Source organism: Cygnus atratus, chromosome 10, assembly GCF_013377495.2.
Source record: "Cygnus atratus isolate AKBS03 ecotype Queensland, Australia chromosome 10, CAtr_DNAZoo_HiC_assembly, whole genome shotgun sequence".
NCBI classification, from domain to species: Eukaryota; Metazoa; Chordata; class Aves; order Anseriformes; family Anatidae; genus Cygnus; species Cygnus atratus.
Window position 1 is genome coordinate 19,144,641 of NC_066371.1, and position 144,179 is coordinate 19,288,819.

Here is a 144,179-nt window from a genome sequence, read left to right on the forward strand (position 1 = left end):
TGTGATACCCTGCAGATACCATGATGGACATGTAATGCACCAGGCACGTATCGCATGCCTGGGTCATACACACAAGTATGTGACACTACATAATTCTTGGCTGAGTGACCGTCAGATGTACTTTCTTATCTGCTTTTCTTTTCATATATATTTCTTGCCTTTTTCTGATACTCTTATTATTCTGACCTCCCTTTTAGGGAAGAAAAAGAAAAAATACACACTTTTTGTGTTTACCTGCCTTCTCTGATTTTCCTCTGCTTGGATAGGATGGATTTCAATAACTAATCAGGATAATGCTCTGCTTTGCACGTCTGGGTTAGTGCAAATATTCTTTACCCAGCTGCAGCAAAGCATTGAGCTGCAGCACTGAGTCAATATGTTGAAACTGCCCATGCAGTTTCATGTAAGGCACTTAAAAATGCCCAAGAATTGCCTTGGAAAATGTGCCATTGCCAGAACTTCACTTTCCTTATCACTGTCACAGTAATTCTCATTAGCTTGACTTCCTTTTAAACTGTCTTCCTGAAAGCCAAAAAGCTGTGTATGTTCATCACTTTTACTTTAATTAATATTGTCCCCTGAGGTGGAAGGCTTAAATAACCAGCAGGTGCCTTCCCATCAGAAACGTACACTATACCAGTCCAAGCAGTGTGTCCCCAGTTGATGCACAGAAGCAAAAGATGATGCTTGAGGGTTCTAACCAAGGATAGGTTTTCACAAAACACAGTTTTAAACTTGTAGCTCAAATTTTCAGTCTTTTTTTCTGTACCTTGAAGTATGAATGTAGACCTTTGAACTGTGAAATAACAAGAACTGAGCCCAGAAAAGAGCTAGTGAGTGGTGATGTACTAGAGCTAGACTAGTTAATGCCAGCTAAGGATTTGGCTTTCAGCTTCTATGTATTATCTGCTTACACGAGTGGTTGTTGTTATATAGCTGGTTTGGGTTATTTTTGTTTGTTTGTTTGTTAACGTTTGTTACAGGATGAGACTGCATGGCAACATCTTCAACTGGAAGCCTGTCAGAGCCTGCTGACAAAGGTTTGGTTGTGGTCCATGTTACACCTATAAAATCACTGAAACATAACCTAACATTTGTGACTGGGGAGAGTGCCCTGAGTATAACGTAAGGGCTGATTACGTGACACTTCTCCTCTAGCTGAAGCATGGCACTGTCATGTGCTGACATCAGCTGCCAGACTGTTACAAGCCACTAATGACAATTTCCCTCATACCTGACTGTAAATGCATCAATAGATCCAAACTGTAGCTCGTATCTTGCTCACCAGATGAAAGGAAGTCATTCTCCTCCAGATTGATGGAGTTAAAATGGGAATGCCATTCCTGATTCACCATGACTAAAGCAAAGGCTTATTTTATGATTCAACGTCGAGGAGAATATCTGTATTTTCCTGTTTCTTTGCAGTAACCAAAAAGGTTCAGTTTGGGAGATCACACTAGCCATCCTCATGAGGTGCACCATATGCTTTAGTCTTTTTTAATTACTGTAGCCTTTACGATCTCAGATAAATGTCATACTTAGTGCTTTGCTTTACAATTAAGTCTTTCCTGCGGGGAGATCTCAAAAATCTCTTTCTCTCGTCATATGTGAAGTGTAAAGGAGAATTGCAAATTTACATTATTATGGGCAAACAACAGCTCTGTTTAGAAAACAAACTTTAAACTACTATTATAGCAAGATGCTTTTCAGTAATGCTTTGTTGATGCCACATATCAACAAACGCAGGAGATAAGACGTTCTTTTTACAGCAGTGCCTCACAAAGACAAAGCACTGGTTTATTTCTTGAAGGTAGAGGTCTACTTAAATAAAAAAAGACAACATAAACTCAGGTCTTCATGCATTTTTAAGATATCTGTATTAAGGTCTAAGCATTAATTTACATCTCAGGCAGACTTTCGGTAACCAGTGAAGAACTTGAATCTATTCACAGTTTTCTCCCACTTCTCAAACCCACACACACTTTGCACAGAGTGCTTTGCACACAGATCTCTTGCATTAAAAAAAAAAAAAAAAAGTAAATAACAGCTTGCAAGCTTAAATTAGCCCTGCCAAGCTGCGTGTGGAGACAGTTGAAGTTCTGCTGGAAAACTTCTAATTGCGAGGCAGCACCTCAGTGCAGGGACAGAAGCGTGACCTCCTGCACCACAGGGCCTGGCGCTGAAGGGTCTCCAAGTGGTTCCCAGGCCCTGGTGAAACATCGCAGCTCCCTGTGAGAAGCAGAAGGGATCGTCGCCTCGGGGTGAAATTCAACAGCAGTGTGCTGAGAGGCAAGCTGCAGGCGCCTGTGGCTGGAGGGTCATGGCTGCCTCGCAGCAGGCCATGCTCCCCCTGCTCTGGTTATTTTACTGAGCTGGAGCTGTAAGTGCAGCTCATTTCTCTTGGGAGACGTCATCTTCCCAGTTGTCTTCCCAGTCTGAAACTTCCCCCCCGAGCTGGAGGCTGGCAGCTTCTGGCAGATGCTCCTCTCCTCGGGCAGCCCTATGATGCCTTCCCTTCATTCATTTTCTTTTCATTAATTAGTTCCATGTTCTCCTACTCCAACCTGAGATACTTCGCAGTGGGCACCTCGCTCCCATCACCCCACAGAAACCTGAGCGAATCTCAGGTTCCCATCTTTGCCTGGGACAGCCACCCAGGGTCACGTCTCCGCATCCACAGTGTTGAAACTGGGGGAGAACCAGATCCTTCTCCTTGCTCTGGTGGCAGAAGCTGACACAGGCTGGGCTCCGAGGTGGACTCCAGGTTTTTCTCTCTCCTCTCCAATTGACAGATCTCATCTTAAACGTACATATACACACATATGAGTGTATATATATACATATATTCCCTCTGTGTTCCTTTTTTTTTTCCCATTCCTGTGAAGGTGCATGGCTTACTCTGGAGACCACCGGAGCAGGTTCTGCGGACAGCTGGGAATCTGCCCGCTGCTGCCTGAAAACTTCTTCAGAGCAGCACTTCCCAGAAACCATATTATGCTGAGGAGACAGACTCGTCTGCTGCAGGTCAGAACATCCAGAACATCACTGTAGAGTTTTTTTTGTTTGTTTTTTTTTTCCCCAATGGCTGTAAAACTAACGGGCCACATTTCATTCTCTCTGGCATTGTTAAGGAGAAACAGGGATATCCTTAAATAGTTTACATCTGTGTTCTGAATCCTGAAGAAAGCACCCAGCCAAATTTCAGGAGAAAAACTGGAGACAGCTGTGAAGGGGGTGTTGCTGCTGTCTGTTTTATGGGGTCATCTATTCCCTTTGGTAGTAACAGAAGAACCATGTCCAAGGCAATCATGAGTTGGTCTTTGGGTACAAATTAACCGGGGCCACATAGTATTAGAGCCTTGTTACTTCCCTACCCAACAGCATTCATAAATTCAGGAAAGAAGTATGTTCTGTAAAAGGAATGCATGTTGTATGGACCCAGCTCCAAAGCTGCAGTTTCAGCTAAGGTGGAAAAAAAAAAAGGAAAGAGCTCAGCTGGATTTTCCAGAGCAGGTAACATTGGGACTACTTTTTAACTTTTAACTGAGATGATTTTGTTTGAACTAGGTGTATTTGTGCAGGATGACATCTCCAAATAGTCCCCATGGGTCTCATGAGATCGTTTTGCTAAGAACTTGGCTAGCTGTGCGTCTGCGCTGCCCAACAACAGGGATGTTTTGCCTCAGTAGATGATAACTTTCACATGTTGTTAGAGATCCATCATGGTAGAAGTCAGTACTAACCGGCTCACATGGCCCTCAGCTTTCCAAGATTTAATCATCGGGTCTCCAGGCTGATTCAAGTTTTTATTAGCTCCACACCTTATCCAATTTGGGAAGCCTCTAATACGAGGCCTTGTTCCTGGCTGGAGGAGGAGCATGGTCTGCCAGTGCTTGGTGGCAGTAGCCTGTGTCCACACAGAAGTCACAATATGATTTTACTTGTTGCTTTGGATCATTTGCATATTAAAGCAAGGGAGAAAAGCAGAAGTGACAATTGTATGCTTAAATAACAGCAGGTTAGTTCCTAACCCAAATAGTTTATTTTAATATAATGCTAATTTTCTGAGGAGAAGGTGTCAAAAACCAGAGGCTGATGGTTTTTCTAGAGAATAGCTTTGGGGAAAAGAAACAGACGAGTACTCTGGTGATGCCCGCTGCTGCCTGGCGGGATCACGAGGCAGCAGTAAAACCAGCAGGCTGTGCCACATCTGTTGCTGCATTCATGTGCTGCTGGGAGGCAGAGCCAGGCGCCGTGGCACGGCTTTGCCAGCGTCATGGCTGCATCCACACCTGGACTAGTGCGGTTTCTCAGCTGCTTTAATGGTAATGGCTCACAATAGCTACTGAAAGGTGTTATAGCAAGGAATTCTCTATCATGCTCCTTCAGGATAGCAGTGTCAAGCAGCAAGTTGTGTATGGGGTAATACTGATGGAACAGCCATCTGGGCAGTTTATTCGTATAGCAGGTATACAAATCCTTAGGAATCCAGGATGGTATTAAGGTGTAGAGCCTGGTTTCTTGGTCAGCATACAAATGTTTGTATTGGATTTATCCCCCAGAGGAAAACCATGATCTTTGTGAAGTAACTTATAAGGGTTTACATGCTTCTTTATCAGAGAGGACCATGGAGTCCCTCACAAATGCAGAGGCTCCTCCTGCTCACACAGGCAGTAGGCCTTGGCCTGTGTGGGCTGAGCTGTGGCCCCGGGGGGAGTGGGGTCTCTGCCTTGGCCTGGTGGGCCTCTGTGACTGGGGTTAGGCCAAAATCCTCATGAAAACTCAGGTGCTGGTTAGGACAGGCTCCTGTGTGCAACTCATATGGGAGGACTGAGCAAAGCCTGCTGTGTGGAGGAGCTGAGACAAAGCAACAGCTCCAGTTAACAAGGTGAAGTGACACAAAGTGCTGCTGGGATTTGAGATCCTAATGGAGGCTTAAACAGCATTTCCCTCTTTATTTGTGAGCACTAAAGATGAGACAGAGGTAGTTTTGTCTGTGATTCTGCCTGGTTTTGAAAGCCTGTGTGTTTCTGGCAGTTTTCTGATAACTCAGGGAGAGGGAAAAGTTGGAGGGCAACTCCAAATAGCAAAGCAGAAAGTTGTGAAACAATAAAATGGTACTTCACGTGCAGTGAAACACAGAAATATCAGATGGAAGTAGTGCCTTGCCTCAGGGATGAGGACACAATCTTCCCATGGTTGTTAATGGAGAGAGTGATTGGGACCTAGCTGGAAATGTTCAGGCATACAATTAAACATCGACAAAATTCATTTATAATTTGGAAAGGAAAGAAGGGGATCCTGCATAGGCTAGTGCATATAAAAAGCATACAGATAACTAATGTTGTGGAGATGGGAGTGAACCCCAAATTTTACAAGAGCAGAAATATGAATGTATGAGAACATGCCTGCAGGGCTGTGCGTGCCATAGCATATGCTGGTTTTGGAGAGTTTTGTCTTGTGGGCACTGTACATGTGGGCAAAGACACTTGACTCCAGCAGCAGCAGCTCCTTCTGATAGCGGCAGGAGATAGATGTGCCCACCTTGGCAAATGGAAGAACTGTTAATTTGAAGGTGGTTGTGCAAATGTCAGTCAGCAAGCTGCTGGGAGCAGAAATATTAGTGTGAAGGGAAAAGCTCCTGGTAGTAGAAGATGAACAGGTAAAATTCAGCAATTGGGAAGTAAGTAAACTAAATATGTAAGTAAAGGAATGACAGAAGATGCAATTTACTAAAAGCCTGGCAAGTCCTCACTTGCACTAAAGGGCAGGGGGTTGGAAAAAAGCTCACACAGTGCTGAGGGAGAGCTAAAAGCTAGCTGCGCTGCCTGCCTGGGGCTGACGGCGTGCCCCTGCAGCCTCTCCGATTTCATCCCTTCTCCTCCGCTGGAAGGTGGGGGTGCATGCCCCCAGCCCAGGCTGTTGCCCTTCCTCCTGGCTGCACGGTGGCTGCTGAGGGCACGGAGCTGGGGCAGACTCCTCCCTCAGCAGAGCTCTGCCCTGAGCTCAGGTCTTGGCTGGACCACGAGAGGCAACGGTCCCAGGCAGCCAAACGGGCACTGTGCTGCCTGTGTTTCCTTTGCCCTCAGTCCCTCAGCTGGGGTTACTGCCTGCCAGTTGCTCAGTTGATGCTCTTTGGAAGTTACCTGATGTTTAATTCCTCCTGTGCTCTGAATTGCTCTCGACTGTGCCACCAATTTGCCCTGTTAGTAAGTGCTCCCAGGCAAATGACTGTCTTGCAATATTAATTTGTTCCACACACCAACACGGGACAAAACCATAAGCAGACTCCAGACTTTGAAAAATTAAGTGGCTCTACAAGAAAAGCAATTCAGAGCATGTACAGCCTCAGAGGGTATTTTGGCCCTGCTCACTATTCAGCTGCTGGACTTCTCCACATTTACTTTCTTCTTCCAACCTGTAGCCACCCGGGCTTTCACACTGGCTGTCCTCCTGCATCCTACCTAGTGCTATATCCAGCAAGGCTGGGTACAGTGCTGACAGATCTCTGCACCCACGGAGAGACCCGCTGACGTTAGCAGAGTTGGATGTGGGTGCAGAAACCCGCATAAAGAGAGCCCACACAGAAAGAGCCCGCAGGCTCTAGGTCCTAGTTGGCAACCTTCAATATTTGTAACGTTCTGCTGACATTTCGGTGCTGTTATTCCTTCTAAATTAAGAGCATGTTCCAGAATCCAAATACGAAGCACCACTCGGAGGGTAACATTACAACATGTTGGTGGTCATTCTTATCATGGGTTTTGTTTAGTTTACAACCTGCATGTAATTTGCTGCAGCAAATCCGAAGTGGATTTTAACAGTCTGCATTAGTCAGTTCATCCACCACCAAAAGAGGTAAAGCTTCATCTGTTTTCCACAAACTTTCAAGGTCATTACTGACACACTTTCAGAAAAGAAAACAACAAAGAGGAGTTCATTGTTTCAATTGCATCCTCGACTTCCTCACTGTCAAAATGTTCAGGTACAGAAAACCCTATGAGAGGAACTGGGATTGCCAGGAGGAAATGGGAGAGGCCAGCAAGAGTGAGTGGGGAAAATGCAACTCTGCCTGCTCTCTGCACGCTTGTATGAGTGTCAGATTTGAGCCAGTACTGTGTAATCAGAAATCAGTCCAAACTGACCTGTGTCAGGCATGCTGAGCTGGGGTTTCTCAGGAACTTTATCACACGTGATGACAATGAAGGTAACGACCCCTGGAAGGGGCCATGCCGTACCTGCTTATGGGATGAAGGAAGAGGCTGACCTTGGCAGAGGATTTGTCCCAGTAGCATCCGTAGTCCAAAAGCTAATTAATTAGGTGACATTTGCTGGTGTCAGAGTGCTGACTTTGGACAGGGGCTCTGCACCCTGCAGAGCAGTAACTGCAGACATGCTTTCTTCTGGAAGGGTGCTAACAGGACGAGCAGTCATGTCTGCCATGAGATCCATGCTTTCTTTCATTTATTTATTGATGGTGAAGTCTGAGAACAAGGAGTAGTTTCAAGACAGGTTCCAAGAAAAAAATTTTTTTTCATACCATTTGTCTTGAAGAGCCCTTTTTAATTTGGTTTGGGTACAACTCTCAGATACTTGCATTAATCTGAAAGAATGCCTCATTGAATGCTGGTTATAAGTGCTCTTGGTCTGTCGGTACATTAAATTAACAGCAAGTCACCGCAGGGCACACTTGCTCTTCACTTGAAGAATCATGCTCTACGGTTTCACATGTGCAACTTTATTTCCTCCAAGGGCACTGAATGGGTATAGCAGAGTAGTGAATTTGTCCAAATACCTGCAGAAAAACTGGCTGATAAAGATGATATTTATTTTGATAAAGAAAGGGGGATGCTGTTTTCCTCCTAAACTCTTTGGGTAGCTAATTCTCACATCACATCTTCTAGTAAACTGTTCCTTCAGCGTTCCCCTGCTAGGAGTTCAACCATACAAGTCATGGCAAATCTTTGTGAGCCCTGGTGGTCAGAAATCCCCAGAACAGCACGAGCTTTTCTCCTCTGGGATGGTAGAGCAGACACACATTGTAATTGATTTGTTTGGATTGGGCTGGTTTTAAATTGTGCAATTTTCCTCTCGTTTGAAATGTGTTAGAATATTGACACTCTGGTATTTCAAAGCAGCCACGTCCACTAAAAGCTATTCCTATGTGACCTATACGTTTCGTGTGCTTCCCAGCTGTATGCTGCAATAACAGGCACGCTGCTGGATGGCCTGACTTTGGTCAAGAAGGCATTGTTTTCTGTTGCTTTGTGACATCTTCCCAAATTCTGAAAAAACGTGGTTGGATGAGAACATGTGAGAAAATATTTCAGTCTGGGTCTGCCCACACTTGACAATTGTTCAGCTCTGTTCTGTGGTTATTCAGCCAAAGTAGCACTGCTTTAAAGTGGGAATGCTACAGCCACGTGGAAGAGATAGTCACGGAACAGATGTGGCGAAAACAGTTCCTGCGGTCTGCAGTGGCAGGAAGAAAGGGGCACAGGATGCTGGTGATGTGGTTCCCACCGGTCTGCAATTAGGAAATCATTGCTTAGGCCTTTTTTTGTCTGGGATCCAATAATGCCATGCCTTCTTTCCCCCGATCTGATTCCTCTTCTTTGGGGCTTTCATTTGGGAAAGCTCCAGCTGCTTGTTAGCGGGTTGAGCTCTGTAGGCTCAGCGATAGCATATAGAGAGGCTTCCCTGTGGGTCTGGGTTTCCTGCCCGTCTCGCGGAGGAGAGACTACAACACCAGCTCTCTGCCCTGCGGTGCCCTGTGCAGGGCTCAGAGTTTGAGGATTGCTGAAGATGTGAAAAATGGGTGAATGAAAGTCCAGAAGGACATTTTTCTGCCCTGAGTCAGACTTCCAAAGAGTGAGTTCAGCTTTCCAAAGCTAGTCCCTGGGTGGGTATGTGCAAATCCCCTCAATGAGGGCCGCTCTGTATCCTGTGTGGATTCACACGGCCTGCCTTACCCTTTCAGTCCCCTAACAATGCTTTTTGTCAGCTTTGTTTCATTCAGAAATGATGGATATTTCCTTTTAGCTTCACTTTATAAACTCCTGGATGTATTATTTCTTCACTGTCACTTGGAGTCAAAGCAAAACATTTTAAGTGATCTTATGACATTTGAAAAAAATTACTCTGTTTCTGAGCCACGACTTGGGAAGACTGAGTGAAGGCTGAGGACAGGCCACCAACATAGGACTCCATCTTTCAGTTTGGGTTTAAGACTTCCTGAATTTATCCAGGTGAGTGGTGTTGTGGCAAGGCATAGCAGAGCTGAGCTGATGGGTTCATAGTGACCATTTTGCTCTGCTCTGCTGAGGAGATTCTGCCCTCCCTCTGGGGCTACGTGGCATCTGTTATTGCTGGTTTACACCCATGTGTACAGGGATGAATTGACTTGACCCAGCACTGTGTCGGGAAATCACAGGCAGAGCAGGGCAGAGTCTGGTCCCTTTGTCATGGTTATCTGCCCTGACAGTGCTGTGGCTCCGCTTCAGCTCTGTCCTCGGGTGTAAACTTCTGGCTACAAGCCTGAGACCTTGTGCACAGCTTCCCTGCACCCCTCCCTGCCTGAAGGTGCACCAGTGAACGCTGTGTCCGTGCAGCCCCTGCAGCTACTCACTCATCTCTGGGCATGGTGAGGGCACTGGGAACACTGTTGTACAGGTGGTGAGGCAGATGTTTAGCTTCCATCTAAATGGGTCTGGCCATTGGGATCTCCTGGTGCCGCTGCCTCTGTTGGCGGAGCACAAGTGGAGGTAATGGTCCTTGGGTATTTTGGGGAGGGGAAACCTGAAAGATCTGACAGAGCCAGGGGTGCCCCTCTTAGACATGACGGAGGATCTCTGCTCCTGGCTGCTTGTTGAATGTCTTCCATGGGCGTGAATCACTCTGGTGGAAGATATTCGCCCTACAGACCTGCTGAAGCTATCACAGCTGTAACAGCAAAAACTGCTGGTGTGATTTCGGGAGTCCCCTGTAGCTCCTGTTTCAGATTATCCCAGCTGTAGGGTGGACTCCAGTGGACTCTCCTGGTCTTTCTCAAAGCAGTGTGATGCAGGGCCTGAGGCGCAGAGCCATCAGATGGGCGCTCGCGCCCAGCTCGGCCACAAACCAAATGTGCAAAGCCCCGATGAAACGTTGCCGCTGGCTCTGCTGCTTCCCATCTGCTCGTGGCGCAGCTGGGTGGCAGCAAGTGGCACTCATGGGCTGTCACCAGATGATTTAAGGGGGCTGTAAATGCCACCGTCAGAGCAGCAGTGCTCACATTGCATCTTTGCTGAGGTGGAGAGAGATCCAAGTCCCCTGGCCTGTTATTCCCCTATTCTTTCTGTGCTTTCCTTTCTCCTTCGGATGAAATTCAGGACTGTGTAAGATCATTTTTGGAGGGTTGATTGTTTCCTCACAAAGTAAACAGCATTTTTTCCTCTTTGGCTAAAGTTACACAATAATTTTGTATAGTTGCAATTGCTTGAGGGTGTCCAGCAGCGACTGGCAGCGCCCCCATCCCCACGCGCGTTGCCACATTGCACAATAAGACAGTCCCACTTTCCCAAGCTTTGGCCGTGTCAGAGGCAGGATACCACATTATTCAGAAATGGAAATTCTTACACTGCTACTTTTCCGTAATTGTGCACACATTTTGCCTGTGCAGATTTCAAACTTGCCTGTGAATGGGAGCTGCTGAGGGCCAGAGGCAGCGCAGAGTTTCTCCGAGTGCTAGGTAATGCTGCGCTTTTCCTCTCACGGACTGCGGGCTGGGCGGCGTCTGCTGGGAGGAGGAGAGGAGAGGGCAGGAGGAGGGTGCAGAGGGACCTCTCCCCTGCCCTGGCAGTGATGGGAGGAGGTGACCAGGCGCTGCTGGGAGCCACCAGCTCTGACCACGCAGTAGCTGCTGCTCCGTCTCCTGGTCCCTGGGAAAGGCAAAGCCAGCAGCCAGGCGGTGGATGCTCAGCCCTCTGCGCTGGGTAGCTGTCCCCGTTGCCTGTGCCTGGGCATGGCTTGTGCCACCCCGGGGGCAGCCGGGCCCAGTGTCCCCATCAGGGTGGGATGGGTGTCCAGGTGTGGGAGACAGCCTGCTGTGCCCGTGAGCCTGATGAGGGGGAAGGCATCTGGGGTTATTCTTACAGCCCTCTGAGGGATGCTTTCCTGATGACACAGTGCTGTGGGGAACTTGTGTCTAATTTGTACCGGGATGGGTGTCTGTAAGCAGTCCGTATGGTCACACAGATATGACAGCTGGGCCCTCCCGATGTAAAGAGTAGGATTGCAGGCCCCGGTGCTCCCCGGGCAGGCTGCCGCCGGGTAAGCGTGGGGCAGCTTCGATCCCGGCAAGCAGCAGCGGGACAACGAGGAAATCACAAACCCTCCTCGGCCCGGCGTCGAAGCCCCTTTGGATGGACTGAGCGGGCTGAACCGGGGCAAACCGGGGGGCCTCGGTTACCAGCGGGGCTATTCGCCCACTCTTTCCTCACCATGCCAGTGGCAAACCAGCAAGCTGGGCGCAGAGCCTGCCCCTGCAGGTGAGCGCCGCGCACCCCCCCGCGGGGCGCTGCCCGCCTCCCGCCCGGGCTGCGCCTGGCCCCGGCCCGGTGCCGGTACTCGGCGGCCCCCCCGGGCAGCCCCGCCGCAGCTTTCCGGCCCCTCCCTCTGCCTCCCGGGGTCCCCTCGCCCCTTCCCGAGCGGAGCGGAGCCGTGCGGTAAGTGCGGAGCCCCGGGCGCGGAGTCCCTGTCGCGACAGAGCAGCGCGGCGACAGCTCGCGGGGCGTCCAGCGGTGCCGGGCGGAGGGGAGTCCCCCAGCCCCTCGGAGCAGGGGACGCGCTCCAAAGCCGTTTCCTGGCTACCGGGAGAAATAGGCAAATATTTCCTTCCACTGTTTCTCTTCTCTCTGCCTCTCTTTGTTGTTGTTGTTCTGAAAGTGGCAAATTGTCAAGGAAAAAAAAAGAAAAAAGTTGCTGTAGATGTTTCGGAGCTGTTGCTTTATGGAAAACAACTCCCTGGGTGGAGGCGAGAGCAGCCTGCAGTTCGGTGGGAGTGTTTGCAAATCAAATGTCACTTGGAGGTGGCGGAAATCTGGCAGAATTGTTCCGTAAGAGCCTTCTCCAAGTCGTGCAGGCTCGCTCGCCTCGTGTGAGCTTAACGAAAACCAACGGGAGGTTTGAAAGGAAGGGGAGAAGATGGATGGGAAAGCTAAGGAAAGTGCTTGCTGCCTGCTTTTGCCGGTGTGCTTGGGCTCCTGGAGCGAGCGGTGCTGGGCATGAACCCGCTCTGGCTGCCCCTTTGGGAGAGCGGGGCAGGGTCTGTGGTGGGGATGTTCAGGGGACCAGGCTGGGAGGTGGGCGCAGCAATGCAGCCCCTGGCAGCAGAATTGGCATGGTCAGGGCTTGAGCGAGCCCCAGCCTGTTCTGCGCCCCCGTACCTCCCCTCACCGCATTGCTTTTCCTCGGCGCTCCAAGCCCGTCGGTCGCCGGAGCCCAGGCACCCGTGGGGAGCGAGCCCGGAGGTGGCCGGGTTGGGCACACGGTCTGTGCCACCTGTCACAAGGCCCTGGGGGCTTACGGGTGCCACGGCAGCGCCGGATTTCTCTCGGGGCCCTTGGTACCAAAGGAAAAGGTGCTGTGGTTGCTGAGCTGTAGCAGTGCCAAGCCTCGCCGTTCCTTTGCACCCAGAGGTGGTGCTTGGGAGTGTGTCTGGCCCTCCGGCTGTCTAATGGACCACCTGCAGCCACATCCTCCCCTTCACTGCTCTTCTGCATGGACGTCTTTGTTTTGGGCATCCTCGCCCTTCTGCTGGCAGTGCAGGCTGTGGGCACAGCCCATGTACAGGTTAGAGACAGCTTTACTGGTAGCTTGGTTAGGCTGTGTTTTAACGACAACAACAACTGTGGTATATGGTTAATAGGTACAGAGTTATCTGAGAAAGATGCAGCTCTGTAGTTAGAAAATACCTTTGTTAGTGGAGTGGATGAAACTTTTTAAAGTGAAAGATTTTTCCCCGAGTGGCAGAATGGGGCCTATAGAGGCCAAAAAAGGGTTTTTTAACTGCTTAGTTTCCCAAGGCATATCAGCTGGACCTGTGAAATCGCTTTGAAGACACAGCTAAACCAGCATTAATAGGTCTGGTGTTGGCATAAAACTGTCATCCAAAAATCACACCCTTAATTGGCATTAGTGTGTTGGCAAACCTTTTCCGGTGCTGCTTTATCTTTCAACAGCCATATTACTGTAACCGTTTCATGTGTTTTGTCTCGTGACAAAGGCTCAGAGCAGGATTTGTTGAATTCAGTGCGGTAGCTGGAATCACAGAATGGCTTGGGTTGGGGGACCTTAAAGACCGTCTAATTCTAACCTTTTACCTTCTCCAGTGAAGACAAGAAGCCAGTGGCAAAGCAGCTGAGGCTTTCAGTCCTGGTACTACCTCTGTGATTCCTTGTCTGTGGGCCCACTGCAGGAAGCTGCTTTGCAGGCTATGCTGGGACAAGGAGTAGGTAAATGCTTGCTTTGCAGTTTATTTAAATAGTAGGATTTTTTTTTCTTTGGTCTTTTAATTCAAATCAGTTTCCACGATTGTAAAGATCCTTCACTCTTTTCCTTCCTTCTGTCCATCGACCTCTCTGTCCACTTTAAAACGTTTTCAGTTGCGTCAGGTCATTGTGTGGCATTACAGACTTCTAAATACGCCTGATCTACATGCAGCTGGAAGAAGCTCCCTTTACTTGTATTTGTGCACTGAGTGGTTAGGTAGCCTTCCAAGGATGATAGTGGGCAGTGGGATGGATCCTCTGTCCCGCTCAGATGCGCAGCATGGAAGAGCAAATTTAGTTTTGCTGGACAGTTCCCCAACCAGAGAAGGGCCCCGCTGGGGCATTGCCATGTGGCCAGAACTGCCCAAGCCCTTGTTTTACATCCCTTGTGAACCAAACAAAGCTTTCTTTTCACAGCTGCCTTCTTTCCTGTATTCTGGGAGGTGACAAATATTTACCATGTTGGTCTCTTTAACACTGCTCTTTGGGAATTTTCTCATGCCTTGGAGTTTCTTCACCTGGTCTGTGGGTAAGAGCTGGCGTTTATCTGCTCCCGGCAAAACCAGAAGTGTCCCTTAAAATATCCAGAGATTTTTGTGGTTGGTGAAAGACTTGAACAGGTATGTGCTTTCCTACAGCTGCCTTCAGGCTTTCCAGCATCAAACCCTGAAGAAACCAGAGTGCCGCTAGCTGCCCCATCAGTGCCCTGGGGCTGCTTGCCTCCTTCCTGAGTCAGCAGCCATCAGTCCCAGGCAGTGCTGTGTATGTTCCGGAGGCAGCCCTTGTTGCAGGGGCCCATAAGCTGCCCCGGGAGATGGCAGTGCCATGCCTCCTGGGGCTCCCCTTCCTCCTCTGCCCCGGGGCTGGGCTCCGTTGATGTGTTACTGTTCTGTATCCAGATCCCAAGTGGCACAAAGAACCTTGACCCATAATGACTCTGCCTCTTATCTCCTTAGAGGCACCGACAGCCCCTGTGTTTAGGATAAGGCTCTGATATAGTGATATGGTCCCATGCATTCACTTTTGTGTAGCTTTTCCCCTTATTCACTTGCATTAGAAATTTGGATTTCCTGCCAGCTCATTGGCATAACATTAACCTTTCTTTTTGCTGGATGTGACATGTTGCCTTTAATAACAGGGGCTTGGGTTTAATATCCCAGGAGGTCCTTCTCGATTCTATGTTCATGTAGTTCGGGAGCTAAAAGAAAGAGTCTTCTGAAAGGGGCTTTCCAAAGACTGGTTTGTTTTCTCCTGGTTACATTACTGTGGTCTTCTCTTAAGAAATCAAACTGTTGAAACAAACATATATGCCACTTAGATATGAAGAAATTGCAGCTTATTTGTGGCCTGGATCCACTCCTTCTTCTGAACATGATTAGAGCAAGATCAGACCCTTTGTGTTACCTTTTCATTCTGGCATGTTACAAACCTAATACAAACCTCATGAAAATTAAGTTGTGCTAATTACATCTCCCAGTCTGCTTTAAGAGAGTCATACATTCCTGTCTGACTTGCTTGCTAATGAACTCTGTGGACCGAATCCAAACTCGGAGAGAAGTTAAAGCACTGTCGCTGATCCGAGCACGCAGCTTGCCTGGACTTCGTTGTCCAGATGTGACCCCCAGCCCAGGGGCGGCTGTGGAAACACATGCTTGTCTGGGAGATGCTGCCGACATTTATTGCTGGGTGCACTAGATCCTGGGGCTTTCATCAGCACGGTCTCCTTTTTGTGAATGAAGGCAGGCAGCGACAGCCGGGCTGGCCAAACTGGTGCCGGGTGGCCAGGCTTCAGGCGGCCTGCACTCGAGGGATGCTGCTGAGGGCAAGTCACGAAGGAGGGTAAGCCACGATCCTCAGCAAAGCGAAGCTTTAAAAGTTGTTGCTCCTTGTTCCAGAGGCTTCTGTCCTGCCAGTTTTGGTGGGAATTTCTTTGTTCCTTAGAATTAAACTTTGGTTCAGTTCTGTTTTTTACTTGACACTGTTCGGTGAACAAACCTTGGAGATGAGGAGCTCGTTTCTTCCTGTATCAGCAAAACGTTTTAGTGACTGCTAACCCCTTACACCTGTACATGTCTAGTCAAAGAAGGGTCCTAACCTGGTTTTGTTTAGACTGCTGATGGAGGGAGAGAGAGAAAGCAGTTCCTGGGGCCCGGATACACGACTTTTTGGAAATAGAAACTGTAGCCAGCAAAGGCTATATCCCCAGCAGAGCTGCAGAAGGGGTCCTGTGGGTGTTCTTAATCTACCTCACTGCAAAGCCAGCCAGGTTAGCTCAAACCACCTTTGTTTTGACTTAAATTAGCTGAGTCTGCAGTACGGCAGTGAATGTTCGCTCTGCCCTCCTGCCAGACGTGTGGCGGGGGACTACCAGCCAGCTGCTGGTCCTCGGCCAGCTCCTGCTGCAGCCTCTCCAGGAGAGGCCGTCTGGGCGTCCCCTGGGCTTTTCCTAAACGAGAGCTGAGCCCTTTGTCCAGCATCAATTTAAACACGTTTGTCAGACAGGATCGGTTTAAGATGTGCCCCATACACTCGCGTTTGTGCTGTCCTTAATCATTTCAGCTTGACACCTATCCCCCCTGCTCCTGGTTCGGGTCCCATTAACAGGTCCTTCTGGGAAATTTCACAGGTCACCGGTGCCCTGCAGCAGCCACCAGGACTGGGACCAGCTGGACTCCTTAAGGGTGTCACTGTGGTGCAGATTGAATAGCTTAGAGCTTAATTTGCTATTTTACCCATGGAAGGACAGGCCTGCTTAGTTACCTGAGGGTTTGTGAACCGTTTAAGATGATACTGGATATGCATGCATAGAAAGAGATTTTGACGATGCCTATGAGATTTGAATTCCCTTTAAAATTAAAATGCAATTTGTTGTCCATGTTTCTGTGGCAATCCCATCCTAAGTGTTTTATAGAAACAACTTGTAGGACTTTTGCTTTTCCTTACTATGCACTGGACATTGGAGGCCAGATTACTTACCAAAAAAAAAAGAGATGGGAGCTGGAAAAGTATTGTTTTGTTGGTGTCATAAGTGCTCTATATATTAAGGAGACAGAATACCTTTAAAACTCTGCAGTGTTGCATAGCCTGAAACCTTTTCATGGGAGAATGCTACTTTAAATATATGTCTGAAAAAAAAAAAACACAAACCACACACAACTTCTGCAAACGATGTGTTTTCTTAAGGAATTAAAAACAACTGTTTAGAAATGATTAATTATTGTAACATGTGAGCACTGTAACGTTCCATCCGTTCGCAGTAGTATTTCAAATGATTTAAAGTTGTTTGCTCAAGGTTTGCTTTTACCATGTCATTAAATGTCATGGATTTGTTCCAGCTGTCCTCCACAAATGTATCACCCATGATGGATTTTGCATGAGAACAGGCTGCCAGATTTTAATTTTGATACCAAAGCCCAATTTTGTTTTACTTTTGATACAGATTTGCTTTGCAGAACATACTGCTGGCTTTTAATGGAGTTGACAGGGATGATGCTAGCAGCTCTGGTCGGGCTGAGCTTTGGGGCCTTGTTTGCACCTTCCGAAAGCCCTGAGGCTGAGGTCAGGCATGGGCAGTTACCTGTCCCCTCTGACTGCTACCAGATCTCCCCTGGCAGTGGTCGTGGCCTCCCGTGGCTGTCACTGCTTCCTGGCAGGAGGTCGCAGCCCTCCTATCTGCTGGCTGCATACTCTGAGCACTTCCTAAATTGCTTTGGGCAAAATCAAGTGGATTATCTCAAGCCACTGATTAGACTATTGAAGACAATCCTGCTGGCTTTGGGGTTTGTCTTTTTCCTTCTTGAGGTGAGTTAGGGAGGACAGGAGGGACTGCTGCGGGGCGCAAGGCTGCTGGCGGGAGTCTGCTCTGCAGCACAGCTGGGAGGCAGGAGAGGCACCGCGGGTTTCCTAGTGGCTTGCTGAAATCATTCATCAGAGGAGGAGATCTTGCTGAGCTGCTGAGGCTTGCCAGGGGTTCTTCCAGGCCCATTGAGTTGTTTTTTTTTTTGTTTTGTTTTGTTTTTTTTAACCCCCTTACTCAATTTTTATTGCCAGAACATTTATGTTTGGTCATGTTTTTCCAATTCTAAACTAATCTGCCTCAAGTCTGGAGCTCCATCAAATAATTAATGTAATATAACATCTGATTATCTTGAAAGACTGGGTATGATTAGTGTATAAACCTTGGACGGCCACTTGGAAAAGATATAACCTGATACTGCAGAGAGCAGATTGATTTGGGGGATTACCTCTCAGCCCTGAATTGGTGAATAGCATAAATGGATCCACTCGCTAAGAGGAACTGCCGCGTGCCCTGAAACATCACAGCTTGCCTTCAGAGCAAACCAAAGCTGCAGCCTGCTCCCTGACGTGCTGTTTGGTTTCTGGCATGGCTGCTTGCTTTGAGCCAGAAGGGTATGCCCTGTGGAAAGTGTTTGAAATCATTCGTGGGCCTTGGTAAAATGCAGACATTAACAGCGAGAGTGTGAATAAGCAATCTCTCTCTCTCTTTTTTTTTTTTATTAAAACTTTTGCATTCTTTTCAAAGTGTTGACATAGTACACTATACCCCGGGGTGTTGCAAGTGTCTGAATATTTAGGATGTGTAGAAGACCATGATCATGCAGTAACATCTCTTCAGTCTGGGCAAACAGGTTAACTTGAGTGCTTCACTTCTGTTCTTACATTTAAACAAAATGAACTAAGATGCTAGTAAGCAAAAAGGACACTCACTGGTATATACTTACCTTTACTAACATCTATCCTGTTAACAGTGGAAAAAATAAATGAGCACTTCATGATGATTATCCTGAAGCTGAAGCATGCCTCTAAACTAGACAGTGTCACATTTAATTATAATTCTTGGTTACGTTGCTGTAGTCCTTGGCTGTCTGTCTCTGAGGCCAGAAATGCCTTTTTGTTACGTGACCGTGCAGGGCTGGGCACTGAGATACGCGGTGTGCAGCTAGGCTCCAGGTGCTGCCGTGAGTGAGGTACGTCTCTGCTCTGGAAAAAGGATTTTAATAGGCAGCAAAGTGTGTGTCAGGCAAGCATGTGTGTGTTTTAAATAAAGCAGTCTCCGCTGGGTTTAAAATGAAATGTTTCCATTTCTTTTTAAGCCTGCTTTTCTAAAACTCATTTAAAGAGACTCAATAACATCTGCCATCAGTGACATCCTTATGTTTGGGCTCTAGCCCTGCGAGCACAAAGCCCACGGCATTTGTATCAGTCACTGGGACGGGGCGCAGGGTTAGGTGTTCGCAGGCAAGCGTTTGGGCAGCAGCAGAGCCCATAACTGTGCAACAACGCCAGTAACTTCTTCGAGCTGTTTTTCAATGGCATTTTTCCTGATGGGCAAGTTAAGTAGGTCTTGTTTCCTCACGAAAAGAAAAACTAAGTTAAAGGAGAGAAATGCTCTCTGCAAATCACATCCTGTTTTTATCCTTCCATTAGCACAGATTTGGAGTTGCAGCCTGACTGCATGCAGTCCATCTGACCTGCTTCCCCGCCCCTCCTTATTGACACTGATATTAGAACTATGGGAAAACTTGGACTGCTGGCAAAATGGGTGGAAAATCAAATGTTTAATGTTTTGCTTGAACATTTTGTGGTTTCTCCTGAAATTCTTTGTCTGAAACAAAGGATGTTCTTTGTTCTTTTTTGGGGGGTTGTTTTTTTATTTGAAAAAATCTGCAGTGTCATTGTGGATCGCTGAAGTTTCTACAGAAATGGCATCAGTTCTCCACACCTTTTTTTCTTTTTTTTTTTTTCTTTAAATACCTGAAACAAGGAAGGACAGTTAGAAAAGATGTAAAAATATTGCCTGATCTGACGATGAAAGATTGTTCGTTGGCAGATTCTTACAAATGCATTCAGAATCAAAATGTTAGTGATTTGGAAAAATCTTGAAATACAGTAATTTCACATGACCTCCCTCTTGGAAGCTTCTATGGTTTTGCATTCTTTGCTCCAGCACAATTCCCACTGAAGAAATGCTTTAAAAAATAAAGAAAAAAAATAAGAAATAAAAGATGTATTCTTTAAAAACCGTCATTCCTTGCTTCTTTGGTATGGCATTAAGATGTGTTTATATAGCTTAATCTTATCCTGATTTATATGATCAGAATTAAGCTTTTATGGATTTGTTTGGAGTCTGGAGAAGATACGAACTGAAGCACAAGACAGTCACCGTCCCATGGAGCCTGCGGGCGGTGGCTGCCTGGGGACACGCTGTCCCCTGGCCATGCAGCACTGCAAGAGCTCCCAGCTCCTCCTTGCCACTTGCAGGCCTGAGGACCAGCGATGGGCACAGGGACGGGCTGGAGACAGCGGCTGGAGCCCTCTGCAGAGCTGCCTCTGGGATGGGGGTGTCTGCAGCCTGGAGTGCAGCGAAAAAAGAGCAAAGCCCTGGGTGCCAACAGTGGCAGGGCTGCGGGGGCTGCCCCCATGCCTGGCATGCTCGGTGCCTGCACAGTGCTCAGAACAGGGTTTTGTAGCTGTAAGGAGCTCTCTGAGGCAGGAGAAAAATGGTGGCTTGGTGACATGTGGGTGAAGGGGCCTCCTAATCGCACCTTCTGCCCTTTCAGCCAGACTTGATTTTACCATGACGCTAGCCTGTCCTGTTAAGTAGCTATTAGTTATCGCTCAGGCAGCATCCTTTCGTTATTTCAGAATTACTGAGATACTTAATTGGCTGTTCATTAACTGCCTTAGACAAAAATAAGATCTGATTAATCATAATTTCGGCAAATTATAGCCTGTTCTGCAGGCTAATGAAATTAAGCAGTGAAGGGCTGGCTTCCTGCAGCGAGCTGTGACCTGCCCCGGCTGTGCAGCCCTCGCTGCCTGTCACTGACCCAGAGGGCTTGAGGTCTGTGGAAATAGGAGGGGTCACCACCTGGGGGGCGTGGATCCACGTGTTAATGGGGTGAGGACCATGGAGCACTGCCTGTGACACAACGGAGATGGTGCCAGTGCTTGGCAGAGGGACGCGCTGTGAGTGCACGCGCAGCCAGCCAGCAAAAGAGATGTCTGTTGGCCGTCATTCCTAACCTTTGAGATCACTTCCTTTTTCTTACTTTTTTTGTAAGCAATATCCATTGTAACTGATCAAGATCAAATTTCCAAGCTGATTGAGATCTTGAATGCATCATCCAAGACTATAGTTTTCTCTGAAGTAGTCCTATACGGTATGTTATTTCGTGTTTTACCTTACACGCATTCTGATTTCAAACATAACTGATTTTAGTTAATTATTCAACAGGGAAGATGGAACTGGCACCTTTGGTTTAGAATAAACTTGCTTATCCAATGGCCTAGAGTTTGAAGAAAGGAAAACTTCAGAAGCATCACGGGATCACTAAAATCCCACACAAGGTATTTGCAGGTGTTACAAAGCCAAGCCTATAAAAAGCAGGTTCCTTACATGAAATTGCTTTGCATTCTTCTGGACGAGAGTTAAAGCTCCCCCAGAACTTTCCTGTTATCAGCCATCTTTGTGTCTTAGATCCTTCCTTTTCCAAGATCCCTGACTGTTGCTCCCCTTTAATCTCTCCTAAGGGCTCCTTCTCAGCTGTTTGAAAGCAGCTCTAGCTGTTCCCTCCCTCTGCCCAGGCTTGGCCAAGACCGTGAATAGAAATCACCCATTTCTTTGGTGAGTCCTTGCCAAGTGGGGCTGGATGCCCCTTCAGCCTTCCTGTGTAATTTGATTTAGGAGCGTTTGAAACACAGACAGTATTGACATTGGGATTACACGGAGGTTGCATTCAAGAAAGTTGGGAAATAACACAGCCATTGGCTGCTTGGGCTTTGCCCTTTCCAAGGCCTAAAAATTGAGGAGAAAGTTACGCCAGGTCAGTACTGGTTGTAAATCACCCGGGTTTTGGTGTGCTGTACTTAGGACCTGATGGTGTGGCTGGGACTGGATGAGCGGGAGTGACAGGGCTCAAAGACTGCTCTGTCTTCTCTGCACCACGCTGCTCTATGTGTGTTTGGCAGCTTCGCAGCTGGTTTAACTCTTCCCAGTGCAGAATTTGGGAAGAAGAGGCATTTCCTTCCCCTCTGCAGTGCAGACTTCTCATCATTAAGCATGGAGTCCTGTGCCCCGTTGTGGGCTTCTCTCTACAATATAGACATGGAGCTCCTGGAGCGAGTCCAGCGGAAGGCTATGAAGGTGATGAGGGGACAGGAGCATCTCTTATGAGGAGAGGCTGAGAGATCTGGGCCTGGTTAGCCTGGAGAAGAGAAGGATGGGCAGGGATCTTATCAGTGTGTATTGGACTGGGTGGTCCCCAGAGGTCCCTTCCAACCTCAGCCACTGTGATTCTGTGATGGTGACTGCAAATACAAAACAAAAGTAGACCAATGAAAATAGAAGAATCTTAACAGAATAATTAACAGAAAGAAGTTTTGTTGTTGTGTGTGGAGAGCTTTCTTTTGTTAACAGAAGAAGCTGAGAGGGTTTCTCACTTAGCCGATGGCAGCACTGGAGGGGAGTGGTTGGGAGTCTTGCAGCATGCCCCATTTAACGTCTTAATTGCCAGAGGTCCCGGACCAGATGCCCGAGCTTCACTGGGCCTTGCCAGAGCTGTCTCTATGAAGGGCCTTGTATTGGTCCTGGGGACAGCGGTGCCCCCAGCACAGTGGTGGTGGCCCTGGGCAATGGGACTGGCTCCCTTCAATGTGGGGCATTGTGCCCCGCTGTGCGCCAAGCACCCCAGGAAGGGGAACCATGGTCGTCAGTGGCTGGGTGCAGCCCCTGTCCCGGGATTTGCAATGTGGGAACAAGCTCCTTAATGGCCCCGTCCGCGCGGAGGAGGCAGCCCCGGTGCTGCCCCGGCCATACCTGGGTCAGGCAGTCGCAGGCAGAGCTTTGAAATGCGAGGCAGCATCCTTAGGCATCGCGGGGGGTAAAAAGTGAATTAACCATATCATAGGCACATGGTACTTCCCTGCTCAGATTACACTACAAAATCTGGGCAGTTCCTAAGATAGAGCTGGAAAAGGGGATTTGGGAGTGTGAGCAGCACTTGGAGCAGAGCACAGCTGACATGGCTGGGAACAAAAGGTGATAGGAAAACTCACTGCATCTACAGTGCTGCACATCCACAGGTCAGCAGAAATCTTTCCTAACTGAATGTTTGTTGCAAATTTGTTGGGAGAAGCGTAAAATAACTTTGTTCGAGTGCTGGCTTTGCTTTGTGCCTTGTTTTCTGCTAGTTGCAAAGATTTTATCTGGCTGTGTTTACTCTTTGATTTTGTACTCTGTTTTCCAGATTTACTTTCTAACTCTTCGTGATACTCTGAAACTTGCTAAATATCTTCGGTTTAATTCAATTTAAAGACTTAAGTAGATAGAGGCGGGTTTGCTTTGTTAGGTAAGACTGCTAAAGCCGTGTCTGCTCTGCGTATGGACAAAGCTTTTTGCAGTACGATTTTCTGCGAAATACTCCATAAGCAACACATGTGTGCTAGTGCTGTTAGGCAGAACTTCACGGAGTTTTTTTTCACTTCTCGTCAGAAGTGAGCTACTTACAAAAGCAATTATTTTTAATGCTGCTTCTGGCCTTTTGATTGTGGATTCGGAGAGCATTTTACCTCACATACTGAAGCAAAAGTTAGGTTTGTTTTTGTTAATGCAAGTCAAGAAGTAGCAATGATTCGGTGTGACAGGCTGAATGTGAGCCATATGAGCCGAGCTGCACAAGCATAAAGGATGATTGTGCTGCAAAATATCTCCAAGTAATTTGGATTTTGACACACTTACCACTTCTCAGGTTGCATTTCCCCCTCCCCACCACTCCTGCCCTTCCCCCACCGCCAAGGACCTGATGGGATGGAAACGTATCTGCATTGTCTCTGGGAACTGTAATGCTTGGGCTGGAAGTGCGTTGCTTCTGCGAATTTTATTGTAGCAATGTGAGAGCTTCACAAAGAGATGGTAGTAATTGTATAAGCTTACTTATGTAGTCTTAAGTAACGACTCCACAGACATAGCTCAAGCTTTAGATGCTAATTCTTACCGCTTTGAGCGTGTAAGGTCGTTGGTTTCTCTGTTTCCCCAACAAGTCCTGAGGCACGCTGCCATATAGCACTTTTCTGATTTAAGAAGTGCAGCTTGTGCACTGGGACGGGGAAGCACAGCTCACACGCAGCTCCCGGCGCGTGTGACGAGAGTTGCATGTTAGGGAGGACTGCTTGTCCCCAGGCAGCCTGGAGCACTGGGCACCGTGCCACTCAGCCCCTCTCTTGGGCGGAGGATTTTGCAGTGCCATTTTTTTCCCATTAAGAAGTATTGATTTCTTTTGTGTGCTCTATTTTTTTTTTTTTTGTAGGCGTCTATTTAATTGCGGTTTCTCTGTATGGATGGCAAAATAAGGCTGTTTTCATGTTAAATGATACATAGTCATAGTAGGATTTTATGTCCAACCCTTTTATTGATTAAACTTCTGCATGTCTTAGCATTTTGAAGTAGAAAGGAATAACAAGTAACAGTTCATTTCTGGCTAGGGTTTCTTACCAATAAGTGAAATGGTGTGTGTGTGTAAGTGCAACATATGTCATATTTTATAGATGTTACATTGATATTTTAATGGCTCTTAAACTTAAAGATTGAATTCTATTCTCTTAGGAAGTTTATCATGCAGATGCAACAAAAGCAAACCAGGGTAAATGAGAACAGAATCTGTTTTTTCAGTGAATCTGGTCTAACCCATTGGACCAATGCAACCCCCCTGAAGTCATTAGAAAGGATCTGGCTGACCCTGATGGAAGTGGGGATAAAGTCAAGCATTAGGATGGTCCTGGTTGTGACATGCCTTTGCTGCTTAATGTTGTATGTGATGTTTTTAAGGAAGCAAACCAAAAATAATACATTGGATACTATTTATAAGGCAAAATCTCAGCAAAATATCTGTCATCAGGTTCCAAATTATTCCTTACTTCCATTTAACAATGAGCTATCCATTATATGGTCTTAATTTATGGAATGTTAAACAGTTTCTGGCATTACTGTGCCCCTGCAGGAAGAACAGATGGTACTCTGAATGAGTTTTGCTATGGGATAAAATGTTCCAGGTCTTCAACGGATCGTATCCGTCTGTAAGAAAGGAGTAGCATTTGTGTAAAATAAGCAAGGTATAGTCAAACAACTTGAAATCCTCTGCTGAAGGAAAAACAGCGTCTGTAGGCTGAAGTGGTAGTATGCATTGGAAGGTAACATGAAAAGCTATTGCTTAACATTGTTTTAAAGGTGAACTTTTACTTTACTTAAATATCCCAAAGGGAAAATCATATTTCTGAGGATTTGGAAGGCAGTGGTGAGTATATAACATGGTCAATATACACTGACAGCAGTCTCTGCATAAAAAGAACATGTTACATTTATAATCAGATAGATTGGCAATGTCTTCATCTTGTCTTCATGCAATGCAGTTCTGCCTTACCTGATTTATAGAGCTTTGGCTCTCTGAGAATAGTGTGGAAGTGATGAACACTCGAATCCTGACAGTCGTTATCATATCAGTGTGTAATATAGCTAAACTTACAGAACTGAGTAGAACATCTCCATCATGATCCACATCTTGCACCCCCCATAAAAGAGTCATACAGGTCAAACAGTGGATTGCGAGAATTGCCAGAAGTTGCAACAATTTCATTCTCCATTCTTCTAAATGACAGGATCTGTTAGGATGACAAACCTCCACCATTTTTCAGAGCTCTAGTGAGATTCTGGCGGCTAGCATTTTGGGGAATGATTGCTTTTTTCTCACTGGCCTATGCACTTCGGTGGGCCAGATCTGGTGAATGAATTTCACCTTCCCTTTACGTCTCTCTCTCAATTCTATAAACTTTAGTCTTGTTCCTTGTAAAGTTTTCATTTGCAGATTGAAAAATCACAGGCTCTTCAGCTTTATCTACCCGAAAATAAGGTAATTAATTGTCTAAGGTCCTCATAAGGTGCATAAAGACAAGCACACTTCTAGGGGGCAATCCATACATCTTAAAATGGACTATTAGTAATACTAATTGCCCTCCAAAGTTTTACCCACCTCTTCACTGACTGTAGAAGAAGCTTCATCAGTTGAGGTAACTTCTAGAAAACTCAATTTAAACTAAAGCCTTGTTCTTTAGAGAATCTAGATTCATGGACCCCTCTGTTCTTGTTCTTTGCACTTTGAGTAGCTAAGATCACTGTATCAGCAGCTTCCATTTAGAAATGATTCTGCAAAAGTTGTAGTACCCTTATAATGATTGGGTATCTGATGAAAATCCTCCCTCTCCCAACCTCCCAAATCAGTCAGATGGTTGTGAACGTCTGACTGGGCTGCCAGAGTGTTTAAAATCATCCTGGGGAGAGGTGAGGTCGTGCCACAGGAAGGGTCTCTGCAGGTGCCTTTTTCTGCTGGATGGCTGCTTGTTACTGCGGGCTCAGAGGCTGCGTTTGTGGCAGCACTAGCAGAGGAGTCTGAGGGAAGGCTGGACAGCTGGAATACCTCTGCTCTCACTGCGAAGAATATGTTATAGTCCTAATCACTTGTGTTTACTGTTTTTTTTTTTTTTCTTTTTAGCCAAATGTCTTGTGATTTTTAGGAGTCTTTATTTTATCTTTTGCATATTAGTGACTTCGTCATCTTAATTTTTCTTGCCAGTCTTGTGCTGGACTGTGGAGAAGGGAGTGATTATCAGCTCATTCTTCATCCTTTGTGTTAATGGTTTATTTCCCCGTTCATAAATCATCTTAGAGTTGTAGATCTTTAGCTGGAAAATAAAATAGCTTCCTTCCCTTACAGGAGAAACACTGACCAGAGCACATATATAAATTTTAATGTACCAAGAACAGCAACAACAACACCAAAAAAAATATGTTGTCAAAGGGAAAGAAGTATTCTTGTTACTTAAATGATATGCACCTCTACAAGGTAACATACAGAAAATTGTTCAGACTGCATTTTATGTTAGTGGGAGTAGCTGTACGCACATAATTTAATGCAAAAGTACAGCGCTAAGCAGTAGATTGCTCTGGATTCTCTCTCCAGCATAGGAGAAATAGCTGGATGTAGCCTGGCATGAAAAGCAAAGTTTACATCAATGTTTACATCATTTCCCCAGAATCCTATACAAGAAGATGGAGATAGGTTACATTTTCGTATACTTGAAAGGATCTGACTTTTTCTCATAAATGCTGGAGAAAGTCTGGTTTGTTCCTTCAAAGGATGTTTGTTCCATCAAAGTGATGAGACTTGTTTTCTTCTGGGGAACAGTTAAAATAAAATTTCATTTTTGCTAAATATCTTGAAAAAACATAGCATGTTTCCTACTAGAACAAACCCAAACTTTGTAGTATCAGCATTTCTGGATTGCCGAAATTTTTAGTTTTTATGTTCTGCCTTTATTTGCAAGTTATCGTGGGCTTACTTGTATTTGTTGATCATCAATAACTTGAAATATTCTGGAGTATGAGTTGCATACTTACACAGCAAACCATACTAGCTTCCTCTGGTAATAGAAAATGTAATGTATAACTTACAAAGTAAACAAGACTTGCTCTTCTAATATCATTCTGGTTTGTAGGGTAAATATTGTACAGAACCACAAATCATTATGACCACAAGAAGAACTGCATACGTGCATCTGAGAGCAGAAGTTGAGTAAATGTATTTAGATGCAGAGCAAACTGTTTGTCATCACTGAGTGTGGCAGTGTGACATTCTGTACAGACTACCAAAAATGGACCCCAAAACAGTGCTCTTAGCTTCAGGAAATTATCCTTGTGTGCCACGGGAGTACAAGAAATACATGCCTTTATATGTTTATATGTATGTGTGTATGTTGAGCATGAAATAATACTCGATACTTTGCTTTCATGAGTTTCAGAGTACGAGTCAGTGCTTTCATTTTATGATGAACCCTAAATAGCTTTAAATCTGTTTTGGGTTGTTATAAATGAGTTCTAATGAGGCTACCTCACCCAGAATGCTTCTCTAGGTTTTAGTCTTCAGGAAATGAGGTAGTATTTATTACTGGCCTCAGCATCTCTTGGAGGGTAAGTAGGGCTCAAGGCAGCGTCCATCCAGATGCTCTCTGGCAGGTCTGCCTGTAAGATATGTTCCTGGTCAGCATCAAGTTCAGTTCCTACAGCTGAGTGCTACATCAGGTATGATAAAAGCTCTCAGGCAGCTGTGCATGTGTTCTGGGTGCCTATGACATGGGTTGCTTGTCACATTGCCTCAAGGGCTCCCCGGCCCCGGAGGAGCAAAGCTTTCCCTGCCCTCGTGCTGAGGCAGGGGATTACAGGACAGGTTGCTGCCCAAAAGCAGGAGTCATGCAGCAACTCTCAGCTTCTTTTACACAACTCTTCAGTGTTGGAGGATCAGAGAAGAATAAACACAGGGTGGAAGATGGGAGGTATTGTGAGGGTAACTTCTGTTAGTTACATCTGGCATTATTGTCGTCTCTGAATGGGGGGCTCTAAGATGAAATAACAGAGCAGGCATCTTTTCACGTTTCAGTATCCAGCAAACCAAATTAATTCCATTATCTTTTATGGAAAGTTTGCACAGGAATGGTTTTGATTGATGGATTACATCTGTGGCTGCTGACTGATTAGCAGCATGATAGATGTAGGCTTCATTTACAGGGATTTGCTTTCATTCATGAGGAAAAATTGAAGGTTTCTTTCAAGCACGTTTTTTGCATTAAAACTTTTCAAAGTGCTCAACAAATGGTAGGCTTTGGTTTCCGTTTGCTTAATGCCTGTGGTAATTAACATTTCTGTGAGAACATTTTAACCAAATGTTCTAGTTTTTTCTCCATTAAAATAATAATTTTTTTTGCTCTAGCTAAAGAATTTAATTGGTATATATAATGACTCTTATTTGGGATTTCTTTTGTCACCATATGAGAGGAATCTCTTCCTGTAGGATTGATCGTTGTTTCTTTTTCTGGACTTTATTACTTTCTGGTTGGCAGTGTGCCTCGTGGTGCATCCAGTCCACCCGGTACAGATGTGCTCTGTCTGCTGTCCAGTGTCTCGTGGCATGGGTGGAGAGAGGGCATGTATGCAAGTGCCAAAATATACCCAAATTCGTCTTCCTACCAAAAGATGTCTGGGCACATGCTCTACCAGGTTCAGTAGCTGAACAGTTTTCAGTGGAAAGTTATAAGGCTAAATCCTTAACCCAGCCTGTCTCTGGGGTTGATTGCTAAACTCTGTGTCCTCCTTCATGGCTTGTAGAAACCCACAGGACTGGAAAATCACAAAATGGGGCTGAGCAGAGGCAGGAAAAAGGAGATGACTGTTTAGCGATACTGGTATCAGTTTCTGTTGGGAGATGTGTCCACCCTTTTGTCTTTTACATCTCCATTTCATCCTGTATCCATGGTCCTTGTGTGCTGGTCTGGGCACAGACAGGTGTCTGGGAGCAGAGGCCCTGTGCACCCTGTCCTGCATTGAAGATCTTGGTTCATACCAGGCTAACTCCTGACAAGCCTTCAAGATAGAAGTGATGGTCAGGGCAGGTGTTTCTTCTTGTGATGCTGATTCTTGTCCCTTCTTTCTGACAGAAAGACTCTCTGCTCACATTAGAGCACAGCAAACTCACAGGATACTCACGGGAGTAATGCTTCCAAAACCCGAAAAGGATCACAAGCTACAGCGTGCTTGCGATGGGTAAATTTGAGCTAGCATTTCATATGTTCCCAGTTCCCCCTCCTCTCCCCAGCCTTTATCCAGAGGAATAGGGCAGGATAATGCCCTCTGTGTATGGAACAAAGGCAGCGATGGCCTCGTGTGCTGCCTCTAAGTGTTATTTGAAAGCTGGAGCACAGGCAGGACAGGGTATGATGAAGTTCACCTACTGGCACGCAAGTCTCAGCTAGGTGCGCTCTGCAGCTGGGGGAGCAGAAGATGTATTTTCTCAGCTGTGGAGCAGAGCATAGCTCATGAAAGGAGTTGGTTTGTTGCTACAGTTGGTTACCGAGAGCATGTTTGCTCTCTTGAGGGACAGATTTGGATCCTGTTGAGTCATAAAGGAAAGGAGTTTGATCTCAGACCCTTCTGGGGGATTTCACTACAATGTGAAAAATCATTGTGCATTTCGAGGGGAAAATGTCACAAGTCACAGCCTACTCCTAGGAAAATCCTGATTTTAGACAGCAGCTATGTGTGTTATGGACCTCAAGAGCTACGTTGACAGAGTGCTGTATAAATGTGGACGAACTGTGAACCAAAAATAGTAAGAGATTATAAAATGTTCACTGCACAATAAGGGTTATTTTCAGCACGGCAGATAGAGATCCACTATTAATAATGACAAGGTCAAGACACATTCACTGAAAAATTATTTACTACAAAATTACTGCATTGACATTTTGTTGTGACCGTCATATGAAATTAATTGGTGAACTGAAGCAACCCCCCTGAGTTACTCCGGAGAGTTTCAAGTCAAGGTCCTCGGTTCTGAGGCTGAAGTTCAGGCAGTAGAAGAGCTGCCACCCCGGCTGGTGAGCAGTTTTGCCTCACAGGTATACTGCGGAAAACAGTGTTGCGGTTCCTTCAGTCTTCCCTCAATGAAAACAGTTGTTAGTTATTTCCAACGTGGCACATGGCAGTAGGCAGGGCAGGAACTGCCACTTGCTAAGCTGTCAGTTAAAAAGTGGGCTTTCTTTTGCCTAATTTCTATCTTAGGGTGGGGGAAACTTTTTTTGTATCTTAGGGTTAGGGAAACAATGGGTTGTGAGGTGCAGAGTGCTGGCTGGACTCGTGTGTAGTGGAAAATTAAGAAAAGAACTGGATTGAGAAAACAAATGCAAAGCTTGAATCTGTTACTTAACTAAAGTTGTAAGCAGCATCATAGGCACTTCACTGAAGAAAGAAGAAATGGTGAAAGGGGATCGGGGAGTGACTGGAAGCAAGATGCTCAGATCTTGCATGCTGCTGTCCTTGAGTCTGCAGCTATTTTGTGCCTTGGTGAGAGGGAGCAGCAGCCCTGCAGAGATGTGAGCTCTGGGAGACAGTGGGAAGGGACAGAGGCTGGATTATCTGGGAGGAAGTTAGGGAAAGACAGGGGAGAGAGAAGCGTAATCCAGGACCTGAAAGGATACTTTTTGAGGAGCAAGATTATGAGACCAAACACAGGAGCAGGTTCTGCTTTGTTTGCTTATGGTGTTCAACAAAAAGTACTAAATAACGGGGAGTACTATGGGAAGCAGGGATTTGTTTCTCCTGAGTGGGAAGGGAGGAGTGCGACTCTTAAGGCAAATGAGAACAATTTATTTCCTTCACTCATCAGCGCAGAGTATTTACAACATTCACCTGAGCCTGGAGCACTGAACCGTGCCGGTGTCATCCCCTGGGGCACGGCCGTGCTGGAGCTGTGCCGCCGCCTCCCCTGGGGCTGTCTCCGCATGTGTATGGCTGCTTGAGGTGCCGTGGGACCCAGGGACACGCTTTGCCTGCACGCTGCCAAAAGAGCTCTCTCTGTGCAAATTGGTTCATAACTTATGAGCTTTGACAAGTTTTTGTTGGCTGTGCCTTGGGAAATGTTTTTGAATGGCTGTCGCTGACTTTGCTTTAATCTTTTCCCAGATTTTTTTGGCTGTCGTGGAAGTAGCTGGGTTAGTTAATTGTGTTTTGGAGGTGCATATACAGTCACCTGAAACTTGGTGATGTTAAAAATGTGTATATATATATATATTATTTTTTTTCACTAAAAAGAAATACTTAGGTTTCTGTTGCTGCAGAGCTGCATGACCCTGGCCTGGCTGCAAGTTCGTGCTGAGCCTCCTGTGCGTGGACACTGCATTTGCATCGTCCTGAGGGAAGCCACATCTTCTCTGGTCTGACAGTCTCAGGTCTCTTGTGCTTGTTCCAGCTGCTCCAGTCCCTGTCCACGCACAGCCCCTTTACTGAGCCATCAGCATGTCAGAGCTGGGAGGGGACCAGCTCCTCCACGTGCATGGGGTGGGATGGTGTTCCTGTTCCCCTCCTTTCCCCCATGTGAGTCGTTTCTCTCTTGCTCCCTGCAGCTGCCATCCTCCCACTGAGTCACTTTGGATCTGCTGCAGTGGCGCCTCCCAATGACACAGAATTTTGCTGCTCAGTGAGCCAAATACCTGCCCTGGTATTTTGGGCTGGGCTGGGGCGAGGGGGAGCACTGACACTACACCCAAGACACAACTTTCCCCTCCACAGCTTTCTTTGCCCTGCCATTTGCTTGGAACAAGGCTGCCTTTACTCTCCAGTTCTTCAAAGATGGATTAGAAAGCTGCGCTTTCTGGAGGAACGTATCCCAGAGCTGCCTGGTCACTGTTGCTAATGCTTGGCTACTGCAGCTGAAATGCCTTGGGTGATGCTTTTCCATTACTGCAGCGTGCTGGGTTCCTGTTCGGATTTGACGTCAGGAGTGTCCTGGAGAGCATCGGGAGCATCTCTGCCTGAGGTGCGTGTGCGGGGAAGGGAGGTCTTGTTGGAGCCGCTCTTGGGAAGCCGCATGAGTTTTGATCTCTGCTGCTTGCTCCTGGTCTGTCCCACTCTTGAGTTCTCTGTTGAATTAAGTAATGATCCTCCAGGCTCCCAAATGTCCATTTTTAAGCTTTTCCATGAAAAGGGGGTTTACAGTAACTGATTTCTTATTGAAAATAAAGCTGAGGGAAACCGCCTGCAAAAGCTATGACTTCTGAAAATTGGCTGATTTTGCCAAGAACTGGAGCGTTGACAACACTGAAGTGACTAAGCATCTTGTGCTTTACTTTCGATAAGAAAAGGCAGCTTATTGGATTTGGATTTGCACTGGGGTTTATCCTACCCCTCTTCTCCTTCCCCCCAACCCAGGTGCCCTGAGCGAGAAGGCTGGCTTCAGCTCATCTCAAGTTTCATTAATTAGCAGGCAGAAAGGTCTGGCTCTGCGCACTGCATGTTGCATAAGAGCAGCAAAGGAAATCTCTCCGCTTTTCATTCATCCGTCTGGTGAATAGCACTTCAGTTACCTCTGCTAGCGAGATGGGCCAGGAGCAGCCAGCAGCAATCCCTTCCAGTGCTTGGTGAGATCACAAGTTTCCGGATTGAGAGGGTGTGAAAGGAAGAGCTAATCCGCTGGCTGGCACAGCCGAGCCAGGAGTTACTGAGTTTAGGGTTTTTTTTTCTTTTTTTTTTTCTTTTTTTCATACAAGAACGGTCTCTCACAAATTTCCATTTTTCTCTTGCATTTAAAAGGGATTGTTTTAAAATTGATATTTCCTTCCGTCCCCTCCCTTCTTCCTCCCTTAGTCTCAGCTATGACCGCAGCCATTTAAGAGCTGCTGGCAGCTGCAGCAGACCAGAGAGGTCTGGCTGGGGAGAGGTGCTAAAATACACAGACAGGCGAAACGCGTTAGCCCTGTTGTACAGTGTGCCTGTGCACATGCGCTTCAGCTTCCCACTGTGCTTTTTGGAATGCTTTTACTGACGTGATAGAGAAGAGATTCAACATCACAGACTAGGGCTGTGGTTGGTCCCTCAGGTTGCACCTGGGCCCTGAGAGCCAGTTTGGACTGGGTAGCACCGGGAGACCGGGAGGAATGGCACCTGTGTGTGCTGGTGCTTTGTGCACCAGTGGCGAGTGCCACTACTGCATTCCTCGTTTGCTGCCAGCTGTGCTAGTGCACGGGCAGGCTTCTTTCTCTACGTGCATGAAACCTGGGTGTAGGTGAGTGGATAAACGAAGTGGCCAAACCCCCCAGCTCCACCCTGCATGGGGCTCAGGAGGGGCGGTGCAGCTGTCTGCCACCTTCTGCTTTCACATCAGGCTTGCATCTGGCCCTGCACACTGTTCAAAAGGAGATGGATATCAAAACAGCCTTTCTGTTTCTACTATCGTAGCAAAGGGCAATTTAGTGGGGAATTGAGAAGAATAGTTCCACCAAAGCCTGTTTGCAAGGATCTACAACTGGTTAAATCACAGATACTTCTTCAAAGCTGGACATCAGTGGGATCTCATGCAGTGGGATGTTCTCTGCAGTGGGCTAAATTTATTCTGTTTATTGGTTTTTTCTTAGAAATGTCTGCCTCTCTTTCTTCACTGAACATTTCATTGAATGCCCTTGATCCTGCAGTACCTCTTTCACACATGCACGCCTTCTGCAGTTCTGCCATCTCCGGGACAGCCTTCCCAAGGAAAGGTGATGTTCATGTGAAGTCTTTGAAGGAAAGCGCCTCTTGTCACCTCTACTTACCTAGAATAAGCTTTCTGGTTTAGCATTGAAATGAAACCATCTGGAAAAAAAATCTCCCAGTAAAATACTCCTCATAATTTAAAGATGTTGCACATTTAAAATGTCTGGATGTTGTGTGGGAACACACTGGTTTCATCAGCATTTTCAAGTAATACTGAACTGTTTTAATCAAGTCAACATTCTTCATTTTGACTTTATGTTAAGACTTTGATTTAAGTAAATCACTTTCTGAGTATATTGTTTTGCAAAAATCTCTGAATTTATAACGTTCTGTCCCCAAATTGAATCAAAGTAAGCATTTCGAAATCTTATTTTGTTCTACCCACTTCCCCCCCTCAGGAGAATGGAATTGATGGTTGCTGTTGTTAGCCTTTGATGCCCTGTCACACAGATACTGGTTTCATCTGCAATGTCAAGCATTCTCATTTCTTTTTCCATGAAGACATGTGTCTATGCTTCATGTCTTTCTTCTTTTTAAGCTGGTTCGCTATGAAGTGTATTTGTTTTGTCTCTCCTAGGAATCAATTTTAAAGAAGGGACTGACGAGGAAGGAATGCCGTTGTGGTCTGACCATCCTCTTTAAGCTCACAGTTTTACCTCTGTTGGCTTTGAGGAGCTTAGTGCCATCCAGAGCATTGGCCCTCTGTTGTGTGGGCACACATGCTTTCTTGGGATGCTCTGTGTGCAGGGGGCTGGTAACAGCTGCTTTAACAGGGGCCCAGGAGTAGCTAAAGCCAACACTAAAGCTAACAGGGGTAGCACTTGAACCAAAGCAGAGCAGGATGTGCAGCCCAGCAGGTTAGGAAATTCCACGAAGGACACAAATCAAAGCATGCTGGGTCACAAAGCAATGCATGAGGACTCGGGTGATGCCTGGGTTATCTTGCTGTAGTGCTCTGTAAAACCGCCAACATAGACTTCGGGAAAACCTTTGTGTTAGGTGTGCGGGGTTTCATTTGTTGTGACATCCCACCAACACAGCAGCAAAAGCCAGTGAAATTACTAAGAGTGGGTGGAGGACAGAGCTGGGAATAAAAAGACCAGCTTGTTCAGATGAAGCCTTTTCTTATTGTCCCAGTTACGTAAAGGGACATTGAAAAAAGCATTAAAATAGTTAACGGAAAGAAATTTCTGCATTAATATCCTGGTATTAAACATCGCATTAATATCCTGGTATTAAAACTCCTCTATCCTCTAGAGATGGTGCATTTTTTCCCACTTGGAACAGACACCTTCGTTTCGCAGCTCCGGCTCTTGCTGCCATTACCAAGTAATTAGCTGCTCTCCCCAGAGCCTGCTCGCGGCAGCGGGACGGGCGCAGATCCAGAGGCAGTCCCACATCGCTGCGTGGGCTGGCCAGGGCACGCACGCTCCGTTCGGAGCTTGTTCTCAGTGGGGCTCAATGTCTGTGAGCTCTGCTCAAAGCTGCCTTTCTCTGTGCCTGGAGTAGGAAATCTTTCTTTGATATGCAAGTTTATGGGTTGGTGGCGAGGGGGGGGAGCCATGGGTGTGGGGAGCAGATGGAGAAAGCAGAGGGAAAATGTGGTGCTTTAAAGGAATAAAAAGAGATACTTTTGTTGGGATCGTTACAGCACAAACAAGGAGCCTCTGATGGAAGAAAGCAAGCCTGAGAATAGGGAAAACTGCGGTGTTATCAATGGAGAAAGGGTTTATAAGGATTTGGGCCTTATCAGCTTGAGGTCGGCAGCATGAAAGCTGGATGTTCAGGGTTGTGGAAACAATAAAACAAGAAAGGATACGGGGGGCTGACCAAGGCATTGAGCAGCAAGCGTGACGGGAGGAGCAGGGACAGGGCTTGCTGCAGGACAGGGCCCTGAAATCTCCGGGCCTCCCTGTGGGTGAGGGGAAAGGGAGCAAGGAGAAGAAGGGAGGAAAACTGGAGGCGACTGGGACAGGCACGCAAACCCTTGGGCAGAAAGGAGGTGGCAGTAACTATACCAGGGAGGGCGGTCAAGTAGCACCCTCCAGGAAAACAGGCCTGTGTTTGTGAGTTGCTAGGAAGAATGCAGAAGGGGAAGACCCCTGCTGCTGCCGGCTCCTGTGGTAAACCTGCAGCTGGATCTGTCAATGGAACTGTCAAAGGCTCAGGACAGGAGGTAGTTTGGGGGCTTCTTGTTTGGAGTTCAAGTTTCTGCTAAGAAGAAGGTGTTTGTTTTGGGAAGCCTGAATATACAAGCAGGGCAGGCAAGCACCATCCACAGGAGCATCCTGCTCCATTTACCTGAGGGACTGCTCTGCACCAGGACAGCATAGTTGGCTGTGAGCAGGTGCTGTTAGGATGTGAAGTGAATGAGGTGCTTGTCCCTTACATGAGGCAGTGCCATGCCCTACCTTTGGGCACACAGAGGCTGGCCAAGCGTGGGGCTACTATGCCCAAACTGCCTCCATCAGTGTCCTGGGGCTGGGGGAGCCCAGGGAGCATCCCAGGGGAGAAGAGCTGTGCCCAGCTGCCCCCAGCAGCGCTCTGGCAAGCAGAGTTTGACCAAAGGACTGGATGTGCCAAAGCACTGCATCCATAACGTACCACTGGGAGGGGATGGTGACAGCACGCCGCTCTGGGATCCTTACAGAAGGAGCTTATCTCTAATTGTCCTTCTGCTCGTTATTCCCCAGCTACCAAGATGTAATAATTACAAACTTGGATTACCTGGAAAAGCTGCTGAAAGTAGGATAAATTATTAATTCCCAGGCTGGACTCTGAAGAATTAATTTCAGCACCACATATTGAAAAATTCTCCTTTGTACAGAATATCCTAGTTTGGGGAGCAGTTCTGAAAAAGTGAGATTCTTCCAAGCCATTCGCATACTTTCTGTTACTTTTATTTTTCATTCAGCCAGTATTCTTCAGCATACTGAACTAATATACTCAAATTAGTAGTAAAAAACCCCCAACACCCTACATTTATAAGACTTGTATCTTTGTACAATGTACTGAAGTAATTCAAATTCCAGGACAGAACTGTGGAAATTCTTAGCACAGTTTGTCCGTATCTTATCAGAACAGGCACGCTTTTCCCACGGCCTGGCCGCTTTCCAGCAGTGCCTAAGCAGACTTGCTGGAAGCCCAGTTTGAATGGGAGAAGTAATCTTTCTGAATGGATTTTCTGGCAAGATTCCTGTTGCATGTGTGGTTTATTGTTCTTGGTGATATGTCTACGTTTAACCCCCTGGATAAAAGATGTAGGGTCTTTATTAATGATGGGAGGGGTTCTGGAAAAATAATCAGGTCACAAATTCTATAAAATTCTATACACAAACTTTTTTTCTGTTTTATCGACTTTTCCTTGTTATTTGTATATGTTTTTGACCATGCTTTTGATGTAAAGTACAACAGCTGATTTCCTTTAACTGTTAAACTTTTCTATGGTCAAAGGATTTAGTAATTAAAAAGCAAACAGCTTTCTTTTTCTCAGCACATTTTAATGAATTTTTATTATGCCAATTCATTTCATTTTTATATAGAGATATTCTGTTCACAGTGTAGCAATTCTCCGTAAAGCAAAGTAGTACTTGTGCTGTGAGAAATAAAAGAAGTGGTTGCCACTGGTGGCGTATCCTCAGTTGGTGTAAATGTCTGTTGTGTATTTACTGTAACTGCAGTGTGCTCACCCGATCCCCCAGTGCACTACAGGCCTGCCGTGGAGCTGAGCCAACTTCTGTGAGCTGAGGATCCGGCCTCTAATATGTATTACAGGATAGCTAATACGACGTTTAACCACACAGTAACCGCAATATACAAAGAAGTTCTATTTTAGCACTACTGGGGCAAGAAAAATAACTGTTAAAGCTGAAGGCTGAAGTGCAAACGATTGCTAAATGAAGGAAGGAGGCAGAAGAAAACTCTTATTTTGAGTTAACATGCGTAGAGACAAATTCTCAAGTCTCAAGGCTAAGTTTTGGCATGAAAGATCTTCAAGATTTGGGTCTTTGTAACTAAAACATGAAGATTAAATATCTTAAATTTGCATCTACAGAGGAGGAAGTAAGCATTTGTTTATTATCTGCCAAAAAATCTCTCCACTTTTTTTTTTTTAAGCTAGAAAGAATGATTTAATGAAAAGACATTGAAGTATAAAGGCCTTCTTTTTATTTTAACATATATATGTATTGTGAGCAGATTAAAAATAGAACAATAACAGCCTTTTTTTTTCTTTTCTTTTTAAAAAGGGAGGTGGGGGAGCATGCAACTCCAAGCTTTGTGCCTACAATGCTTGGAAGGCTTTATGATTAATTTCATACTTAGGTTTCCAGATGTTGGATTTCGTCCCAACTTTTAAAGACCTCTAATGTTTAACAGGATATGTGCTGAATATAGTCTTTAACAGAGTTTTCTTTCATAACTCTAGGATCTATGAGAAAAGGTAACTCGGGAAAACACTGCAGATTTGGAGCTGAGTCTACAGCCTTCTAGGAAGAAAACCAACAGCTCTTAAATGTGCAAGTTTGGACTGCAGCTGTATTTGTTTGGGAAGACTATGGGTAGGTACCAGGGCTGGCAGCTGAGCTGTTTGAACGCCGTCCTTCTCGTGCTGCTGTGCAGCAGCATTTCCCATGCACAGAGGGACTGCACGGGCGCCGAGTGCCAGCCCCTGGACAACTGCATCGAGGACGTGCTGGAGCCCGGCGAGTGCTGCGCCACGTGCCTGCAGCACGGCTGCACGTGCGAAGGCTACCAGTACTACGACTGTGTCAATGTGGGCTTTATCAATGGCAAAGTACCTGAAGGGCAGTCTTATTTCGTGGACTTTGGAAGCACTGAGTGTTCGTGCCCCAAGGGAGGAGGCAAGATCAGCTGCCAGTTCATGCTGTGCCCGGAGCTGCCTCCAAACTGCATTGATGCGGTGGTGCCAGCGGACGGATGCCCTCAGTGTGGAAGAATAGGTTGCCTCCACGAGGGCCAGAAGTACGTAGCAGGGCACACTTTCCACATGCCCCCGTGCAAGGTTTGCCATTGCCCAAATGCTGGCGGTGAGCTGATGTGCTACCAGCTTCCAGACTGTAACACGTTCGCCTTAAATACTGTGAGTCCCATGGACACTGAAGACAACGAACCAGAGAGGCACTACGATGATCCGTACAGCTACGACCAGGAGGCTCCAGAAGGAGACAACACCCAGGTGGAATCTCCAAAAAAATACAGGAGCTACTCTTCCCATCTTGAGCAAGAGAGCATCAGCCAAGAACAAAGTGAGGATTATGACTACTTACCAGCCAGCATTGCTCCTTCAGTTTCAGCTCTGGCTGATACATACGCCGAGGAAACGACTGTACCACTCACTACACCAGCACCTAAGCTGCCCTCTGAATTTCGCAGTGCCACAGAAAGAATTGAGCGAAAGAGGGTGCCCCGAACCACTGCAGCATCCCCCCAGCAAGTGATGCATAAGGAAGCACCAGCAACCACCAGTACCCCTCCAGAGCACACCACAGCCACCACTGAGACCCCTAAGCACCTGTGGGAGCCAGAGAGGAGACCCAAGGGGAAGCAAGGGGACAAAGAGAGGAATGAGCAAGAAAGAGCCCCACACTCTAAAATGAAAAAGCATGCCAGAAAAGAAGACCCAGGGAACAGTATTCATCTAGGCTTGAAAGAAGTGAATTTAACAGAGCCAAGTCCAGCAAAATCTTCCCATGAAACACAAGAGGGAAATGCTTTCCCCAAGGTAAAGTTCAGTGCCACAACCTCTCCCCCCGTTGCTCTAAAGGAAGATCGTAGTCAGTCATCCCAAAAGCAGTCACAGACGCTTTATCGTTACCATCCTGAGGAAGATGGGGACCCCAACTCTATTCACGCCAACCCTAGGTTACCAGAAGGTAAGAACTACTTCTAGTGTAGATGTCTACATAACATTTATGCATAATAATGTTGGTGCATATTCATTATTCTTTTCTTCTTTCTGCTCCACATGGAAAAGGAATCAAGCAAATCTCCAGTTACCTTTTTTCTCTTTCCAAAGATGGTTTGTGTTTCATTTGACATAGTAGCTACTGTTTCGCTATTGCCTGCCTTGTTTTGATTTCACAGACTGTGGAGGGTATTTTCTGGTGTTTTAACTTTATTTCAGGTGATGATTTGTTAAAATCTGACCTTTTCGTTTCATTGCTTGCTCTTCTTCATTTCCAATGTGATGTTAGAAAAACATTTTACTGTATAGAAAAGGAATTGGATTTAATTAGTTATCTGCTAGGATCCTCCAGTTACCAGCTGAATGTAATCATATTTGTAGCTTTTGTCTTTTACTGGGGGAAGGAGTGAAACAGTTGTGCTTCTAGGAGACAGCGTGCATGCTACAAAAATATTTACAGCATTCGTTGCAATATTTATCCTATGGCTGAAAGACTGTCTAAGCTCGTTAGTGCAAGAATTTGATAGATACATTCAAACACAACTGGGGACCAGTAGGGAGAAAAAGGACTGCCTCTTGCTTTGTCTTTTTTGGGGGCTGGAAGTTTATGATGTTTATGATCAACTGTGGCAAGTGTATGTATTTCCTCCCTGCCTCTGGATTCTTTTTGACATCTGCAGTGAATGTTGATTATACGCTTTATGCAATGCTCATTACTGTAATGCATGCAAACTTCATCGCTATAAATTAGCACATACACAGCTCGTATTTCCAATTCATTTTTCATCAAATCAAGAGTAATATCTCCTTTTTCAAGATGTAGCACAAAATGTTCTCATGAGAACTCAGACTGTGAGTAAAGAACTCAAACCATAAAGAATACTGATTGCTCTCTAGACAGGGATATTTCTTCCTGTGTTATCTAGGTAGCCCTTATATATCTTGAGCTGCCTAGTCCATCTACTTGAGAAATTTAAGGGAGATAGGAGGTGGGCAGATTTGGAGAAGAAGGAGCTGAAGTTCTAGGTCCCCACACAAACAGCATGCCGTGTTTACTAAATGAAAGATATGCAGGATCCATGAAAGATGGTAGCCTCTTTGTCTTCTACTTCCAGTTATGTTTTTATTGTAAATGTTGACTTCACAATCATTGATAGCAGCTACATCTAACTCAGACCTTGATGACGTGACTTCACCAGAACATTGCTCTAGAAATCAGTCCTAACTGAAGAACCTCACTGCATTACAGCAGTGTGCCAGGCAGCCTCAAAGAAAGCAGGGTTTGAACCCAATGCCTTGAAATGAGAAAACATTAGGTGAGCACACATACCATCTAGAGGGATGTTGTTAGCAGATATAAACTGTTGAAAGTGATTTGATGAATAGTTAATGTGCTCCAAGCCTTACCTCTGGGCTACCTTCTCTTCATGGATACCCATTTTATTTCACATTTAGATATTTTCACTTTGTGAATGATAAACCTAACAGGAGTGGCTAGCTGATGATGCAAGGGGGGAAGTGAGCTGATTCCAACCTTCAAGTTGGTGTAACCTGAATAAAATGATCTGTTTATAACACCTATGTCTGTGCTAATGCAAATGGCAAAAAGCACCTGCCGAAATTGTGCACTGAGTTCAGCTGCAGTCAGTATTACCCAGCAGATTGTGCTTAAAGCTCTTTCCTTATATTTGTTGCAGCCTAACACAATATCTGATCTGAGCTGTGCATCAAGACTTTGCATTATACTTAGGTCTGAGTTAGGACTAATGAAATTTAAACCCAATCTATTTAAAAATAAATTGCCCCCCCCCCCTTTTTTTCCTCTCAAAAATGAGGATTGGTGGAACGTCCTTAAATTCTCAATAAGGGGGGTTTAAGAAAGCCTTTTTGGGGTGAAAGTGCTTGGCTGCAGAGCTAGCTGATACATTTTGGAGTCTCCTCAGGATGTTTTCAGTCTGTCATCCACAGGAACTTCTAAGCTGATAGAGGACTGTCTGTGGTCTAGATTAGGTCGTGATTCCTGTTGGACAGTGATAAAATATGATGGATGTCTTGTCAGGTGCGAATCATCTAGCCTAGAGAAGCAGGTTTGGAAACCATCAGATGTCATTTTTGCCTTAGCTGATATATATATATATATATATATATATATACATACATAAAGAATATTTTACAATATTCTTTAAATATTATTCAAAAAAGAAAATAAATAGCTCTTAGTGGCACAGCACGCTGTTTAGCTGTAGGCGGTGCAGGTCTAAGGGTGCTGGTGCTCTGGACCACCCCAGCCAGGTAGCTCCAACCTTCTCGAGGGAATAGCTGGTGGGAGCAGGTCTGCCCAGACATTGTAAGGGAACTGCAGGACCTTTCCTAAAACCGGGAGTCTCCCTTGACATGGCTAGCTCCAACACTCCTGCCTAGGGACTGCTGTATTTTCACTTGTTTTTTTTGTTGTTGTTTTAATTGATGTGGCCGTGACTCATGTGAGTAGATCCATATGTTTCACGTAATAAAACACATACATCTTCTGTCTCTTTGGTGACTCCTGGGCTGGTGATAGAGGCTGAATGAAGACATTAGTCAGACTTGAAAGAAAAATTAATTTTGCCTGCAGATGTAGAATGAAAGCATAAATTTTGTGTATGTATTCTAACTATATAGTGGCATAATCTGCCAGAATTGCTAAATACATTCTTTTCTCATCTTTAAAAACCATGCAGCTGTATTGCTGTTTTCTATGAGGGCTGTCAGCCTCGCAATGAAGCTGTGCCGCACCTCTGGGGGCCCTTGGGCATGTCCTTGTCCTCGTAGGCTGCATGCAGGCAGCCCCAAGGTGGGTTTGGGTCTTGCCCAGCTATCTGGGGTGCAGTGTGAGCTGGCCCCCATTGCTTCCAGCTCTGGGAGGGTGTTTAGGGTGCTGTGAACAGAGCGTGATTGCAGAGGGCCTGCAGTGCGCAGGAGCGATGCAGGCAGCCTGGGGGGCTGGAAGTGGCTGCGCCTGTCCAGCAGTGGCTGCCTTGGAGAGGAGGGCTGGCTTAGGGGATTGTTTGGGTTCTTTTTGCACTTAATTGTATTTTCCTGCTTTTCTCATCAGTCTGCATTTGGGGGGATGAACTTTATTTTAGGTTTTCATTCCTTCAAATCATCAATACAGTTATTAAAATTTCATCTTAATTGCCCTCCCCAACCCCCCCCCGCCCCCCCCCCCCCCCCGCAACACAAATTTCTTTGGGTTCCCGGGCCCCTGAGAGATACATTTTTGTGGCTCTAGGGATATTCTACATATTTTATTATTTATTTTAGTATTTCTTTTTCTCTGGAGTTTAGAAAAGTATAAGAGGTTCCACAGAAACATTTGTTGCCACTAAAAATTCATCCTGAGGTAGATGGCTATTGCATTTGTTCTTCCTATTAGCTGTGTCCTGGCACCAGAACTCAGCTGTGGTTGGATTCCTGATGCCTTTGGTTTAAATCTTGGCTTCTTTACATATATTTTATGTATCTCACTTTGGTTTTATATGTAGTTGAGCTTTCATCTCCCAAGTCTCTGCTGCCTCATATGTAATCTAATGGTAGAAACGATGTGGAGTCCTTTGGTGCTCAGGAAAGGTTAATTTTGCATTCGGATGCTCCTTCTCCTTTTGTGCCTCACTTCTGTCTGTGTTTCATCGCGAGACTGTGAGGCTGGCACGTGCCTTCCCTCCTTGCTGAGGCACAGGCTGGGCCCCGGGAGAGGCGCAGACCCTGGCAGAGCTGCTGGGAGGCCTGTGCTGGGCTGTGCCCGGCCAGGGATGGGAATAACTGTGTCCAAAGGCTGCCGTTGTTGTCAGATGCAGGTGTATACAATGAGGTGTACTACTGAGTCAGCAGTTTTCCTGATTATCTGGGTGCTGTGTGAGGCCGGGCCTGTGCCATGGCTCTCTGGGGCAGCAGCAGTGCTCATGGCCCCACGGGAGGATGTGGGCACTGCCACAGTCACAGTGACAGGCCCCACAGCAAGCCCACAAGTAAACTGGTGACTTTGGGGAGCTGGCTTCTCCATCTGCTGGGCAGGAAGCGTGGAGGTGGCGCTGCAAGGCTGTGTGAGCCCAGCGGGTGTTTTCCAGCCTGTGACAGGGGTGACGTTGGCTGCTGCTGCTGCACAGGAGGTTCCACTACCCTCAGCTCCGTGCCAGCCTGCACTGCTCTCTGCTGAGGAAACTTTCCTCTGTTCTTCTGTCTGTGCACTTGTCCTGCTCATAGACTAAAGAGCAACATTCTTCAGCAACATACAGGCCTATGGAAGTTTCTGTGGCAAATGCTAATTAATCCATTCCTAAAGGAACAGTAAGTGTAAAGTAGAGGTGATTACTCAGCTGAGAAAGTGTAAATTAAGTACAGTTACCAAGGGAAGGGATGAGATTTATGGAGACTATTGTCTTCATACGGTCTCTTCCCAAACATTGATCTTATCCTGTCATTTACTGCAAGAGCAACAAACAGAGGGAGTTTTAATTTCTCTATTTCCTCATCCTAAAAATGCCCTGAACAAGGGAGGGTTGAATAAAACATCTTTAAAGATCTTACTGTCAAAGTTTATTATTATTTTCCTCCTCATTTCCATTTCCCTATGCACTGCCAGTAGAGTGCTGTTTCTTGGATAAATGTAACTCAGGTAGCAAACAGCCTCATTGTGAATGTTTTATGATTTGCATTCTGGTTTTGGCAGGCCAAATAGCAATTTGTGTCTAGCTAGAACCATTGTGTTTCAGAATAGAGGTATTTTTCCACTTAAAAAAATCACTAGTTCTGGATGAGTTTATCATGGTCATTTTTAGAGATAACGATAATTGCTCTCCAACTGAAGTAAATTGCACCAAGTAAATATTCGTGAGATGAGATCAGTGGATTGGAAAATAGCATTCATTGCATGTGAATCCTGATCAGGTAGGAGGTACTGGGAGTACTCCTCAGGATGTAGCTGTGATTTCAGCCATCTCATCTACTACATGCTTGCTGAAGTACTGAGGCTGATGAAGAAAGATGTCTTTTACTTTCCTAACTAAGGACAGATGAGGAAAAAGAGATCCGTGAAGCAGGCCTGCAGTGAGAGTTTCTGAGACTTTCCCTGAGCACACCAACACTTTGTCCTTCCTACCACTGCTGTAAAATGCACCAGAGGTGGGAGAATGCTGTGGATGGAGGTTTGGAAACATGAAGTCTAATTTCTGTTTTTTTGGCATTAGGTAAAGTGTTCTTTCATGTTTACTTGAACTACCTCAAGCTTAATCCTGTGTTGTATGCTCAGTCCCAGTTCTTTCTGCAATAGGAAGAAATAAGCTTTGAGCTCTGAAACTAGGATAACTGAAGAATAAAAATAAACCTCGGGAGAGTGGGGTGAGGGGAGAAAAAGTCTCTGGGCCAGCAAGTATGAATCAGCATGAACTACAGCCCTGAGTGGCAGCGTTCAGTTGTCTGTTTGGTAGTCACAGTTTTGAGATGGTGAGATTATAGAGTAAGATAGCATGAATGGGGTATAAGGCAGGATGAGATACTTACAGAAAGAGGGCTGAAATACTGTAAAATAGATGAGCATTTTAAGAGAAAACCACAAAATAGATCTAGCTGTTCTGCCAAAGATAGCATTCTTACCTTATTAAGTATCTGGACGCAGTTTAGTAGGAAAAAGAGAATATCAGGAATTTCTTTCCCTAATAAAAAAATATCATGTATGTGGGGGCTTCTAGTGCCGCTTTGCCCCTTCCCTCGCTTATGTTGTTGGTGTGACCCCAGTGCCTGCGGCTGAGCGCTGCCACCTGCCCCTCGCCCAGCCCCGTGGGCCTGGTGGCAGCAGAGCCGTGAGCTGTGTGGGGACGGCGCGCAGCCTAGCCGGCAGATTCGTGGAGGCCTCGCACCTCCACATTGTGCTCAGGCAGGGCACGGGGTCATGAAACATGGCTGGGGCTGCCTCACTGCCTGCGAATTTTTAAGGAAACCCGTCCAAGGTGCAGTATTTACCGCAGTCGTCTTTCCCTGTCCTTTCCTTTTATTTGTCTTCCTTCCCGTATCTAACAGCACAAGTAGGCCTGGATAGCCCTGCCTGTGAGAGCAGGATGAAGGGAACTACTTGTGCTGGGTTGAGGCCCCTTTGGCACTTTGCATTTTAATGAGACCAGTAATTTCAAGTGTGCGCGCTAAACACTGCTTGTGGCATGAGCCTGTGAACGCAGGGTGCAAGGGTAAACCAAGCCCTGCCCCAGCAACATAAAGGAGTGCATTCAGCCTAATTGTTTGCAGACTCTGAAATAAGCAGTAGTCAAAGGTATCAAATCTCCAGGCTCTGGACTGCCAGATGTGGCCTGGGTTTTTCCAAAGCTCCTGCTTTCAGTGGATGCAACATTAGGCCCATATGAAGTGCTTTGAGTAGTCGCTGTTAAGGAATTTGAACATGGATCTGGAGGGCTGATCTAACCTGCCAGCCCAGGCTTGTAGGCAGCAGCTCAGTTTTGAGTATCCAGACTTGCCCTGCTCAGGGACATACTTTTTGGGTCAGTGTTAATTTTTTGTGTGTGTGTGTGTGCTTGTGCCTAGATGATCTCTCTAGACAAGTTTCTGCATGACTGCTGCCTGCTTGTTTGTGTTTTGGGAACTGCTACAGGCCAAGCCACTGCTAGCTTTCCAGCTGGCCAGGCTTCAGCGTGCTTCTCAAAGTCTGGTGCATTACTCTTTGTTGTTGTTGTCTTGTTTTTGCAAGAATTCCCCTAGTGAGCTTGAGCCCAAGCCCTCATCACCTTGTTCCATTCATCGTGTAATGTCCCCGAGTCTCCTTGTTGAAGTGGAGATACTAACCAAAGGACATGAGCTCCTGGAAAACAGCACTTGTGTGCAGCAGGCTTTTATGGTCTTTTATGGTGCAGGAGCACCTTTAGAGAATTTAGCATCTTTAGAGAAAATAGTTTAGAGAATTTTTTTCTTAAAGATGTGAAGGCCTGTGAAGTGGTGAAAGCATGACCATTGTATGCAGAATACAAAAGTTCTGCTCCATGCTTTGCTAAATACTTTGTTGTAGTCAGATGTACGCAAATTTTTAAGAACCTAAGCAACTTACAGAAATGCTCAGGGCACAGGTCTTTTCTTTTTAAACCCCAGTACCTGCCAATCTAGAAACTAGAGATGTTTGCGAAGGTGGTTTTCTGTCTTCTTGTGTTACCCATAAAATGAAGATAGCAGCTTCTCACTTTGGTGTGATCTTATGAATAAACATGTGAATTACTATGGATGATGGCTGGCAGGTGTGATGTGCAGTACAAGGTGGGACAAACATGCATGTTCCTTCAGATCTTGCTAGTCTTGCCTTCGTTAGATACACCCTGAAGAGCGGGATCTATTTCTCAGCATCTGGTGCAATGATGTGGTGTACTCAGATTTTTCATCCACTGATAGCGCATCTTCGACACCAAGTTGTTTTCCCTGCAGCACAAGTGCTGTTATTCATTCAGTTGGCTGGAGCATTCATTTTATAAGGAAATGCATTGTGGTAAGTGTTGGCACCAAGGGGAGTGTCAGAGTGTTTCAAGAAAAAGTGAAACAGGATGAAGCTTTCGCACCCAGCTGGGGAGTGTACGTCCGCACTACTGGCACAAGCACAAAAGGCAATGTTTGCTTGCGACAGGTCTTTCACAATGATAGTGGACACAGTCAGGGATTTTCAGACATGAAAACTTCATGGGATTTAGGTACAAAGACAGTTTAAATCCCGTATGTTGAAATAATGAATCCAGCTGGGGTTGGGCATCTATCCTATGATGACATGTAATAACCTAACCTAAAAATCCCTAGGCATCAAAATATTTTTGAAAACCCATGCTGTGTACCTATTTTGTAGGGCTAAACATCATCCATCTTTTGTGATGTTAGTTTCATACATGTTTTGAAGAACATTTGATCTCAATTCTGAAATTAAAACGTGCTGGAGACAAACTATGGAAGTAAGATGGGGGTCTTCTTATATAAATTAATTAAGCACTTGAAAAGACAAGGTTGTTGGGCTCACCAGGTTTCTCAGAGGGATGATGTTTGTTGTTTATTTATAGTACGTACCTGAGAGTATTTTCTGTATGCATGTTTGGTACTTCTTAAGAAAACAGAATTTAAATGAGACTTCTTTGCGGTAGTGTTTGTAGTGTTATAATCGATCACTGAGGAATTAAAAATGACACTGAGTATAGCTCCCTGTTAGAGAAGCAAATAGAAGTAGTTAGTAATTTCTGATCCAGATTTTTTGAGACAATAACCTTTTGAACAGTTTCAAATATGTAGGCCAAATAAATGTAGCTTTCTAGCATATGCTTACTCATGAAAGGATTTGTAATTTCATTACCCTGGGCCTCACAGCAAGCAATATCTCTTACCTCTCAGGGATTCTTAGGTAACAAGCCAGCAGTAATTGGAATTTTATAAAGATCTCCTTATGTGCGAGCAGGTTTTATGTTTTATTGACTATTCCCAGTCTGTCCGTGCTGTGCCTGAGATGACCAATTCTCTTCCAAAGTCACCAAAAATCCTAAAACACCAGCCCGAAGAACTGGTGTTGTTGACACCAAGCCAAAGTCTGAGTGAGGGATGGGGCAGGGAGTAATTGTGCTATGGTTAGGCTCAGCAAGCCTCCACTGCACTTGCCCCCTTTGCTGCCTTTGCCTGGGGGGCCAGGGAGCTCCCACTTGGGCCACTTGTGTTTGCTGTGCCCTTATGTGCCTGTGACTCCAACAAGCACATTGCAGCGAACGCATTTGCAAGCAGTGACATTACAGAGCCTTTGGGTCTGCAACTGTTCACTGCCTGGTGGAATGACTGGGTTTTACTTCATCACTGGGACCCGCTGATGATGATGGAGTACCTAATTAAATGGTAGACAGTTGCTAACGCGGGTGCTCTGGGGCATTACAGGGAGGCAGCTGCCTGATGCAGGCAGCTCGGGGACCAAGGGCTCTCAGGCTCACGAGGGTGTGCGGGTGGCGTGCCGAGCTGCCTTGCCTGCCCCTTGGCAGCCTGGTCATGCTGGGCACAGTTCTGACTGAGACTTATTCATCCCCTTTATACACCAAAAAAGGAGCGATTTAGAAAAAACGTGAACCAATAATTCCTTCTCCCTCCTTGCTATTGAGTGCTTGCTGTTTTGTGAGCCATAGGGATGCAGACTGTATTCACAAGTGCTCAGAGGTATTTGATTGTAGTTTTGAATTACCGAATACTAAAATAAATGTTTATGGCTCCAACAACTCTGGGTTTAAAACCTATTAACAGTATAAACAGTTGCAAGAAAGGGGAGGACTTGCTTCAGTAACTTTTAAAAGATGTTATGAAAGTTGATGCTCTTGCAAACTGTTGCTCTGTGCGTGTATAATATAATCTTAAAAATAAAGAAAATAATCGAAGCCTTGTAGCCTTTACTGTTACCAGTCACATGCAAGTTATTGCTTACACCTCCGGTGACCTGTGCTGTGCAAGAAATAGGTTTGTATACAGTGTTAAACGCCTTTCCACTAAGGTAGTTGGTGAATATGTCTCAAGGGTACATAAGGTATGTGTTTAGGATGAGCTTTATTCTGTATGAGGTTGCTGTGTAAAAATTTTATTTCAAAAAGAAGAATTTGCATCTTCTCCCTTGTGTTACCTTCCCTGCTCTTCTTGTCTGTCACAGAACACTGTAAGGGATTTGTAAACCTCCACCTGTGCTGCCTGTCGCCTCCTTCCCTTCCCATAGTCTTGGAGGAGCCAACGTTTGTGGTGGCTTTGCAATTTAAGGAAATGTGTCCTTTCACCTTGGTTGAGCACTCTGGGGCATGCTGACAGCTGCAGGTTGGAGGAGGAGAGGCACCCCTGACTGCTGCATAGTCCAAGAAATTTGAAGCAGTTTACCCAATATATCCCAGTCTTAGTACATCACCAAGATGCTTTTGGTGTATTTTTTTTTTTTTTGAGTAAGAAGCTCAGTAACAGTCTGAGGTCTACGGTCTGACATTGAGCTGTAATAGCATTCTCCTTCTCCATATATTCACTGTGAGCAACAACTTCAGCTGTGTTTGGGGCAGAGGAGCTGGAGTCTGACTGGAACTGGCTCATACACAGGGAACAGAACTGAGAAGAAAATGAATGAGTTCTTGCAAAAAGAACATCTGGGTGTACTTCAGTTTCCTTTTCTTCTTACCTCTCACTAATTGTATGTTACCTTCTGTCTGACTTTTGAAATATATTGTTACTTACTGGAATCATTTTCTGAGCACAAGTTAAATTGATTAACATTATAGGGTTATACATCTTGTATGAAGTGAAGTATCAGTTTCTGACTGAGGCACCCCAAAAGGGTCTTAGGAAACAATTTTATTTTGCTGCCAGTAGTTTGTAACAGAATTTGTTGTACTTAATACCAAACCTACTGTGAGATGATAGCACATGACACATACAAAAGAGATTCCAGACACACAAACCTCACTTCAGTTGGGAATAGAATGTCCTGAAAAGCAAAAACTGAAATGAAGTGCATGACATCTTCTCCAGCGAGCTTGGTGGCAAAAATGGATGGCCTGGTGAGCCTGATACAGATGTTGGTTTGGGAGGACAGATTTTCTAGAAGACTCCTGTTCAGGCTTGTCTTGTTTGTCATTAAAAAAATGAAGTTCATTACTGAAAATGTGTCTTTTTAATCAAGTGGTGATTACGATATAAAACAGACAATTCTTACAAGTTTTTCCATAAGGTTTAGGTGCTGTTTTGTATTGAAAAGCAGAATGAGAATGAGAAGCTTTGTGTTTGTTTAATGAAGTTTAGTCATCTTTTTTTTTTTTTTTTTTTTTAATAACGATTCTGAGAAATTACTAGAAAGAGGACTTTCAGATAAGAGCATTTAGTCAATGCATTTTGTGTTTGGTGGCATGGAAAGCCTTACACCCGCTGAGCAGCTCTGCCAAATGCTTGAGTAACTAGCAAGTTGATGGCTATTTCTCTCCAGTGCTCGAGCAGGAATTGCAAGTCTACAGATACCTCTATAAAACTTCTTGTTTATGGCCTAAAAGCTGCTGAAGATTAGTATATTTTTCCCTCTTTTCCAAGAATTTTTCCTCTGCAATTTGCATTAATTTTCCTTGTGTTGGAATTGCCTTGCATGAAACTAGTAATTTTCATTTCCAAATTCAAAACTACAGCATTCTAGCCAAATGATTTTGTAAGATATTTACTCTGAGTAACTGTTTTTATTGAAGATAACATACACTTAAGTAATGTCTCGTGTGTTAATGATAAAAACTTGTACTTTTACTGGTTTTGTATCAAAGCTGATAAGCATTGTCTTAACTCATGGCATTGAAATCAAAAGAGAAGTATAGTAAACATCAGCGATGTCTGAGTTTTATGTTAGAAGGTTACATAAATGTTTAATTTCAATCAGCTTGGATTGAATGCAGTCACAAGCAAGTTCTATTTCTGTGTGTATCTTTTAGTGAGATTGGATATAAATGCATAGACTTTCCAAAACACAGGTCTTGTAAGTTTGCATTGTTGCATTAAACTAATGAATGTGCTTTAAATATGTTCATGAAACAGACTTTTGCCTTTCCCAGCGTTTGGCCCTGGCCAGCAATGATCTCAATGTTGCATGTGTTCCTTCCCCTTTGTGCTCATCCCCAGGGACGACAGGAGCCGGTTTGTACTGTGGCATGCTCAAAAATCCATTGCAGGACAGGCAGAGACTCTCACTACCTTGGTTTTAGGTGAAAGCTAACCACTCTGGGTGAAAAAGAGTTACACTGTTGGTTTCCTTATTGTTCTTGATGGATTTAACCAACCAGTTTAAGTGAATAGAAGCTTTTGGAGTCAACCAGTACTTATATTCACCTCTCAGTGTGAATAAATTGATATCCTGAAAAATTCTGGTACATGGCAAGGGAAGCCAGTTTAGGTTTACTATTTATTCTCTCACTTGTATACTAAGGTTAAATGAGTTATACACTTCAGCGCTGAAACGAATCTTCCTTTAACCTTCAGTCCTGAATCCCTGTTCTCTCTTTGGTGAGTGCCGATCTTGCAGCGTGCCCAAACAGCCTGGCAGAGCAAGCAGCTCGTCTGTAAGGTAATGGCAGTGATCTCAAAGGTGGAATGCTTCACCAGCACTGTTGTTTGCACTCCCACAGACTGTGGGATCTGACCTTTATTAGGTCTTGAAACCTGACCCAGATATTTCAGAGAGTTTACTCACTGTCATTCAACTTCTAAATGGAGTCAGTAACATTTCTTGAAATAAGACTTTGAAGGTCGAATCCTGTCCTGTCAATTGTGATATTAGCCCCATTAGTTCCAGTAAGCTATATACTCGTTTTAGGCATATTACTTCCTCCTATATTACTGTAAAATAGTAAAGGGTGACTGATAACCATTAGAAATCCTAGAAATAAAAAGCTATCTTTAAAGAACTCCTTATGTTCTACAGTGTATATTGATGAAGTGAGTTGGTCTCACTTCACAATGTTTTCCTTGTAGAAAAAAAAAAAAAGCTTGTTTCTGTCTGTTATATTTTCCTGTCAGACTCAAATTCCTCTCCCAGATTTTACAGTTAATTTACAGTAAGCAAATACCTCGTAAAACGTATGATCACTATACAAATATATTATTATAGCCATTTGTCTTCTTGTTTGTAAATTCCACCACTTGAATGTCTGGGTAATGGATGTTTATGGGGATGCAGTTGATAGTGCCAACTGAGCACATGGCGCAACGTGGCACTGACGGTCATGAATGAGCCCCTCTTCCTGTGACAGGCATGAAGGGCTCAGTGCCTTCCAGTCCAGCATTACAAGCCAAGCTGTGTTCCTTTAGTTAAAAAAAAGAGCTGGTGTTGATCGATGAATATGCTTCTCCCATTCCTGCCAGTACAACAGAACTGATGTTCACACTTCTGTGTTTTGAATCTCATGTAGAAAAGTCCAAACTCCCCCAGAGTTGATCATGCGCCTGACCACAAGCGTATGGATTGAGGTCAGTTGTTCAGATGACTGTAGCTCTACTTTTTCAGATAGTAGAGAGATACCCACCAATTATTCCACCACTCTGCAAGCCTAGTGTAATTGCATTATCTCATAAATACGTTAGTCCTTGTGTATTGCCATCATCCTAGGTCAGAATACTGTTGTTTGAGGAGCAAATCTTGCCTTACGTTAGTGCAATTGCAATGCAGGTAGGTCTTCATACGAATGACGAAATCTTTACAGAACTTTCATATTTTATATTCTTTAATGCTGAGAAACTAAAATATGTATATGCTGCAAGATGAAGGAATTAGTCCATATCCTGGAAGGCCAGAGGGTCACACTGCTGAAGTGGTGCTTGATTCTATTCTCAACGATGAACTAGAGAGGTTTTCTAAACCTGTCTTGTTTGTTTTGGCTGGCTGTTTGCTGCCACCTTGCTGAGATTTTCTTTTGCTGCTTGAATCTGCTCCAGATTTAAGAACCTGGAAACTACCAGAGCTGATGACAAATACGCAGTGAGTGTTGCTGCAGTGCAAAGAAAATACGATTTAGCAATGCTGTTAAGAGGACCGATATCTCTGTCATCGTAGCCATAGCACGCTCAGTACCATGGGGCTGTGTTGGCATTTCCCAAGAATGGAAAGCGGGTTATCTGGTTTCATAACGTGCCTCTCCTCTGCTGCTCTGCTAGAGCTAGTGGTACAGAGCAGGATTGTTCAGCAGTACTTCACATGGGACCGAAAGGGTAAAGTTCAGGCTTTATCTATGCCCTATCTTTATCTAGTTCGAAGACTATATGCAGGTTCCTGCAGACCAGTTTTAGGGCTGCTCTGTGTGTGCAGCTGGTGGGCAGTAAGGAGACAGCTGTACCTGCATGCATAGGTGTGTGGGCTGAGCTAGAGTCTGAAATTTGAAGTTGGTGTTCATTACAGAATTACGGAGAGCATGCAGAATGAATGTGTAAATACAGCTAACACTGGTATATGGATTGTGCGTGCCTCTGTTGGGTGTCAAATGCCTTAAAAAAGTGCGAAGTAACTTCAAGCTGTGTGCTGGGGAGCTGTGATCAGACTGGAAAATGCCTTTGTCTTGGTTTCCTCCTGGTTTCTTATTCCTTGGTAGAAAGACTTGGTTTCTGACTTTGAAACTGCTGAGCATCTTTCAGCTACTTGTATATACATAACAAAACACAAACAAATAAACAAAAACCCTCTGTCTGGCACTAAAATACTTCCTAATGTGTTCTCTGAGTCAGTCTGTCAAGAATGGGGCATTTGGCTCTGCACCAGTGATGGCCACTGCCACCATCTATGTAACTGCAAAAAGGAGATTTATAAGCAGGAGTCTTTAACTGGCAAAATTACTCCACAGGTTTGCATGGTGCCACAGAAGTGTGCACAGGAATGTTTAGACTTGCTAGCCCAGTGTAAAGACTTAAGATATAAAAAGATGGAAAATTTAATCATGTTCTTTGAAAGTGTAGTGTTGCAGAGATCCCCATAGGTTTGGCAGTTGGAGGTCCGCCGTACCATAAGGTATCCCTGGGGACACAGGAGGCCTTTGATTTGGTAACTGAGTTGAGCCCAAAGACTCAGAAAATCTTCAAAGTAATGCAAAGTAGCTCCTGGTTTGCAAAACCAACAACACATGGGGTTCTGCATTTCTAATTGCAGCTTGATAATGAGAGTGAATATGTAAACAGGCTTCACCTGGCTTTGCGTTTAGCTGTGACATTTCTCACAGCTCAGACTTGCCTGCATTTTTCTTCCGTAACTACCAGTCATGCAAACTGTTTAATTTGACAAATTTCTGCCTTTTGCAGCAAGTATTGTTCAGTACAAGGACACAATGAAAATCCAGCATGTGGCAAAGTTGCTCATCAAGCGTTGTGCCACACATGCTTGTAAAGGAGACAAATTAAAACCATCTTGTGCTCCAGCATAGGCATGTATGCCTTGGATGTCACCTACAAAATGAAGGGAGGCATGTCGGATCTTAAAATTTATTTCAGCTAATCTGATATTGGAGGTGATTTGTAAAGGTTTCATCCCCTGGAGTCATATAGCTGCCCAAAAATGTCACTGCTGCAAAGAGCACCTGAAGAGGAGTAAGGCAAATTTGGAGTGTGAAAGACAAATTAAAGCATTTCTCTTGCTCAGACCCACAGAAATCACTGAAGGGAGAAAACAGAGCATTGTTGAAATTTTTAGTACGGGAAGGTAAATCAGCTGACAGGTATGCCCCACTTTGTCACACGCTGTGAGCTGTTAGAGGAGTGGGTGATAGGGTGGGCTTGGTATTTTTTCTATTTCACTTTCAACCTGGAGGCGGCTAAATAGGAATGGTTTAAAATAGTACCAGAGTTGCCATGGATACTGGTCTAAATTGAAAATAGAGGTCTGGACCGAGCTTTCAGTCTGTCCGCCAAAGCAAAACTTGGACCTGAGTGATGAAACCTGAGTGGGTTTGAGGAGTCATGCCGAAGCTCGCGCTGCCGCGGTCGGTGATTCAGCCGCGCCGCAGAGACAGAGGATGCGGGTGTGCTTGTCGTCACTGGGCGGCTCCGGCAGGGCTTCACGCGGGCCTGGAGACTCTGGGAAAGGAAAAAATCCTTCAAGCTTCATAAGTTTTCCTCTTTTATGTCCCAGGGGGTCCGTAAAGCTCGAAAAAATGCCATGGAGTGCTGCTTTCCTGGGACTGAGCTTGATTTTTATTTTGTAGATGTTACTGTGCAACAAAACAGGAGCAAATTTGAAGTAGTTCAGCTGGATAAAAGCATTCTATTAAGGTAAATTCAGTTTATTTGTCCCAGGAATGTGTGGCAAATGTGTGTCTAATTATAGATAAGGCCGCTAAACCTTTCATCTTCTTTCAGTGAAAAAGAATCTGCAAATAAAGTGGAAAGATGAAAATGTTTTGGTGAGAGGAGATGAAGGTCTTTCCAAGGATTTGGCTATTGCAAATGAGTCCCAGTTAAGGGAATTGGAAATGCTTCACCCTATCCTTCTGCTTTGTGGGTGGCATTGGATGTATCAGGACAATTTCAGTTGATACTGGGAATCTTTTTACTTTGAGATAAAAATCTGTGGTTCTGCCTTTGGAGATTCCTGTTTTCATCTGTTCATTTTTACAGGGGAGGGCAAATCAGTACTGGTCTGACGAAGACGATGGAGATGGACAGAATACATCAGTTGAGCCTGGCCTGAAAAGTGCATACTTAGCATTGTGTCATGTTTCCTCTCCAATTTCTTGCTCAGTAGGTGGTAGAAAATTAGTGCTTAATTACTTGCAGGCTGCGGACAACAACCAACCCCCTTAAACTGTTTACATTTCTGGATAAGGCTGGAGCTGAATGTTCTTTGTGGTTTGGTCTTTCTCAAACTCTATGGAAGACTTTATAGTGCTTGTTTATCTTTTATACCATATATTGGGATGAATGTTTGCTTCTAAAGAGCTTTTATCTATCTATCTACAAAAAAAACCTCTCTTCCATGTCTATATCACGCTGTATGATAAATCCAATTTATAGTGTTCAGCTTCCCAGCCTGTGAAGAAGCACAGTGTGTTGTTTGTGAGGCTTGTGCAACTCCGGGAGATCGTAACTGAGCCGAAAATCAGATCCAAGTCTTAAAGGTGGAGCTGGAGTTCTAGACTTGCTTGGATACAAGGAATTACATCTAGCAAACATCACTTGAATAAAACATTAATTTCCCATTAAACAACATTATGTTGCTGTGATAATTGTTCCTGTTTTGAGTGATCCTCATTTCCTGCATATCTCTGGTGACTCATCACAGCAGAGATCTTGTCCATTCTGCTTTGCAGATGCTCTCAAGCTGTCTATTTCTGATCTGACTCAGCTTCTTTATCATCAGCATCTTCTCTTGATGCTATTGTGCTGTGAAAATGTATGCCTTGCTGAGGACTTCATTCTCCCTCCAGTGTAAAAATGACTGGCAGTGCTAGCTACACTTTTAAATTTAAATCAAGTTTTAAGAAAGTTGTAGGTTAAAAATTCATATTTCATGTTGGTCTAAGTTAAAAATTCACAATTCATGTTTTCAGGTTGTCTCAGATCTTGAATCTGCAGCTCAGAAGCTCAGATTGCAAAACTGTAAACTCTTTGAGTCCTTATCTCCATCTGTAATAGGAACAAAACTTTCTTCCTTCCAGATTTTCTGTGAGCAATTGGCCAGTGTAATAAATTCCCAGTGATCTGTGCATCCTACTTCAATTCAACTGTACTCTGAAGGGTTAAAAGCGATGGGAGTGGGTCTGTATGGAGCCTGCATGTGTCAGCTATCGCCTCTGTAACAAGGTCTGTTACAAGCTCTGTAACAAGGACCCTTACTGACATTCATAGGTAAATAGAAAGTTTTGAGAAAGCTGACTGGTGGGCGGAGCACTGAGTAACAAAACCACAGGATTCAGAGGGGTCCTTGTTGACTACGTGGGTTTGAAGGCTGCACTACCCAGGTGTGTTACGTGCCTTCATGCGGGATGCACGAGTGCGGCTGCATCCAGAGCCCTCGGGGCAGAGGCACGGCTGCAGACAGGTCTCACTGCCGTGGGCATTGCTAACGCATCGTGTTTGTCCGTGCTGGGTGCGCAGCACAACCTCTCACTTTGCTACCTCGGTTATGCACTCCGATCAGCGCTCCGGTTGTACTCCCTGGAGTTACACTCCAAGATGACTCCTGGGGTATATATTTATGTGGTATGCGATACAAGAGCTTTGGTTTTAATTGACTTTCCTATTCCTTATATTACTGGCAGTTATTTAAGCTTCTTAGATCATGTTTGGGTAGAGGTTTTCTTTCCATACTGACAAAAGGTTCAAGTATTACAAGTTGCACACTGATAACAGCTTTCCCTCAATGAACAATGATAGAGAGAGGAGTTTTGGGATAGTGCCATGCTTCATACATGGCTTTAGATATATCTGTCATTTGAGGTGGTTACCTCAGCTGTCAGTCTGGTAAAATTACGTAAAGTTTTTAAATTATCTCCCCTTTGTATGGCCAAAAAATGATTCAGCCCTATTGCTTATTGTATTACCTCAAGCCCCTGGTATTTATTACACATCCAATCAAGAAATTAAGAGTCTGAGGTTTGCGAGATTTATCTAGTGGCATTTAAAAACTGTTTGCTAGAAATTCAGTTCAATAAAATGAGAAATTTATTTCTGAATTGCCTTTTAATAGCAGATAAGCAGGTTCTTCTATCACTTTAAAACTTCAATTTGTCACCTTGTGTCTGTGTTTTTACAAATGTAATGGATTTGTTATCTCTTGGATAGGTAGCTGTGGTAGTTTCACAGGTTTTAAAGGAGTTTGATCTTGAATACCCTTGTTACATAACAGAAGAGTAAGAAACTTTTACTGTATGTTTGATACTTGGTGGAACTGGAATAGCTAGAAGGAACTGTTAAATGATTCCCAGCTGTATGAATACCCGTACATTATTTTTGTCATTGTTTTGGCCGTTTGCAGAAGCAGTCATGTAAGATTTAAGAATATCTTTATTTTTGAAGGAGTTATGTTATGATAACAGTTTTGAACTTGTTCATCACTGGACCTATCTGTGTGACTTGAGCAGCAGGGGCTGTGGCCACAGAAAGCCTGCTGCACAGCGCAGTGCAGCGCAAATCCACTCGGTCCTCTAGCATCACCGGTGAAACGTCACTGTGCTGTGATCAAAAAGAACACCTGAAGGTGTGTCCAGAGAAATATGAAGTATGTAAACATAATGCTGCTTCATTAAGTAACCCCCGTGATGTGAGAGCTTTGTGTCTGCACCACATCTGTGCTCAGGTAAAGAAGGGCTTGCACGGCTCGGCTCTGCAGACCTGCAGGGTGAGAAGCCCTCTGCCCAGGGCTGCTTCCAGGCTGAAGGAAGTTTGATACAAAATCCTCCCACTGGGAGGGGGTGAGAAGATGGCTCCTGGCATTATAAGGCCTGATTTTGGGAGGGCCGAGGCAGACAGAGTTATTTCCTATGTGGTCAGGTATTTCCTGTGATTGAAACAGGGTGAGCGACGTTGTGTGTCTGTGTGGAAAATGAACATAGCTTTAGTTAACTAATGAACTTACACAGTTCGTTGTGGAAACAGTTCGTATTTGCAGCTATGGAAACAGTTGATATTTGCAGCTGAAGTTTTCTGAAAGGGAGGATGAGAACTGAAATGAGCTGCATGGGGAAGAGAGAGTGTGCGGGTGCTCAGCACCTGAGCTCTCCCAGCAGCGAATTGGTGCCGGGCATGTGCAGGTTGTGCTGCAGGGCTGGGAAGAGCGGCGTCTCCATCTCAGACGAACCAGTTCAGGGTGAGCACTCCTTCCTTCAGGGCTCAGAAGGGGTCTCAAAGGAGGGAGAGGTGGGTATCTCAAAGCCTAGCAAATCTGTTTTTCCTCTCCCAGTCTCTGAACCGAAAAAACTTTGTGTGTGAGAAGATGTGGATCTACTGGTTTTAAAAATACCAAAACCTACTTTGCACTTAAATAAGGGTGTTAGTTGTCCTAAATACTGGCTGTGCAGGCAGAGTTATGGGAGGGTAGATATTTCAAAAATATACATATGTGTATTCCAGGGAAGGGTTTGTGTGTGTCTGTAGCATGGCCATGCCTGGCATCCTCTGGTCCTCCCAGAGGCACTGTGGTCGGCTGCCTCTGCCCTCTGAGCGTTGCCAGGAGCTTGGAGCCTCAGCTATCTCTATCTTTCTGCCAACTTCCTCCAGAAATCTGCCTAACAACTTAAAAAATGTCTAAGATTGGAAACTGTGAGGAAGCCATGTAATGAGAAGTCTGGGGGGCATTTCTTTTTGGCATGAGGTATGGAAGTGGGAAAAAGCCAAAAGAACAGAGGAGAATCTGCATGCTGTTCCAGTGGGGGGCCCTAACAGCATTTAGTGTTGTTTGTTTTTTTAATCAGGAATTTAAGATTAACTAAGTGGTGAGTGTCACAAGGAGGCCAGCACAGGACTATCTGGATTGCTTGCACGTTAGTACAGCCAGAGGTAAGGTCATCCATCCAGGCTCTTCAGACAGGAGGAAAAGGGAGGAAGTTACCTCTGTCTTCTACTGTCTGGCAAAGCAAACAGCTTACAGCAAACAGTCTGACAAAGCAAAAGCACAGGGCTTAAAGCTGCTATGAGGCTTGCAGAATAGAGATTGGGGTGACTGGAGAGGTATTCATAATCACTGCTTTGGCTGTCATGGTACTTATGCATCACAGGTTTAAGGCTGGTCTTCCTATTAATAATCAATGGACAGAAAAGTGACTTACCTTGCATACTGTATTATGATAAGCAGCATCAGTCCCTACAGGTAAAGATCGCACTTACGTCGTTTGCAGTTTGTGAAATCCTATGAAAAAAAAAAAAAAGAATACAAAAGTGTATTTTGTCAAGGTAACTAGGTAAGTAATTGCTCCATCATATCCATTTTGCAGACATTGGTATATTTAGCACTGAAAATTCTCAGATATTTATAAAGAAACATAAAACAGCAAGGAAAATGTGGAAGATTTTTGGTGAAGTTTTTATCCATTTTTAAGGAATTCAGGAAGTAACTTAGTAGTACATGTAGTTCTTACATTGACTTCTTTCCAGGGTTTCCAGGACATTACTTTTTTTTTTTTTTTAATCCTGTGTCCTTCAGTTTGCTCCAATTATGGTTTATTTACAGTTATAATCCTTGGCAATGTCATTCAAAAGACATGCACTATAAGACAAGGCAGATCTATGCCCTTTTCATTTTTCTTGATGTAAGATTAAGCTGTGGAAAGTGCAGTAATCTAGATCTAATGAGACATATGGCTTTTTTTTTTTTTCCTGCTGAAATAAACTTGTAAGTATGCAAGATGTTTCTTTTGTGTGGAAGTAAATCATGGCTAACACAATGCTCATACCTGTGAGCTGGAGCTAGTCGAGCCAAGTCTTCTAGGGGAAGGTGGGAATGCCTTGCAGTTGTAGTAAATCAAGAGAACAATGCACACAGTTTGCATGAATCCCTCAGGGTTAGCAGAGGTGGGATCACTCAAAGGATAACTTTTGCCTCGAGCGGCTGATCTGTTGGCTCTTTCCCTGGTGGAAGGAGAGGTGTGGGCTGCTCTAGAGCAGAGCCAGCCGGTGGCCCTGGAGCCTCCTGTGGAGCCCCCCACAGCCTGGGGCCCTGGCCCACAGGGACAGCATGTCGGGCTCCCACTTGGTGTCAGGGGGACATCCCGGGACCCAGGGGTGCTGCTCTGCCCCTGCAGCTCGAGGAGTCTGCTGACACCTCCCATGCAGGAGCCATCCTGCAGCCTCCCCTCCCTTTGGCATATGTGCAAGCTTTGGCATGAGGGTCAGCAGCCCTCGCTTGAGATGGGGAGTGGGAATTCAGTGTAAATGCTTTGCCTTGTTGTCTAGAGGAAGTCTTTCCCAAGCTGCTGTCAAAATGGGGGGACATTAGCCCCACATTGTTATCTTCTGTCATTATCCATATAACTTAGTTTCCTCAAATCCTGCTGGTTACAAAAAGAAAATGAATGTTTTTTCATAAAACATGAACAATTACATAATCTGTTTTATGAGGGAAGGAGGAATTCAGAGGAGATTTGTATTGCCCCAGCTCTGGTAAGTGAAGAGTGCCACTATTAAGGGAAAAATACTTTGCTAATATGTTAGAAACAGAACAACAGAAGAAGTTGCATGTTAGCTTGGATCCTACTTTTAAAAAAGCAATCCATAAAGATGATGTGTGATGGACCCACTTGTTTCACTGAGGTGACAAAAGAAAGAGTCATAGGACCAAAAGATCTGTATGAAATGGAGATGATATCAACCATGCTGCATATAACTTCATGAATGGGAGCAGTACCTTATTCTAGCAGCCGAAACAGTTCTTAAGGCGTTGGGAAGATTTTCAAGATTTGCATGAAGAAAGATTATCATGAGTTAGACAGCTGGGATTCAAATTTATGGCTATTTTGAAGGGAAAGTCTCCTCTGCTTGAAGTCATTCTAATTAGTGTCAGTCAGTCTGTCCTTAGAATTTAAAGAAACAAAAGCAGAAAATGGACACACGAGAGGTTAAGCACTTGCTGGGCTCTGACTGTGGTTATAATCAATAATAATTTTTTTAAATTGCTGATTGTAGGCATATCTTTGTCATATTTCAGATCACTTACATTCCTGCAACAGTTAAATGGATGGTGCTGGGTATATGGTGTGTAAGTTCAACTCATAACTTGTTTTCTTATACTGGTCTGAATTGTGAAAATATTACCTCAAGGGTTAAAAATGTTAAGTCTTTCTTTTTAGCAAGTATCACTGGATGTCAAACCAGTATCAAATGTAATTGATTTCTTAAAAATATGAAGCATTTTGGAACTATTCCATGGAAATAGCATTTAGAAAATCTTACCTGTCAGTGCTCTTTCCGTTCAAGTTGGATCTGTCTGTTGCTGGCAGAAAACGGCGCAGTTTGGGCTCTTGCTCATCTTGGGCTGAGGTTGTTTGAAGTAAGATGTCAGCTCCTGGGAATTAATGTAATCTTCTGTGTTTAAATGCCAGTGCATTTTTCTTGCTTGCAGTTGTTTTTTATGTATTAACCCCAGTTTAGAGATGTTTGTAAAAACTTTTTTATCATTGATTCTCAGTGACAATTGATGTTATTAAACTTTTTTGTATAAATCGACACAAAACGCTGAAAAGCTGCAAGACAAAACAGTTTCCTGACTCTACGCAATTAAGCAACTATAACATGGGATTTTTTTTTTAGAGAGGAGGAGAGGATGGAAAGCAAAATTGTGTTTGGAAGGCTTCCCCTCACTTCTGTTGGTATTTAATATTATTTCCTCAGTAGATCACTGTAATCCACAAATCAAGTGAATAGAGTTGCACTAATTATTACTGCAGTTTTGTTTTGTACTTCATGTGTTGCAAAGGTAAGTCATAATATTACTATGAATACATGAAACTGTTAGCTTAGTTTTCCATGTTCTTCCAACTTCTTGAAATATTATTCATTCAGTTGTAGTGCTAGTCCCTTCGTGTGCAGACAGTGGAGATTAAAAGTCATATGAAGATCAATGAAACACTGCACCTGAATAAAATCTTTTCCAATTGCATGAATTCAATGCAAGTATCGCATTATTTTGGTTTCATCCATTGGCTTGAGGCAGTTGCAAATGGGAATTGTGCAGCGGGGGGGAGGAGGTTCAGGGCAGACAAAGTGTGTGCTGGTGCTGCCAACAGCGTGATGGATCTCCTCTTCCAGACCATTAATACCTGCTGAACATGAGGGCAGGGCTAATAGCACTTTTAGGAGCACTTTGAATAGTCTGAGCACTAGGAGCCCTGACGGAAATCAGCAGCTTTGCTCAGTTAGGGAGCAAATATGCAAAAAGCTGTGAGTTTAAGGCTGATAAAGGGCTGAGGGAGGATGTGGACCAGGTAAGCGGTGCGGTGCCCAGTAACTGTAATGTCAGTAACTGTGGGCTAGCTGGATGCTTGTTTGGTTTCTGTCCTGACATAGAGGGGAAGGGATTTTTTTTTTTCCTGTTGGAGAGTTTCCAAAAAGACATGGGAAAAATGAAAGCATTTTCAGGGAGATAAGGAAAAAGTATGAAGTAAAATGGGAAGAATGTGTGCAGGTAGCAAAGGGAGAAGACTAAGGAATTCAGAGACGAGAACTAGAAGTGAAATGTAGAAACCTGCCAGGGTAAGAGCTACAGGAAACCAGCTGGGCTCAGATGGCATTGCTTAGTGGTGCAGGGAGCTGTTGCTGCTGTAGTTACTTCTGTCTGCCCCTGTCAGGTGGGCTACTGATGCTTTCCTCAGTATGGTACAGAGCCACGTGAACAGCAGACGTGAGTCATGGTCACAGCTGCATGCACAGTACTGCCTTTGCCCAGTGTAATTTGGGTCATACAAAAAGGTTGGAGAGAATGGTCCTAAACCTGAAACATGTGGATGGTGCTTTTCTGTTTCAAAAGCCGAATATTCACATTTTATATGAGAGCTTTTGTAACAAATTGCCTAGAAAGCTTGTGATCCCAAGAGGTTTCTTATTGCCTTTTGCCAGATAGCCAATTTTTCATTATAATGTGGTTGCAGTGCATTTAACTTGAATTTAAAAACAAACAACGCCTCCCTAAAAGTAGCCTTGCCAATAAACTCTGTTGGTGGTCCTAACCCTTGCTGAAGGGCGTGCGGCTCGGGACGGGTGCTTCTCCCAGCAGCTTTGGAGCTCCTCCTGGCATGGCAGCTTTAACCTCTGGCTGGGCTGCCCTTGCAGAAAATCCTTCTCCTGTGCCCTCATACTGAGCATCAGAGTACTAGGCATGGTGTTACGCCTCAAAAGGTTTCTGTCTCATCTGTAGCAAGGACCAGAAAATCCCTCAGAGCAGGTATCTGCAGCTTGGGCTAGTTGGCTAGGTGACCTCCCCGTGCACTCTTTTGGAAACAGGTACATTTGTCTTCAGTTTTTCTAAGACTCACCTGTCTGAGGCAATAATGATTTCTGGCTTTCATTCTAGTTTGCAGACACTGTGGAGATGTGTGCTAATATTCAGCCACAGTCATATATGCTCCACCTTCCCTCCACACCTCTTCCTTTTCACGGCAGGCTTACACACATTGGTGAAGCCCCACCAGAAGTCAGATTTTGACCCCGTATTTCCAACTGTATGGAAGAGGGGAGCAATTCACCACCTCTCACCCCTGCTTGGCCCTTGTACTGTGTGAAAGCTGATGTCTCACAGTGATTAGGAAACAGCTGGCAGCTAACAAAGAGCGCTTGTCGGCTGGGAGAAGCAGCAAGTTCAAAGTTGAACCTCTCCCTTGATGAAGAAAGATGCATTCCTTACTGGGGGAGGGATCTGGCTGGTGCCCAGGCACTGCCAAGAACGTGCTGTACCGTCCTGTGCCGTGCCGCACATTGCTCCCTTTCTCCTTCCCACTGAGGCCTACACCAGCTTACCGGTGGTGGGTGCAGTGCGGGGCACGAAGTGGAGCAGCAGCTTCTGGGCCTTGTGGAAATGTGGCTAGTGCAAGATGAGGAGTTCTCATCTCATAGCTGTTGTCAGGCAGAAAGCAGCTTATTCTGGAGTTCGTGTCCTCAGATGTCATCTCTGAAGTCTTAAAACACTTAAGATTTAGCTCTGTGTTAGAGATGATTTCTGCTTACATGAGTCAGTCAGTTATTGGTGTTACTGATTTACGAGGGTTAAATGTGGCCTGGGCCTGCTGGAGGTGAGGGGTGTCCTTGCCACAGGAACTTGCTTCCTTTCCTGCCTCCAAGATCCCTTTTGGGATGTGCAGGGTGTGCTACTTGGTTTGTCAGAGGCCTTTCTGAGGAAGAGAAGCTTCTTTGCAAGTTAGTGGGAAGCTGCATCTGTTGAGGAAGATGAGGGGAAGAACACAAGGGGATGCTGCTGGCACCTTACTGAGCTCTGTGGATTTCCTTTGGATATTCTCTAGTGCTGTATTCTGCTTTTAAGATTGATTTCACATCCATTTTAGATTGCCGATACGGCATAGAAAGGTGTAATTGGCAAATGCAAGTCAAAGCAGATTAGTCCTTAGAGAGAAGCCATCATTTTAAAAGTGCCGGAGAAGCCATTATGCGTAGAGTCCTGCTTCTGTGGGGTAGTTTATAAAAGAGCTATTTTGTGCTGATTACCTTCATGTACATAACTAACAAAATAAATTAGGTTGTCAGCTACAGAATTAAAAATCTACATTATAGGCCCTTATACAGAACGATGTCAGTGTGTATAAATAGTGCAGCCAATATGCCTAGACAGCATATGACAACTCAGCACTAAGATGTTTCTCTTCTTGACCTGAATCTATTAAAAAACTAGGAGGGGGTGAGCTTATCTTTCACTGGTCTTCTCAATGCTCTGACCTTATTTAAGGAATCTGTTTTTCATGAGGTGCATTGATGCAGAAAGAAAAAAGCACTGAAGAAAATACTTGCCTAGTGATTTTGGTCTCCGTGCAGGATATAAATACATCCCTCTGATTTCAGGGCTGGTAGTGCAGCTGGGTTATTGAAACACAGTCAAGGTGGTAACCGCACACTTCAGACTGAGTTCAGGCTGAATGCAGACTATGTAACCATGCTTTTAATGATGTCAGTAGTTACCAGGATTGTGCTTGTGTTTGTAGCTCCTCAGCATACAAGGAGCTCTGTATGAAGTAATTACTGGGACTACACGAAGATATAATTTATGCTTTGCTGGGCTGTGAGTGTAATTTTTCCTTCCTTCAGAAAAAAATGGGCAGATCCCTTCTAAGTGAAGACATAAGGATTGTGCTCATTTTCCTTGGAAATTAATTGGCCACTGAGAACTCTATAGAGGTGAGAGAAAAACTTTTATTTTAAACACATGCAAACATTGAAAAGCTTGACTCTGCATCAACATCCTGCAGCCCAAGACTATAAAAAATGTCTCATTTGAAGCTTTGACCAACTCAGCTAATGGAGCACAGTTGTTAAGCTAACAACTAAAATCCAGAGAACATTGTAAAAGACCCTGGCCTTCCTCAGCATTGTGTTTGTGGGCCTGTACAATTTGGTGGTGCTCCAAAACCTCTCAGTCACCAAAAGCCTGGTGTTTCAACCACTTGGATCCCAACATCTTGGGTTATGACTCAGCAAGTTATTTTCCGTTTGCAGCTATGGCCAGATTTTTCTGGCTTTCAGCGTACAGACACTTAGTTCCTTTCCTATGTGCTCCCCCAAGAGGTTTCTATCACCATGAAGTGCTTTGTACAGATCATTAAATTAACAGCCTCTGGGACGGACCTAAGTCTGTATACCTATTGCTAGCTACTCGCAGGCTGAATTGAACTAGAAACATGGATAAGAAATTTCAAAATTGAACCATCCTGATGCTTTGATCATTCAACAATAATTTGATCTTTAAACAGAGCACAAAACCCACTTCCCTGCCCTGGTTTCAGTTACTTCTGTTCTGCATCATCTCCTCCCTTATCTAGCTTTACTTATTTGTGTACAAGTAATAAAACCTGTATTTTGGAAAAGTATTGCTGAAGCAATATATAAAGTTCTGACTTTTTTAGAATTCTTTTATCTGTTTCGGACGTCTCTCACAGTAACTGTAAAGAGCCTTTGTGGGAGAGATGAAGACTCCTCCACCCTTCATTAGAATTTGCCATCTTATCCCAAACGCCCCAAAACACATTTAAATCACAGTCAGAGCTTTTCACAAGTCAGTCTCTTTTCTCTCTCTTCATCTCTGGTTCCAAAGTAAAATATGTTCAGGAATGTAAATTCCTTTAAAATTGGCTGCAGTCTGTAGTTTCCAAGTAGGAAGTGTAGCCAGAGCCCGTTGCCGCAGATCGAATTCCAGCTGAGATTTAACTTGCGACTGTCTCAGGTGCTGCGTGCAGGGTGCTGGAGCCCTCCCCAGTGCCGCTGTGGCACACAGTCCTCCTCCGGCTTTTTGGCATCAGAAAGAGAAATTTCCTTAGTGCTATATTGAGTGGATGCCCAAGCTCTGCCTTTCCAGTTGTGTTTGTGCTTATTTCCAGCAGCGTACATATAGGATCTTTAGAAGGAAAAGTATTGCGACCATCTCTCCAGCTTAGAAAATGCTGAGACTGCTGAAGAAATAGTTTCTGGAGAGACAGATACAAGCTGTCAGCTAATGAAATGCTAATCAAGTCACAACATTCTTATGATTATTTCATACTTTGTGGGAGACAGATGTTATTTGTTGAATGTTTCTTGTAGGAAGCACTGTCATACTTGTTCCCACTGTGCCTCATGCAGGACTTGAGTCAGCAAAGGGCTTCAGCATGTGGGTAAGTTTCATCAATGCCACTGAACTATGAACTTGCTCTAATACAAGCATGCTTGTGGTTATTCTACACATCCAAGGGCTGTGTGCTCTCCTTTTAGTAAAGGAGCAGATTGGACATGTAGGCTACCATGGGTACAGGTTCAAAACCCATAGAGTTAAAAGAAAACATGCACTTCTGACATAGTTTGCAATAACAGTGACCAGTTTTGAAGGTGACTTCAGTAATAGTGCTTGCAAGTATTCAATAGTATTTTTGTCTTCATGAACACATGGAAGTGCAACTTCCTCATTTTAATTAGGAAACATGGAGGTGAAACAAAACATAAAATTTGTGTGTGCAATCTGAGTGGTGCTGATTTTCGATAGGGAGAAATTAAGGAATTAAACCCTTCATGTCATTGTATTTCTCTTGGTATAGCCAAAGGCTTCAGAGGGGGTGCACTGAGCTACACCATGGGAGAGCAGGTAGCTTGAGCTGGAGATAAAGTCTGAAGTCAAGATGAGCAAATCGAGTCGCTCAGTACATCCTGTGTGAAACCACAGTAACAGTATCAAACAAGGTGCTTCATTTAGTGGTTGAAAACACAGTTTTCTTCATTTTCATCCGAAATCATTTACTGCTTAGGGAATTTTAAAATCTTGTTTCTAACCAGATCTGATTCTGATGCACACTGCGTGGCAAAAGAGAAATTTCCAGCTGTGCTTCCTGCTAGCAGCTGCTGAATTTCCTTGAAACACTCCAAACGTCATTATCCTCCCATCCAAGTTAATATTGCCTCCTACATTAGTGAGGGATAAAAGGAAGATTGTTTTGTTCTTGTTGACTGAAGTATCCCACTGAATTTCCATCGCAATAACCGCTCTGGCACTGGGTACTTCCTGGAGAATTGAAACCTCCTTGGGGTTAATGGATCAAGGCAGAACCATGGGCCATCAACTCTTCCAGCCTATCATTAATCCAGGAAATGCCCTGGGCAGCAGTCATTATTGATGACAAAACACTTGCACAAACACTGATTGCAGAACTTCATAAAGAAAAGCCAGAGGAAATGAGAGAACTCTTCAGAACACCGTAAAATATATAAACAATGCAATTTATAATTATAGACCTGACAAAGACTAGCAAGGAGTACAGTAGAATGCCTAAAGAAGGAAGGCTGGAGCCCTACAACAGCTCTCCTGCTCAGTTTAAGCATCCCTACATGCTAATTAGAAACTCAATGGTTTCCTTCCTTTTATGTTCAGAATGTTTTGGTCAGCAGCCCTCAGCCTTGTCCAAGCAGAGCCGGAGGGCGTGTATTTGAACAGGAGCCTGGCAGGCTCATGGAGCATGCAATCTCACCTTTTCTTACCTTTTCAAGGTGTGCAAGACTGCTTGGCTGGGCCTGCCACTTCTGTTGTTAACGTACTTTATTAAGTTATTTTGAAATCTGTATTGAAAAATGTAGCAGAGAAAATGAGCTGACACCAGCAGCTTGGGGATGAGTCAGTGAGTCAATCTTCCCAGTTTGTTTCAGTAATGTCCTTAACAGAGATGAGCATTCACTTCACAGTGAATGACTTCTCTGATGAATTTCACTTTTTTTCTTCTATGTATGAATTGGTCATGAAGAGAGAGAAAATCTTGGCCTTGGGCATCTTTTCCCCAAAATGATCCAAGAGGGTTTTTTTTGTGAGCAATTTCTTCATGGGCTCTCCTGCAGTGCAGCTTGGTGCGTATTCTTAGTCGGTGCTGCGTGCAGTTGTACTGATCAAAGCAGATCGAAGCTATCTGGTTGTGTTTTTTTTGGTTGTTGTTTTTTTTTTTTTTTTTCCAACTCTAAGAGTTTCAAAACTCAAATACCTAACAGCTTACACCTGCAACCCAAAAGAAGAGTGAAGGTGTTGTTGGCTTCATGTGGCTATTCCTAACCAGTTTGTGGTGTGTTAGCTCTGGCAGTGTGCGTGCAGCATCTGGGCCAGTAACCATGCCCCAGTGAAGATGCAATTCGGATACAAATGTAAAATCTCCCCTGTGACTTTCAACAAAAGTACAATTTCTGCAATGATTGGTATTAGATCAAATTATGTCTTTTTATGGGTTTCATTATTAAGGTGTGCCTGGCATTGTTAAGTAATTGAACTCCAAAATGGCACAGTGGTTTGACTTAACTCCCAGTCCAAAACAAAGACTTTTTTCACTGCTTCAGTCTTAAAATTTCAAGCAGCAACATGTCTTGATGGATGGCTGTCCCTAGTATTGCAGACATTGCAATAGTTCAATGTAACTATTCAGCTAACATTGAATAGTTATGTGGTGAAACAAATGACTTTTTTGTATCTGTATATATGTATATTTTTTGGTGTAGATAAACACACAAGTAGGGGGAGTACATAAACTGAAATTAAAGCCTAAGACAAACATCCATTTGCTGCTTTATTTTTATTTGCCTTTTTTTTTTTTAAAGGAACATTTTTTTCTGTAACTTATTTACCGTTACAACCTCAGCTCAGTTTGTAACTGAGAACACATTTGAAAGTGCTTTTGTTACTACGTGCTTGAGTTGCAGCAGATTCAGTGACCCTACCTAAACTTCTCAAGTGCTTTGACAGTCAGTCCCTGACTACGTTCCCTGATCAATGCTACACCTCTTAATTTTAACTTTAAGTATAAACAGGGCTGGTGGAAATGTGGGTTTTGAAGAAAGGAGCCTACCTAGCCACAAAAAGCAGCATGCAAAGAGCATGCTCTACCCCAAGATAAAATTCTTTAGACAGGAACTGCAAGGGTAATCGGAACCAGGCTTTCCAAAGCCCCAGCTCTTTTGAAAGTTAATAGACAGCATAAATATACTCTGTGCAATATCTGGGCAAGGAAAGTTGAGGAGATAAATACAGCCAAGACTATGCTGAAGGGCAAGAAACATTATGCCTATGCTGAGTTATTATAGCAGCTAATAGAAAGACGATTGTGTATGAACTGTTTCAGCTTAAACTCAGTGACAGAAGGGTTGATCCAAATGAGCCAAATGTTTAAAAGGCAGAAAGAAAAATTGTTTGGGTTCTTAGCTGGTGAAAAAGGTTAAAGAACGTATTTAGTTGTTTTTTTGGTCCCCCTCCCCTTTTTCAACCTGGAGCTATTAAAGGGTGCTGTCATGGAAACATTAAAGACCAAACATAGTCTAAATTATCTGACCTCTGGCACAGGTAATACAAGTTTTGACTTACAAGGATTATCCAGAACTAACACCAGAGGGAATATAAGGTTGCTATTCATTCACACTTTGAACAAATTCTGCCAAACAATCCTGGCTGAGGTTATGTTGATGTATGTCTCTATTGTACAGTGCGTAGTAAAATGAGAACATTCAGTTTGTTTTATCCAGTTTTTCATTGTGCCTTTGGGCAGACACAACACTTTATATTTTGCCAAGCGAGCCAGCATAAGGAATTTATGAAAAAAAGAATAATGTAGGAAACAGAGCGTTTTCAGGTTGAAATGGAAAGCAGATGCCTCCCAAGGAGTGAAGGCAATATAACAGGAACATGGGTGGATAGTGGGATGGATTTCTAAAGAGACACAGGTGACTTCAGAGGAAATAGGAGAGAGCAGAAAAACAATTTGCTGTATGAAGTTTAAAATGAAGGCAGGTTGCTGCAAGTGTGATGGACTTCACTTACGTTACTGTGGTGATGGCACGGCAAATTGACTCCAGTATCAATGGAAGAGTATAATGGAAAAGAGCATAGAAAGATTAGGTACTGGACTGAAGCCATGAGATGTGTGTTGAACTCTGGGCTCAGCCTATATTTCTCCTGCAATCTGCTTTATTCGTTACTTCCAATAAAGGAACCTAAAAGTCTAATGAGCACAGGTGGGTTAAACCTCTTCCCCAGCAATGAGCTAACTGAGGATTTGATCATGGAAACACTCAAGCACAACTTTCATTTCAGTAAGATTTAGGATCAAATATGCTCTTGAACACTGAGCCACTTTGAGGAGCCTGCAGTAACCTGCACAGAATAAACCATGCACTAATTTATCTGGGAACAGGTCCTGAGGAAAGCTTAACCAGTCCTCATGACGTAAGTGATAGTTCAATTTCACGTGAAAGCAGCTGGTTTCGGGGCTGTGTTGTCACTCTCCCTTACCTCCCTCCCCTGTTTTTGCCAAGATAAATGTTCTTGTCCACTTTACCTTTAGTCATTAAAACGTCTTCCTAGCTGTCTCAGATAGATCAAGTTAAGAACAGGTTACACTGCACAACCAAATAGTGAAATTCAATGAGGGAATTTAATAAAGACTCTCAAACTATTGATAAGAAATGACAACCTATTAAGGGGTAAAGCTACAGTACATTTTTATTATTATTATTTATTAAAGCTTTGAATGAGGAAGAGATTGGGCAGATAAAATACCATTGGAAACAGGTATTTTTCACTATTTGAAGAACTACTTCAAGTTAATCGTTATCTGAAGTTCTTCTTCACTCTTTGCCATAATGTATGGTTTTGTGTCCTCAAACAGCTATTTGATAAGGAAATGCAATACCTTATTTTTACAGTGCAAGCAAATAATTCTTGTGAAATGTGTGTGCTAGGTCTACAGCGGGTCTATAGATATCCTTTCCTTTAAAAGAGAAGATAGATATATATATAACTATAAAAAAAAAAAAGCAAGATTTTTAGATTATTTTTTTTTTAAATAAGGGAGCAGGAAACAAGTCATGAGCATTGGCTAGACAGGAAAAGCAGCGATCTGCTTTGATCCCTTCCTTGACCGTGTGCTCACGGAAGGGTGATGGAAACTGTTCCTGTTCTGCTCTGGTAGCATTTCTGTTCTTTCTCCACTCTTTTCTGGTGGCTGAAGATGATTGCATCAAGTTAGGCCAATCTATCCAACCAGATGAGTTATTATACCAAATAATAGCTTTCTTTGTGAAAAAGAATGTGAAGATGTGAAAAAATGCTAGCTTACTCCAGCGACTCAGGAGTCAGTCTTCATGCTTTGCTACTTGGGAACTCATTATCTGCCACGAGTGTCAGTGGGAAGACTCATTAACTGCTCTCAGAGGCTGGTTCGTTAGCCTCGTGTGTTGCGGGCTGGTGTACAGGTGATGCTGAGCCATGACGCTGCTCCACCAGGCTCTGGGGGGTGGCTGATTTATATCCTCCCAGGACTTGGGCAGTTTCTGAAGATGCTTTTTCAAAATAACATTACAGCTTGAGAGTCACGTCTCTCAGCTTCTTGTGTGGATGAGCAATGAGATCCTTCAAAATGGAGACACATTTTAATGGAGTGCCTTATTTCTAGAAGGCTCTGCATCAGAATTAATCTTAGTGAACAAACTGTTTTGCTTACAAGATCCTGTGTTGTTTTGTTTCTGTTGTTGTTTATGGTAGGTTTTTTTTCTTTTGTTTTGTTTTCTTTCCCCTCAAAAGAGTAAGTACTATAATTGTAGGGAAGATAATTTTCCTCTGGTATAGCAACTGAATAATGTGCTTCATCATAAGAACACGAGCTCAGCTCAGTTATGGGAGGTATGAACATTTCCTCTTTCACATGTTGAGTGCCTGAGTGACAATCCAGCAATTAACAGCATAAATTAGAGCCAGCAGTGGAGAAACAGTGCTGCCTCGGGTCAGGGCTCAGCACGTTACTCTGCCTCTGAAATGCTGCTCATCCCACTGATTTGTGCTTCATCTGGAACGTGGTACAGTGGTTTTCCCTGGCTAATAGGTAATTTTATTTGTGAATGATGTTAGTATTGAAATTTATCTGTGTCTTGGATCAAATGGATATACTGAAGCCCTTTGAACTATGTCTGCCTGTGCCTCTCTGTAGATGAAAATGCCTATCTAAGACTCTTTAATGTGTTATGGCTCACATAGTTATTTTTAGTAGGAAGGGAAATCATTGTTTATTTCAACTAAATGAAATCTTGATATTATTAAAGTTAATAGCCAAGATTTAACTCATCACTTGCTGCTCTTGGGTGGAAAGGTTGGATGAATTAGTTAGTGTGACTGGTCACTGCTGACATCATGGGATGAAATGCTGAAGTCCTGAGGTTCATCTGCCTATGTTCTGGGTAGACAAAAAAAAACAAAACAAACAAACAAAAACCAACAAAAAACATTTTGAAGAGGAGAATGATGGATAAGAATGTTCTAATAGCTTAACCAGTAAGTATTTGCATTACCTCAAAGAATGGATATTTGCACGACAGGAGTTAGTCCATTGGTGCAAGTGTTCTGCAAAATTAAAGTGAGAACGGAAGTAAGTAATGAAATCAGAGGTGTTAAACGACATTAATGTTCTGAGTGGCAATTTAGGTGCAACTTAAATCAGTGAAACTTTAATTTTATGTCAAAAAAATCTGGACAAAAAAAAAAAGACCTGAAATATTCTGTCCCTCCTTGACCAGTCATACAGCTGGCTGATGTTTTACCATTCTTGAAACGCACTGGGGAATGAAAAGATGGCAGGCAGGGTCCTTTGAAAATCTGTTTTGTCTACTTTACTGTTCTTACAAGCTTATTGTTCGTTGTGTGGGATAAAAATAATCTAGGAACCTTTAACTTTGTTTTCCTCAGTGTAATGTTTGAGGTTCAGTGAAACTTCCTAAAAACCACACACTTGCTGGATTTTTCTAGAGGAAAGATGAACGTCCTGGGTTGCAGCACATAAATGCTGTGTGTATATGGATGTGTGACCCCGAGTCAATAGGAGGCCTTCCCACTGCTAATCAGGCTTGGACCATGCCCTGGGAGAGCATGACATTTTCAGGCATGGTGAAGGATGAGTTAAAATTCTCTGGAGGGAGAAACTTCTCTAAATATTTGCATTAAATTTGAAATGTCACTAAAAAACAATACACAAAGTTTTGAGATTAGGCCAAAATGTGCTTTAGTTCATATCTTCAGAGTGATGTAGAATGATAATTGTAGGAGATAAGTTAGTAAATTGAAAACAAGTGAGGAGACATGATGCCATGTTATAGTACAGTCTGAAATAAATTACTTTTTTTTTCCAGAGGAAATTCATAAACAGTAATTTATCTGTTAATAGGTGTCTTTTTAAATGGCTCTATGAAGTATTAAAGATGCACACAGTATAGCGAATATTCAGGATTATGGTTTTCTCAAATAAAATGATTTTGCTTTCCATGAGAGCAAATCTACTTCTAAATCTGCTAATATTGTGAAAGCTTCAAATGAACAAAGCTCTGTTTGAATGCTTAAGTATTTCAAAGTCCGTTATACATGTAGCTTATAGTTTCCAACCAGCGTGGAAGCTATGTGTTCTTCAGTCTTGGGCATGTATCTGGTTGTATATATTTGTTCCTGCTAATGTCTAATCAAAATCTCATAAATCCATGCTAATGACTGCGAGACCTGTTATGAATTATTCAGTTTTTCTAATTCCTGATTGAGATAAAATGTAATAGTTTGTTCATTTTATTATAACTGCATTCTAGATTTAATTATTCATAAGATCGTAACAAAAGACAGTGTATTTTGTAAATATGACTGCTTAATAGTATGGCACTTCAGTAAAGCAATCTGATATTGAATCTTTAGTGAGGAACGAGTAGCTCATTTTTTATTTGAACTATAAATCATGTAGATTACTGCAATATAGATTTGTAAATTCTGCTGTATTCTTGTGTTTTAAAACTAGTGATACCAGAGCTATGGATGTGTTTCAGCAGTAGGTAAAATGAATGGAGTTTCCACCAGGGACTGAATTAAAACTCTGTTGAAAAACTCTTTTATAGCAATATTTTGCAATTATCTGGTACCAGCTATATTTTCTGCCTAGTTTAACTGCAGATATCATTCCTCTCATGTCATAAAGCAACTCTTACACATAATACAGCCTTAAAGACTCAAGTATATTTCCAGCATGTTAATATGGTGCATAAAAGGAAACCATTGCACAGACTGAAGTCCAGTTGCAGTTTGTTAAGGTGCTGTGTGCTCCTGCATTGGGGCCTGAGTGTGGTGATGTGGGAGGTTAGAAATGGCTCCAGGCATCAAAACCCCTCCCCAGCGGTGCTCCACGGGGCGAGGGTGCCATAGGGAAGGCATGGGGACTGTTTTGGGTTGTTTCTCCCCTAAGCCTTCAGAAAAACAAAGGCAACTTTACAGAAATGTGAAGGGCAGCCTCTTTTTCCCCTCAGGGCTGAGGGCTGAAATGAAGCTGTCCATAGCGGGACCCAGTCAGCAGGCCGTACTATGCATGGGATCTTTCTGAGGCGTTCGCTCACCATAACGCCTCTCAGAAGTGTTGGAAGCAAAGCTCTGCATGTCTGCCGACAGCAGGTCACGGGGCCCTCGCCTCCACAAGCAGCTCAGGCTCAGCCCCGAGCTTGAAGTGGGGCTGTCCTCCCCATCCTTGGTACCATGGCTTAGTCGTGTGGCGAGACCATCCCCGAGCTGTGTTTCTTCAGGCAGCCGGAGTGCTTGATGCTGCTCAGCCCCATCACGCTCAGGTCTGTTAAGGCACAGCCATACCGTGTGTGAAATGAGCCCTACGGGGGTCAAAGCACACCGAAGGAAAGGAAATTTGGTCGTTTTCCTCCCATGAGATCTCAGTAATGCAATGTGTATTCTTTCTTTCTCCCCCTCTTTTTTCCTCCTGTTAAATACCGTTTCTTAAGGTGTGGTTTTCTCATGAGCAGACGTGTCATGATAGCGAGCACTGTATTTTGAATGTGCATTTAGTTTTCTTAGTTGCTTTTCTAAAGCAAGTCATGCTGGTGAGGAGAATATACAGTTTCCAAAATGTAGTATTATCTCCTAAATTAACTGCAGCAAGTACAAAGGAATAGTCTTCCATTGAGGAGGTTTGTATTATTTGCAGAAGTGCCAATTTTTTTTTTAACATTGAAGGTAGTACTACATTTCATTTAAACTTCTTAATCTTGCTATCTAATGACTACTTAGCTCTACGAGATTATATATAAAGTTCTTCTATTGTTTGAAACAGAATAACTGCTGTAAGTATGTGACAGTAGAAATGTTCTGGTAACGTAGGCTGTCTCTGTTCCTTGTGAATTGTGCACCATGGATACCCAGATGTTTTGAATTGTAGTCATTTCTGCAAATGTCTCACTTAACTATAAGTGTTAGAGTTTTGAAAACAAAACAACAGAAAAATTGGATGAATTTACAGCATATACCAAATGCAGATGAAAGAGTTCTGCTTTTTCAAGAAATCTGGCGTATTGGAGGGGCTGCCATTTAACACTGTTGTCAACGTGCTGGAGGAGAGGGCCCTCATTTAAAGTGAATGGCTGCAGAGGCGTTCCTATGGTCTTGTAGAGACTGTTTTTCCACATCTTTAGTTTTGTTGCTGAGTTAATTGGAGGGCAGTGCATCTTCAGCAGTGCCATCCTGCGTTAGTGGCATTTTTCCTAAAACTCTTGTAGAGAAGAGGTCTTCCCCTCCCATTGTAGGCAGGACTGATTTGGGAGGGATTTACCTAAAAACTGGCTGAGGGACGACCTTGCAAGTACATGGAGGGATGACCTTGAAAATACTCAGAGTGGGTTGCTGGATGTTGGTCAGGGAGTGCTCAGATGTGGAGCTACTCAAGGTCCATCGCACCTACACATCTACATCTCAGCCTTAGGTTAAGCTTTGGGGTGCTTTTGTCTGGTTTTCTCATAATGGTAACAACAAACCATGCCAGAGACAGGCCTGGAAGGATTAATAAAATGCACAAAATGTTCCTTATCTCCATATAAATGAATTTAAAAGGAAGTGGAGCACTTCAAATGGAAGAGAGCAGGCACTGCTCAAACTCCTCACTGCTGTGCCACTGCCTCTGAGTCTGAAATGTCTTTATTATGTGTAGTGACATGTATAGCACTACTGCAAAATCACAGCCCCGAAGCATTTATAACCTACCTTCTGTCTCTCTAAAAAGCATCACTTCATCATATTTGTACCCTGTTAGCTGGTGAGGGGGAGGCCACCTGCTTTGTGCAACGGAGCCCAGCGGCTGCATGCGTGGTCAGGGGAGAAATCTTGCTGGCGACACGGTGCTGTCCTTGCCAGCTGCTGCCATAGGGAAGGCTCCTTGCACTTCAGCATCAGTTCAGTTGGCTTATGTTAGTGGTTGGTTGGTGTTTGCACCCCAGTAGCGTGGCAGACCTCCCATCGCAAGTTAAACTTCTGTAAAGACTCCAAAAGATACTGTTTCTGACCAGTCTGATGTGGCTTGGCTCCGTTCTATACAGTAGGTACCTGGTGTACTGCAGACCCACTAGTTTGCCCTCTTTCACTGCAACCTGAACGTTTACATCTGAAATGGATAGCCACAGGGAAAAACGTACAAAACAGTGTAGCACTTTACATGCCCATCTCTTTTACTCCGTCTTAGTGCCTACATGTGTATGTGAGTGTGTTAGCAGAATCAGGCCTATGTCCCTCAAGCCCTTTCTCTGATGGTTTAAACCAGATGAAGCCTCAAATTCAGCCCTAGGACACTCTAGGTGTATGTTCTCTAGGTAAGTCCTAGGAGTGAAATTTCTTAATCTAATTTATGGAAACAATTTCTTAACGCTACATGTACCAAGCCTACTAAAAATACACTTGCTAAGTTCTAAGAACTTTAAGGGACTGTGACAAGGAATGCATTTCCATTTGTTGTCACTCGTATGTGGATCTCCATAATTTTAAGTATAAGAGAGCTGCTGAGGCTTGTGTATGCTATATACCTACTTGTGCATGCTCCGTGTGCTGTATTTCATTTATTGTGAACTGTGAGCTAATGATAATGAAGGTCTTGCCACAACAGTCTAGTGACTTACTAAATTAATCTGCATTGACTGGCCAAACATGATTTTTCAGTTGTTTTTTTTTTCAGAGGTGTCAAAGACAAGGTTGTTTTCAAACCAGTTATACCTTTTTTTTCTATTTAAAACTCTAACTTATTTCTGCAATGCCTCACTAAAAGACATTACCAGGTGGTCATGTAAGTCAAGGTACTGCAGGTATCAGTGCTGCCTCTGTCTGTCATTTGTTTTGTTTCTGTAACCTGGAGCTGAGAACTGGTGGTTCTACATGACTGTCACTAGTAGAATGAGCTTACAAAGTATGATACATAAGTAAGTACAGAGCATACTACTAAAATATCGCTTCTAGTAGTATATGTTATTCTGGCATGTTAAGAATTATGTCATTGTACTGACGCTTTGCTAAATTATTTTTCTGTGCTAAATTATTCTTCTGCAGTTAGAAAATTTACACCATTGTAAAACTGAGAGATTAAAATCCTGCCCAGTGAATTTAAATGTAAATAGTGTTAAAGATGCACTTCCATGTAAATTGTATTCAATTTTTTTTGTTTTAAATAACCTGGATTTTGGCCTTCTAAGGACATAGCTGAGTACAGTCTGATATGAGCTTGGATACTTGAAGATTGATTAAGGTGAAATTCTATTGATTCTAACGGAATCAGTGAACCAAGGGCCACTTTCTGAGAACCCTCTCCTTTTCCTTCCCCCAGCAACATCGTATCATTCTTTGATGTTGGAAAATTAAATTATTTTGCATGTAACGAAATAAAATATATAAAAATCCTGAACTATCATTATTTTAAATATCTTTTCAATTAAGAAAGCAAAGTCACACATGACAGATTCCACACAAAATATTTGCTGTGTATGTTTTATACAGGTTCTACAAGGGAATTGATTGAGAGCTGCTGTGGAGCTGGACAGCAGTGGGCTATCGATAACGGGGAGTGCACAGAAATTCCTGTAAGTGGAGTGGATGGTGATATTTGCAGGTACGTAAATCAAAACCAAGCATCTAGCATTAATGTAGAGAGCAGTCCTTTAGAATATATCAGATTATTGTTCTATTTGTGGAATGTCTAGGAGACTGGGAACTCTTTCATTTTTCTGTGTAAATTAATGGTGCACTGGCAATATGCCATGACAAAATAGGAAGAAAGACTTCCCCCTCCCGTGCCTCAAAATCCAATCTAAGCAGAAACCTTTTAAGGTTTCTTCTTCCTCTCTCATGTGAGCAGAACATGAATTTTTGTTTCCCAGTTTTATGCGCATCTGTGGAGTTGCAGATAAATAGAAGGGCAGAGTAGCTAAATGTGTTTGTATTCCATTTGGCAAGTGCTAAATGCAGTGATTATCTGTATCATTAAATGATGTGTTTATTGTCCTATGTGAATGGCTGCTGGTTCTGATGTCTGTGTTCAGCTGGAGGGTACCATACGTCTTGATAATGCTGCTAGTATCAGTAGCATCTGGTCTGCATGAGGATGCCAGGTTTGAACTCATCAGGAAAAGGAGGATGGGTGCAAAGTGACATGGAAAATGTATCGCTCTAGCTGCAATTCATCCCATCTCTCTGTCCTCCCACCGAGTCTGATACAGGCCTTAGGGAGGGCTGTTGGGAAAGTTATCCAAGACTCCAAAGATGCAACAGAAACAGAGTGATCCCAAAGCTTTCAGCATTAAAGAAGCTTGGCATATAGCAGCTTTATCCAAGTTTGTATCGTTGCACCTTTGCGAAGTTACTGGGTGATTAAGATCCCCCACTGAGAACTGGCTTGACATTACTGACCCATACCAACTGTCCATGAAATAAAGACAGATTAAAAAATTCCAGCCATACCCTAAGTAGGTGCAAATCCAATACATTAATGAGTTGCACCTGCACATCTGAGGCTGGGTTTAGATGAAAAATTCAGATCCTAAATGTTCCAGTCTCTGTGAATCCCCTTGGGATTTAACAGAATATGAGATTTGGAGTTCACTTGTTTTACTTTCAAAATTTCAGTTGTGTCCCCGATTTAAAGATTTAAGAAACACCTGTAAATATTCTGCGTAAAGCTACATTTATTGTTGAGAAGTATTTGAAAAAACTTGAAAGGATGGACAAAAACTTACTGCTCTCGTTAGGAGATGTGCCAGTGTGCAGAGCTGGTCACCATGCACATACCTACGTGCTGACTGCGCCATTTTGTGAGCCAGAATGCTCGCAAGTACTGCAAGCTCCTGAGAATCTGCTGTTAATTTGACTCAGGATCTGAAGATTTTAAAAAGCGGAAGATAGGTACTAATTGCACGAATTAGTCACTGTTCTGCCAGGATAGTTGACTGTCAATACCTGGGCCTTATAGGTGACCTCAGTGCCCTGAAGGATCAATTTTTCTGCCGAGGCAAAGGATTGAAGCTCCCGCTGTTTTTGTAGAGGCTGTAGGTTTTTTTATAGAGGCTGCAGATTAAGGGATCTGTTGTTGCCTGGTGCCATTTTTGAGTCTTCAAGTGGCAAAAACTTAAATGTTAAAGCTACTTTTTGAGGTAGTTTGTCTCTGGCCATTTTCTATTTATGTGCTGAATTGGCCTCTCTCTGTAAAACACTAACTGCAAGATGGGAAATGTATTAATTGGAATGATCAAGGTCTGGGTGAGCCTATAGAGTTATACAGGCTGGGATTAGCATAGAGCTTGGAAGCAGGCAGGCAGTGGTGAGCAATGTGTAAAATGTGATGTCCCACTCTGAGCAGAGGAATGTAATTTCTTGCTCAGCCAAGGACATACAAGAAATGATGGTCTTTTGATCCGCAAAAGGGTTTTATGCAAAACCCCATCACACAGTGGTATGAATTTTCTGATCTTTCCCATTTCCCTAGAACTTAAAATGCCATGCAGTAAAACAAATGTTTCTTATCTGAAGTCCTCTTTTTAGATGTGATTTGTCTGTTCCCATGGATGGTACAGACACATCGGTACTGTTGAACAGCTGGAAGAAATTACCTCGGAATGACTTCTATACCAGAGAAGATTGCTGTAACTGGGACTACCAGAAAGAGCTCATCTGTAGCAACTAGATGAATGAACTTAAAATAAAGCAAGTTACAGGAAATCCTTATGTAGTCAATTGATAGCCAGATGTAAAAATATTCCCAGAGTGTGCACTGCTGGCTGTTTCAAAGACAGGATGTTAGGCTGGGTGAAATGTCATCGGACTCAGTTTAGTTGTTTTTATCTCTTGAAATGTGTTTTATCAAACAGAGCAATGTTTATCTGTGTGGCACTTACATCAGCTGTACAAGTATGAATCCTGCTTTTTGCTGAGCCTCTTCATCCCAGTTAGAGACTCATACCAGTTTAGTAAATTGACATCACTGCTCTGCTCTTAACTCGTGAACACTTTCCTAATGTAGAAATATTCTGCATCTTCTCTGAACAACTTGTTTGTATGGCCTGCTGTCAGTAGGTTTGTGAAGAAGAAATGCTGTTTCCAATTCATTTACAGTAATACAGTAGCTAAAACTGAGTTGTGTTGATACAATTCAAAAAAATACTAAAACAAAAAATGGCCAGTGATACTCCAAATAATACTGTTTCTATTATGCATTTCATACTGGAATGGAATTTCTCATGGATAAATGTCACATTCAGAACAATGTGAATGTATAGAGATTTCAGTTTGTTAATAACTTTGCACATATAAAAACACTTCCTAGCAGCATTTTCCCATTTCTAGAAATTTTCTTAATTTTAATTTTTTTTTTACGAAAGTTTCCATGTCTTATGTAATCAACAATAGTTAAGTTACTGGTTCTTGAATATATTTGGGTAATAACCATTCATAGCTCAAAAAAATATATATTTCTCTAGTTGGCAATTCATACTGGATTAGAAAGGTAACTTTCTTGAAACAAAGGACATGATGGTGGTAATCCCCTTCCTGTAATCAAATTCAAACTACCACTTACTGGTTAGGCTTCTCTCATGCTGTCCAGAATAAAAATATTAATTTAAAGCTGATGAAACAGGCCACTTGCATTGTGAAAGTGGCCAAGTGGCTGTCACTAGCTGGTTCCTACTGGAATAAAAGACATTGCTTTTTTTTTTCTTTATTTTTTTCATTTTTAATTGAGACATTAGAATGAAAACTCAGAAATACTTCATTCTCAGAAAAGAAAAGCTTTTGTTTCCCAGGACAACTGTGTTTGGTAGGATTAATAATAGTATCTGATAGACAAAAATTGTTTGCTTGCTAATATTTCTCTTGCAGGGGAGTTGCTTTGCTATGAGGCACTGGCTGTTAAAATGCATCAACCTTTCATTCATCACTATGAGGGCACCCCATAAGGCAGTGTGCCTTCTTGTGACACTGCATCAGCAAAATATAGTTAAACATCAAGGCTATTCTAGGGAAAAGAACAACTTTGCCCAATTCATTCACACCACCAAATCTTCCCCAAACAGAAGTTTGTCTTTACTTGTACCATAATACAGTATTTCAGCTGAGGTTTGACAAGTTCCTCAGTGTCACGTATGTCCAACCTATAGTTCACCTACTCAACGTAATTCATCCAGGAGGCTCCCTGTGGCCTGCAACCCTCAGTCCTCACCCTTCACCACCATAGGTCCTTTGCTATCGTGGGACCAGATGTACGTCCCCCCACCCCAAGGTGTTGCTAGTCTCTGTGCTGCATGAATCTGTGCACAGGTTCATGGAGCAAAGCCAAAGGGACTGGGTGATCGTTTTGCCTGCCCTTTTGTATATGAATGAAAGAAGCAGATATCTCTTTGAAGGGGGTTGGGAAATCCACTGTACAATTTAAAATAGTCAGTAGGCAATGAACATCTATTACATATCATTTGGGAACTTGCTGTTTATGATTTGAATCTGTTTCATTTCAACCTTCAGTGAATCTCATTAAAATGTTTGATTGAAGAGCCATTTATAGGAAATGGATGTTCCAAAAGTACTTCATATAGTGATCAGGTCAACCTTTCTCTGAAGTCAGATGAAAGCTTAAATTCCAGGTTACAATCTGCAGGGGCTATAAAGAGTTTAAAGGTGTTTTGCGATGTGACACTGTCCTTAAGTACTGTCCAGAGCATCAGGCCTTTGGCTGGGGAAGAAGTAAGTTGTGTATGGGAGCATTTTCATTTCCTCACTTTTTAGGGAAAAGGTTTGTCTGTTTCTGAAACCTTCTGATGGCTTCTGAGAAGCAAAGTGTAGGGATGAAGGACTTTAACACAGGTATAGATGAGCTGTAAGGGATATTGCTGACCAGACTTTGAGAGACAGTGACCTCAGCACTTGATTTCCTGAGCCTTTATCAGTGCATCTTTTTATTAAAAATGAGAAAAAAATTATCCTGCAAATGTCATTGGTACAAACTGTATTATATTAGTATTGAGACACGTTAAAGAGAGCTCAAACGTATGCGATGTACTGTGAATCTGGCAGCCCTAGGTTTTTTTTATATCGCATCCTGATGTCCTCTGAATGTCAGTGAACACTTGACCTCCTTGATCCTTTTCAGAATTGCTCAGAAGCAGTGTTGCATCTCCACCATCAAGGAGAACAGCTGCCTGGCTGGCATGATTGCTGCAAAGGACGGAGATGTGTGTGGACCAGAGGAAAGCGATACCTGTGGAGGATCATCATATAAGGTAAATTGTGATGCTTTTGTATGCTTTGTTCTGAATGTGAGTTGTCTTCATTTCATGCATTTAGCAGTAATTTCTTTGTGCATTATTATGGAGCTCGGTAAATTATAAAGTAGCAGGAGTGAGGCCAGGAAATTATGCAGTTACGGATTTTTGCTATTAGAGTTTAGGTGTAAATTGCCTGGAGATGCAGCCCCTTTTAGAACTTCACAGTAATGATGATTTGAATAATTTCCATCTCCATTTTTAAGATTTAACTTGCTGTATTACTTTTGCCTTCTCACTTTGGAAGTAGCTGAAAAGACTATTTTAGTTTTTGTATCTGTGTTTTAGAAGACTTTAGAAAACGCTAGGGCAAAACTCAATCAAAGATATAATGGGAAAATCTACTACCAAACAGTTTGCTTGGGTACAGTATTGAATTGCAGCCTCATTTCTCAGTTAAACAAAACGATAGACTAGAGGAACAAGTGTTTTAGATGATGATGGAAGCTTTTGTTCATAAGTAACGGCAGACCATTAACCAGTGGTACAAATCACAAGGCACAGCCTCAGCTTTTGTAAATGAGATTTGCTTTATGAGAATCAGTGGAGCCAAACCAATTTAAACTAGTTTGAAGATTCAGCATCTTGCTTGTTGTATTGTTTTTACCAGAAGAGTGCATTTCAGAATTCATTTCACTCTGATAATAATTTACATAGCTATATCTAAGCTTAAGTGCAGCTTCTGTTGTCTCAGCAGGAAAGTCATTAGTTCTGTCTGTTCTTATACATTGGTGATTCTTGTGGATAGCTGTTCACTGGAAAAGCAAAATGCATGGATGTCTACTCTGGAGTTTAAAGTTTAATTAGCTATGCCAATTTGTCATTTTCAGAGCTGCTATCTACTTGGGTCTGGAGTCTACCACTAGCATACAAAGAGAATCTGCATTTGGAAACGCAAAATATTTCTGAAGTATGACACAATTATTGTTCTTAAATTTTCACCAAGGGTCTTCGGCATGCCATGCAGAGCATGAGACATAGAGTAAATCTTATCATACATGTCATTCCTCAGGAGTAAGTGGAGAGAAAACTTCATCATTCTTGTCTTAGCTGAAACAAGTTGCAAAATATTCTCGTGGAATAGTTCCTTGTGCTGGTCCCAGTGTAACGTTTTCCTTTCCAGAGGATTTACTTGCTGGTAACAAGTGTGCATATGTCCTCTGCAGGCATTTCAGAGGTGGGGTCCTTACTTTTGCTTCAAGGTAAATGTAGCAGTGCCAGTTCTTAAAATCCAGCTACTCAGCTTGTGATCAATGCAAATTAATCTTAGGCTGATTGTACCTGCTGTTTAAGACAAAAAGCACATGCTTAGGAACTTTTTACTTGTGCATGGGGGCACCAAAATGCTGTCCAGTTGTACAGGGTTCTAGGAATGATTTTTTTCGAGAGGAGCATAGAACATTGTGAATGAAACAGTGGTTCTCAAGGTATGATTGTCAATGTTGATGTAAAAATAGTCATATTGGTTGTTAAATGATTTATAGAATTCTGGTGAAATTCAAAAGGTGGCTAGCAGAAGATCAGAACCACTCAAGTTTTTGCATTTTAGAAGGAACTTTTTGGTGAACGTTTTTTTTTTTTTTTACTGGAAAATGAGACAGTTATATTAATCTGGAAAATATGTGAACCCAAGAGTGTGTGACTGATTTAATACCCTCTGTGATGCCTGCACAAAGGATAAACTGTGAATTAAAACTATGACTGAAAAAAGCCATACTTCTGGTGGCAAAAATTCCAACATTTTACAGTGCTTTGGTAAAAACATATATTGTGGTTAACTTTTTTTGAATATTGAAACTGAAAAAAATGTACCAGAACTAAAAAATATTTACAGAAAGTAGAATTTTCAGTTGATGAAATCTTGAATTAGGGAATTCTGGACTTGGGAGGATGAAAATAGGAATTTTCTCATTTCTAGCATGACCATAGTTTAATATAATTAGATATATTTTTTTTTAATAATTAGTTTGAACATATGGCTTTGTCCCTTTAATATCAAAAATAATTCAGCATCTTCAGGAGCTGTATTCTATACTGCTCGCAAACATATTTGGGTGCCGATGTCAGGCTGTTTTGGGGGGGGGAAAGCCAAATCTTTGTGCATGCATATTTGCAAATGTGAACAGTGCATAACTTTTATCTGTGATGTTTGGGGACCTTTCAGATTAGAAATTATGGACAGAAAACAAGAGCTATTATCAAAGGACACACGTGAAAAGCCCAAGAAACCCTAAAGCTACGGTGTTTGTCTCTGGAAGTGACTCAGCAGAAGAGTTTCTGCAGCCTGAGCTGCTAGCAAAGAAGTTTTCATATCTCCCTAGTGGAGACAGGCTTTGTTTTAATGTGAACACCAATCTAGGATTGCTACTTATGAAACATGATTCTTTCCCAGTTCCATACTGCGTCCAACCCTTACAACACCGCTGCTCTCGTTTGCTCTCCTCAAGTCAGAGTTCTCTCGGGAAGTGAGAGCTTAGTTCAATTTTCTTCTGTTCCGTCCTTGGACTTTCTGTTGACATAGCTAACTAGTGCCAGGTTGAATTATGACCTGCATTTTATGTGTCTGACGCCTGCCCGTTCACAGGCTGAAGATCTGAATAGGCTGAAATAGCTTCTCTGGGTTCAGAGAGGCTCTGTGAGTTTAGCTGCAAACTGTAAGTGGGTGCTGCTGAGCTGGATGTCTTGATTAGCACAGGAGTTGCAGAGGGGAAGGGACTGCATTTTATAACTCTTCCATCAGAGGGAAGGCATCTTAAATGTATGTATTAGGGGTGCCAGGACACTTGTATTTAAATCCAGACAGGCATTGTCAATTCACATATGACCTCTGTGTGTCTCTGAAGCAGACACAACTCCTCAGCTGCCTTGCTTGATTAGATATCCACTGTCTATACACAGTATGGACTTTCTGAAATGCGTTTGGAGTTTGATATAACTTATCTAATACCTTTGTGGCCTAAATGTGCAATAGATTTTATGTGACTGAGTAAAGCACAAGACTGTTTTTGTCTGCAGCCTGCAGCAGAGGAAACTGCAGGAGAGACTGCCTTTAAGGGTTGCCCCATTGCATCAACCTAACAGTGAAGCTGATGCTTTAGATTCGCTCAGGAAAGAAAAGGAAGGCAAATGGCTCACAAAATACAAGCTGGCCTTTCTCTAGGCACTGTCTAGGCAGGTGTCCAGGACAGTCAGGTAATTAAAGGTCACAGTAGGTTTGCAGGGCAGTGGTGCGTAGAGGAAATAGCCTTTACTGACATACTGACAGCTCGGGGGCTGCTGCTGATCCTTGTATATATGCAAGGTATTTGCAATTCCTTTCACATTGCTTCAAGCAACTAGCCGTTTTTCAAGATCTATCTAACACAGCAACATACAGATCTGTGTTGTTTTTGCTTATACAAAAAACAAAGTAATGGCTGGGTGCAAGAGCTGGAAGGAGGTGATCTGCAGTACTACTACATCCTTCCATGTGAAGCCGCTGAAGTTGGTGTCACAGTGAGACTTTTTGCTTATCCTCATTGTGATCAACCCATTTGTGCAGGAATGGCAAAGACTAGCACAAGTAAAGCTTTGATGTTTGCAACTGTCTAAACCCTAAGCACTTTTCCAGATGCTCCACTGCTAAGGAAAGTGCAGATCAGTTCCAGGTGTGTGTGTGGGCTCATCCTTGAACCAGACTTTATGAAATCCTTGTTACTAATGGTCTCTTTCTTTTTCAGCAATGCTGTGATTGCTGTAATCTGGGCCTGCGATTAAGGAGTGAAGGGAAAACCTGCGAGTCCAACATAAATCTGGGCTACCCCTGCAGTCATGTGATGCTGTCCTGCTGTGAAGGGGGAGATCACTTTATCCAGCCAGAAATAAAAAGGCATCCCGAACCTTTGCCAACAGTGACACCTGAGAAGGGTTAGTGTCCGTTTTTAATTTGAAGACGTTGCAGATACAGTCTCTGTCTCACACTGATCCTCAGAACATACCTTTGCTGTAGTGTTTGAGTGTCCCCCGCCCCGATTGCATAGTGCAGGGACCTGCCAGATAACAAACAGAAGTGCTGCTGCTTCTGGGTGATATGCAGAGTATGCCATGAAGACCAGCTAGATGAGAGATGAGACCTGCCTGGCAGTTTCTTCTTCTTCTTCTTCGTCATCTCCTTTTTTTGTTGTTGTTGTTGTTTTTTGTTTTGAACAAACAAACAAAAAAACTTAAAGACCTTTTTAGACCACTGGTGGGCAGGAAGCCACTAGCCCTTTGTAAGAAGCAAAGCTGAAGCTGTTGATTTTCTTTTAGCAGTCCTGAAAGATTTTGTGTGAAACAAACTATGAGTTTTTTCCAGACAAAGTAGCCCCATGCATTATGTTAGCAATGAAACCTCCAGGAATTAGATTTCCTATTGTACTGCTGAACATCACAGGAGCTTTCCCACAGCATACACTGGAGAAGCCCTAGAGCACTGCAAGTTTGGTTTTATTCTTCCAACATATGAGCATGGTGATGCTGAAGAGGTCAAATCCCTGGGTAAATCCCTGAGGTCAAATCCCTGCCGTAAAAGAGGCATGACAAAGGGAGCATGACAAATCTGGAGCTTGGACAGCTATGCTTCCCTCAGCCCAAGGCCATACTCCTTCCAGCATCACTCTGTAGCCACCTGTCACACATGAATTGCTCGGTAACCTCCTGGATATGCTAGGGTTCAAACTTTGTCCATTCTCCTCTCATGAATGAAATGTGTATTTTCTCTTGCCAAAAAGAATAAGGATTTATTTCAACCTAGCTGAGACTACACTGACCGAGGAAATTTACATGTATGTGTTTAAGAAAAGCTGACTGAGTAACTCACTGAACAATTCATTTAATATCACAGAAAGTCTTGACAAACTTGGTCAAGAACTGAAAAGAAGGATAATGCTTTTGCCAGTGTTCAAAAACAGTAAATGGGATAGCCATGTCAGTATGAAGTGGGTCCTGGAATATTTGTTATGCTATTAATATTTGCTATATTGTTAGCTGCAGAAGTAGCTAACCAGTTAATAGTGGTTAGTTGAAGAGTCTCCAAACTAACTGGTTAACTTTTTCTCCTGAAATTAAAAAATTGAATGTGGTGTTGCAGTGGGGACAGTTTCAGATGAAGCTTCAATGTGATACCTTAGTACAAATAACATCAATGGTGTTAGTGAGCATGAAAGTTGAGCTTGTGACCTCTCAAGGTCTTTTCCTCCATGGCTCCTGTGAAATGTCTGTCCGTCCAGCCTTACAGAAAGAGATAGTGGATGTGTCCAGCACAGTGGTCTTATCTTCAGGATGGATGGATTTTCTCTTGTCCTTGAAGTAACCGTTTTGGATAGATTTTACTGTATCTGGAGTTTGTGTGAGCAAACGCTCTATCCTTACAGACCTAATGCCAAAGCACCTGTTAGAGAACCAGCATGTTTTGTTCTCTGTTAGTTTCAGAGACGGAAGATCACAATGAAGCTTTGTCCATCAGCAATGAAGCTGAGCTGTCAAATAACCTGCCTGGAGATGACCTGGATGAATGTCTTCTCTACGGTGGGGAACTCTGTCAGCATTTGTGTATAAACACTGTGGGGTCCTACAAGTGCTCCTGTTTCCCGGAATTCACTTTGCAAGAAGATGGGACCAGCTGCTCTCCAGGTGAGGAAAACGGGGAGAAAAACCATGAATGATGGTGTCTTTCTGCCACCTTTACCGACCTACCAAGCATTTCTTCAATTTCTCTGTAGTTTCTATGAAGATTTTTGGTGGGTAATGATGCACGGATGTTTTCCCTGGAAATTGGACAGGTTAATAATGAAAAGAAAAACAACCCCTCAGGAAACTTAGATTACACTTAATTTTTGTATATCTGTAGCATGATATCAGGGTGGGTATTAAATTTATTCAAATCAAGACCATTTTAACTTTTCAGAAGAGGATTTGTAAAGATTGTTAATGGAATACCTTTTCTTTTTAGAATCATGTTCTATTTTGCAGTTAGCTTTCCTTTAGATAAACTTTATTCAGTTCAGACACACAGCAGTGCTTCCTGAACTTCAATTTTTATGTAAAATCATTAACATCTTTCAGTGATGTAAAATCCAAATATATAGTGTAGTGGAAGTCTTGAAAAGAATGTCTACTGTGTAATAATCGTATTGATGTCTGGAGTTCTCCAATGGCAAGATTTCAGATCAGATAATCTGAAAAGTTGAAACCTTAGATTAGTTACAAGTGCTTTCAATTATTTAACAAGCACATGAAGTGTTGCCATCCCATGACAAAATTCCTTAGACTTCAAATACCTCCTGCCCAAGCCAAATGATGAGTATTCATTATGTCACTTTTCTCAACATGATATTACAGTACTTACATCAATAATGTGTTTGACTGTTTCTGCAGCAGCTGATGCTCTGTTTATGTTAAAATTCTGGGGAAAGAGCCTAATCCAAAAGTGTTAAAGAAAATGGTTCTTATTTTAGCTCTGCAAAGTTTGGCTTGATCACTCACCTGGAGCATAGCAGTGTTTTTTGTTTTCCTTTGCTTTGCTTCTCCCATTACTAACTCTGTTAAGTGCAGATTTGGGTTAATACATCTTGTATCTGAGTAGTCGGTATTTTTGGCAGTTCTGCAAGGCTGCTGTGCCAAGAGGTGTTGGGTGGTTACAGAGCTTGGTTGAGGCAAGGGTAGAGGACTGGAATGAGACATCTGAGACACATAGGAAGAGCGAGGCAAAGCAGGGCTGCTACTGTCATTGTGGAGTCCTGGGTCACGTTATGGGCTGGACAAGAGAGATGGCCGAGCAGGGCACTTCCCTCACTATTCATGGCTAACAAATACATGCTCTGCCTAGCAGTGTGGCATTCTGGCCTGTTGTTCCTCGTTTTTTCTCTGTGTACATGCACGTCTCTGTCCTGTGTTCTGTGCATGGAGGCCCACACCAGACCGTTTTAAATCTCACACTGCTGGTAATTCTTACTCCTGTGATTAGATATAATACTTTATGTTTCTACCTGTCCTAGAGCATTTCCTGCTCTGGGCAGAACCCTGAATGTTTTTGTATTTAACTTCTGCATTCTAAAAGTGTCATACTTTTCCACGAGGCTTAGAAGTGATGTTCTTGCAGCTGCTCCGTGAGGCAAGGAGAACGTGTACGTTGCTGAAACATCAGCTTCTCACTTCTCTGCTCTTTGGGGAAATCATTTTAGATATGCCACAATAAAGTGTCTTGCATTGACCTCTCCTGTGTTATGGTCCACTGTATGTCTGTGGTTTGTTTTATTTAAAATGAAATCACCCTTCCCCATACTGCAAACCTATATAGCAATTGCAGTTAGTCATTTACTGTTGCCATTGTTTGGTGGCTCATGCTTTGCTCCAGGTGATGCTTGAACTCAAATGAATGAAAGAATTTAGCCTTATGGATTTAGATTTCCATTCTGATGATATTTAGAAACTGGATTATTCTTATTGATATAATAGAGCTTCTCATTAAAAACAAACAGAACACTATTCACTTTGTCGAAAATCTTAATAACAGCAGCTGTCATGTTTACCACTTCGCTTTGTAAAAGTCATTCCGGAGTATCCTGCGCTTGTAAAGGTGAGCATCTGCTTTTCATCTGTGTTGAAATAGGATATACAGAATGAGTTTGTTGAACTTGTTTTGAGTTCTGCTTTTTTTCCCTCCCGTGCACCAAAAGAAAGACACCCACTGTCTTTGCAATATAACAGCATTATAAAATTTTAAATTAATACTTGGTTTGACTCATAAGATGTTGACATATTTTACTCTATGGAAGTTATTTACAACCCAGCTTCCTACTCTATCCATGACGCGTGTGAGCATCTCCACTAACTAGCAGCACTCTGTGTACATGCGGTCATACTGTCACAGTTGTTCTCATCAAACACTTGGCATCTTGCAAAACCAACTGTTCGGCTCCATGCACAAACAGTTGTCCACATCACCAAAATGTTCCTTACTACAGACCCTGAAGGCATGGGATGATTAGGACCAGGGCTCTTACTATGGGGTGCCTGGTGGATGTGATGCTGCCCTTAATCCATCTCTGCCCACCTTGCCTTACAGACCCTGACGGAGGACAGGTGACAAGCCTGGAAGCAGAACCCACTGCCCCTCCAGCAGCCTCTCCTGCTCAGCCTCTTCTCATCGTGTCCTTACAGGAAGAGCAGGATAAGTGCAAAGGTATGTCAGAGGGGAAAACTGCAGATGCAAATGGGTGAGGAATGTTAAAATTCCACACATCCCTTCACCGATGTGATTGCAGTGCACATCCTTAACTTGTTACTGCTGGCACAAGCCTGAGAAAGTTGTCAGGGGAAACCTGAGGGGGTAATTTGAGGCTGTACTCTGATTTCAGGGTTATTACACACCTGCTATTTAGTTTAAGGTAACCAGCACAGCTGTGCAGTGTAACGTGCCCAATAGAGGTGGGATTGGCACAGGTGTGTTTCTGTGTGATTGGAGGGTTGTAAGCAGCGATTAGGGCTGCCTGGACAGATTGTTCACAAACTGCACTTTCCATTGTCTATGATGGGAGTGTATTTGGATGACCTAGAGCGTTGTAACTTCAGCTGATCTGTGTTGTGAATGTTAATGTATTTTGCAATTTTGCTTGGTATAGATAATGGTCCCTGCAAGCACATCTGCAATGTTGTGGAAGAAAATGTTGTATGCTCATGTTTGTCTGGATATACTATCATGGCTGATGGGATTTCTTGTGAAGGTAAGTGGTTATGGTTCACCACAGAGACATGACTAAAACATTATTATATAGACCTCATTGATCGCAGACCCCAAGGTGTTTTCTTAAGGGTTCTTTATTTTCAGTATTGTGCATTGCAAGTGGCAGTACAGAGACAAAACTGCTGCCTCTGAGACCTTTTGGCAGAAGGAATAGCAGGTCTTTTATAGGTAACTCCTGAAGCACATCTATCTAGTCTGCCTATTACCTGGGTGAGGGCAAGCCCGGTTTTGTGCTCATTTCCTCTGATGTCCCAGACTTTTTTTCAGCCCTCTAAGTGTCTGTTCCCACTGCTGTTTGTCCCAGAGTCTGACTGTTCAGCTATGGACTCGCAGCCTCTCTTCCTGAGAATGGAAGCAACTGGCAGGACCTGGGCATGTCTGCTGCCTTGGGGAACCATCTCAGAGCTACAGATCTGCCCAGTGACCTGTTTTTTGTTGGTGGTGGGTTATTATTTTATTCATTTCTGCTGCCTTGAAAATGTGAGGTTTCACTGGTACAAAGAATGTGCCACTGTGGGTTGGTACAGCTCCAAGCGTTTCACTTGACAGTGAAGTTCAGGCCTGTACCATGACGAACAGTGAATTTCGAAGCTGCATTATGATCCTTCACATTCTATACGTTTTAAATGTAAAGATTTTGGGGGTGAGAAGCAATGCCTTGTGACATACCTTTATTAGACATTTGTAAGTATGGGAGCAACATCCAGCAGTGAAATGTGAGTAGAAGTTTCTGATGCTCAGAATTGCTCACAAGTGATCCACATCCCTCTTAATCTCAGATCTTGTTGAATAACAAATCATTTTGATGGAATTCCAGATAGCCTGTGAAGAAAATGGGAATTTAATATCACCAGATAAATATTCGCTGTGCAATGCTTACTCAAGTGTGGTGGAAGCTAATTTGATTAATGTCGGAATCAAAAGGGGCATTTCAAGGCATTCACTTTCCTGCAGGAGGTGAAGAAATTCACAAATGTCACTGGAAGTAATGAGTTTAAATTGCAGCAAGAGACATTTATAATCTGTGTTAAAATAAGTATTTGATGGTAAGGATGGTTATGCACTGGGACAGGTTTCCTGGGAAGAGTGCGTGTTGCACCTGTGTCACTGCCTATTTTTAAGAATATCTTCTTCTGGAATGACAAAGGTGCAGGGGTGTGAGCAAGGACTAGATGATCTCTGAGGGTTTATCCCAGCTGTATTTTCAGTGTAACACTGTATTTATTATAGCACATGCTTATGTGGTAGCTCCAAGACACTTCATTTAGAGATCTCCAGCGTGAAAGAAATGTTTCATTTAAGAAATCGTTCTAATAGCATTCTATTTTTCCCTTTTGGTTGCAACATGTTGATATAGATTTGGATGAGTGCCTCACAGGTGCTCACGCTTGTTCCAGAGGACAATTATGTGTGAACACATTGGGATCATTCTACTGTGTCAACCACAGAGTGATCTGTGCAGAGGGCTTTATACTCAACAGGCATAGAAAATGTGTTGGTAAGATGATAGGTATAAGCCATTCACCACAGCATCATAATTCTTCATGCTCTGCAATGCATTTAAACCATTTGTACTAAAAGGTTCTCTAGCCATCTTTGCATATGACATTTCAATACGAGTTAGTAAAAACACATGTTCACCATTTGCTCAGCCACTTAACATCATGAGTTGTATGCTATTTGGCTTTTTCCCTAGCAATACATTCTCAGGATACAAATAACTGCTTGAAAGTCATAAAAGTTCATAGGTATGATGACCACAGCAGTTCTCATGACTGTTAAACTGAACTGACTATTATAGCAGTTGATCTCTCTGGACAGTGTCAATACTGCCAAATCCCCAGACATCACAAAACAGCAAAAGTTCATAAGAAATCTGCCTAGGTTGAGGCAGTGGAAAAGATCTGTTAAAAAAAATGATGAAATTTTAAAATTCAGATCAGTCCTTTGATGATTCTGACACAAATTTCTTTGTATAAAAGTCAAGGATGCATCATAATTTTGCTGTATCATCCCTGCTGTTTAACTTCTTGTAAGAAACTAATCTATTTTTACGAACGTATTTGTGAGGATTTCATTTGCTTTAAGCAGCCAGTGCCTGAGCTTATGAAAAAGTTTCTATTTGGAGTACTTTTCTACAGGCCAGTCTGGAAGGCACTTGAGCTGCAGTAGTGTTATGTGATAATGCCTGGAAAAACCAAGCACCTGGAGACCTCCAGCCACTAATGAAAGCAGTGGTGCTGGGGCTATAATGTCATGGGTGAATACATTTACCTTCTTCCATTCCTGAACTTCTCCTAGTGTTTTTAACATTATTTTTCTCACCATCACAATCTCGCAGTATCAGAGCTTTAGTTTTATTCCTATCTTTGAAAGCTCTATGATCTCATTGTAGTAATGAGAACATATGGCATTGGGGCATGGTGAAATTTGTATAATGTCATAGTTTAGAGCAGACGTTTGGTTTACCGTCTTCTGGGTTTTCCTTAAATTGTCAAAATTGGATTATTATTTTTTAATCAGAGATACTGATGAGCATGCAAAATAATGAAGTTATTTAGTTTAAATGAAATGGCTGAGAGAACAACATTGGAAGGAAGGAAGCCTCTACAGCTAAAATACCAGACTGTGAGATGGACTGTAGTATTTACACTTGGCCAGTTTGTGTGGTGCCTTTCATGGCTTTCACAGAGCCCCCAGCACATACTGCACTTCTGAACATAACGTCTGGCAAGTGAGCAGCTGAAGGAGCTGCCTCACCTTGCTTTCTTCTTCTGGAAAATCTTGCCATTAATCCCTTGCTGTTTTTTCTGCACTATGCAGTAGGGATATATCTGTCCTTTTCTGCATCTCTCAGCAGTGTTTTGAAACTAAGTTAATGCATGTTTGTAAGCAACTTTGGCAGAAGATGCAGTAGAAGATTCCAAGTGCTTCCTTTTCTTCACTTTCTTCCTCTCCTGTCCTCTACCCCATGACATTATTTTTATAGTTTTATTGTGATTGATGAAAGATACACCTAAGGCATTGCTAATAAAATGGAAGATACAACTCATTGTAAAGCTAAAAGATCCTCTTCCTCACTAAAAAACAAAGCTCTAGATTTAACTGATGCTTTTTTTTTTTTTAACAGGTATCCGTGTTAAACAGTCTAGAATACTTTGATGTTTCTCTTCTGTTGGTTAGATACATCCTGTGTTCTCCCCACTCATATACAGCCCTGCTCTGTGCGTGGTGCCTGGAGAACATTTGCTGTATTTGACATTTTTGCTATGTTTCTAGTCGAAGGGGAAAGCCACAAGCATACTGTGGTTTCTGATTTGTGCAACTGCCTCATTTGCAGCCATATTTGCCTAAGTTATCCTTTTCCAGCTTAACTGCTTTTGTGTTCTATCTCAAACACCATAAGGAAAGCTTTGGTAATTTGTTTGCAAATTATTGTTGTTTTAATTATGTTGCTATTTGCATATTTTAGGGATGGGAGGAACAACCCTTGCACAGCAACAAAACAGCTGATAACCGTTTATCTGTTGAATTTCCTTTAGTCAAACTGTGGAAGATTATAATTCCAGGTGCATCCAAGAGCAGATATCCAGAATTCCTGAAAGCCAACCACGCACAATGAAGAGTCACCAGCTGTTTAAATAGCTCGCACACACTAGCTTTGTGTAACTGTGAACAGATATTGAAATGTCTTTAGGGCTGAGAGCTCCATGTTCTCCAGAGATAAGAGCCAGGTCGGGTCTTTTTTAACTTGGATTGTTTTTCCTGGTGACTTTCAGGCAAAGTCATTACCACCACCCACGTGCATGCTGATGGGAGACTACTGTTTTATTTTCTTTGCTGTTCTCATCTAAACTTTTCCTCCTGCCAGAGTGACCAGTAAGTGGTCATTTTATTGCTGAACCATAGGGACTGTGCATCGGCAAAGCCACTAAGAAACAGGATAGATGGTGGCAAAATAACAACAGGTCTAAATAAAACAGCTGTATTCCATAAAATAAATTGACATGAAGTGATTTGAAGAGAAAGAATTCATGAGCAACTACAGATGCAGAACCAAAAAGGTCTGCGTTTCACATTTGTGTAAAAAAAAAAAAAAAAAAAAAAAAAAAAGTGCAAAACTATTACTTGGATGTAGAAGTATGTGTTGAAAAAATGGCACTAGGTAAATGATGATATTCCTCTGCAAAAATTTCAGTTTCTTACGTACAACAGATATGCTCAGGGTTCATGCATATGTTTGCAACAACAATTCCAGGAAAAAAGAAGTGTTACATGATTAAATTTCATCCTGGTTTTTACTGACACAAAGTGTGGAATGTTGTTGCCACAGACGTAGCCCTAGTATTTCTCCAAAATTAACTTTTGGACTTGTTTTTAATATATAACTAAATTATTTTTCCTCCTTTTCTGTTTTTATAAATAAAATCTCACCCTACCTCAGTTTTAACTGTGTTAGGTGAAGACAGCAGTTCGTCCAATGTTGAGCATTAACTTTGCTTTAAACTGGAAATATAACTTTTTGTTTTCTGTAGTGTTCTGTCAATCATCTGATTGACTTGTTGAGTTGGTTTCCAGTACTGAAGACAGACAGGTTATGGACACTCTTGATTTTATGGGTAATCAGTAGGGAGGACAAAAGGCCTTAACAAAATGTATTCCGTCATTGCTCCCCTCTACCTTGTGCCATGATGGTAGAGCAAAATGATACTAGGAGCATCCTGGGCTGAACGGAGCCACTTCAGGTGCTCGTGTACCTGCCCCTGCACAAATTGTGGCTGTAATTGCCAGAGATGCCTTTTCCTACCCTGATGCTGAGGGAGGCAGTTTTGTGATAGGCATCGATAGTGACAGCAGCAGCATGGGCTGACAGGAATGTGTGGGAAAGGTCCTGCAGTTCTTCTGAGATCCCCTTTTGTGGCATAACCATTTGGGAAGCTACTCCAAAAAAAAACGGGGGGGGGGGGGGCCAAAAATTGGCATGTGTGTTTAATAACAAGGAAAAGGAAGCAGTGGTGGTCTGGTGATCAGTCCAATATCAGAAATGGAGGTTCATGCCCTAACATTGGGCAGGGCAGGGCCGAGCCTTGCATCTCAGCCGGTGTCACAAATGTCAGGCGTTAGCGATTGTCAGTGTATCACTTGTGCACGAACCTTTCATTGAAAGCAAAGATCTGGCATGCAATCTTTTAGTTTCTATAATTTTAATTTTCTAAAATGCTTTCTGGCCAGCTGCACTTATTTTTTCAATTACTTATAATTTTGGAAATTGAATAAAAAATATGACCAAAACCATTAAATTATATATTTTTTTTTCCCTGTGAAGTCTTAATCCTCTTTTTACCTCTCTGCACCTTCTATTCAGGTGGAATACTTCCTATAGTACTTAAGTTGTATTGCAGACAAATATGCTTTCCTCATAGTGGCTCTTTTGATATACTAAAGTGACTTAAGTTGATACGATGCAGTGTAGTGCTGACAATTTGTTTATATGAGAAGGCCCTTTGTGGTTTGCAAGAAAAGATAATAATTGCAGATCTGTTGTATAGCCTCTTAAATCATTGGAAAGACTTGCACTAATTTGTATGCTGTTAAGTGGCTATTCACAGCCATTTTTGTCTTTTTTTTTTTTTTTTTTAAGTATCTCAAATTTATTTAAGAACTAGATCTAGTTAGGTGAGAGAGATTCCCAGCAGCTCATGTTCTTCTCCCAGCACGTGAGGTTTTTTGATTTTGTTTTTTCCCCAAGGCCAGTTAGGAGAATACTGGTGTCTATGCTTCATGCTAATGTGTAGAAACTGGGAGGCTGGATGAGCATTAGGAAGACATAACCCTGCAAAAGCTTTAGAATGGGCAAGTACTTGCCTCTCCGTGGAAGTGCACAAACACCCTGCGGGACAGGCAGAAAGCTATCCAGCTGACAGCAGTGACCCTGCCGTGGATTGATTAGGTGACTTTGAAAACCAAGTGCACAGCATGTGAAGAATAGCAGTAGTTAACGAAACCAAAAACCAAATTGACACAAAACCAAAAATCAGCCCAACAAATGAAAAGTGAATGGGCACCAAGTTGACATGCTGGCCTTACAAAACTCAGTGCATGTCACCAGTTAGCTGACTTCAGCAGGAACAGAAATGTCTTGGTGCTCCTCTTCATCTGTTTGGCAGAGAAAAAGCTGACACATTTTTGAAGACGAAAAGCTTTTAAAGGGGCTTTTCCTGTTTTCATACTCTGCAGGGGGAAGTAATATCTCTGATGTGCTTATCTGGGAATTATGTTCTACAGCTAAAACAAGAATCTTATTTAAACAACACTTGCTTTATTGTGTGATGTGAAAACAGCTTCATGTGCAGAGAAGCCAGATATTGGTAGTGGTTATGGTCACATGTGGCTTTTGTTTGTTTGAGAAATACATCTTAGCTTTATCCAGATCTGTGGAAGTGTCGGATTTTGTGTGGAATGGAAAGAAAGTTTCTCTTCCAAAGCTCCACTTATTTTTGTTGTTTGTATTTGCTCGTCATGCCATCCCTTGCTTTCATTATTAAGCAAAATCTGAATTTGAAATGATTTTATCTGAGCCTATGTATGGCTTTTTTTTTTTTTTTTTCCAAATTGTCCTACATTCCACGATCTGGTATTTAAGTGATTTTTTAAATAACTTTTTCAGTGCTCTACCTGCTGAAATTAGATCTCTTAAAAGATGTAAATACAAATTTACAAACTTAACTGAGCATTCAGGGTTTCTCTCTCCCTATTTTCTTGCGTACCTGGTTGTAATGCTGTTATTCCTCAGGAAATAAGTATAGTCCGTGGCTCCACCTGCAGTGAGGCAGGCAGTTTCAGTACCTATCTCTTCAGCAGTTCCACACCAGCGGCTCCTGTCTATCTGGCACGAAGCAGCAGGACTGATACGTAGCCCAAGCTAGGAAAACCTGGTAACGAGCAATGAGCATGAATCATTTTCTCACTCAGTTATCCAGGAGGTTTCTATCCGGTAAATGGGAAGCCGATTATCATCCCTCTGCCCACTGCTGCATTTCATCAGTTCTGTCCGTCTCTTGTCCTGCACCATGCACTGCACATTTGGGGAGGGGTGGGGGTGGGAGGAAATCTCTCTGTGATTTGTGTTTCTCGAGTCACTCGGCATTAACAAAAGGTGCTGAAATAAAACATCTTTCATCTGAACACTGTAGCAAAGTCTGTATCAAATATCTTTTGGAAGAAAAGGTTTCACCTGAGCTTTTGATTCCTTCCAAAAGAGAGCAAGAAGAGGCAGACTTCTTCATAAATATGAGGCACTGAATTGTTTAACTGTTTCTTGTAGACATTAATGAATGCGTAACAGATACACACACCTGCCAGCGGAGGGAACACTGCGTCAACACGATGGGATCATTTAAATGTCTCCAGGAATTGAGCTGTCAGCCAGGTTATGAACTTAAAGATGGAGAATGTGTTGGTAAGACAAGTGTTTTTCGGCTGATGCAATTGCTGTTATCAGGAAGGAAAGGAAAGGGATTACAAAACATTTTATTCTTGCTGGTCTGTGATATGAGGATTGAACTAAAAGAGGCTGAACATTGTGGAAACATTTGGCTTCATAAGCCCCTTCAGTACATTCATTTATTTGAAATAATTCCCAAAAATAACTATAAATAATTTATAAAATATATGAAACCTTGTGAATTAGGATTTGCCCTCTTTTTAAGGGGGTAGGGTAAGATCTCACTGATGGAGGAATTCCTGTTATGCTGGCCTGGGCAGCTCTGCTTCCCTCTGAAGGGGCTGATCCTGTGTGCTGCTGGAGACTGAAACACAGCCTGCATGGATCAGGGGGCTGACTCAGTCCGGTCTTTCCTGTGTTTAGGATGTCTGTCTGCATTTATTTACATTTGGAATGGTCACGGGGTTAAGAAGCTATTCGTCACCTCCCACTTCTTGGTCTGCGTAGGGCTCTGATAGAGAAGTGAGCCCCAGCAGTGACAGCTTAGCAGAAGCTGCTCTGCAGCATGTGTGCACGCAAGAGATGCATGCCCTGCCTTTCAGGGCAAAAGCCAGAGGTATTTGCTGCTAAATCTTATACTAAAAAGAGCTTCCTGACAGCTGGAGTAAGAGATGCCCAAGGAAGAGCTCTTGACATGTAGCATAAGGTTATAAAATAGAAATAATCTGAAATCTTGCTTTCCATAGAGCTGTTATGAGTAAACCTTGGATTACTTAAAGAGGCTGTCTGTGAAAGTTGTCTTCTCTTTGATTCTGGCATTTCTAACATTTATTAACAATCTGAATGGCTTTCTAATCTTAGAGTTAAGCTAGATTATAAAATTTATCATTATTTTTTTTCAAGGAGCCTTAGAATTAATGACATACAACACTAAATGTTCATGATACCGTCGGACATGTTCATAGCTGACGTCTGATCTTAGGTGGGGCTTCTTCAATTGGGAAATTGAAGCAATGCCTCAATAGCAGCTGATCTGTGCAGCTACTCAGCACAGATCAGTTGTGTGTAGATTTATAAGTCTGAAACTAAATTTATAACTTTGAAGCTTTATGAGTTTGAAGCCTTTTCCTTAAAAAAGGAAGTGTTTTCAGTGTACCTAGAAAGTACACTTGCTAGTGTCACCAACTTATGTTGGTGACCGTAATTATAGAAGTTCATATTCATAACAAAAATGAGAAAGCTGTCTTGAGGTCTGGCTGCAGTGCAAGGAAGAAAAGTGAAATTTGTTATTAATACTGCTACCTTGCATTCTTTTTTTGTTTTTCCAAAATACTTTTCAGAGTTGGATAGTGTTTGTTCTGTGTACTTAAGTACATATAGGTATACATGTATGCCTATGCACAAAGTGAAATCCCGGCCCCGCTCAAGTGAGGTTCCCTTTTATTATCGACTTCAGAGTAGGCCAGTTTATACCTAGAATTCTTGTGGTACATAAGGTACAAGAGAGTATTTTGCTTTTGAAACAGTCTAGTATACATTTTGTGCACCCTTATTCCTTGTTTCAATTTGTGCCTTTAGGATTTTAAAACCGCAGATGTTTCAGGATCTGTGGTTGCAGGAGATGCTGTGAGCACAGCAGTAGGGCTCAGACTTGTGGCAGGACAACCTGCCACGTTCTGAAGCCTGTGCTGAAGTGGGCGTTCAAGAGCAAACACACCCAAACCTCAGATTTCCTAAAGGCAATTTTGGGTTCTCATTTAAGTGACGCTTTGTTTCTGAGAGAAGCAGCTCTAGTTAGTCAGTATGACTATTGGCAATGACAGTTTAACTAGTCACAAGTTGGTGTTTTGATGTGATTAACAGATATTGATGAATGTGAGAGAGGAACTCACAGTTGTAAAGTGAACTTCGTTTGTCAGAATACAGAGGGATCGTTTTACTGTGAGTCAAAGCAACGTTGCATGGATGGATTTTTACAAGACCCTGAGGGAAACTGTGTTGGTAAGTGTGACCAGCAATATGTTTGTAATATGTGCAGCAGTACTGGCCAACACCTGTTTCTTTTAGACTGTCCAAGGCTAGAATTGCATTGATCACATGTAATTTTCCTTAAATCCTGCTGTGAACTTAATTTTAAACGTTGCTGCTCTTTTAAAGATGTGTGTAATGAATTTGAAGCTGGTACCATAGCAGACCTTCATCAGCTTTTATCTTTGGAAAATGATAAATTAAAATGAAGAAAAAGAAGTGAGAGCTGAAAACAGACCAGAAAGGTTAAATAGCTTCTCTCACTATTCTAATTCATTTCTTTTCACTAGATATTAATGAATGCACATCTCTCCCTGAGCCGTGTAAACCAGGATTCAACTGCATCAATACCGTTGGATCTTACACCTGCCAAAGGAACACGCTGACATGCAGCAGAGGCTACCATTCCAATGAGGAGGGAACACGATGCATCGGTAAGCTCAGGCTTCAGTCTCTTCTAGGGTGCCTTCCTAGAGGAAAAAGTACATTTCGGTTCTAAAATAACTGTTTTGAGTTACCTCCAGCTTCATAAATTTAGTTGAGGAATGGGAATTTGCTGTCCAAGCAGTTCAATGATTTGTTTGCACTCCAGGATGGTTCACTGCTGCAAGGAGTTCCTCTGGGTACTCTGGATGACATTGCTTTTGACTGCATATGGGATTTACTGACTTCCCTTCTGGAGTGAATGTCATTTAGCTACTTTTTAATCTCATGCTGTCAGTCAAAATCATGATCCTTTGCTGTTTTGTACAGTATCTCACTGTAAGCAATATGATCTGAATCTGTGGGAGGCAGCAAATTGGAAACACAATTTGTGGACTCGCAGGGGTAGCAATAAATAGATGTTCTTTGTAGCACTATAAATGGTGTTTCCCTTTCACATCCAGTTGTGCACATTTAGGATAAATTCTCATTTTCTTTGTGAAAAGAATCTTGAAATAGTCACATAGGCTGGTATGCGTCTCAATACTGGTTTGTATTTGTTCCAATGTATATATGGAGTTACTGACTCAGAATAGCAGATTTCATGTCTTATTAACATTTGTTCCATGAACGAGCCCACTAGGCACAAGGGAACTGAAAGCTTGATCCTTGGTAAGGCTGGCTATGTATTTTTGAATTCCCTTTGTCCTGTGTTACATGGGGTAGGAAATCATAAAGTGAGAGCTGGAAAAATAAAGACATGGCAAATCAGCACTTCTGCTAGTGATGATATCCTAAAGATTTCTGCTTAAGTTCCCATTGAATAAAAGGAAGGGTAGAAAATAAACAAATATGCTTTTGTGATGGTGGAGGAAGCCATGTTTGAGGCTGTCTATTAATTTGATCACAACTATTGACCTGCAGACAAAACTAGTGGTGTAGACAGAAGACTCCAGTCAAAAAGCTTCCACTTTCTGCATTTTGGTCTTTGCTGTCCATCATGATTTTTCTCCCAGGGCTCTCCAGGCTATCCTTTGCCAGTGAGAAAGTGGGGAAGATTTGGAAACAGCAGAAGACAGGGACAGTTTGCATGTAGCTGAAGAAATTGAGAAACCTTCCTAATATAGTTCCAGGGGGTTGTTTCCTAAACTTAGGACAAAGTAGTGCAGTCTCATTTGCTGTCTTATTATATAGCAGCCTGAAATATTCTGGCTGTTACAAAAGGAAGGTCCAAAAGACCTGTCCGTCTCAGCTGTTGTATAGAGACATTTCTTCAGCTGACTTTGATCAGGCCTGTTTCAGCAAAAACAAAGGACAAGGTAAATTTGTGCCGCCAAGCCTGGTGAGCCTGAAGTGTTTTTAGGGTTACCACCATTCCAGCATCTCCATAAATGCTGCATTTTTTTTTTTTTTTTTTTTTTTTTTTTTACCCGCCACAAGTCAGGAGCCATCACTGAGCAGCTCAGAAGTCCTGTCTGCAGTGCCAACAACCTTTGCTTTTAAGCCCTGCTAATGACTGGAGCAAATTATCTTCCTAAATTTTGAACTGGTTATTTGCAGAATGAACCAGCTTTCTTTATCAGTTGGTCTCACGATGAGAGTGACTGTGTGTATATATGTGACAGAGGAGGAGACTGCCATTATTCATACAGCATTGATATGTTTAAGGCATGATGAGGTAACTCAATGCAATGCAATTACTGTCTTGAATTTATATGATGGACAATGCTTTTAAGGAGCCAGTATAATGACACTGTTTGAGTTTGGGAAAGCTAATGCTTAATGTTGATTGGTGATCTCTGCTGTGTGTGCTCTGTGTGAAGTCTGCATCTTTTGGCATTTATTGGTGTGACTTTCTTTGAGTAGGTGGAGAGCATGGAGAAGAAAAAGAAAAAGATGCAGTCCTACCTTCCCCTCTCTATGCTAAAAACTCTTTTCTTCAAGGCGTTACAGTGGTTAGATTCTTGAGTCAGTTTGAGGTAGTTTTTTAGTAACTCATATACTGAATCAGAAAGAATGAACATTTTGAAGAGAGATGAATTCTGTGATTCTGTGACGTGCTTCTTCAGCACAGATAAACTTGTATAGTTACTGAAAAACTACCTCTTACATTTAACTGAAAAATACTGTAACTTTCATGAAATTTAGTGTAATCCTGATGAGATAATATCTAAGAACTAACCAAAGGCTGAAAGCAATGGAATATATAATTTTGGACAAACTCATGAAATGGTTGCACGTATGAATTGATTGCAAATAAAACAATTTACAGATGTGTATCTGCATTTGAAAACTTCATTAGTTCGATGCTACCTTTGCTCTTAGAAGAAAATGAGACGACAGTGTGTCAGCAGGAATCTGTGAGCCTGTCAGGAATCCCTTGCTGGGCGAGTGGCATCCCTGCCATCACTAACCCCAGTGCCAGCAGGGACTGCATTGGGAGGAATCTCTGCCGAAGTATGGAAGAAAATATTTGTCTGCACCTCTCACCAGGGTTGATAGTCCTCAATTCTCCAAATTCAAGTGTCTGTGATAAGTAACTTGCTTCCATTTCTCTGCCTTTTACTCAGCAAGTGACCGCTTTCCTGAGCATTCTCCAAGGCTGTTGCTTGATGTGGAGCCACCCAGGAACCCTTTGAAATGAAATAGAGTTTGAATTTATGGCTTCAAATAGGGCAGCGACTGAAAGCACTGCTGAAAGGAGAACCCCCCAGCTTTAGACTGCCATCCTGATTAATTGGACATGAACAGGGGCTTGGATTGTCAAAGTAGTTGAAGATGTCGATAATAGGAAGGAAGCAGGATCTGGTGGCTTAGGAAATGGCAGCACGTAGTGCTCGAAGAAATACAAGTTTCTGTGGGTTAATCAGATTTTTTGATGCTTGTCACAGATGGTAACAGGGATTTGTTAAATACTGATGAGCTATTTAGTCATGTTGCAAGTCCCGTAAATCAGCCTGTATTGAAAGCCTGTATTGAAAGGATTTGTAAAATGAGGTTGGAGGTGGTGCATGTGAGTGGAGGAGCAATGAATTTGTTGGTATTGGATTTCAGATGGGAGACCATGAGGAATATAAAAATGTCAGTTGATTGAGAAAAGAAAAAAGATCAACAGTGGAAAGAGCAAAAGGTAGACAGCAGAAGCAGCATTGAAAGGGCAGCTGGAGATGAAAATAGCAATTGCTTTAGTTCAAGGGATGAGCAGAATTTCTGGCTAGTTCTTGTTTTGCTTTAAAAGGCTTGCAGTGACTCACACAATGGAAGAACATCAGAATAGGGTGTTTAAATGTCATGGTTTGATCAGGATCAAAATGTGTTTACATTGAAATGCAGAATATGTTGGAAAGCTCTATTGCATTTCAAGTTGTCATTTTCACTTTAAAATAATTTATTGCTTTTCAGAAGTTTAACTCAGAGATATGTAAAGCTGACTCAGAATAGCAGAGTGAGAAAAACTGATATTCTATCTGCTCTGTCCAATGGATGACCCTAACAGTTTCTGTTCCTGTTAGTGAGTTGTTTATTTATTTATTTTTAAACAGTATTTAAACTAATTGCTCCCTCTGGTTCTGCAGATGTGGATGAATGTCAAACTGGTGTACACCGTTGCGGTGAAGGACAGATTTGTCATAATCTTCCTGGGGCTTATCGCTGTGACTGCAAGATGGGCTATCAGTATGATGCATTCAGCAGAACCTGCATTGGTATGTAAGGCACAAGATCAGATGAAACGACTGATTGATTGAGCCTTGGACCTCAAGGCAGTATTTAGCACTATTGTAGTGTGCAGTTATTAGTTCTGCAATGCAGTGTCTCAGAAGATAATGGAATCACCTCCGAAAAGCCATCGTTCAGTCGACCAGCCTCTTAGAGCTCTGCCACTCTGTGCTATGAGTATGGACCAAGTGTCCTTGGGTTTAGTTTGGCTGCAGGTTATCGATTAAAGTCAACTGCAAAATATTTTCCTATAGGTTACGCTTCTCCTGCTGTGGAAATTTATCTTTCTGAAGTCTTCACAACTTTCTTCATAAGAGACCATGATACAGCATTTTGTATTTTATCACTACTATACACCAATTAGAGCTCAAAGGCAGACAGCATAAAACCTGAGGTTGCAGCATTTCATGCTTTGCAAATCAATCTCTGACACTTCTTAAAAATACCCTCCTGCATCTCCTTTGATGCTTTTGTTTATGAGGTGATTCGCTTGTTATCCTGGCAGATATAAATGAGTGCTGGAATTACCCTGGACGCCTGTGTCAGCACACGTGTGAAAACACCCCTGGGTCCTACCATTGCACTTGTTCTTCTGGTTTCCGCCTGTCTTATGATGGGAAGCATTGTGAAGGTACGAGATGTTTTCCATGAAGAAGTATTTGCACTGTAAATTAAGGAACTCTAGAGAAGTTGAGGTGAAATACAAATACAGTAAGCCCATGATGTGTGCATGCTTAAATTTGTAGGTGCTGAATTAAACATTCAGACTGTCAGATAAGAGTTGTCAAATCCTAGTGCCTTGTACTCACCCAGTCAGCAATGCACCTGAAAGGCTTTCCCATTGCTCCCACGCAAACAGTGTGTGTGCCCCCAGTGGTGGGCAAAGCTGCTGGGTCCACACAGCTGATTAAGTATCAGTGCATTATTACAAGGTTAAGACACAAAGATGCATTCTGGGCACCTTTTCCTTCTCCCTGTCTTCTTTTTACTGTCAACTTATTTATAGCAGTAGTCTTTTTAGCTTCCATGTTTTCTCAATAAAACAGCTAAGTGATTGGCTGTTAATGTTCAACCTCTGCTTTTGAGCAGCTGTGCCTTCCCCAGCCCAGTCACCATTTAGAAGTTATGTCAGATGGTTTGTTTAGGTAATTGGACTTTGGAAAGTACTGAAGTATAAAGAGCAGAGGGCATTGTGGTTTTAATGTGTGCTGAGATACTCTCCTGGAGTTAAAGAGCATCTCTTATGAGAAGCCTTCCAATATATGTGGTTTGGACGTTTACAATGTTTACAAATTAATCAGCTCTCACTGCAATGAAAATCTCTCTTAGTCTTCTTTTTTATTTTCTTTTATCAAAATTTTGAAGCTGATGTAAATTATTGTTTTTAAAATATATAGAGTGTGCAGCAATCAAAATATTATAGTGGCACATATTTTGTTCTGCAGTCACTTTTGTTGTGATTTAAACAACCAAAAATGCTCTAGGAGCTTTTGGATCTCATTTAAAATATTTCAGCTAGAACAAAGCTTCCATTATTTCGTCTTTGCTTCTCCTCTTTCTTCCTTTCGCTCATATACTTTTTCCTTTCCTTCCAGATGAGAGAAGAAGAGAATATAATAAAGTTGAAATAGGAGACTTTTCATTCAAATTTTAATAAAAATGAATCTTATTAGTGACAAAACTTGAAAGAAAAAGTAGATTTGAATTGAATGGAATTTTCTCAAGTTTTCCATGATTTTTTAGGCAATGGTTACAGATTTTTAATTAACTGTAACATATAAAGTCTGAAACAAATGTTTGTATGCATATATATGTTTACATTGGCATATATAGAAATGAAATTTAGGTGGAATACACATCCTCATGCTTCTTGGTATCCTGCCTAGGGAGTAGACACATCTTTGGGTGACAAATTAATCCATCCTTATCCACAACGTCCAGAAAGATCTAATAGCTGATCTTAGGGACAAGAAATAGTGAAAGATTCTGTTCTGAACTGTTGCAGCAATTTCTGTACCTTTTGTTTTTGGATACAGATGTGAATGAATGCGATGCAAGTCCCTGCAGCCAGGAGTGTGCCAATGTTTATGGTTCCTACCAGTGTTACTGCAGGCAAGGTTTCCAGCTAGCAGAAGATGGTCATTCTTGTAAAGGTAAGGCTGCTGCTTTGTCAGGCCAAGTTAAGTATGTGCACACTCTTTAACAGTAAGTGCTGTCCAAATTTCCACAGCATCTGGTGCTGCACAGGTGATGCCTGAGGATGATTGTGAGTTACACCCCGCTGCAGAGAAAGCAAAAGAGAACTCTAGCTATTGGAAAATTCAGTTCATTTTCATGCCTACTTGGGTCTGGAAGGTGTCTGTGTGACCATACAACCAGCGACACTACTGATTCATGGGGCTACAGCTAATGACTGAAAAAGTTAGGAGGGAAGAGATATTTATTTATACTGCACTGGCTAAAACTTAAATTCAGTTGAGGTTGTCTTGCTCTGACTTCTGCTGGTGGTGGGTTGCAGAGTGATCAGAATGGAGGCAGGAAGGGTTTTACCTTTTCCTCTTAAAGTTACCAATACTGGCACATACTTTGGAGAGTCTCTGTTCAAGAAATGGTGAAGAAACCCATGTTCCTCCAAGCACAAGGCAGCTCCCAAAGCAATCCTAGAGGAAGAATTTCAGAGGTACTGCAATGAGATTTTCAAACCCAGATGTGCCAAGACTTACTGTGCTGTTCCATGAGTCCATGAAGCACTCATGTTCAACATTTCAGAAAGCACAATCAGCTGTCCTAGACCAATATCAAACCTTCATGGTTGCATTCTTTAAGAATATTTTATAAATGTTTAAGTTTATTTTATACATTTGCCATAGAAGAACTTCCTGGTGTTCTACAGCCTCACTTTTGAGATGACTGGTTTTCTTTTTTTTTTTTCCATATGTTTGTAATTGTGGTGTTTTTTGTTTTGTTTTCCAGATATCGATGAGTGCACGCAGAGTGCAGGCATTCTTTGTACTTTCCGCTGTGTGAATGTTCCTGGTAGTTATCAGTGTGCTTGTCCTGAGCAGGGATATACCATAGCAGCAAATGGAAGAACCTGTCGAGGTAATGAGGAGCTTGATGAACTGAAAGCATTATGTCATGAAGGTTTAATCCTTGGAATGATCTAAGACATTACGATTACTCAACCAAGTCTCCATTTTGGATATTAGTCATTGTTAAAAAGCCAGTATTTGACAAAATTGACAGATATTGGTATCTACAATGTCTTTTTTTTTTTCCTGTGTTAGAAAAAAGTAGTGAGGCGACTATAGATGTGAGCTGATTGTTTAAGTGCGTTCCTAAGGGAGCTCCCTTCATCATCCAAACAGGGGCATCTAATTGCTTGCACAGGCTGTATGTACACCTTGGCTCATCAGATCTGTTTATTTAGAGGTGCCAGATGTTCAAATCTGTGGCTTCATTAAAAGTTGCAATTTCCTGCCCCAGAAAACTAGGAAAGAGAATGCAGGAGCTGTAATGGGGATTGGAACATTCGGAAGTCTGCCACATAGGCTTAAATATGTTGGTATTCATAGATGTTAGTGTAAATGACATGTATCCTCCTCCCACACACCCCTTTTCTCCAGGATTATAGAAACGTATTCTGGGTGCCTCGTGGTTTTCATCTGGTATGCAGCTGTCTGGTTTTGAAGTAAAAATCCCCCATTTCCAGAGGATGCACTGACTGTGTAATGATGATTGAAGATCTGATTACCTTTATGTACTCTACATGCATTCCTGCAGTCGGTTACACTAACTACCAGGCATTTCCTGCTCTTAGTTTTTCAGGAACCCTTCATGTAACTTTTGGTTAGGTATCTCCTATTCTCCTATGCTTAAATTCTCTTCTTAGTGGTAACTGCAGTGAATTTGCACTGTGTAAATCATGAATGGCATAAGCATACTCGATCCTGCCTTTGGAGCAGAGAATTAAACCAAATGACAATGAGAATCTTTCCAGGCTTTTTTTTTTTTTAATATGTTTTTGAGTATGACTTCAGAATCCAGCTCCAGATGTACCCACGTGCATTTAAATCCTTATGTAAAAGTCACCTTTAGAAAACCTGCAGCTATAACTTTCCTGTATGTTTTTTTACTGTTAATTTTGAGTGCTGGCAGGTTAGTTGCCATCTCTGCCAGCACTGAGATTTGAGACGAGGATGTCTTCCAGAGTTAACAGTGTGAGTCACTGCATTAATCTGCCAGCACAGCTCTCCTGAGCTGGAGGTACCCAGGGTGCTCCAAGTGCTAGAGGTGAAAGAAAAATGTTTGCCACATGGACCTAGGGATTGCACTTGCGTTGTCTGTCATGTGAAATCTTCACTGCATGCTCACCCTTTGTGCAAATGGCTTCTATGGTATAGACCAGCCCTTCTAAGAGAGTTGTATGGTATTGCTTGCAAAAACTTTTCAAAGATCCTAAACCATCTGGTACATGCACCCTCCTTAGAGGGTGAAGTCGGCTTACTTGCAGAACTTAGCAGATGTGTAGCAGCTCTGTGGATGGCTGGGTAAGCTGGCATTTCGTCAGGCCTTGGAAGTAACCCCTTGGGTATGTGGCCCCCCTCTTTTTTTTTTCTTTCTTTCTTTTTTTTTTTTTAATTTTTCAACAAATGAACATGTAGTGCAGACTTGTGAGCTCTACAAGCGTGTAGTTACAGGTTTGGGCAGGCTTATGCACTGAGGTCTTCTGAACACATGCTCAGAGAAACAGTCTGAGCTGATGTCAGCTGGACTAAACTCAAGAAGATTATACTGGTTTCCACCAGGTGAAGATTTGGCCTCACTTGCTCATCATCTGACTGGTTCTGAGGAGTTATGGGTGGTATGTTCTTTGGACCCCTTTTTCAGATGAATGAGCTGAATCTCATATAACAATCTCAACATATGGATCTTTTTGGAGAAACTGTGTATAGTATTTTGCAGCAGAGCCAAACTGGTGAAGTGAGTGTTTTCATGACGATGACTGCAATATGGAAGAAATTTTCTTTTCACCTAGGGGCACTTCTGAGAACCAGCAAGGGATTTAATTTACTTTGATTCTCTCTTACTTCCTATTGTATACTTTTCTTTGCAAGACTTTTAAACCAGTCAGTGCAGTGTATGAGATCAGTTCTCATCCCAGGGGAATGGAGGCAGAGGGAAGTTATAGCTTTCCTCCAAAGAGTCTGTCTCTTCTGTGACAACTGGCAGAACTGCGGAGTCCTACACAGTTCACGTGGTTTGTCTGTTAGCATTTATTTCATTTTAAAGCCTCCGTGCATAGTCTAGACATTTGGGAGTACACAATGTGACTGTGAGGTCTTTGCCAATATTTTCTGCTCAAGCTGGATTCTTGTTATTGCATCTGGTTTTCAGCATTATAAGGTCCATGGCTTGGGCTTGTGCATATGTGTTATTTAGGTAACCACACTTATGCTCCAGGCCATTAAGTGTCTTTGAGCTTTAAATATTCTTTGTTGCCTTCTGCAACTTGACTTATAATGGGGACATACTTATATATATATATTTTTTAATGTGACTCTTGTTCTAACATGTTGTTCTTAAGTTCCTATATTTTGTAATAGTCAGGCTGGTGGAGCTTAGGTCTCCTGGATTATGTAGCTGTACAGCAGTAGTTACTTTGGTTTGTGTTTGCCCCCTGCTTCAATCCAGAGCAACCTCCATGCGTGGATAAATCCTTCTGCTGACATAGCCTGGCTTTATCAACTCTCAAAAAGTCAGTGAGAAATTCCAGTTTGCTTTTAACACCAGTCAGTTATGTTCTGATGGCATTTGTTTATTCCTGAGGGATAACTTATCACTTATAACTTAGCCTAACAATAAGCTGTGAATGACAAACATGTAGGCAGACATAGGGTGTCCCTCCCCGGTCCGTTATATGGGATCCCTTTGGGGAGGGGTGTCCCCTCCTGCAGGCTGGGTAATCTGGGGAATGTTTGTTTGAGCGGGGTGTGAGGGCGTTTTACAACCTCCTCCATGAAGGAGGATCCATTACAGTCACACATACGCTAGGCAGTGTGTGAGGGGTTTATAGCAGTGCCCTTTCATCAAGGACTGTCTTCGGTGCTCACACACAGTGCCTGCAGCGTGCACAGGTCCGTGCAGAGCTCTGCCCTGTGAGACCACTTAGCTGCTTTCCCAGCTACTGACTTACCGCACGTGCACTGTGCTCGCACGCCGAACAACATACGAGCGTTGTTTAGAAACACCTTGCAAGACATAGCCCTAGGCAAGGAACTGTGGTTCAGGGACTACCACTGACCTGTGAAGCTGGAAAAATTGGCCCATCACTTTCAGGAAACTGTTTAAAAACTATCTTCTGTTGGAACTGCTAAGGAAATCTTACACAGCAGCTGCGGGGTGGACAGCAGCTGCGGGGTGGTCTGAGGAGTTTAGGTTTCCTCTGTCTCAGACTGCCTCTATCTGGTTATTATTCTGTTCCCTTTCAGCCTAGCTTATAATATTCCTAATGACAGATCTCTGACACATCAGGAGCAAGAGAGAAAATAACAACACAGACAGTTCGACAGTTCTGTCTAGATGTTCGTGTTTGTTTTGAACCTTCAATGTTTTGTTTTATTGCAGAGGGAAGCTGCAAGACAGGAGGATCTTGGGTTTTAAGAACTTTTATCCTTCTGATGCTTATTCTCCACTGAAAGTTAAGCCCTGTGTTGCATCAGAAGTGTCTGGAATGAGAATAGCTAGGTTGTAAGGAGTGTGGAAACATTTGCAAAGCACATGTAAAGAAACAAACCTCCCCTGTGGCAGAAGGCCAGCCCTGGCTATGCCATGGGTGGCTGCAGCTGGCCACAGCCTCTGCCACGCAAGGGAAGCTCTGTCCCAAAGCATGGAAAGGATCACACGCTGCTCACAAAGAAGAGTGGACTCCCTTGTTTATTGCATACAACACTGAATGGTACTGTCAGCTTCTATTAACTGATAATGTCAAGGAAGGAAATTTTTTTCCACAGAAGATATATTGCAGCCCACAAGTTGTGATTACTTACCCTATCTTTTTCCCTTGGATTTTTTCTTGTTAGATATCGATGAATGTGCAATAGGAACCCATAACTGTTCAGCTGCAGAGTCTTGCTATAACATCCAGGGCAGCTTCCGCTGCCTGTCCTTCGAGTGCCCTTCCAACTACAGAAAAGTGTCTGACATGTAAGTACTGGGGTACAGCAAAGTGAGCAGCCGTGTCCCCTGGCTGTGGACTGTTACGTAGTGCTTTACCTTGGGGGTGGTTGTACATGCTTAGAGCTGTAGCAAGTTGCTTTGGTACCTGGAGCGACAAGACTTTCCAAATACAGCGTTTCTGTCCATTTTTCCCTCTTCTTCCAAATCCTAGGGCCTCTCTTTGCTCTCCAGCTGCTGTAATGGCAGTCACCAGAGTTTCAGTCATGCTTTCCCATGTTTGCCACAGCTCTAAAAGGACTCTGTTTACATTTAAGTTTAAAAAAATAATCCCTGTTGCTTATATTATTGCAGTAACTGCTAGGCTGCGCAGTGCACCACTCTTGTAGTGTTTTTAGGGTTCCCTGTTTAATATTCAAATTGCATTTCCTCAGGGATGGTTGAAATATTGAAGGGGAGCAGGATAAGAAGCTTGACAGGTTCCAGAAACATTGTACCTAGTAGCACCCAGTTCCTAAACCACTGAGAGGTCTCGGGGCCCCAAAATCTCCCTGTCTCAATGGCTGCCAGCACTTTGGAAAGCCAGAGGAAAGTTGAAAATTAATCTTGAGTTTCAGAAGGGGGAAATAATACTGAATTGCAAGAGAGACAGAAATATGGAGGAGCATGGAGAGAATCTCCTTTCTTCAAAAGTGCAAAGCTGTATTCACCGTAGGAAATCACAGTTGCTTTATGACTTAAAACATACTTTTCCTGCCTTATAGAATTAGAAGCTTTTCTTGAGGAGCTTGCTTTCCATTCTCTTGTTTTGGTTTTCTTAGAGCACTGTCCCAAGTTTGTGCTGTCAATGATGAATCACAGACAAGCTCTGTGCTGCTTGCAGCATGACTCTGGCTCTTTTCTTGCTGTGGAGCTTCCCAACACATCTATCCCTGTCCATGATCATTGTCTTCCACTGTTGTACTCTGACAATTGTATCATTTACCAATGCTTTATGGGCACTGTAAAAGCAGAACAAGCAAATGGTAATTACACAGCTGAAGTTTGGTGCTCCTCTTTGTTTAGCACAGGATGAAGACTTTGTTGACGTTGCACTTCTCTGAAATACATATATTTTTACCTGCTATTACAAGTTCACTGATTTTTTTTTCATTTTGCTTCTCTTAGGAGGTGTGAACGGATCAGTTGCTTTAATTATCTGGACTGCCAAAATACCCCAGTGCGCATTACCTACTACCAGCTGAACTTCCAAACCAATATCATGGTCCCAGCTCATATTTTCCGTATTGGACCATCGCCTGCCTATGCTGGAGACAACATAATCCTCACTATCAACAAAGGAAATGAAGAAAACTACTTCAGCACTCGAAGGCTGAACTCATACACAGGCATTGTCTATCTTCAACGACAAGTGAAAGAGCCCAAAGACTTTTTGTTAGATGTTGAAATGAAACTGTGGCGTCAGGGAACATACACTACTTTTCTTGCCAAAATTTACATTTTCATCACAGCTCATGCATACTGAAGCATGTATTGACATTGGAATTTATTGGTGCTATGCTCTTTATTTGTTCTACCAAAGCTTAATACTGTTGAACTGGCATTTAATGTATCTAGCCTTTATATTATTTTTCTATCATTGCTTTAAACTTTTTTTTTTACTGGTTGTGTAAATTAAGTTAATTTTTTTCTTTTTTTGTTTGTTATGTAATTCTTCACATCATCATTTGACAATGAGTGAAAGAGGGATTAGAAAGGCAGTACATACATTATGTTAAATGCTGGAACCTTTTCTTAGAAATTATTTTTAGGTTTAGTCACATCTGCAAGGTATTGCACTAGAGAGGAAAGTTGTTCACTTGGGAGCATTGCTGCTTGCCATTAAGTTGAAAAACCTTGAGCAATTTCTCTTTACTACACAAACTTAGTTTGGCCACTGAGGTTTCTCTGTGTTGAGATGCTGCGTCAGCTGCGTCAAGAGCTATGTGCATACGTTGATGGTTAGCTCACCTCGTATTACAGGTTTGTTTCCTCTTTCCATCTTTTATAATATGTTGCCTAAAAATATATATAAATAAAAGAAAACTCCACGAGTGAACAAGCCTATGATTGAGCCTTGCTTTAGTAGGACTGTTCATGTGCTAAGTTTTTGCAAGACCATAGCCTTCAGAGTGTATCATGCTTTAGGGTAAAAGTTTGCATTGCCATTTCTAGTAGTTGTCATTATAGGTTCTTGAATTCCTCTCCACACAAACCCATTCTATTTAGGTTACTATAGGTGTAGATTAGATGTATTGTAATTCTTCAAGGAATGTTTTCCAAGAGAAAACAAGGAAATAATAAAATAATCAACTACTGTCCCTTATTTTAAATCTTGGGTGTACCACTGAGGAATTATTTGCAGTTTTAAATAAACAGAAGGGGAGTTGCTTCTGTTCTTCAGGAAAATGACTTCAGTTGTGTTACCAAATGACACAGAGGAAAATGGTAGTTAAATTGGCAGTTTGTATTATGCCGTTTAGAAATAGCACAACTTAAGTTTTGAGCTGGATTTCCTCTAGTTCCACAGGAAACTGGATGAAGTCCAAAGCTCTCAAGGCCAGATGTAGTAAAGCTTAGTATAATCAAACTATTTGTTAGAATTTAGAAATGAACATCAGAACTTCTCTTTTTTTCCAAAGAAGAAAAAAAGCTCCAGTGTTGAAATTTACTGAGCTTCCTTTGTTCCAGCTATAATTTACTCTGTAAAATGTTTTAACGGAAAAACATAGCTACAATATATTGATGTTTACTACACTGCGGTTTAATAATCTATTCTTTTCTACAGTCAATCTTGTTTTGAGCAGCATGCACATTTAAAAAAAAAAAAAAAAAAAAGGAGAAATCTATTCTTCTGGCTTTTTATGCCATGATCAACACTTTTATTATATTGTAAAATATTTGTTTGAAGTGCAGCTTAAAATCTTGTGAACGCTACCTATAGGCTGAGAGGAAAGATGTACTGTATGCATTATATTCCAAGGCCAACTTCTACCACTTCCAGTAAGTTACTTCTTTAATTTGGCCTCCCTTATCAATAATAAAGCAGAAATCTCTCTGTATCTAACATCACAAAAACCCATTACTAGAGAAAAATCATTCCTATTCACCAGTTGTAAAATATGGGATATCTGCAAGTTTGCATACATCAAGCTTCTCTCTCTTTTTCTTTTTTTCCTATAAAAATAATTTTGTAAAAGTGTTCTTCCATCTATCTTTTGTTTTCCATACTTAACAGTTTCATAAGCTTTTAGCAAGGAAGTGCCAACAGAGAAACATATTTATGCAATTTGTCATCTCAATTAATACATATCTTACAGCTACAGGCCTGGCAAGATGAAGAGGCAACTGCAAGAACAAGTAGGAGAGCCTTCCAGATTCATTACAAAGTATACATGTTAAGTGGTGAAACATTTCTCCATGCCCCAGTGGGGCACATCAAGAGTCACTGAAACCCAGAGTTTTCCATCAGCATTAGTATTTGATTGAGCATAAATGATATTCAAGCCTTGACAGTCTTTCTTGTCAGAGAACAAATGGACAAGCCATTTGTTACTTGGAGACCTTCTGCTGACTAAAAACAACCATAGTCAATCATATTAAAGATCTGGCAGTTTGTAGCACAGACTTTTCATTTTCTAGACAGGTAGTTGATGAAGAAAGTTTTAGGAAAGGCTTTGCATATGATTATAAGAGAAATGCTATGTTGTTTAAAAAAAAAAAACATCAGCACTGTGTGCAGCAGGCATTCAATATGGGTATAAAGGCTTAGTGCAACTGGTCAAAGCAAAGGAAAGGCTTGTGGTAGGTAATTGCACGTTCCCCAAATTGGAAATGGGCTTTATGTGACCTTTCTGAACAATGCAAGTTCTGTTTAATTTTTCAGGTTACTTACTCCCTACCTCTTTGAAATCTGACCTCTTTGTACTTGTCATTAGTATTTCTTGGGAGATCCGGTGATTCCAGAGACTGAGGAAGGTCAAATGTACCACTGGAAGGAAGAAGAAATGAAAACCTGTGTGTGTCCTGGAGGCTTGAGTGGGTCAATTACAGATAGACACATGAGGTTTTCTTTTGACTGGAATATACTTAACAAGTGGTTGAAATGCTATAAATAGCAGTAGATGGGTGAGAAAGATGTTTGTAGCTAGTATTTGGAATGATTTCCTTTTTGCACCAGGGAGGAAGTATTTTCCTATCTCTGTGTGTAAAAAATTCATATGTGGATTACTATAGGTGCTGACTAGTTGGTGCTAGCTTTCTTCTGTGAGCCTGTTATAGAGAAGAGGCATCAAAGTGCTCAGCTTGTGCCCTACTTCTTGTCCTCGCAGTGGAAGACAGGAGTATGGCTGTCCATCACGGAGAGCAAGCTGTAGACTTCAGTGGTCCAAGCCTCTACGATTAGCTCTAAGATCCCACAAACAGAACTTTATTCACTTTTATTTCTCTCCTCCTTTATATCTGTTATTCCTTAATAATGATTTAGGACAGAAACATATTTCAAACTTATGGATTTTATGGTTGGGATCATTCTTTGAGGCTAAAGCTGTAAAAGGGAATAAATTGCAATAAGTTTTAACATCAGAGTGTGAGAATCTCCTGTGCAAAGTTCCCTTTGAAACACCTGTAGCAGCACAAGTGTAGGTATTCCAGAGAGCAGGGGAAAAAGCAGAGCTTCCTTCTCATTCTTCTGCTGTGAGGAGCATTTGGTCAAGGAGGCAGCTCCTTTGTTCACACACTTCACCAGAGGAGGCAGGACAGAAGTTCAAGAGTCTCCTAGTGATGGGAAGTACGTGGTGCCACTGTCCTTCTATAGGCTGCCTCCGCATGCTTGTCTCAGCTCTGGGAGCCTGGGTGTCATTATGAAGCTAGCAAACTGTCTCCTGTGTCACAGCTGTTAGGGTTTTCCTGATACTGAGCACCTGCCAGCAATCGGCTTTTGGGTGGAGATGGCCACAGGTGAGGGCCATTTCCATTCTGTGCCCACTGGGGCACTGGTTGTGCTTGCACTCTTGCTCTGGTGTATGGTATCATGGGCTGTAGTGCTCTGAAAAATGTTTTTCACAATTCAACCAGAACCAAGAGAAAGCTGAAAACTGCATGCCCAAGATGGAAAGCAAAAAGGAACAAGGTTTTAAAAAAAAAAAAAGTACGCTTTTACAGCTCTCTGGTACAGCAATAAAAAGGGTAATGAGTTTGGTTTTCTGTGTGGTCCTAGGTAAAGGTTTGTGTATGTGATTAAAACTGATGTCCTTTATGTGTGGGTAAGTTTTTTATTTTCCCTCAGACCTTTGCAGGGTGAGAATTTGATTTCATCTAGTTTGGAGGATCCATGGAATGTGTTGCGGATTCTTTGTCTCCCTCCTTATTCTCTATAGCTAATTTTATTTTCATTTTTTTCATCTCTACATTGTTCCCACCCAGGCTATGAGGAAGAGAAAGTTCCAGCTGGGGAGAATTAGGATTCTGAAGTAAAAATAGATTTTGAGGTTAAATAAAAAATATCTTCCCAATTTCAGTGTTCTCTGCATGATGGAGACATTCATTTTGAAGTGGCTATTGAAAACTAGGATTTAATTATATCCTGTGCCAGTGATGTGAAACTGAAGTCACAAACTTGAGCTTTTTGTCTTCTAAAACAGTTTTTTTTTTTTTTTTTTTTTTGTATTTGCTCTCTGAATTGTAGTTTATGGGTAGGATCATTCCAGAACTTAGGAGCTCTTTAGATAGCCTTCACCCTTCGAGGGGTCCTGCTCAATGTACCCTGGCATATGCTGCCTGAGATGCTGGTTGGCAGCAGCGGGCCAGCCTGGTGTCAGTCCTCGTCCTGGAGCTGCTCTGTGGGCTCTTCTCATTGCCATTTGCAGTATGGGAAGAACGGCTTCTTCCAGCTGCGTCACGGAGCAGGGTCTTAATTGGCCCAGGGGCCTTTCTTGGAAAGATGGTGACATTGACTTCCCATAAGCCAAGGCTCCTGCTGTAGTAAAGTTTAAAAAAAATATCTGTTAACATGTGTTGTGGATTTTCCTTTTTTAGCTGGGATTGGAGAGGGATAAGATGCCAGTGTGGTGCCCTGCATCCTGGGAAGGGAGGGATAGGAAGAGATCCTTTGTATAACAAGTCTTCTGAGTGGTAGCCAGGAACTGTCAACTGCATAAATTCCCAGCAGGATGTTTTAACTGCTTGGAGCTTGGGGTGGGGTGATGATAATGGAGGGCTGGAAGAGTTTAAAAAAAAAAAAAAAAAAAACCAAACATTTTACTTTGGATTAATGGCAAAGCATGCAGAGTGACAAACTCTTCTATGTGCCACCATTTCTAGAAAGCAATTATGGAACATGTTAGTAACAATAACTGACTCCACCTAAATTAAGGAAAATACATCCAAAATAGAGATGTAAACACCTTTGAAGAATGGGAGTGTGGAGGTGCGTTTCTATGCCTTGTTGAAGGTGACTTATCGTAAGCTTTACCAGGCTACACTCCAGAGAGGGCTTTTGGCTCATTGTGATTATGGAATAGTTGCTGCCAGACGCGCCACAGAGGAAGGTAGATTCTCCCCAACATCAATGGCTGGGGTTAGAGGGGAGAAGAACGTGGAATACTTTCAGTATGGAACAAAGACAATCTTAGAATGAGGTACGTTTGAAGAGGAGCATTGCCGCTTTTGGAGTTTGAATGATTGATGTAAACAGCGATACAGGGTTGACAAACACATCTTTTAAAGGCAATGTACCATGACAAGAAGTTCGCTTTTGTTAGTGCTAACAAAGCAAACGATCTAATCAAAGGATAAAGATCACAGTACTGAAAGGTCCTTGTTGTGACTGGGAGACTGGACAGGCCATGTCTGACTGTGGCTGGAATAGCAAATGGAAAGTGAAGGAGGTGCTCGCTGACCTCGTGGTGTTGGGACGGTCAAGCTCTACTCTCAAACTCATTTCAGGGTAGAGGAGAATATGCCTTCCCTTGGATGTACGGGAAACTTTGTGTCCTGTAGTTAAGATGGAGCGTTGTACTGCTGCAGACATTGAAGTGTAACATTATCTTTTTCTTCTCTTGCGGACATTATTCACAGTAGGATTATGAAAGAGTGATCCCAGTTAATTTAAGCTGTTGCAGAGGTCTATTATGATTAATCCTATTATCTTTCAGTTGCACCTTGGAGAAATAACTTTCACACTGACCAGGAATATTTCAGACAGCGCTTAAGTCTGACTGACATAAGTGTATAATTGTGGAGTAACCATATAGTATAGTCTAGAATACCTACTAGGAGCAGGGAGAGGACTGTGCCTAGCCATTTGTGTGATCATTGGCTACATGTCATATAAACTATACATTGTAGATATTTTTATAATTTATATTTAGGCCAAATATGCAATATTTTACCAATACATTTTAATGCCTAACAATGCAAGTGAATATGAAGGTTCTTTGGTGGTGTGGTCTTGTAATGACCAGTGCTTGGTATCACTGCAGTTGGGAGGGCACAAGCATGGAGCTTAGTCACGAGCCTGGCAGCGTAACACTTGAATTGCATTTGCAGTTCAGGGGAGTCTATAACTGGACTTGCAGATATTTGTAAACTTTTCCATAGCAGACACTCTCCTGTATTTTCCCATATATTAAACGATGCTCTTATGAACTACAACTTGCATGAGCAAGAGTCTGCATTCTTATTTGTACAAAAGTAGAAGTTACTGATGCAAGTAATCCCACTAACTGGGAGTTAATGAGTACTGAGTACTCAGCTGGGACTTGGAAATTCTAGAGTCTGTTATGGACTCTGTCCAGATGGGTAACTGGGTGCAGATCAATCGTATGTCGTTACAACCTCTTCAAGTCTTTGCATTTAATGTAAGAGTTACAAAGTAAACCTTCTCTTTCATTCTGTAAGAGTAGTATCAGCTGGGTGCTTTGTGGTCATATATCTGTTGTTACAAGGTTAGAGACTGGAATAAATCCTGCTGAATGCTTGTTCCTCGTCACACGATGGTCTTGCATACTAGATGCCAGAGATGGTGCTGGTAGGTGGAGGGGGTGAAACCAAGTGGGCTCTTGGGTAGTGCAAGCAAAGAATTGCTGTGGCCTGTGCCATGTACCACTAGGCATCTTCTGCTAACTCACCACTCATGAATAAACAAAAACAACAATTCAAAACCACCAAATTCAATAACCTTGAAAGTAATGATTTCCTAAGAAAAATCCTTTAAAAAAAATTTACAGTGAATTAGGTTCTCAACAGCTGTTGATGCAGAGCTCCACTGAAGTAAAAGGGCTATGTTAAGTGAAGACACGGCTTTAATGATGACTTAATTTTCTCTCTGGGGAGAGGAAGACAGACACTCATATGACACACTAGTCATTTTGCGTGAACCACATCTGGATGATTCTGACATATACAGTGATGAAGTCTGTTTAAGAATATGGTTATTCCATAAAGGTGCCTCTACTATTCTTTAAGTAATATCTTTTGCTTTGTAAATTGAGTGGTCAGAAGAGGGGAAAGGACAGGCCTTGAGTTCAGAAGGGTGCTAAGAAACTGATAGCTACTGCTAGTCAGACAATGCAAGACCTCCACCTTCCTTCCATCAGTTTTTTACCCTGTATGACAATGGTAAAAGAAGACTTTGAAAAATGAAGTCCAAGACCAGCTGTTACCTGAAGTCACAATTTTCGCAAACCTTTCAGTTGGCAATGATTTTTCTCATTGCACTAACTAGATTATCTTGTGAATTGCTATATTTCCTTGTCCAGGTAGAGCTAGCCATTTTCAAATGCAAATCAAGGTGCTTCATTATCTCCATTGTACTACAGCTTTCTGTTCAAAATCAATAATGTAAAGACTTGCAGGCAGGCTAATTTTCTTCTAACACTGATCTAATTATTTAATAAAATAATAGTTTTTCCCTCTACCTCCTCCTACCTTTTTTCCCCTCATTTCTCATCTTAGCCACTGAAGAAATATTTTCTATATTCTCATAGAAAATAATGCATTTGGACTTGCCACAGCAGTTTAAAAATAGCAGGAATATATTTTTATTCTGCTGGTAATTGCTTTTCTTGGACCATTAGTTGATCAAAGTGGAGGAACTAGGTTGGGGGTAGTCAGACTAAATAATAGATGTCTGGAATAGACACTGCACTAGAGTTTGTTTTTTTTGTTGTTGTTGTTTGTTTTCAAAATGCTAGATTATTCATTCTCTGTATATGGTTGTCATGTTGGTAAATACCTGTGTAGTAACTGTGAAGGTAGTAGGGTATTCCTCCATGGTGTAAAACAAGGCTCTGACACATCAGCTTGTGCAGCTGTGCTGCCATCTACCAGGTCCTCCATGGACCGTGTTGTTTCTCTAAGATCTAAATCAAAGTTTTGACCTCTCTGCAATCTGACAAAGCAGGTAGCTCTAACTCAGATTTGTCTTACAAACAAGTTGAACCACTTCTTCCAACCGTATTATAAATAATGAGTAGTAAAATCAAAAAGTTAACCTGTCCTGCAAACTACTCAGATTGTAATGAAATACTCGGGAGCAGGGTTTGGGTTTATTTATTTATTTATTCTTTTTCTTTAAGATTAAAGCTTAAGATCATTCTTCCTTGTTTTCTGGCACTGTTTTTGTTTGAAAATCTTGTATGGAACATGAAACTGAAACTTCGTGCATAAACATTTCAAGATCTTTCATCAGATCTGTTACACTTGCTCTCCATGTATTTCATCATTGTTGCTCTATAATGAGATTTGCTGGTACTGGCTAGACAGACAGTCATAAGTTCACTCTGTTGCTTCATTTGGGCCTTTGTGGTTTTTGTTGTTTTTTTTTCTTTCCTCCCCTCCTGTGTCTGCCTTCGTGAGTTTTGGCGGGTTTGCTTGGCTCCAAGAGTGCCGAGACAAACCAGTTTTCTAGATTTCTCCTTATTTGGAACAAGTGCACTTATCGCTCTTGCCAAGAATATCCTGCGTTGAGTGGCAAAGGTCCAGGAGCTTACCGCAATCACTTGGAGGTTTGAAGTTCCCAGAGAAAATTTGGGCTGGGATGATTAGTTCAGAAGTATAGCCTCTGACTGAAGGTGTTGGATAGTTTATATGTAGTTTGGATTATTTTCTTTCTTGTCAGTTCATAAACAGCAATTTTCACAGAAATGCTGGCAACTTTGATAATCCTCACATTTTAATTTGATGTTGTGATGAAAGATAATTTTCTACCTCAAACAAGGCTTACTTTTTTGGTAGAAACCTCTCTGTTTACTTGAATGGCCTCTCAAGATCTGTAATACATGTAAAGACTCCCGGAAATGTTGGAGATGCTCTGATTTCTTCATTGTTTCTTGGAATTGTGTTCCTAAATAGACAGACTAAAAGAGGATTTTTGAGTTCTCTGGGGAAATTACTACTGTCCTCCCTTCTTGTTCTGAAGGGCCATCCTATAAACAATGAACAACTACTCAACGTGGAACAAAAAGCATAGAACATCCGAGAGGAGTAGCATATATTCACTGGAAGAGAAGGTGGCATAGAAATAGTATATTACTGATTAAAGATGATACTGGTTTTCTTTGAGTTTAGAGGAAGGTAGTTTAAGTGATGTGACTCAGCTTCAGCTGGGATTATTATAAATTCATACCTGCCCTGTCCTACATTTCAGGTTGTCTCCTGTGTTCTTCAGGGTGTTGTAGTACAGTTTTGCTGTGCTCTGAACAGCAGTTACACCTTCCCCTGTGAGCAGTGGCAGGGATTTGGGACTGATAGTGCATATGTGTATGAGAGCTTAGTTTGCATACACGAACAAGAATATGCATCTGTGGATATTCTGGGAAAGCACAAGGGCAAACTCGTTTCTGATATGGTGTTGCTGAAATCAACAAACCGGTGACAGAAGTCAAATCAATGCAGTATTTCTATCTTTAAAAGAGGAAAAGCAGAGAGATCTGGGAATAGGTTGGGTCTTAGAGTGCCCTTGATCTTGGCTTTCCTCGGTTCATGGAAGAATGGCAGAGGAGGAAATACCGCTCTCTGAAACAGTTGATCTGAACTTTATCAGCTTGCCAGAGAGAACCATAGTAAAGGAGTAAACTGAAAAGCCACATACAAAGAAAACAAATACAGGGTTGTCCACAAAAATAAATAAATAAAACAATTCCACAAAATTAAGTCTTTCTTTAAAGCACAATTGGTAAAAGCGTTGACTGAGCTAGTTGCAGTTATCCCAGTCATGCTGTTAGCTAATGATCAGATAACAGGCACAATAAATGTTTAAAACTAGCCTTAACAGTGTACAATTTTAAGGACCCCAAAACAATAAACTGTATGGTTCATAACCTACTTTTAATTAGAGCCAGTTGGGGAAGTAGCCCACCTCCTGGCTGTTCCATTTGTTCTGCTGTGGCCATCTTATGGAGAGGAGGAACGTGCAATAACAAAGCTATGGCTGATCTGTCCGCTGCGTGGTGAGCCCTGGTTCGACATGCTGTCGTGTGAACATCGGAGACTGAAAGCTGGGACAGACACATTTTTGGAGACTTTCCACTATGTAGAATTGGAAAGCACCATTTTGGGACATCACTGCAGGGAACTGCATCCATCAAACTCTAAGTGCTGCGGTTTGCCATGGTTCAGTGGATGCAGTTCAGTTCTGGGTTCTTGGCAAGATTAGCATGTAGACTTCCATGAAGTCATCGCAGCGTGGCATGTGGCTGGCTTAAAAAAACGGAGCAAAGCAAAAGTCCCCCTTGCTGAAAGCTGACAGGAACAGAAGGGAGGAATATTTTTGATTAAGAGTGCAGGGCTTTGAGTAAGGAGCTAGCTGGCTTTGCTGGTTTATAGCAGACTGACATAATGTTGAAGAAAGGAGCCAGAAGAGTGGGTGGATTTCTTGCTGGCGCTCTGAACTACGCAAGCGTGGTTGGTATTTGTAATATGAGTGCACAGTGCGAGTGGGCTGCTAAAGATTGGGCTGCCCCAGGTAGTAGCTGTGGCCAAGAGACCGCTTATTTTCCATCTGTGCCTAGGAGAAAAATTTTGATCTTTCCTGGGGATGCAGGAGTAGTTTAACTTACCTGTGACCTTGTCCCCTTGTACTTGGATGGTGGCACTACCTGTATGCTGCTGAGATGGAGACTAGCCCAGAACATGGCAATTGAATTCTTGGGCTTCGTTTTCTTTGATGCTGAGGCCACCATGCAGCATCTCAGCAGCGTGTAAATGACTTTCAGTGGATACAAATTGTGTCTGTATTCACTGTAAGACCACTTTACCCCGGCAAAATGATGCAAACTGGTTTGAGTGTAAATGAGGCTTTGCTAGACAAAGGTTTTTTATCCCTCCTGCCCTTTGTAAAATCGTGGTGGGACTTTACCCAAGAGAGCTATTTTGGCTTTGTACCCTTGTGGGAATGCTCTGCCCAAAGGACAGGGACCAGATGTGGTATGGGAACCTCCTTGGGAAGAGACCGAACTTTAATTCCCTATGATGCTATGTACTTTATGTGACTGGGCAAATCAGCAAAGCTCCATCTACCTTGCTTCCCTCTAAAATTGGAAACATACAATTCCTTAACCCACACTGCATGAACACATGAAAGACTGATTTTCAGATCCAAATAAAATAAATGCTACCTAAGCATCTGAAATATGACTTTGGGGTATTTCCTGTTTGCTTTAATTTTTGTTTCTTTTGGCAAGAACTGAAACTAATTTCACTACACCCATTAAATATTACCTCTTAACTCTTTTTCTAGTAAAAGTTTTTTCTGCAGGTTTTCTGACTGATTTTGCTTTGCACATATTGCACAAAACTGATAACTTTTTCTTGTGCCTGCTTGGAGAGCTGGGTCCTATAAATAGGTTTTCATATGGCAAGTGTGCAAAACCCATGCTCTGTGTTCTCTGTCACTAGTTTTGTGTATGGAAATGAGGTTCATGTTGTTCTAGAAGTAATAAATTACTTGGAAACTATTATCTACAAAAGTGCTGTGAGAGGGGATGAGAAGCAGTGACAGGCAGCAGCTTCATCTCTGCAAACAGCCGGAAGGTGCAAAGCAGACATCTTTAAGAAGAGTTGACATTTTAAGCACTATAAAGTCTGCAGGGAGAGAGAACATCATTTTTGAGATTCACTGATATACCTGGGGAAAAAAACAACCTTTAGAGCACAGAAGCCGAAAAAGCATTTTTGAGCCTGAATGCTTACTGCTTTTTAGCATTGTATCCTTATGTGCAATAAAGATATTATCTCTCCCCTCAAACCTTGTCTTGCTTGTATCCCAAGACCTTCATGACCAAAATTATACTAGTATGTTATGACTTTTTATCTTGCTTTCCCGTGCTTGATGTGCTTGTCTACATTTACCCGCCTTTAAGGCACATTGTATTTCCTGGATGCCTTGGGGAGGATAAGCAGAGGATAAGAGCAGAGTTTATTTTGCTGTCCTCCTTGTTTTTGCTGCTGAATATTTATTTATCCATCAAGTTGGAATAAGCAGTCATTTGTACCAGATCTTAATTTAGATTAGGGATAGCCTAAGTACCAAGTAATAATTTCATTGTTTGTTATTAGGTTTTAAGTAACGGACATGAGTAAATAAATAAGCCAGTATAAGTATAAATCTACTTAATTACCTGAGTCTTTAACACAAGTCAATAAAGCCAAATCATTTTAAAAACCAAAAATGTTTGAGTTACTAACATTGGAAAGGCTTCTGAAATAACGTGTATAAGTTCATGTGGGCAAAGTTCTGTATCTCCTCAGTACTGAGAGGTTTGTCTAAGGATGATAATGGTCTGTACTGTGATAAATGACAGCAGAAGGTGGTGATAAATGCAATGTGTTACTTATTAGGACAGGCAGAGTTACAATAGTAAGAGATGGAGGCTGATCTAATGATTTATTTGAAGATGAATTGAAAAACATTCAAGCCCTAAGTAAAAAAGATGTCTTTAATGTATGTTGGGATATTAAATGTTTGTGGAAAAAATGGACATTATGTTTGAGTACTGTCTTTTTTTTTTTTTAATGTAATTAAAAAAAAGCCTTAAGAGTACTATTAGGCTTGCTGAAGCAACTGTGAGACTCACAGGAGTTCACTGTTCAAGCTTCCCCCTAGCGTTTTGGTTTTGTCTTCATGTCCTACCACAGCTGGTGGCAGAACAGGTGTAGGGGCTGCACTGGGTAGTACTGTGTTGCAAAGGGAGAAATTGGCATTATCGCATCTGTATCATAGAGCAATGTAACACAAAACCTAGGCATTATTGTTCTTAGCATATATTATGTTCATCAGTTTCCTGATGGAAGACACTCATCTGATTAGTAGAGGAATGGGTCATGCAAAGTTTTCTGGGGCTCTAGGACTGTTTCTTACCCCTCGCCTCCCTTCAGTCTCTCCTGACTCGGGGGCTTTATCCACATGAGCTCTGCAGGTGCTGGCACCAAGGAACACAGACACAGACACAGACACAGATTTCTAGGTTGGAAGAGACCTCAAGATCATCGAGTCCAACCTCCGACCTAACACTAAGTACTCCACTAAACCATATCGCTAAGCTCTACATCTAAACGTCTTTTAAAGACCTCCAGGGATGGTGACTCCACCACCTCCCTGGGCAGCCCGTTCCAATGCTTAATAACCCTTTCGGTAAAGAAGTACTTCCTAACATCCAACCTAAAACTCCCCTGTCGCAACTTTCGCCCATTCCCCCTCGTCCTGTCACCAGGCACGTGGGAGAACAGACCAACCCCCACCTCGCTACAGCCTCCTTTAAGGTAACTGTAGAGAGCGATAAGGTCGCCCCTGAGCCTCCTCTTCTCCAGGCTGAACAAGCCCAGCTTCCCTCAGCCGCTCCTCGTAAGACTTGTTCTCCAGACCCCTCACCAGCTTGGTCGCCCTTCTCTGGACTCGCTCGAGCACATCCATGTCCTTCCTGTAGCGAGGGGCCCAAAACTGAACACAGTACTCGAGGTGCGGCCTCACCAGAGCCGAGTACAGGGGCACAATCACTTCCCTAGACCTGCTGGCCACACTGCTTCTTATACAGGCCAGGATGCTGTTGGCCTTCTTGGCCACCTGAGCACACTGCTGGCTCATATTCAGCCGACTATCAACCAATACTCCCAGGTCCTTCTCTGCCAGGCAGCTTTCCAGCCACTCATCTCCCAGCCTGTAGCTCTGCTTGGGGTTGTTGCGCCCCAGGTGCAGGACCTGGCACTTGGCCTTGTTGAACTTCATACAGTTGACCTCAGCCCATCGCTCCAGCCTATCCAGATCCTCCTGCAGAGCCTTCCTGCCCTCGAGCAGATCGACACACGCACTTAGCTTGGTGTCATCTGCAAACTTACTGAGGGTGCACTGGACGCCCTCATCCAGATCATCGATAAAGATATTAAAGAGGACCGGCCCCAGTACCGAGCCCTGGGGGACACCACTTGTGACCAGCCTCCAACCAGATTTGACTCCATTCACCACAACTCTCTGGGCCCGGCTATCCAGCCAGTTTCTAACCCAGCGAAGCGTACGCCAGTCCAAGCCCCGAGCAGCCAGTTTCTTGAGGAGAATGTTGTGGGGAACGGTGTCAAAAGCCTTACTGAGGTCAAGGTAAACCACATCCACAGCCCTTCCCTCATCCACCAAGCGCGTCACTTTGTCATAGAAGGAGATCAGGTTCATCAAGCAGGACCTGCCTTTCATAAACCCATGCTGACTGGGCCTCATCGCCTGCTTGCCCTGCAAGTGCCGCGTGATGACCCTTAAGATAATCTGCTCCATGAGCTTTCCTGGCACTGAGGTCAAACTGACAGGCCTATAGTTCCCCGGGTCTGCCCTCCGGCCCTTCTTATAGATGGGCGTCACATTGGCTAGCCGCCAGTCAACTGGGACCTCCCCCGATAGCCAGGACTGCCGATAAATGATGGAAAGCGGCTCGGCCAGCTCCTCCGCCAGTTCTTTCAGTACCCTCGGGTGCATATGAAGTGTGCATATTTTCTTGGAGATTGTCTTGCTTGTCTGTCCTGTGACAAACATACTGTGTCTTTAAAAAGAACTTGCTCTGAAGTAAGAACTTAAGTACAATCCATAATCACCGTAAACACTACTGTGCTGATACACTTAGAGGGAGGGTTGCTGTGAAGTTGGCTGCCCCCAGCTGGGTGCACCATCCACACTAACAAAGCCAGAGCAGCCACTGATCTCACCCCATAAGCTATGGAGGAGCATAAGCTGAAACCAAAAATAAACTCGTGCTATCAAGGACCATTAGCAGCTTTCACGAGGTATTTCAAAACAGATGGGCAAAAAGACAGTGAGAGAGATGCTGTGTTTTTCTTTTAAGGAATACGTACAGAAAGAACACATTTTTTATATATTTTTTCCTTTAAATGTTGTCCCTTAACCATATGTGTGAGGCACGCTGTTAATACAATAAGTGTTGATTCATTCTGCTTGTAGAAGACTGTCAAGCTAGATGGGTTACAAGATGCTCACAAGATTCATAAGACCTGAGCTTAATGCACTTGTGGAAACATCCAGTGTAACCTTAGGCAACTAGTCTATGTTGTAGAATGTTCTCAAAAGATTCTTTTTCCTAAATTAGTTAAAACATTCAGTCTGAAGAGTGTTCATTGCCAGTGAGGTCCATCAGCCTTGCTTTTTCAGATATACAGTGCAACGTAATAATGTTCTTCTGTCTCATACAAGTGCTGTGGAAATACATGCAGGCTGTATGTTAAGCTAGAAAATTGTATAATCATAACAGTCAAATCTTACATTATTCAACGTCTGTAGAACAGAAGCATAATTAATACTAATAAGGAATAACTATGTAGAGCTGGGCTAATTGAAGTGACAGTCTTGAGCATTCTCTAAGTCAGAAATGCTTCAGAACATCGTAGGAAAAAATGTGCTGTTTACTAGATGTTTTGAACTAACATGTCTTTGTGTGAAGCACTAATAGGTAGGGTAGTAAAGTGGAAAATCAATACAAGTCTTCTACTTCTTCTGAATTGCAGCACTCTAAGTTTATTCTGTAGTAACTCTCAGCCCAGCCTGCTGGTCCCCTCAAGCACCAGTAGTACCAGTAGTGAGCTTCATTATGGAACTCCCGACACAGCTCCAGGCTGCAGAGCTCAGATGCCCCAAAGGGCTGACACTGCACAGGGGTTTCTTTTTTTTTTTTTTTTTTTTTTTTTTTAATGGAAGGAATTACAACTAGCCTACAGCCAAACCCTTTTCAAGCATTGCCTGTATTCCTTCAGTAACATGGGGAAGAAGAGCTGACTTGGGAAGAAATCCATTTTTTTGGACTTGTTTAAAGTCTTAAAGGGGTTGGTGGTTGCAGCTATGTCCAGTTAGTGTTTTCCAGGACAAAACTGGATTATGGTAACTGGAAAGAAAGAAAAGGCAGCTGTAGGTGGGAGGGAAGTGGCATCACTTTGCCAGCAGAGGAGGGAAAGCAGACTGGGTGAGAGGGGGACAGGAGAGCAGGCTGACCTGCCTGAGGAAAGGAGACTTCAGAGAAGAGAGGGTCCTGTCCTTGAGATGTCAGAGACAGCTAGGATCTGTTATAAGATATATACAACGTCTCCAAGACAGCATGTCTAATGTATGGTAATGCTCCTCAAATTATTTTACTTTTTTGGGGACCTACCATCGAATTGGGTCAACAGTATGCTCTTTACCCCACAGGTATGTGAAGGGAAATTCTTGGTTTTTGCTCTCCACTTCCTTGATATTGGGAATCTGGAGGGGCTGTCATGAATGAGAGGGAGGAAAAGGGGTGGCAGGACAGTTTCTAAAGATATGCAAGCTACGAGGACAGGAGTGGGAACTCTGCTGTGTGGGCTTCACGGGGGTACCGCCACATATGGCTGAGCTGAGAGATGATTTGCAGTTATCTCATTCTGTTGCTAAGATTAAAATCTTGGAAGCTTTCAGCAAAATAATGCAAACAGAGCAACGTCAATGCTGCAATTTGGCTGTTTAAATCTGCATGGATTACAGAAACAGTCTTCTACCTAAGCAAGTATTTTGGTGTTTGAATTAATTATCAGTTCTCTTGCTGCAGCACTTTCACAGCAGCTCCATCCCACACCTGCACCTCTTCACCTCGTTTGGCTGCAGCCCCAGTCACTGATCCAGGCTCAGAGTGTGCCAACGTGACTTCCACTGGTCCCAAGTTATTCCTGATGTAATCCACCATATTTAGGTATACCCACAATGACCTTGCTCAATTATCTGGCTGCATTAAGTAAATTGGTACTGCATCAGGTTGAGCAATTTGATTGGTACTGCACCAAAAACTGAGGTGGAAGTTGTTTGTTGTCAATGGGCAGTTAGCGATGGTCTCACAATGTGCTCGTGTACTGCGCAGTAAGGAGAAGGCAACATTACAGCCGTCACTCCCCTTCCAGTTTCAGCATTCCCTCTAGCTGTGCAAGTGTTTTTTGGTTTTACAAGTCACAATAAAAGTATGGCTAGTGGCCACTGCCTTTGGTTATGGCATAAATTTATGTAACTAGTGTAGTCTGGCTGTAGAAGAAGGCATGAAACTGCTGAGGTGGAGCAAAGTGCAAGTCAGGGTCTGTGCTGAGCCAATACTACTTTCTGAACTGAGCGTGCAAAAATCACCATATGTGTAACAGGAAACAGCTTTCAAAGGTGATGGCAACACAACTTGCTAGTTTATGTTTAACTCTAATGTTGCAGGTAGCCCATTGTTCCTATTCATCTTCGTTCCCAAAGTTCTGTCTTCTGGAGCTTTGCTGCTTCCCTACACCGACCTCATGGCTTTAGAGGCAAGACCAGGCTGCCTGCAGAGAGCAGACAGGCTGTGAGGCTCAGCTTCTATGTTTGTGGTCACACCCTAAGGCCAAATGATCCTACTCTTCTCAGATAATGTTCTGAGTGAAAACAAAATCTGAGTATTATCAATAGGCCAGAACAAGAATAGTATTTTTACAGGCTTCTGTCATTCATGATAAATCATTGGAAGAACTTTTTCTTGGCTTCAGAGGATAAAGGCCTCTATAAAAAGAGGACCATCAGCTGATGTAAGGCTAGATAAAATTAACAGCAGCACATTACATTCATCAGCAGAAATAGAAAGATGATCGGTACCACCATAGTACTTAAGTCTAAGCAATATCAAACACCACATCTCAAGGTCGTCTTTCAGAACTAAACAAACTTCCAGAAAATTCCAACCAGAGATTGATTTCTGTCGTGATCACACTTTCCTGACAAAATACAGTTACTTGCAGGGTTTTCAAATTGGGTTACCTCAAATCTTGAGGGCAATGTAAGCCGTGCATCCCTCTGCTTAGGACCAGCTTGGTTGCAAGGGTGGTCTATTTTGCATAAGCCAGGTCAGCCTCTCCAGAGGCACAACGCGGACAAGAACCAATTTGCTGGAATTCTTCCATCTGCACTGTTCAATAATTCATTTATTCATGTGAGTAATCTAATCAAAGTCAATGGAAATACACAGTAAGATCTCTGCAAACGGTTCATTTTTAGCATCTTTTAGAATTGTGCAGCTTTGCAGTAGAACAAAAGGTAAAGGGGGGAAGGAATATGCTGGAGACACCAGTGAGTAATGGTTATTGTGATGAATGTATTTCAGTCACCATAAATATGCAACTTCAAAAGATCTGTGAGGGAAGGTAATAAAGAGCCAATCTGAGGAATCTATTATTTTTTAACATCCTCCAGAGTGGTTATTTGTTAAAGTTGTGCTCATTGCGTTCCCTTTTATACAAAAAACAGTACTTAGGCAGGTTTCCGAGCCTCACGTACTCCACAGTAGTTTGTGCTGAGGGACTATTTATTTTTATTTATGTTTTTATTTTTACTGAACAGCTTCCTATGAAATGATGTTAAAAGTAGGAGAAATATAGCCTTTCCCTTTCGTGGCAGCAAGGAAACTGGCAAAACCCGTCATCTCAATATATTTCAATCTAGTACTAAGAACTGTGTAAACTCTGCATCAAGATAATGAGCATGTATATATTACCATATAACTGGGGGGAAGGCTGCAGAGAAACTGTACTATGAAGCTATTAGGTATAGGCAGAAAGAAGAATTCTTCTCCTCTATAAGTATCAATTTAAGTAGCCAGCTAGAATTTTTTATCTTTATCTTTTCTTCTGCTTGCCTGCCTTTTAATTAATTATTTATTTTTATATATATATTTAATAGAAAACTTGGACACAAGTTCTCACCTTTAACTTATATGCTATCTTCTTCTTTCAGCATGTAGACAGTGTAATATGGCAGTTGTGCTTCTACCAGCTTCTACTATAAAGGAGCCCGATGACTGAAAGGTTTTGGAATGAAGCTTCAGTGATACATGGCTCATAAATCTGAAAAAATTCAGAGTTCTGATTTACACTTTAATTAAAGTGTGCATCATACATATATTAAAATTCAAATGCTTAACTAATGTAAAGGTCAATGGAACGCATAAACTCTTCTCTTCCTACATTTTTAATTTCCACAGTTTGTTTCACTCAGGCAAATGTGCATATAGAGGAATCAGGAAACTTAATCCAACAGTTTGTAAGAAAGTTATAACAGTGTCTTAATCTAAATTCAAATTAGTTTCTTCTGTAGGAAAATAAAATAAAATAAATACTGCAGCAATGTTTTTGAAAGCTAACTCTATCACTTTTGTTACATAATCTTTGGGGAAATTAGAGATTACAGAGTCTGCTTCTGATTCTTAAAGCCTATACAACAAACAAAAATGCCTTGATTCATAACCTGCTATCATTGATTTTAAAAAGTGCAGTCTAGAGATTTATAAATAACAATGACATTGACACAGTTTCATTTGCAAAGAAGTTACAGCCATAGCTCTGCATTAATCTAGATGCTTATGAATGAGAAATTATTTATAAATGCTAGGAAAAAATATTTGTAAGATTTACAAGTGAGATCTGATTTATCTTAGAGCGTTTATCATTCCAATTATATACAATTAATACCAGTCATAATTTAAGACTTCTGGTTCATGAAAAGCTGTTATATTGATTAGCTCTCTCTTATTTCTCAGTTAGACATTAAGAATGTTGTGCTTTGAATAGTACTTTGCATGATGAAAACGTACAGTCTTTAATAGAAAATAGTGGCACAGATCTGTTTTATATGGTATAATATGCAACTCCTAATTAGCTAAGTACAGAATTCAGGATTTGCAATAGCAGAATACTAACGTTATAGCTAAAAACTTTTGCTCTCTTTTTTTCTTTTTTTTTAGTAAATGTGGAAATAACATTTTGTAACTATAGACGTACAGATATCAACCCTGGAATTCCTTCTGGAGTGTAATAATACCAGTACACAGTAGAATCCTTGCAGTATCTGGTTCAAGGCACTCTAAAGCATCTCTGGTACAGGGAAACAATGTTGGGATGAGGCAATTTATTGTCTAGACTAGATCAAGTTGCCTGGATGCTAATGGCTCCAAAGGTCTATATCCTGCAATAGGGTTAACCGAGGAACAGAGAATTTCCTGTGGAAGCAATTCTTCCTGTAGCAAGAGATAGCTACTAGGATGCAGGTACTGTGCTAGTTCCCTGGAGAATCGGGTTATATCTGCTGACAGATTTTGTTCTATTTGTATTTTATACCTGCAGAAGCACCAGGCAACTTTCCCATTCCAACATCTTTGACCTTGTTTCTACCTAAGTCCTGAATTTGAAATACGAGGAAGGATGTCTGCACAGGAATGTTTTAGCATTCTCTGGGAGAACTGGCCAAGGATATGAAAGCCTGTCCTTTGTGGTTTTTTGTTTGTTTGTTTCAAATGTATGATCCAGAAATAATTACAGTGTCTGAATGCTTTCAGACTGCTGTCAGAGGAGAAAGCGGGTCTCCAGGCCTAAAAAGTCTTCAATACAGGACAAGTACCAGCAATCTGAGTTTTCCCAGTTTGACAAAGTCCCTCAGTTCTCTCAATGTCAAATCAGTCAATGCATTGCTAAAAATACTTTACTTATGCACAAAGCCAGCCTACATGAAAGGCTGGCATTCTTTGAAGAGGAAAGCATCCTAGCTGTCTGAGCTGATTGAGTACTCCAAAAAAGCATTCTGCAGATAGCTGTTCAACTTTGTGAATGGATTAGCTTTAGCTATGCTTGCTTCCTCTTTGTATTTTTCCCTTGCATGAATATATAGGCTTTTTCTTTTTCTTCTTTTTTTTTTTTTTTCCTTGCACAATGGGTATTCTTGCTGCAAGCTAATTTTAACTTGGAAACACGGACACCAGCAAATGATGACTCTTAGTTTTACTCTTGATGTCTGTTTTAATCAAGAATATTACAAGTTATGCTTGTCTTGTTAGGGAAATGCAGCAACGTGCAAGTTCTGGAAACAACTGAAGCTGCTGTTACCTATTTGCTCATTAGTACAGTAGTTGAACTTGGCAAATAATTTGTTTATTTTAATTCTGTTACCTGATGTCTACATCTATATAGTATTTGATTTGAAGTTAATAAAGGCATGAACAAAACAGTATTTAACCTTTGGGAGCTTCCACTTCTCATTTGCAGTGGAGAATATGTTCTTAGGTACAGCTGCAGCATTTTGGAGCACCATAACATTGGAAGATGTGCAATTACATGACAGAAAGGCCATCCATTTGTGAAGCAGCTAGAGTACAGGTTAAGACAAGATAAAATAAACATTTGAGACAGATTGCAAGAGGAACTGGGGATGCTGAAGCAGTGAACTAGGCAAGTGATGCTGCTGTTGTCCTTAGTCTCAAGTAGCTTTTCCAGTAGCCATCACCTTTCAGTGATGCCACAGTAGCACTGTGAGAAGGGTGACAGGGACTTTGGAAGAGGGTCATGTTTCAAGCAGTGGAAATGTCCAAGGTTTATTAAGTTTTCCTGAGATTTTTGTAGAAGTTCTTTGCTATTTATGGAAAGGCAAATAAGCCATAACACAAAATGGCAAGGTTTTGAATGTGCTTTAATTTGATCATAATGTGAATTCATCTTTTTTCAAAGACAGGACAAGGTTGGGATACATGGAGAAGGGTGAAAAGACCAAAGTAGACTGGATCAGAACACAGCTGAGGGAAATGTCAAACTAATTCTCAAAAAAAAAATGATTTTTACAATCTGAACAAGTTATGTTCTCATCTGATCAGTGCTGGGAATAATGATATAGTACTCGGATAGCAATTCCAATGTCCTGAGAGCTCTGCTTCAGCAAATCACTCTCACATGAGCCAGTCTAGGCGAGCATATGGTTCAACTGAGAACTATTCGCTTGTTGAAGTACTTGGCTAAGTTGGTGGTCTTGTTTTCATATTCCCTGCATCTATACTTTCAAATTGCAGCATTAAATGCCTTTTAATGTTGACTTCTTGAGTCTCTGCTGAGGACCATTATCTCTTTAGACACTCATGACATTACAGTTATTCCTAAAGATAATCCTTCCACTGTAGAAGCTTGGCTTGATCCAATTGATTCAGTTTTGTGGCTTGCTATCTTGATGAATTTTTAAGCCCTCTTTCAACAACAGCCTGTGGTTACAGTAATGTCACTGGGTGAACTACGTGCATTAGGTTCCATAGGGCCAAAGGCAGAGGCCAAAGTAAGTGGGAACTTCCTGTCTTTTTCATTTTTATAAACTTGTAGTGTCTAAAACATAGGCCTTCCTTGCTAATACATTTACTAGCCAAGCCCTAAATCATACAGTTGCAATCACTGTGAATCCTGAAGCTAAAATAAGTGGAAGTGTATGTACTAGGCAGTGGCACAACACGACAGCATCCTGTAATGCACAGACCTACGCATGCCCTTTATGGCATCCATATATGTTGTCTGTTCAAGGCAGAGCTTCAAAAGCCTTCCTAACTTTGAAGACATAGACAAGCCCCTGTGCATCGGTAGGTGCTGATGGCTGTTCTGCAGTGGGGACTGACTGCTGTGTCCTGGAGGGAACAACAGACAGCCACTCACTTCCACATCTTTAGCCAGGTTCTCAGCCAGATGAGGAGTCTTTGACAGCCATGATGCTGAACATGCTGAAACCAACAGCTGCGTTACCAACAAGTTTTGTATTTCTTCTTTAAAGATCCTTTCAAAAAATGTTGATGAATCAAGATGCTTTTGAAATCACAAAAGAAAAAGCATTAGCATCACTTATGTATCTCTCAAAAGAAACTGCAGTCATTACTACGAAAGCTAACACTTGTCTGCTGGTGATGGATGTGTGTGAATGAGAAGTGAAAGTTCGTTTTATTCTTAACAGCCTACTGCCACAGTCAGAGTTTCAGCCTCTTAATCAATCAATGTCAGACAGAGTCACAGTCGCTAAGCGCCACAGTTAGCTCTGCATTACCCTATTACTCCCATTACTACTCCTGCTGTTAAACGGGCTCTGCTTCAGAATTTCTTTCATCAGAAGATAGGCTAGGAGTGTGTGAAAGACTGTTTTGCTGAAAATACTTGCTGGGCTTTGAGGCATCCAGATGTCTGCCCTCTTCTCAGCTGGTTTCAGCAGGCAGATGGCTAGAAAGTGAATACCTCTGAGAGGGGCGTGCAATCAATAAGGTTGAAAGGCAATGCACCAACTATGTGAAGGGGGTAAAAAACACAGAAGAATAGGCTGAAATACACTGGTGTGGGTGATTCAGGATAGTGGTAGAAACTCCCTTTCTGGTGTAATTTCAGCCTCTGTTACTGCAGTTACCAAAGCAGGGTGATGCGGGGAGGGATGGAGCAGCTGTTCCATCACCTTACTCTTCTAACCCTGATGGTGTGTAACAGACAGGCTATGGTTTGCCTGTCAACAATGCATATCTGCTCCCGACCTTCAGTTTATCATTGTCTCTAATGTGAAAACTGAAATTTAAATCAAACCAAACGGATTGAAGCATAAATTTAATTGGGGAAAAAAAAAAACAGTCTCACTGCATTGCTCCCACCTGTACCTTCATTTTTTCTTTTTGGACTGATTGCCCAAAGGGAGTTAAGGAAAGTATCTTTTTAAAACACATTTTCTAGAAATGGGAAGATGGTAGAATTCTTTTTTTTAAGGGCTTGCTGCCAAGTATAGTCTAGACTTATTTTTCTTTGAAGAATTGAAGTTTTATATGGTGGTCTTAAAAGAACATAGTTCCAGAGTAGGGGGGGAGGGATAAAGTGGGGGGGAAACTAATTATGTAAAATATTTTTTCTACCCAGCAAAAAAAGCGTTGTTTGCTACTCTGAATGAAAGGCTGAGGGATACAATGAATACCTGAGTCTATTCCCCATTAATACAGGGCTGCTAGGAGAACATTGACATGCAATTTATATATGGTTGCTGTAGAAAATAATTGAGAGTTTTGACCTTGACCTCCTTTTTCAGATGCAGACTCTGTACCAGCATTTCTTTCATCACGTTTAGTAGATTTATAGCCCCGAAATGGTAAAGAAAGCCCTGGCATCTTCCCCTCATCCCACACTATCAGTGCCGGAGTGATGCTCTGATAGAAGCCTGAGGACAGCACCCATTGCTGCCAAGAGGCAGGTGGGTGCCCATAAGTGTGTACCTGCACTGGCCCACGGGGAAGATAGACTCACCATCTGTAAAATGTATTCTGAAATAAATATCTCTATGCGTACCAGCTAAATGTCATTACTTTACCTGCTCAGCAATTTTTTCCCCCTGTGCTGTGGTTCAGCTCTGCTCAGCAGGCAGCACACAGCCCCACCATCCTGCAGCAGCTCATGCCCACTGCCTGGTGGCCTCGGCTGCTCAGGGCAGTGCGGGGCTTGCACAGCATGGCTCAGGCACTCTCTGTTTGCTGTGGAGCTTCTCAGAATTCTCAGTGCGTACAGCAGAATTGCTTTGATTTTCTATGTTGGATAATGATGAATTGTAAAGGGAAAAAAAAAAAAAACTTAGTCTTTCGTGCAGCAGTAGTCCTGCTTATGGCAGCGTTGTTAGGAGATCTAAGAATAGCAAGGGCAAGTATGTATTGGGGTTTTCATGAGGTATCAGTAGATCCGTATCTATCTCTGTAAAAATGTGCTGTAAATAATACTTCCATCACAACTATTTTTGCCCACAAATGTGTGTGGAGTTTTTTGGCGTCCTTCATTTGTTCAAATAGATGACAGAAAACCAGTGAATGTTACTGCAGCAGAGATTATGAATACCAGGAGTGAATAGTGCACCACCTTGCATGTTTGTGCTGTGCTTCTGTGCCTGTCAATGTGGAAACAGGAGAATGTCAATACAGGCAATAACTTCATCCTCTGGATTGCTCTGAGGTCCTTGTCCATTCATGCATGTCTTCATTCCTGAGTGCCGCTCGTGTTGTGAACCACTTATCTCTCTGAGATATGGCCTCTGTGCAGACTGGGTGCCCTCACTGCAGGAACCATTCCCCATGTGCACACTGCATGAGAGCAAATGTCCAATGACCACAAGATCACTATGAGTAGTCCAGAGGAGACTTGGACAAACATTTGACCTAAATAGGGCTATCGCCAAGCATTGTGCATGAAAACACTGAGCATTTTGCATAGGGACAAGGGGTCAATGCCAGGGTGGCTGCATTTAGCAATAAACATGAGGATCCGCTTGTATCGCCAGCTCAGATGTTTGTAGTCCTTTCCGTAGCTTCCAGTAAGTAGAATCAGTCACAGAGGTCAGCTTTTGCCTTCAAGTGATGCATTAACACCAGAGGCTGGTTAGCAAGGAGTATCTGTGTAGTAATCCTACAGGTATCGTTAGTGTTGAAAAATGAGAAAGGGATGCGAGGAGAGCTATGATATATTGTAGAGCATTGCTAAAACAGAATTGACTTTAACTGCTGCAATGCTGCGACAAATCAATATGAAAGGCTTCTGAAATCAGACTACAGTGAAAATATTAAGATACTTAGAACAGTTGTTTGGAAAGACCTTTTTTTTTTTTCTCCTTAAAAGCAAGTGGAAGGTTATTTTCTTCTAATGCATTTCTTTTTATTAGGAATACAAATTCATTCCTAACTAAAATCTGTTAATAATTAGGCAAGGTACTGTAAAAGATGTTTAAAGACTATCTGGATCCTAAACACAGATCTATTTAGATGAGTCTGATGGAGAAACTGCCACAGATAAGAAGTAATTCGAACAGGGTCATAGTGAATGAGTAGCAAAACAAGATATGGAAGCCTGGTTTATGAGTCTGAAATCTATCAATCTTAATATGTTTCAAGGTAAATTACTTAACAGGTGCATGAACTGGGTGAAGTGTAACTGCAGAAGTGCAGTCCTGGTCATTAGTTTCCAATGAAAAGTTGTACTGAAGGTGTATTTTAAAGAGTGAGGATGAGCCGAGATATATGCTCCCCTGAGATACAAAGAGGTGCAAGTTATATTTACTTTCATGCTTAGATGACAAGAGATTTATAGTAACTCCTTAAACAAGAGCCACCTAAATAATCTCAATGCTGAAATATTTTACTGAGGGGAGTTTGATTTCCTTTGGTTTAGGAAGAGATGAGGCCAGTGCAGAATGCAGCTCAGCACTCTCAGCTCTACTTCATGGTTTAGGCAGGTTAATCATGCCTTGGGATGCCAGCCAGCCACTCTGATTATTGAGTTACTTATTTATGTAACATTTTTCTAAAAATCCCAGGCAGATTAAAGTTTGGCAAGCATTGGCTGCTAGAGTGAGTGATGCACAGAAGACCATAAAGAGAGCGAAGTAAATCCAACTTCCTCTTGGCAACTTTTCAAGTATGCATATTAAAATATGCTTAAATCACAATGAATATAATGCCCATGTTTACCAAAATACAGTGCCCATTTATAACATACATGCCCCATAAATCCGTAGTCTACAAGGTCTGCAGGTCCACCTCCATTGTAATTCAAAACTACAAGAATTTGCTATATGCCAGAAGCTACTCAGTATCTCCCTACAAGCCACTTTGCTGTAAAGATATCCTCCAAGAGAATCTGCATGGTTGGGCAGGTTGTAGACTCATTTGGGCCTTAAGGAAGGACAGCTTTATAAACACTTTATTTGCCTGAGAAAGACCAGTTGTTCCATTCAGTAACTGCAGCACAGCTTTGCCTCCTTGCCTTGCCCTTTCATAGGCCTTGAGATGTGCATGAAGAGCTCCAGGTTCACTGCTCCTCTGCTTATACCTCCTCAGAGGCCTCCTGCTCTGGCTCTTAAAATTGTTCCAGGGAGTAGCTGTCATCCTGCTAAATCCTAGCATGCTTAGCTGGGAATATATCTGTAGGCTTGGGAATGGAAATGGAGAGCAGTGCAACATGCAAAACTGTCTTTCTGCTTTGGCAGATCAGTTCCCCTTGTTCAAGCCTTGAGTGAGCGCAGCTCCTCAGAGACATATGTGCACCACTCAGGGAGTTGTGGCCTTTCTTTCTGGTTATTCAATCATTATTGTAAAGGGGGAAAAAAAAAAAAAGCATTCTGAAGAAAGGCCTCTAAATTTCAGGTTTAATTAATCAACTTCTGTGTTTGTACATTCTTGCAACTTACAGAGACAAGGGATTCTTGTTTTTAAGCATTTTTGAAGAGCTTCTGGGCTGACAGCCTACATGTCAAGCTTCTGTCTACATGATTATCATTTTTTTAAATGTTAAAAAGTAAATATATGTGCAAAACACCTTTGAAATATAAATACTGAGGTGGGTTGGAGTAAACCAGGAAGATGTCCCAGATTTTGCAGGGTGTTCTTGCCTACAAAAAGACGAAAATTTCATAAAAGTAAATAGCATGGTGGTGCGTCTGTTAAGGCGGTATCTGAGTGCATCATTAGCCCCTTTAAAAGTCACTAACGCTTACATGGTCTTTGTGACTTCATTGCTTGCATGTCTATTCTGTTCTTGTTTTTCCCCTTAAGTGGCTCACAAGTGTAATTAGTCCTACTGTCTGCTACAATATTTGTCTGGTTTGGGCTTTGGTGCAGGTTGGTTGTTGTTGTCATTATTAATTACCCCAGAGGCTGAGACAGTCACTACTATTGTCACGGCAAGCTTTCTCTGATACTCCTCTGGGTGCTTTATAACAGCTTCAAAGTAGCATGGCCATGCTCTTTTTGAAGACAGAGTTTTTCAAGTAGGATTTTGCTTTGTACCAAGTTCTGTGTTTTTAGTAGAGGGTGAAAGTGCTTTTCTACACTCTTCTACCTTAGGTTAACACCTGATTTTTCCATTTGAAATACTCTTTATCCCCACCTGAGAGTCAGTCCAGGTGCACTGGCCAGGTAGATTTTTGATTAGTCCTGAATCTATTCTCCACAGTAGGACAGGTTCCAGGAAGAGCGAGAGGCCTTTCTGCAAGAGGCTGACGCAGTGTCTTCCTTCCACAAGTATGAGAAGGAGTGTAAATGGAGTAAGGAGCCAGGCAGGAACTGGGCTGAATAAAGCAATGGGGCTGAAATATGGAGCAGGTTTAGGAATAAATTTATAACTGTTCATTCTCTTTCTTCTTTCCATGAAACCAAATTCTTGTTGGTAATGTTTTTTATGTGTATTTTTTAAAATCTTATTTATTTTTACTTATTTTTTATTCTATTTTAAATTCAAACACTGGGCCTCTTACATCACATCCACTGCATGGACTGTTCAATTAGGTTTAAATGGCACTCAAAAGTGTGACTGCCTCATGTGCACCTAATCCTGAGCCAGCCTTGAACTGGGCAGCTTGCACAGTCACAGCAGCGTAGAGTTCCATGCAGGTCAATCACGTGTGTCTGCATTTGTGATGTTCTGGAAGGATTCTGGAAGCTACAGAGTAGAACGTCATGCTGTTTCATACAGAGAAATCAGCTTATTTGCTTTCCGCCTGTCACTGCATTGTGGCATTCACCATGGAGATGGTTAGTACCCCAGAGTAGTCTCTCAGTGCCTGTTTGGCTACAGGACCTCAGGTATTTTGATTCTAAAGTTATTTTTTATGGGGAAAATGAGCCCCTGAGGAGCACAGTACTCTTGAGCAGCATTCAGCTTGTGCTGCTCTGGTGTGCACTAGTATCAGAAATGAGCACAGAGGATTTAGGAATCTATTTCTTGTGCAGATGAGGAAAACCTGTACTTCATGCAAGAATTAGGGAAGGTGTTGGGGAGAAGGTAACATAGTTAAGTTAGGACCTGGATGAAATTCAAGCACAGACATGTCAGTAAGGTGATTCCCATCTCTCTGGGTTTTGCCTTTGCCTTTATTTCCCATATTTGTATGAGGAGTAAAAGCAGAAGAGAACTGGAGTGGTCAGCAAGTAACAAGGAAATGATCTGTTTGAAATGCCTTTTGGATACTTATGCAGCAGATGCCATGCTCTGAAAACTTCCCAGTTTGCATTATATTGAAGTCTGCATACTAAGTCAGGGGTTTGTTTCTAGCCAACGCCTTTTAGCTCAATAGTGAGGGAAAGAGGTAGGAGAAAGGTAATCAACTTCTAGCATTTTGTTTATTTGTTTGTTTTCTTATAAAGGCACTGCTTACCTGCCTTTCAGTTGCATGGAAAAATGACTGGTTTTAGTCTGCTGATAACATGCAGTTCTCACTCAGCAGAAAGCTATACCTGCTGGCAGAATGGGATCTCGGGTGATCTCTGCCAGTGGCATATTGCAAATAAACATTATGGATTTTAATGAGAAGTTCAATGCCCATATGAATCGAATGTCTGGAAATAAAATTGCTACTGCTGCCACACTTCGCCCATCAGTTCAGAAGATGTTCATTGGCAAAGTGGTGT

General features: G+C 42.4%; 1 protein-coding gene and 1 long non-coding RNA gene across 13 annotated transcripts; both read left to right on the plus strand.

The window, feature by feature from the left end:
* The first annotated feature begins 9,015 nt into the window (after positions 1-9,015).
* FBLN2 (fibulin 2) lies at positions 9,016-121,119 on the plus strand. Of its 11 annotated transcripts, none has more exons than XM_050712878.1 (18): positions 10,799-11,525; positions 13,368-13,490; positions 38,099-39,566; positions 79,080-79,191; positions 83,716-83,845; positions 87,607-87,793; positions 89,330-89,536; positions 91,971-92,087; positions 92,527-92,628; positions 99,973-100,107; positions 101,956-102,093; positions 102,411-102,554; positions 106,119-106,247; positions 106,766-106,891; positions 108,297-108,413; positions 109,234-109,362; positions 113,343-113,466; positions 114,604-121,119. In XM_050712878.1, exons 3-18 carry the CDS (start codon positions 38,186-38,188, stop codon positions 114,959-114,961), a joined length of 3,636 nt encoding a protein of 1,211 aa, XP_050568835.1. In that variant the 5' UTR covers positions 10,799-11,525; positions 13,368-13,490; positions 38,099-38,185; the 3' UTR covers positions 114,962-121,119. The 11 variants fall into 11 exon arrangements, with proteins under 11 accessions (XP_035414373.1, XP_035414366.1, XP_050568835.1 ...); XM_035558478.2 differs by lacking the exon at positions 13,368-13,490 and adding an exon at positions 20,785-20,897; XM_050712880.1 differs by having other exon boundaries at positions 11,093-11,525; positions 13,368-13,486.
* Positions 55,166-55,784, plus strand: LOC126913433 (uncharacterized). 2 transcript variants are annotated; one of them, XR_007708714.1, is made up of 3 exons: positions 55,166-55,247; positions 55,318-55,384; positions 55,730-55,784. It is a non-coding gene; the product is annotated as an uncharacterized LOC126913433 (long non-coding RNA). The 2 variants fall into 2 exon arrangements; XR_007708715.1 differs by lacking the exon at positions 55,730-55,784 and adding an exon at positions 55,472-55,515.
* Positions 121,120-144,179: the final 23,060 nt, after the last annotated feature.

Bases quoted from the DNA above. Each gene is read 5' to 3' on its own strand.
- FBLN2 (XM_035558480.2), top strand. From the start codon at position 38,186: ATGTGCAAGTTTGGACTGCAGCTGTATTTGTTTGGGAAGACTATGGGT. The intron at 79,192-83,715 runs GTACGTAAATCA...GATCCTTTTCAG, and splicing joins GTGGATGGTGATATTTGCAG to AATTGCTCAGAAGCAGTGTT. The intron at 106,248-106,765 runs GTATGTAAGGCA...TTATCCTGGCAG, and splicing joins ATTCAGCAGAACCTGCATTG to ATATAAATGAGTGCTGGAAT.